The sequence below is a fragment of the Procambarus clarkii genome, chromosome 53, assembly GCF_040958095.1.
Source record: "Procambarus clarkii isolate CNS0578487 chromosome 53, FALCON_Pclarkii_2.0, whole genome shotgun sequence".
Classification (NCBI taxonomy): Eukaryota; Metazoa; Arthropoda; class Malacostraca; order Decapoda; family Cambaridae; genus Procambarus; species Procambarus clarkii.
The window spans coordinates 24,623,306-24,760,987 of record NC_091202.1 but is presented as its reverse complement, the minus strand read 5'-3'; the positions used below and the strand labels follow the sequence as shown (position 1 = coordinate 24,760,987).

At 45.3% G+C, this 137,682-nt stretch overlaps 4 protein-coding genes across 5 annotated transcripts; 2 read left to right on the top strand and 2 right to left on the bottom strand.

Moving 5' to 3' along the window:
- The first annotated feature begins 13,238 nt into the window (after positions 1 to 13,238).
- On the top strand, positions 13,239 to 14,630 carry LOC123767181 (glutamine-rich protein 2-like). Its single transcript, XM_045756753.2, has one exon. The coding sequence runs from the start codon at positions 13,239 to 13,241 to the stop codon at positions 14,628 to 14,630; it is 1,392 nt and encodes a 463-aa protein (XP_045612709.2).
- Positions 14,631 to 50,188: 35,558 nt separating this feature from the next.
- Positions 50,189 to 95,723, bottom strand: LOC123767062 (probable protein phosphatase 2C T23F11.1). Of its 2 annotated transcripts, XM_045756530.2 has the most exons (9): positions 95,564 to 95,723; positions 92,060 to 92,247; positions 90,146 to 90,243; positions 88,817 to 88,924; positions 81,364 to 81,589; positions 80,820 to 80,911; positions 71,735 to 71,905; positions 68,735 to 68,914; positions 50,189 to 64,380 (listed from the first exon to the last, which is right to left on the bottom strand). In XM_045756530.2, exons 2-8 carry the CDS (start codon positions 92,244 to 92,246, stop codon positions 68,777 to 68,779), a joined length of 1,020 nt encoding a protein of 339 aa, XP_045612486.2. In that variant the 5' UTR covers position 92,247; positions 95,564 to 95,723; the 3' UTR covers positions 50,189 to 64,380; positions 68,735 to 68,776. The 2 variants fall into 2 exon arrangements, with proteins under 2 accessions (XP_045612486.2, XP_045612487.2); XM_045756531.2 differs by lacking the exon at positions 68,735 to 68,914.
- Positions 95,724 to 95,772: 49 nt separating this feature from the next.
- Positions 95,773 to 103,870, top strand: LOC123767064 (small integral membrane protein 20). Its single transcript, XM_069304810.1, has 4 exons — positions 95,773 to 95,913; positions 98,116 to 98,233; positions 102,628 to 102,684; positions 103,787 to 103,870. The coding sequence occupies exons 2-4, from the start codon at positions 98,119 to 98,121 to the stop codon at positions 103,825 to 103,827; spliced, it is 213 nt and encodes a 70-aa protein (XP_069160911.1). The 5' UTR covers positions 95,773 to 95,913; positions 98,116 to 98,118; the 3' UTR covers positions 103,828 to 103,870.
- Positions 103,871 to 106,000: 2,130 nt separating this feature from the next.
- LOC123767061 (uncharacterized) lies at positions 106,001 to 131,819 on the bottom strand. Its single transcript, XM_045756527.2, has 7 exons — positions 131,702 to 131,819; positions 121,304 to 122,785; positions 119,026 to 119,148; positions 117,711 to 117,836; positions 116,383 to 116,508; positions 109,596 to 109,832; positions 106,001 to 108,490 (listed from the first exon to the last, which is right to left on the bottom strand). Exons 2-7 carry the CDS (start codon positions 122,745 to 122,747, stop codon positions 106,476 to 106,478), a joined length of 4,071 nt encoding a protein of 1,356 aa, XP_045612483.2. The 5' UTR covers positions 122,748 to 122,785; positions 131,702 to 131,819; the 3' UTR covers positions 106,001 to 106,475.
- Between the last annotated feature and the right edge of the window lie 5,863 nt (positions 131,820 to 137,682).

Below are 137,682 nucleotides of genomic sequence, written 5' to 3'. Positions count from 1 at the left end.
CAAGGGGACAGAGGTGGAAGCTGAGTACCCAAATGAGTCACAGAGACATTAGAAAGAACTTTTTCAGTGTCAGAGTAGTTAGTAAATGGAATGCATTAGGAAGTGATGTGGTGGAGGCTGACTCCATACACAGTTTCAAGTGTCGATATGATAGAGCCCAGTAGGCTAAGGAACCTGTACACCAGTTGATTGACGGTTGAGAGGCGGGACCAAAGAGCCAGAGCTCAATCCCCGCAACCACAACTAGGTGAGTACACACACACACACTACATACCACATTCCACACACCACACGCCAACATACCGAGGGAGTAGTGAGGGAGAGTAGTGGGTGGGGGAGAGTAGTGGGTGAGGGAGAGTAGTGGGTGGGGGAGAGTAGTGGGTGGGGGGAGAGTAGTGGGTGGGGGGAGAGTAGTGGGTGGAGGAGAGTAGTGGGTGGGGGAGAGTAGTGGGTGAGGGAGAGTAGTGGGTGGGGGAGAGTAGTGGGTGGGGGGAGAGTAGTGGGTGAGGGAGAGTAGTGGGTGAGGAAGAGTAGTGGGTGGGGGAGAGTTGTGTGTGGGGGAGAGTAGTGGGCGAGAGAGAGTAGTGGGCGGAGGAGAGTAGTGGGCGGAGGAGAGTAGTGGGTGGAGGAGAGTAGTGGGTGAGGGAGAGTAGTGGGTGAGGGAGAGTAGTGGGTGGGGGAGAGTAGTGGGTGGGGGAGAGCGCGTCTGATAGTAATAACATCAAGGCACCATCGTTGCCAACTCCACCACCACCCTGACGAACTCTTCACACCAGCCAGGAGACAGAGAGCAAGAGCGTCTCTTATTTCAGCCGTTGGAGGTGCCAGGTGTAGAGTGAGTGTGGCGGCCCCTGCACTCAGTGGCTGATGTTGGTGTTGAGACGTCAGTGTGTCAGTGTTCTCCGCCCCGGCCTCGGGTCGACGGCTCAGGTTACCCATATTCCTGGCCAGTCTAAGACTGAAATACAACAAGAATGTATGATGTATTATGTGTACAATGTACCGTTCCTGCCTGGAACATCTTCAGGTGAGATGTGGCATATGGTACTGGTAATGAGGCAAAGTCGATGTGCTGTATTTGGTCTCTGTTTTCTTTAATGAGGATAGCTTTCAGAATGTTCAATTTCCTGTTACCACGAACTGACTGTACGATTGACATCTAATCTTATGAGATGAACAAGCAATGGGAACTTATGTAGAACTTCCAAGACGTTGTTTTTAGAGACTTAAGATGGATGTCTCAAGAAGTTGTGTGAAGAAACAGCATGTAAGATCTTGTGGACCCCATAATTATTGAAGACCCTTATCCATAGGGAAGAGAATATTGGAATTCGAGGAGGTCTTGCGAGCCTTCACACATACCTTGTATGTGTCCACTTCAACTTCCGCTTTGTGTTGTATTATAGAAAAACAGTCAAATATTTAAGGCTGCTTGTTGGCCAGGCGGGAACTGAGTGAGCAGAGAGCATTGTTCCCGCTGGATCACTTCTCTAAGACGCTGGATAAGGACACTGGCTGTCTTAGTGTCTCTTCATGTCTCATTGACTTTGAAACCTAAATTATCAAGTACCTTTTACCCTCCAAGGCCAAAAACGAGAGATTCAATTCAGAGATAAAAAATGAAGGATACTTTCCTATATCAGTACACACAGAAATCACAATAGCGTGAAATATTAAATGAGCATGTCCACAAGGGCCGTGATGAGGGTTCGAACCTACGCACTTTCCTATACTTATTGGACTTATTTTCTTATTAGTGGCAGCATCATCTGCTTTACCAGGTCTGAAGGGTAGATATTATTTCTAGTGGATATTTATATGTAATACTGTACCATCTTCTTGAGACCTTGAGATGATTTCGGGGTTTTTAGTGTCCCCGAGGCCCGGTCCTCGACCAGGCCTCCACCCCCAGGAAGCAGCCCGTGACAGCTGACTAACACCATTAATCCAAAAGTGTAATGTAATTTGATCTGGATGACCAAGTTGGTGTGCACCTGTTATTAGGAAACATGGGTCTCTCTCTCTGCTGGACACTCGTTGTTGGCAAGGCTCTTCTTGGTGGTATTGTTGATTTCGTTATGTCTTGTGTGTCATCCCTCGGAGTCTCCATAAATCGAACCTTCGCCAGGTTTTGCCTGAATGGAAATACTCTGGAACACAATGGGGAGTGAGGCAGCGAGACCTGGTCCCTTCTCTCTCTTTCTCTCTCTCTCTCTCTCTCTCTCTCTCTCTCTCTCTCTCTCTCTCTCTCTCTCTCTCTCTCTCTCTCTCTCTCTCTCTCTCTCTCTCTCTCTCTCTCTCTCTCTCTTTCTCTCTCTCTCTCTCTCTCTCTCTCTCTCTCTCTCTCTCTCTCTCTCTCTCTCTCTCTCTCTCTCTCTCTCTCTCTCTCTCTCTCTCTCTCTTTCTCTCTTTCTCTCTCTCTCTCTCTCTCTCTCTCTCTCTCTCTCTCTCTCTCTCTCTCTCTCTCTCTCTCTCTCTCTCTCTCTCTCTCTCTCTCTCTCCCCTTCATGCCTATAGCCCCTCCTCCTAGTTATCAGGTTCTCCCTAATATCTCCTCACTTCTGGCCTTATTCTACCCATACTCCCCAGCCCCCCCCCCCAACAGCCACATTTGGCCACCACCAACAGCTACCTGGGTCACGCTTTCCCTTCTATAATGTGTTGAATGTTTGTTTATGTGAGAATGTTGACTGTGTTTGCCACGATAATTGGACAAACGTCATTCATGGAGCTTGAATGTTCTTCCTCGGCCTCTTAGATATGATGCTAAGCTGAGAGTGAACAGAATATGAACAACACTCCTGAACAAGGTGATCATTGTCAACAACAAAAATCAAGCCTTAAAATATATGGTGTGGATGTTAGTCAGGATAGCAGATGGTGGGATATTATATAGCATAGAGTCAGGATAGCAGATGGTGGGATATTATATAGCATAGAGTCAGGATAGCAGATGGTGTGATATTATATAGCATAGAGTCAGGATAGCAGATGGTGGTATATTATATAGCATAGAGTCAGGATAGCAGATGGTGGTATATTATATAGCATAGAGTCAGGATAGCAGATGGTTTTTGAACATTTCATGTGGGAATTAACCTACATGAAATGTTCAGAATCTGATTAGTATAATTTAATACCTCAAACTGGACAGAAACTGACAATTGGAATGTGTGTGTATTCACCTAGTTGTGCTCTGCTCTTTCAACCCGCCTCTCAACTGTCAATCAACTGTTACTAACTACTATTTTTTTCACACACACTGTGTAACACACCACCATGTTGGTGGTGTGTTACAAAGCTATTTCCCTCCAGATGCTCTACGAGCCTTTTCCTCACGATCTTCTCCATCACCTTGCATGGTATACAAGTTAGGGAAACTGGCCTGTAGTTCAGTGCCTCTAGCCTGTCACCCTTCTTGTATATTGGGACTGTGTGTGTGTTGTGTGTGCGTGTGTGTGTGTGTGTGTGTGTATGTGTGTGTACTCACCTAATTGTACTCACCTAAGTGTGCCTGCGGGGATTGAGCTCTGGCTCTTTGGTCCCGCCTCTCAACCGTCAATCAACTGGTGTACAGGTTCCTGAGCCTACTGGGCTCTATCATATCTACACTTGAAACTGTGTATGGAGTCAGCCTCCACCACATCACTGCCTAATGTATTCCATTTACTAACTACTCTTGACACTAACAAAATTCTTTCTAACGTCTTTATGGCTCATTTGGGCACTCAATTTCCACCTGTGTCGCCGCCAGCCGTCTCAACAACACCCGGGATCCCAACCCGGGATGACACAGCCTGGACCCTTCACAGCATCACCAACAACCCGGCCACATGAACCCCGGAAGAGTGAGATAAGGGAGAGGGAAACGAGAGAGATAAGAGAGAGAACAGAGGTACAAATAAAGGAATAATAGCCAAGAACAAGAGAGAAATAAGAGACAAGGTAGAGAACAAAAAGGATGAAAGAGATGAGAGATCAACGTAAAGAGGAGAGGTAGAGGAAGCAGAGAAGAGAAGAAGGAAGAAGAGGTGAGAGGGGGGGGAGAGGAGAGCGTCGCCGGAAGCCAAGATTGATGTATATGTGTGGGGAGCGCCGCCCCCCTCCCCCCACCAGACCCGGGGGGGGGGGAGGCGGTGATATGTTTCTCTGGGGAGAAATTTATGATTCTTTCCTACCTGCTGTTGGAGCCGGTGAGGGAGAGTAGTGGGTGAGGGAGAGTAGTGGGTGAGGGAGAGTAGTGGGTGGGGGAGAGTAGTGGGTGAGGGAGAGTAGTGGGTGAGGGAGAGTAGTGGGTGAGGGGAGAGTAGTGGGTGGGGGAAAGTAGTGGGTGAGGGAGAGTAGTGGGTGAGGGAGAGTAGTGGGTGAGGGAGAGTAGTGGGTGAGGGAGAGTAGTGGGTGAGGGAGAGTAGTGGGTGAGGGAGAGTAGTGGGTGAGGGAGAGTAGTGGGTGAGGGAGAGTAGTGGGTGAGGGAGAGTAGTGGGTGAGGGGAGAGTAGTGGGTGAGCGAGAGTAGTGGGTGGGGGAGAGTAGTGGGTGAGGGAGAGTAGTGGGTGAGGGAGAGTAGTGGGTGAGGGAGAGTAGTGGGTGAGGGAGAGTAGTGGGTGGGGGAGAGTAGTGGGTGAGGGAGAGTAGTGGGTGAGGGAGAGTAGTGGGTGGGGGAGAGTAGTGGGTGAGGGAGAGTAGTGGGTGAGGGAGAGTAGTGGGTGAGGGGAGAGTAGTGGGTGGGGGAAAGTAGTGGGTGGGGGAGAGTAGTGGGTGAGGGAGAGTAGTGGGTGAGGGAGAGTAGTGGGTGAGGGAGAGTAGTGGGTGGGGGAGAGTAGTGGGTAAGGGGAGAGTAGTGGGTGAGGGAGAGTAGTGGGTGAGGGAGAGTAGTGGGTGAGGGAGAGTAGTGGGTGAGGGAGAGTAGTGGGTGAGGGAGAGTGGTGGGTGAGGGAGAGTAGTGGGTGAGGGAGAGTAGTGGGTGAGGGAGAGTAGTGGGTGAGGGAGAGTAGTGGGTGAGGGAGAGTAGTGGGTGAGGGAGAGTGGTGGGTGAGGGAGAGTAGTGGGTGAGGGAGAGTAGTGGGTGGGGGAGAGTAGTGGGTGGAGGAGAGTAGTGGGTGAGGGAGAGTAGTGGGTGAGGGAGAGGAGTGGGTGCGGGAGAGGAGTGGGTGAGGGAGAGTAGTGGGTGGGGGAGAGTAGTGGGTGGGGGAGAGTAGTGGGTGGGGGAGAGTAGTGGGTGGTGGGAGAGTAGTGGGTGGTGGGAGAGTAGTGGGTGAGGGAGAGTAGTGGGTAAGGGGAGAGTAGTGGGTGAGGGAGAGTGGTGGGTGAGGGAGAGTAGTGGGTGAGGGAGAGTAGTGGGTGAGGGAGAGTAGTGGGTGGGGGAGAGTAGTGGGTGGAGGAGAGTAGTGGGTGAGGGAGAGTAGTGGGTGAGGGAGAGTAGTGGGTGCGGGAGAGTAGTGGGTGAGGGAGAGTAGTGGGTGAGGGAGAGTAGTGGGTGGGGGAGAGTAGTGGGTGGGGGAGAGTAGTGAGGGTGGTGGGAGAGTAGTGAGGGTGGTGGGAGAGTAGTGGGTGGGGGAGAGTAGTGGGTGAGGGAGAATAGTGGGTGGGGAGAGAGTAGAGGGTGAGGGAGAGTAGTGGGTGAGGGAGAGTAGTGGGTGGGGGAGAGTAGTGGGTGAGGGAGAGTAGTGGGTGGGGGAGAGTAGTGGGTGAGGGAGAGTAGTGGGTGGGGGGAGAGTAGTGGGTGAGGGAGAGTAGTGGGTGAGGGAGAGTAGTGGGTGAGGGAGAGTAGTGGGTGGGGGAGAGTAGTGAGGGTGGTGGGAGAGTAGTGGGTGAGGGAGAGTAGTGGGTGGGGGAGAATAGTGGGTGGGGAGAGAGTATAGGGTGAGGGAGAGTAGTGGGTGAGGGAGAGTAGTGGGTGGGGGAGAGTAGTGGGTGAGGGAGAGTAGTGGGTGAGGGAGAGTAGTGGGTGGGGGAGAGTAGTGGGTGAGGGAGAGTAGTGGGTGGGGGAGAGTAGTGGGTGAGGGAGAATAGTGGGTGGGGAGAGAGTAGAGGGTGAGGGAGAGTAGTGGGTGAGGGAGAGTAGTGGGTGGGGGAGAGTAGTGGGTGAGGGAGAGTAGTGGGTGAGGGAGAGTAGTGGGTGGGGGAGAGTAGTGGGTGAGGGAGAGTAGTGGGTGAGGGAGAGTAGTGGGTGGGGGAGAGTAGTGGGTGAGGGAGAGTAGTGGGTGAGGGAGAATAGTGGGTGGGGAGAGAGTAGAGGGTGAGGGAGAGTAGTGGGTGGGGGAGAGTAGTGGGTGGGGGAGAGTAGTGGGTGAGGGAGAGTAGTGGGTGGGGGAGAGTAGTGGGTGAGGGAGAGTAGTGGGTGAGGGAGAGTAGTGGGTGAGGGAGAGTAGTGGGTGGGGGAGAGTAGTGGGTGAGGGAGAGTAGTGGGTGGGGGAGAGTAGTGGGTGAGGGAGAGTAGTGGTGAGGGAGAGTAGTAGGTGGGGGAGAGTAGTGGGTGGGGGAGAGTAGTGGGTGAGGGAGAGTAGTGGGTGAGGGAGAGTAGTGGGTGGGAGACTTTACCTACTTCTGGCAGGGCAAACCACCAGAAGAAGTAAGGGAGCATGGCGTTGGCTTTGCCATCAGAAACAGGTGTTTAGGGTCCATAGTACCGGCCACGGAGGGGTCTACAAGGATCATCAAACTTCAGCTTCATACAGCAGCAGGAATGGTCAGCCTCATCAATGCCTATGCACCAACACTGACCTCCTCTACCGAAGCGAAGGACAAGTTCTATGATGACCTCGGCCTAGCTCTCAGAGACATACCTCAACAAGAGCCAGTCTTACTCCTGGGACATTATAATGCAAGAGTTGGTTCTGATCACAGCTCTTGGCCTTCCTGCCTGGGCCAGTTTAGATTTGGGAAGATGAATGAGAGTGGGCAGCGCCTCCTGGAGTTCTGCTGTCGTCATGATCTCTGCATCACCAATTCCTTCTTCGACACCAAGCCCCAGCATAAGGGTTCCTGGAGACATCCCAGGTCTAAGCATTGGCACCAACTCGACCTGGTGCTTACGGGGCGTAGCAATCTGAGAAACGTCAAACTGACGGTCAGCTTCCAGAGCGCAGATTGCGACACCGACAACTCTCTCGTCGTTTGCAGAGTAAAGCTCCAGCCCCGGAAAATCCACAGAGCAAAGAAGGAGGGAAGACCACACATTAACGTAAACAAGACCCGTCACCTTCACAAGGTGGAGGAATTCACTGCGGCGCTGGTAAATGCCCTTCCTGTACCACCCTGCGATAGCGCAAGTGAGAGGTGGTCACATCTCAGGGGCAATATTTTCAACACTGTCATGTCCACCTTCGGTAAGAGGCAGAACTAGTCAGCAGATTGGTTCGAGGCCAGTGCAGAGGAACTGTTTGTTACCCCTCGTAGAGGAAAAGAGACGAGCTCTCTCATCCTACAAGAACCTGCCCTCAGAAAGGAACCTACAGGCCCTCCCTACTGCCCGCAGTAGAGTTCAACAAACTGCGAGGCGCTGTGCTAACGATTACTGGCTCCGACTCTGTTCCAGCACCCAGACCGCGGTCACTGTCGGCACCATAAGAGGCATGCACGAAGGGATCAAACAGGCAACAGTCCCTACACAAAACAGGACGGCTCCTCTGAAGTCAGCCACTGGAGAGATCATTAAAGACCGTGATCAACAGATGAATTGCTGGGTGGAACATTACTCCGACCTCTACTCCAGAGAGAACTTGGTCAGCGTAGAGGCCCTGGATGCAATCGAGTGCCTGCCCATCATGGAAGAACTTGACCTTGAACCAACTGTGGAAGAAGTTGAGAAAGCAGTGGATTCACTTTCCTCAGGGAAGGCCCCGGGAGACGACGGGATTCCGCCTAAAGTTCTCAAGTGCGCTCGTGGAACACTTAAAACTGAGCTTCATGAACTTATGTGCCAGTGCTGGAGGGAGGGCTCGGTGCCACAAGACATGAGAGATGCAAACATCATCACTCTCGACAAAATAAAGGTGACAGAAGTGATGTCAACAACTATAGCGGCATCTCCCTCCTCAGCGTCGTCGGCAAACTCTTCGCCAGGGTCGTCTTGGTCAGGCTTCACAGTCTTGCTGAGAGAGTGTACCCCGAGTCACAGTGTGAGCTTAGGCCTACACTCAGCTCATCAGCTTAGGCATACACTAAGCTCATCAGCTTAGGCCTACAGTAAGCTCATCAGCTTAGGCCTACACTAAACTCATCAGCTTAGGCCTATACTAAGAACCGCCAATTTGGTACTTCTCAGACGTGATCTTATCTAGCCAGCATCCACGTCTGGTTGCTAGAGTGAAGGTCCCGAATATTTCAGTTCAAATCCTGGATGGTCACAATTCTTATGATGGTGTGAAGGTCCACGTTAACCACACCATGATATAGAGAAGGATACCCTACTGCTCTTCTCATTCATCTCACACTTGCTGTTAACAGAAAACAGTTGGTGGAGGTTTTACTAGTGAGCCGGAGATCAACCGCCTGGATCCCGGACACAACTGCAAATGGAAAGTTGATCCTATGATCCAGCCGGCACCAGGCCAGGTAACGAGGGGCTCGGGCGCCTCCCACCAAACACATCACTTCTAATCCAGCTGATGGAGGGTGACAGCTGATGCTTCAACCACCTATATTACCCTTCCATCGTTGACAAACGGTCGTGTTGACAACGTTAATTACCTTACACCATCACTCTGTCTAACCACTTGGGCTGGACGGTAGAGCGACGGTCTCGCTTTATGCAGGTCGACGTTCAATCCCCGACCGTCCAAGTAGTTGGGAGAGAGGTTATCTTGAGAGATGATTTCGGGGCTTTAGTGTCCCCGCGGCCCGGTCCTCGACCAGGCCTCCACCCCCAGGAAGCAGCCCGTGACACCTGACTAACACCCAGGTACCTATTTTACTGCTAGGTAACAGGGGCATAGGGTGAAAGAAACTCTGCCCATTGTTTCTCTCCGGTGCCCGGGATCGAACCCGAGACCACAGGATCACATGTCCAGTGTGCTGTCCGCTCGACCGACCGGCTCCCACGGGCACCATTCCTTTCCCCCCGTCCCAGCCCAAATCCTTATCCTGACCCCTTCCCAGTGCTATATAGTGGTAATGGCTTGGCGCTTTTCCTTGATAGTTCTTCTTATACCATCACTGGTCCGTACAAGGGGGCCTGGAGAACACCTGTACCAGGTGATGAGAAACAATGGCAGAGTTTCTTTCACCCTATGCCCCTGTTACCTAGCAGTAAAATAGGTACCTGGGTGTTAGTCAGCTGTCACGGGCTGCTTCCTGGGGGTGGAGGCCTGGTCGAGGACCGGGCCGCGGGGACACTAAAAGCCCCGAAATCATCTCAAGATAACCTCAAGATAACGGTGAGAGGAGAGAGTTCCCACCGCTGGTGTGGACCACGAGCCGTAATCATCGTCTCTAATTGGCTAGTTCCCTCAGAATGATACTCGTTACCAACAACAACAGTCTAGGATAACTAACCCTCGCTGGCAGGCTGGTTACACCAGCAGTAATCTGTCAACGAGTGGGAGACATCATTATATGTCAGTATACCCATCATCAGGTGTCAGTATAATCACCTGGTGTGTCAGTATACCCATCACCTGGTGTCAGTATACCCATCACCTGGTGTCAGTATACCCATCACCTGGTGTCAGTATACCCATCACCTGGTGTGTCAGTATACCCATCACTGGGTGTCAGTATACCCATCACTGGGTGTCAGTATACCCATCACCTGGTGTCAGTATACCCATCACCTGGTGTGTCAGTATACCCATCACCTGGTGTGTCAGTATACCCATCACTGGGTGTCAGTATACCCATCACCCATCACCAGGACACACATGACACAACCATCACCAGGACACATGACCCAACCATCACCAGGACACATGACACAACCATCACCAGGACACATGACACAACCATCACCAGGACACATGACACAACCATCACCAGGACACATGACACAACCATCACCAGGACACATGACCCAACCATCACCAGGACACACATGACACAACCATCACCAGGACACATGACACAACAATCACCAGGACACACATGACACAACCATCACCAGGACACATGACACAACCATCACCAGGACACACATGACACAACCATCACCAGGACACATGACACAACAATCACCAGGACACACATGACACAACCATCACCAGGACACATGACACAACCATCACCAGGACACACATGACACAACCATCACCAGGACACATGACACAACCATCACCAGGACACATGACACAACCATCACCAGGACACATGACACAACCATCACCAGGACACATGACACAACCATCACCAGGACACATGACACAACCATCACCAGGACACACATGACACAACCATCACCAGGACACATGACCCAACCATCACCAGGACACATGACACAACCATCACCAGGACACATGACACAACCATCACCAGGACACACATGACACAACCATCACCAGGACACATGACCCAACCATCACCAGGACACATGACCCAAGCGTTACACACCGAGCAGATTTCCCTCAAATTTGGGTCAATTTAATTGTAAATGTAATAACTTGTGTGAGAGCGCTGGCACCGGCTGTGAGGGGCACGACTGACGTGGTCCTCTGGGACCGGCGCCGCTACATCAAACACACTACTCATTAACCTAATTAACTTTATTGGGGTAATGTGCTCTTCTAACAGCAGTTATTATCCGACATTATTCTGCTGGGAAATATGGATTCGCTTTACAACCGGCATTTGTTTAACACTGAGGGTCTTACTGAAGGTTTATCCCCGCTGTTTCTTGGTGAATGTCACCATTGGTTACTGTGAATAATTAGATTGTGGAGGACTTATGGAGGTTCTCGCACGCACGCACGCACGCACTCGCACACATACAGGGGGACTGGTAGCCTGGTGGATAGCGCGCAGGGCTCGTAATTCTGTGGTGCGGGTTCTATTCCCGCACCAGGCAGAAACAAATGGGTATAGTTTCTTTCACCCTGAATGCCGTTGTTTCCTAGCAGTAAATAGGTACCTGGGAGTTAGTCAGCTGTCACGGGCTGCTTCCTGGGGTGTGTTTGTGTGTGTGGGTGTGTGGGTGTTGTGTGTGTGTGTTGTGTGTGTGTGTGTGTGTGTGTGTGTGTGTGTGTGTGTGTGTGTGTGTGTGTGTGTGTGTGTGTGTGTGTGTGTGTGTGTGTGTGTGTGTGTGCATTCACCTAGCTGTGCTTGTCGATTGAGCTCTGGATCTTTGGTCCCGCCTCTCAACTGTCAATCAACTGGTGTACAGGTTCCTGAGCCTATTGGGCTCTATCATATCTACACTTGAAACTGTGTATGGAGTCAGCCTCCACCACATCACTGCCTAATGCATTCCACCTGTTAACTACTCTGACACTGAAAAAATTCTTTCTACTGTCTCTGTGGCTCATCTGGGTACTAAGTTTCCACCTGTGTCCCCTTGTTCGTGTCCCACCCGTGCTGAAGAGTTTGTCTTTGTCCACCCTGTCAATTCCCCTGAGAATTTTGTAGGTGGTTATCATGTCTCCCCTTACTCTTCTGTTTTCCAGGGATGTGAGGTTCAGTTCCTTTAGCCTTTTCTAGTAGCTCATTCCTCTCAGTTCCGGGACGAGCCTGGTGGCATACCGCTGAATCTTCTCTAACTTTGTCTTGTGTTTAACTAGGTATGGACTCCAGGCTGGAGCTGCATACTCCAGGATTGGTCTTACATAAGTGGTATACAGGGTTCTGAAAGGTTCCTTACACAAGTTTCTAAAGGCAGTTCTTATGTTTGCCAGACACACACACACATCTCAGGTCTCAGTACTTGGATGGGTACAGAATGGGTCTCAGTACTTGGACTCATCCTGTTTCTAATATATGTAAACGATCTTCCGGAGGGTATAGACTCATTCCTCTCGATATTTGCTGATGATGCAAAAATTATGAGAAGAATCAAGACGGATGAAGATAGACAGAGACTACAGGATGACCTGGATAAACTGGAGGAATGGTCTAGAAAATGGCTGCTAAAGTTCAACTCAGGAAAGTGTAACTTGATGAAATTAGGCGAAGGGAGCAGGAGGCTGACCACAAGGTACCATCTGGGAGGTGAAATCCTGGGAGGTGAAATCCTGAAAAAAATGAGTCAAATAGAGAGAAGGATCTGGGGGTTGATATCACACCGAACCTGTCCCCAGAGGCCCACATCAAAAGGATATCATCAGCGGCATATGCTAGACTGGCAAACATAAGAACTGCCTTTAGAAACTTGTGTAAGGAACCTTTCAGAACCCTGTATACCACTTATGTAAGACCAATCCTGGAGTATGCAGCTCCAGCCTGGAGTCCATACCTAGTTAAACACAAGACAAAGTTAGAGAAGATTCAGCGGTATGCCACCAGGCTCGTCCCGGAACTGAGAGGAATGAGCTACTAGAAAAGGCTAAAGGAACTGAACCTCACATCCCTGGAAAACAGAAGAGTAAGGGGAGACATGATAACCACCTACAAAATTCTCAGGGGAATTGACAGGGTGGACAAAGACAAACTCTTCAGCACGGGTGGGACACGAACAAGGGGACACAGGTGGAAACTTAGTACCCAGATGAGCCACAGAGACATTAGAAAGAATTTTTTCAGTGTCAGAGTAGTTAACAGGTGGAATGCATTAGGCAGGGATGTGGTGGAGGCTGACTCCATACACAGTTTCAAGTGTAGATATGATAGAGCCCAATAGGCTCAGGAACCTGTACACCTGTTGATTGGCAGTTGAGAGGCGGGACCAAAGATCCAGAGCTCAACCGGCAAGCACAGCTAGGTGAATACACACACACACACACACACACACAACACACACAACACACACGCACACACACACACACACACACACACACACACACACACCATGATGGGGTGGAAGTTACAAGTTGTCACCAGCTATCATGACAACTTGCAACATTCACCAGCAAACTTTGTCCCCAGCACCACTGATCTTGCGAAGATTATGAATGTCTGAATAACATTGTTTTACAACGTGTAGAACGGAGGGACATATGAACGAGAGGGACAGATGAACCAAGTTCTACTGCTGTTGCTTCAACAACACCAGGTGTTGTTCAACACAACAACACAAGATGTTGTTCTTGTAACCCACCTCCCCCTTCCCCTCCGCCCCCCAACGGGTTAAGTTTCGACAGTGGCCAAAGCTTTTGGGCAATGTCGTCCATCAGGGTAATAAATCATTGTGAACAACAACTGCGGTTGTTTGCTGAAAGTCCGCCACAAAGCTTGTTGGTTCGGTCAAGCTTGTTGGTTCGGTCAAGCTTGTTGGTTCGGTCAAGCTTGTTGGTTCGGTCAAGCTTGTTGGTTCGGTCAAGCTTGTTGGTGCCGCCTTTCACACGACAGTTTGTGGCGCGGAAGAAATGTTTTACGACTCGGAAAATATTCCTCGTCGCGGAAATTATTGTCGTGTTGTGTTTGTTGTGTAAACTTTGTTGTGTTTATGGAGTCACCGGAGAGGACGACCTGTCGCACCGCCGGGCTGACACCGGCCTCCTACCGCACGGCTTACGGCCGGACGGCCTCCTACCGCACGGCTTACGGCCGGACGGCTTCCTACCGGACGGCTTACGGCCGGACGGCCTCCTACCGGACGGCTTCCTACCGGACGGCTTACGGCCGGACGGCCTCCTACCGGACGGCTTCCTACCGGACGGCCTCCTACCGCACGGCTTACGGCCGGACGGCTTACGGCCGGACGGCTTCCTACCGGACGGCTTACGGCCGGACGGCTTCCTACCGGACGGCTTACGGCCGGACGGCTTCCTACCGGACGGCTTACGGCCGGACGGCCTCCTACCGGACGGCTTACGGCCGGACGGCCTCCTACCGGACGGCTTACGGCCGGACGGCTTCCTACCGGACGGCTTACGGCCGGACGGCTTCCTACCGGACGGCTTCCTACCGGACGGCCTCCTACCGGACGGCTTCCTACCGGACGGCCTCCTACCGGACGGCTTCCTACCGGACGGCCTCCTACCGGACGGCCTCCTACCGGACGGCCTCCTACCGGACGGCTTACGTCCGGACGGCCTCCTACCGGACGGCTTACGTCCGGACGGCCTCCTACCGGACGGCTTACGGCCGGACGGCTTCCTGCCGGACGGCCTCCTACCGGACGGCTTACGTCCGGACGGCCTCCTACCGGACGGCTTACGGCCGGACGGCTTCCTGCCGGACGGCCTCCTACCGGACGGCCTCCTACCGGACGGCTTCCTACCGGACGGCTTCCTACCGGACGGCCTCCTACCGCACGGCTTCCTACCGGACGGCCTCCTACTGGACGGCTTCCTACCGGACGGCTTCCTACCGGACGGCCTCCTACCGGACGGCTTCCTACCGGACGGCCTCCTACCGGACGGCTTCCTACCGGACGGCCTCCTACCGGACGGCTTCCTACCGGACGGCCTCCTATCGGACGGCTTCCTACCGGACGGCCTCCTACCGGACGGCTTCCTACCGGACGGCCTCCTACCGGACGGCTTCCTACCGGACGGCCTCCTACCGGACGGCTTACGTCCGGACGGCTTCGACTTCCAGTCCATGTGATGGAAGGGAGTTACAGTGAAAACTGTATATATTAGAGAGACGGTGGTCGAGTGTAGTGTAGATTGCTACAGTGATGAAGGCCATGTGTAAGGAAAATGGTTACAGTGCTGAATATAGTGTGTAGCGGAGATGGCTACAGTGACGATGGTCTTGTATAGTGTAAATGGTTTGTTTAGTTCAGCCACTATTGTGATGTATTGTTACAAAGTTTCTGAACTTGTATCTCTCGACTTTCTAATTGTTACAGTACTGTGACGAACTACGGTGACGTCATCAGGCGTCCCATTAACCCAATTGCTACCACTCTCCAGCAGGGGCGTCCCAAGGTCAACCTGAGACCTGCATCACACACTCTGCCTCTGCCACCAGTCACCGGGCAACCCGTTCTCGCACTTGCTTATAGTCAATATATTGCTTATGAATATGTGCATGTGTGACATACTAATTTATTGTGAATATTTGAGTTTATCTTGAAAAGCTGAATAGAAAACACCGACCTAACCTAACCTTCTTAGTATGTTAAGATATTACAATTAGTACTGAACCTATACCTATATTGATATTACAGTTTTATAAAAATAATAAAACAAAACTGAAATAATTAAATAAATTGTAAAGTAACTCAGGATATTGTCAAATTATCAAATTGTCATATCAAAGGATATTGTCAAATTATTTTCACTCTGTTTAATAAAACTGAGAGAAAAAGTTAGTGCCTTGAAAAAATATATGGCTTGGAATATGTCACATATGTACTTATTTATAAGCAAAATAGTGACTATACACAATAAGTCATATATGTGCTGTCTTGTGCTAGAGCAAGTTGCACCGGCACCTCATCACCTGTTAGAACAGCAGACTACAAGATGGGAAACATTATTATTATAAGTGTTAAGTAACCCCGGAACAACTCGGAACCTGGCTCATAGATGGCGCTGAGGTTCCTCACACGATGATAAATGTTGTTTTAGAATCTAAAACTTGATTATACTGTACATAATTATAGTGATTAGATGTTATGCTATTATTATGACTCTGAGGTGAATAGTTTACTGTAAATTTGTGTTCAATAAACCAACTATTAATGTAAAATGTCTATAAATAAAGTCATTGAATTATAGATTCAGATTCAGGAACTTTATTCGTAAAAACTTATATAGAAATCATTACAATCATGCGGGGACTGAACAGGTGTACAGGAGAGGGGGGGGTAGGGAAGGTGGTGAAGGGTAGTGAAGGTGGTGAAGGGTAGTGATGGTGGTGAAGGGTAGTGAAGGTGGTGAAGGGTAGGGAAGGTGGTGAAGGGTAGGGAAGGTGGTGAAGGGTAGGGATGGTGGTGAAGGGTAGGGAAGGTGGTGAAGGGTAGGGATGGTGGTGAAGGGTAGGGAAGGTGGTGAAGGGTAGGGAAGGTGGTGAAGGGTAGGGAAGGTGGTGAAGGGTAGGGAAGGTGGTGAAGGGTAGGGAAGGTGGTGAAGGGGTAGGGAAGGTTGTGAACTACCACCACCACCACCACCCGGCCTCACAACCCCACAACCTTCACCAGTTAACAGCATCTGCCAATATTTTGCCAATTTTAAAAGCCTTTCAAGATCGTCTTGAAGATATTTGCTGCTCTTAATTTACTTCCTGCCCTAATTTTCGTCAAGATAATTACACAACTTGGATGTGACCGGTTGAGAGCCCTTGAGAGCGGCCGTATAGGCGTAGAGAACCCTGAAGCAGATTGTGTGCTGTAAACCCATAATAAAAAAATGGAAAAAATAGCCCGGGAAGCATCTGAAGTTTTCAACTTTTATTGAAAACTTGGTTTGTTGAAGTTATCGCCCCTGGGGAGAGTTTATGGCTCTCATGTGTCTCTCCTCGGCCCATGTGTCACCCCGGCCAGTGTGTCACCCCGGCCCGTGTGTCACCCCGGCCCATGTGTCACCCCGGCCAGTGTTTCACCCCGGCCAGTGTGTCACCCCGGCCAGTGTGTCACCCCGGCCCATGTGTCACCCCGGCCAGTGTGTCACCCCGGCCAGTGTGTCACCCCGGCCAGTGTGTCACCCCGGCCAGTGTGTCACCCCGGCCAGTGTGTCACCCCGGCCAGTGTGTCACCCCGGCCCGTGTGTCACCCCAGGACGAGGACCAGCCTCCATCCCTCACATGATGGTCACCATGGTAACATCTCCCACCATGATGGTCACCATGGTAACATCTCCCCCATGATGGTCACCATGGTAACATCTCCCCCCATCATGGTCACCATGGTAACATCTCCCACCATGATGGTCACCATGGTAACATCTCCCCCATGATGGTCACCATGGTAACATCTCCCCCCATCATGGTCACCATGGTAACATCTCCCCCCATCATGGTCACCATGGTAACATCTCCCCCCATCATGGTCACCATGGTAACATCTCCCACCATGATGGTCACCATGGTAACATCTCCCCCCATCATGGTCACCATGGTAACATCTCCCACCATGATGGTCACCATGGTAACATCTCCCCCATGATGGTCACCATGGTAACATCTCCCCCCATCATGGTCACCATGGTAACATCTCCCCCCATCATGGTCACCATGGTAACATCTCCCCCCATCATGGTCACCATGGTAACATCTCCCCCCATCATGGTCACCATGGTAACATCTCCCCCATCATGGTAACCATGGTAACATCTCCCCTTGATGGTCACCATGGTAACATCTCCCACCATGATGGTAACCATGGTAACATCTCCCACCATCATGGTCACCATGGTAACATCTCCCACCATCATGGTCACCATGGTAACATCTCCCGTGACCTCTCACAGCATCAGTGTCCGGGTCTGGCCTATATGAATAGTCTGTATCTTGTCCGTCGTAGGGTACTGAGCGTTATATGGCACAAGGCTACCTGTCCCCAGGAGGCAGCCCGCCACCTTAACTATAACGTCTGCGCTGTAACTCACACAAGTCGTAAAAGCAAGACGTTATGTTTACGCTTCAGATTAAGACTCGAGCGAATAATCTGTTGGGCAAATATGCATTAACCGGTTGTCCAGACAGGCGGTGTAATCTTCGCCTCCCACACACTCAACACACACACACTCAACACACACACACACACTCAACACACACACACACTCAACACACACACACACACACTCACACACACACACACACACACACACACACACACACACACACACACACACACACACACACACACACACACACACACACACACACACACACACATCAGCATCAACCAGCAATAAAAAAAAATTAAACAGGAGAGTCGTGGCACAAGAGAAAACGTGAATAAACAGAGGAAGGTTGAGGGTAAACTCAACAACCCGAGGGAAGATCTACACACACTCCGCCCCAACGTCGCCCTCACAACACTGGCGGGAAATATGTGAGAGAGGTGCTTCAAGACACATAATAAGAAGGTGTTGACGTTGTGGTGGTGATGAGTTGTGGTGCATCCCTCTAGGTGGTGTCTTAGGGCCTCATTCACGAAGCAGTTACGCAAGCACTTACGAACCTGTCCATCTTTTCTCAATCTTTGAAGGCTTTGTTTACAATTATTAAACAGTTAATGAGCCCCGAAGCACCAGGAGGCTGTTTATAACAATAACAACAGTTGATTGGCAAGTTTTCATGCTTGTAAACTGTTTAATAAATGTAACCAAAGCCGTCAAAGATTGAGGAAAGATGTACACGTTCGTAAGTGCTTGCGTAACTGCTTCGTGAATCTGGCCCCTGGGTGCTGTAACCCCCCCCCCCCTACCAACACCACCACCTTGTCACAAGGTGGTGACACACCTCAGACAGCTCTGGAGCTCCTCATCCCCCCTCCACCCCCCCCCCCCAAGACATTCTCGTCAAATCACCAACACAAAAGACTTTTGCCTTAACAATCACCACATTGTCATCAGCAGCCAAACGTATTTAACTTCCCGCTCCAAACTTTAACAAGCATTAAAAAAACACTTTTTTTCACAAGAAAGTTATAAATTGTAAATATTCAAATTTCTCCTCTCATTTATCATGGAAATTTTCTCGTGCCTAGAATTCTTCACGCCCCCCCCCCCTCTCCCCCCCATACCCCCCCCCTTTCCCCTCCCCCCATACCCCCCTCCCCCCCTTTCCTTCTAGTGTTCACAGCGAAGGGTGACATTTGGACCACTTCACTATACGTATAGTGTCATCGAACCTCACCATCGATCTCGTTTGGGGTCGAGACATGACAGAGAAGATTGACTGGGCACACCTCGTCAGCTGTTCCTTTCCTGTTCATCCAGCGGTAATTGGGTGCCAGGTTCATAACCAGGTCGTGTTCCAGGAAAGAACCAATAGGGGTACAGCGCGGGGCTCTGTAAATGGGAAGCTTTAATCCTGTTAACAGGAATCACATGTTATCTACTCCTGTACCCGCTTGTGTAAATATGTACTCCTGTAAATGAACAAATCCACAAGGGCCGTGACGAGGATTCGAACCTACGTCCGAGATCATCCCAGACGCTGCCTTTATCGACTGAGCTACGACATGGTAAAGAAGTTGAAACCAAAGTTCTACTGAACTTACTGGATCCTGCAGCCTCTCCGAGACACAAACCAGGGTTTTACACAACTCCCCCCTGCACTCGAGCTATGCCAATTGGCCAGAATCGGTTCGAATCCTCGTCACGGCGCTTGTGGACTTGTTCATTTGATGCACCACGCTATTGTGATTTCTGTGTGTAATGAAGTAAGGGCGAAGAGGGAGAATGGTCTATTGACATTAGGCCGTTCCTGTACTCCTGTACCTATTGGCGGGTACAGGAGTACAGGATGGATCCATCCATGTACTCCTGTACCCGCCAGTGTGAACAATAGACAATGATAAAGAAAGAAAATAAGAAGAGAGAAATCTTAGTTGTATTCACGAAGGAGGTGCCAGAGGTAGGTCTTAAGAAAGTGAGGTACAGAAGAAAGTGATGATGAGAGAGAGAGAGAGAGAGAGAGAGAGAGAGAGAGAGAGAGAGAGAGAGAGAGAGAGAGAGAGAGAGAGAGAGAGAGAGAGAGAGAGAGAGAGAGAGCAGGAATGTGTAAACCTGGAGGTGTACCCAGCTTGTCATTGTATGTACACCAAGTTAATGTTAGTCTTGGACTATGATGAAGACTAAGAGTACACTCGCTGCTTGGTTGAGAAGCTATTGTGGTGACCTAAACAGTCCACCATTGGTCGGTGGTGTGGTGGCAACCACCAGCCGGGTCGGACGTCCCACTGGTCTCCCTGCTGGTGTTTACATTGGGCGATTGTTGGTTGCCCTGACCAGTGGTTGTTTGCCACTGCGGGGTGACTGTTGTTCAGTCTCAGTATGGGGACTTACGTGCCGCCACTAAGGAGGAAGGACTCGGCTGGGCTGACATTTACCTGTCGGGTGGATATTGGCGTCGTCAGCAACACTCTATTGGCGTCGTCAGCAACACTGTTTGCAGTTATGGGCGTGAAAGTGGGGGATCTCGTCGGTCTACAGGTTGTTCGTGACGACAGAGTAGTTGTGAAGTTCGCCGAGAGTGGCGTGTTCCGGAGGTTTCTCGACCAGTATGAGGACAAGGTGGTGGGGCTGAGCAACGGTCTTGGCTCTGTGACTGTGACGAATTTGAGTGTAGAGTACACATACGTGTCTATTAAGAATGCGCCGTTTGAAATGTCTGAGGATCTTCTCCGTCGGGCTCTTGCCAGGTATGGTCGTGTTGACTCTATTCGTGCCTGTAGATACACAACCGGAGACGTCAAGGGACTCAGTAAAGGTTACAGAACGGCTAAGATGGTTCTTCATGGGAATGTACCGTCTTCTCTCGCGCTTGCTGGCTTTACGGTCTGCTTCTCCTACTGTGGGCAGATTCGGACGTGTTTTAATAATGATTCGGCCACGTTGGACATTTGGCTGCTGCCTGCGACACTCGGATGTATGATCAGGTAAATGTGTTTCATGAAGCGGATTTTCCTCCCTTGCCCGAGCGTGAGGATGTCTGGGTTGTGGGTGGTATCCCTTGAGAGAGGACGGCCGCGGTGATGGGTGCCGCTCCAGTTAGTGCGGTTGGTGGTGTGGGTGTCCGGGTGATGGGGGTTGCGGACCCGCCCCCGTCGTCGGCTTCCTCGCCTCTTCTTCTTGAGAATAGGCGCAGTTTGCATGAAGGGGTAACCCTCCCGATGACTGCACCAGGACAGATGTAAGGAGACGCGTTGACGGTCAGGAGGAGAAGAAAGTCAAAAGCGGTAGATGTGATGGGCCGTAGAGAGAGGAGTGGCGACGAAAACAGAGGCGAACGTTAGAGGGAGACTCCCCGCACCGGGGGGCGGGGCGTCGTGATCACGGTGGCAGCTGATCCATGCACGGCTTAGCAGCGTGCGCAAGACGGGAACTAATACTTCTCCGGAAACTTGTGTATCGGAAAGCGCAAGCAGTACGCTTCCCATATCACCCGCAGGTCAGCGGGCAGCCGGCCACCAGGCGGCGCCCTCGGCTGAGACATCCTATCCGGCACCCTATACACAAACTCCTTCACCCGCGACACCCAGATAGTGGACGAGCACCACGGGATCGGAAGCACCCGGGCATCCCGATAAGGGCCCAACTCCGGACCCTCACAGGGCACGACCCCAGCAGACGGGACTAGGCAATCCCCAGACTGGAGCAAGGAAGGAGGGGATACAGCAGGGGACGCAGGCGCGGCACCGACCCCACCACCGGGCACAGGAGCCGAGGCCCTCTGGCGCACATCTTTCCGCAACATCACGACGAGGTCCCGATCAGCAGGGACAACCCCCCACTGCGGAGATCCAACAGCAGGAGACGCAGGAGGTGAGGCACAGGTAGCAACGTCGGAGCCCCTCACAGCACCACCATTCTCGGCGGGGGGCGCCAGATTACCATACTCCCCCACCTCCTCCCAAGGCACACCACGAAGGGGAGACACACTCCGAGCCCGCCGTGAACGCTTCGAGACAGGCCTCACCACACCACGCCCAGCAGGCCCCGCCGCAGGCACGGCCACCATCTTTACATCCACACAGGCCACACCCGCACCGTCCGAAGAGTCCACAGAGGCCACATCACCCACACTGTCCACATCATCCAGGGAAACAGCCTCAGAACACCGACGCGCACGCTTCTGCAAAGGGACGGAAAGAGCAGAACTACACTCACCAACACACACAGACACGGCAGGCACCTCCCCCTGCCGAAGCACCCCCTCTAAAACAGCAGAACCCGCGTCCCCGGGAGCCGGTATCACATCCACAGGCGGGGGCGGGACATGGACCTCCACCGGGACATCCTTCACTACACGCAGCTCAGGCGACGGCCCGACACCCACACACACCGGCTCAACAACCCCAGGGGCCATAGCAGTCACCTGACGTGTCGCCGTAGAACTCGCCCCAACAGGCGGAGCAGCAGACAGGCAATCAGGCGCCTCAGGCACAGCACCTACTCCATCCTCAGAACCGTCCGAACGTAACAAGGGCGGGAAATCCTCTGCACGAAAAACATGCACCCTACCAGTTGCACCCACGTCGCACGCCGCAGCCAGGTGACCCTCGTGACCACACCGATAACAGGTGCGCGGTTGACCCCGGTACAAGCAGCGGAGCGTGTAACCCAACACGGACATCGACGACGGTACACTACACTTCAGCGACATCGTCAGGGTGCGGGAGCCGTCAAGCATACCAACACAGTGCCCGGCAACGACCTTGTTCCAACGAACACTTAACACGGTCCCAAATCGCTCAAAACAGGAGGTTAAAAAGTCGTCCTGAAATTCGAAGGGGGCACCATGCACCGCCACAGACGTCAAGGTGACACTAAGATTCACCACCTTAACTGAGCCAGCTGAATCAGGGAGTGGGTAAACACGCCCCTCACAACGCTCGAGAAACACCTGAAAGGCAGCCTGGAGGCGGAACTTTACCACAGCACGGTTGCCCTGAAGCAGCTGGACGCCCACCAGGTCCGACAGCTGCACATGAAGCACGTCCACCAGGGCGACACCAACCAATGGATGGTCCACCGGCACCGTAAACGCTAGACCAGCCGACAATGTCCTCTGCACTGGAGGGCGAGATGACCCCATGGCGAAGGCAAACGTCACCCTGTCAGTGGCAAACCACCACCAGCAGGGCAAACAAGCAATCACCCAACGTAAACACTAGCCAGTGCGGAGAGACCTCAGGAGCGTCCGACCTGGCCGGTGGTCACCACGCAACTCCTCCTCGCCTCTACCGGCCCCGCCGGCCCCGTCTCCAGCTCCTGTGTTTACTAGTTGTGTTTTTGCGGGGGTTGAGCTTTGCTCTTTCGGCCCGCCTCTCAACTGTCAATCAACTGTTTACTAACTAACTACTAACTTACTATTTTTTTTTTCCCACACCACACCACACACACACACACACACACACACACACACCCCAGGAAGCAGCCCGTGACAGCTGACTAACTCCCAGGTACCTATTTACTGCTAGGTAACAGGGGCACTTAGGGTGAAAGAAACTTTGCCCATTTGTTTCTGCCTCGTGCGGGAATCGAACCCGCGCCACAGAATTACGAGTCCTGCGCGCTATCCACCAGGCTACGAGGCCCCTGAAGGGTGTGGGCCTATACCCCCTGTGGGTGCGGCTGATGTTTTTCCGGCTCGCGTGTTGCCCAGTGTGATGCGGCCGGTCGTGGGCTCTACTAGGATGCCTCCTACTGGGGGCGACAGTTCAGATGATCAAAGGCCCATGTCCAAGCGTTCCCGGAGGGCTGGGAGTGAGTAGCCCCCTCGTGGGCGGGCTGCCGAGTGTGACGATGTGGTTGATGGTGAGACTGGGGGGAGCTGTACGTGCTGCCTCCTGCACCGCCTCCGGCTCCTACTGCTGTTGGCTCTCCTCCTTGGGAGGTTGCCTCTAGTGATGGTGACCTCGTGGTGGTAATAAAGAAGGATATGAGCCGCGGGATCTATGCTACTGTGCCCGGTGGTGGGGGCCCTGGCGCGTCTGCGTCCCCTGTGGTTCCCCCTGATGTGCAGGCCCGTGTGACTCTTGGTGCGGCTCTGTGGCAACCCTAGTACGTCACAGCTCGACCCCCTCGTGCGGCACCCTCCCTGGGGTCACGCTCAGTGCGTCGCAGTCTTTGGCACTCGCCGTGGATGGCCGGGTGCGTCCGGTTCCGTACCTGGTGCTCCTCTACTATACGGGTCCCGGGGGCTCAGTGTTTTGTTTGTGTGGCGCCGGTTCTGATGCCTCGGCCTTGTGCGTCTCCTGGTAGTGGAGTGTCCTGTGGCGACAAGCTTATTTGGGAGGCGTACTGTTGGCGGGTTCCGGTGCGGGAGTTTCCAGATAAATATGTGTGGTGTGTGTGCTTGTATTATATGATCATTGAACGTTTATACTTGTTGCTGTGTCTGCTGTGTGTATGGTTTGTTTCCATGGTATGGCTCGCCTTGTTTAGGCGTTTGTGTTATTATTTGTTTTGTGTTTTGTTCATACTGTGCTGTGGTTTTTCCCTGTGTGTGTTCGACTGTTGTGTTCTTGTGGTGTTCTGTGTGTGTGTGTGTGTGTGTCGGGTGTTCCGTGGGTTGGGTGTGTGTTTTGCTATTTTTTTATTTTGTAAGTTTTGTTTATGACGTTTCTTTTGCGTCCTGTGTGGCTTTTACTGTATTATATTGGGCGCGCGCCGTCTGGCGTGTGCAGGTTCTTATTGTGTGTTATTATGTCTTTATCTTTGCTGTTTCATGTTTTCTCATTTATGTTCTTTGCTCTATGACATTTATTCTGTGTCTTTTGTCATTATGTGTTCATTTGAGTTATGCATTTTGCTGTGACTGGTGTACTTGTTTTGTTCTATGTTAAATTTATGGATGTTGGTGTTCTGTTGTTGGGTGGTGAGGAGCTGGAGCTCGGTTTTCTATTGGTGCTTCGGTACCTTTGTATTGTATGCTTTTATTGTAATGAATTTTGTTTCACAAATAATACAAAAAAAAACTGGTTGGTAAGCCTTGAACCACCCACCAACAAAGCGAGTAACTCACTGTCCCAGCATGATGTACACAATACTCAACTCATACATCTATCCACCACACTACTTACACCGGGTTCACTGTAGTGGCTCCTTAACGACTGCCTGATATATGGTGATAGCGGCACAGTAGCGGCTGATATACTGTTGACTGTTGTGTTAATTGCTCACATGTCACTGTGCGGGGTGTTTCACCCGAATGAACTAATTGTATAACCAGACCTCATGCATACGAGGCTTGTTCCCGGGGCTGGTGGTGTTGAGGAGTGGTGGTCGTGGTGGTGTTGAGGCGTAGTGGTGGTGGTGTGGTGATGGTGGTATTGTTGATGGTGGTTGTGGTGGTGGTTGGTGTTGAGGCGTGGTGGTGGTTGGGCTCTGGTAGTGGTTGTGGTTGAGAGTAGTGGAGGAGGACTCACAGACCGTCCGTTTTGCTTTTTTCAACAGACGGTCTGGGAGTCGTGGTTTTTTCCGTGGATTCCGACGGTCTGTCTACGGTCCGTGATATATATCTATGGGGATTAAAAGGCCGGCCTTCCGTCACCCCTAAATTTGGTCACCTGGGTTCCCCGTACAGACATAGTCACCCCTTAACGCTCAATAACACCATCAGCCAGCCAGTCTTCATCTTCCCTCAGTAATTCAGGGAAGATGAAGTTGATGAGGGAAGTTAAATGCACTATCAATTTCTATCATAGTGCATTTAACCCTATTTTTTATATTGATTCCCATTTTTTATATTATACCATAGGAATTAAAGGGCAGTCTTGTGTCAACCCTCATGTGCAGTATCGTCATCCTTCATCTTCCCTGAATAACACCGTTTTCTGTGATGGCATTTTTATTCCTTTTTTCATATTTTTTCCCATTTTCTGTGATGACATTTAAACCCATTTTCATATTTTCCCCATTTTCTGTGATGCCTTTTTAATCCCATTTTCATATTTTTTCCCATTTTTCTGTGATGGCATTTAAACCCATTTTCATATTTTTCCCCATTTTTCATAGATTATTTCTAACTAAGATCGCATTTCTTTTCATTTCTTTAATATTTTTATAGACCAACGACATCCTACATAAATTCAATCCAATATAAGAGCCCCTTAACACCACCACTAATATTTTTTTTTTTTTTTTTTTTTTTTTTTTTTTTTTTTTTTTTTTTTGAGATATATACAAGAGTTGTTACATTCTTGTACAGCCACTAGTACGCGTAGCGTTTCGGGCAAGTCCTTAATCCTATGGTCCCTGGAATACGATCCCCTGCCGCGAAGAATCGTTTTTTCATCCAAGTACACATTTTACTGTTGCGTTAAACAGAGGCTACATATCCCGGAACAACTCCCACATTACAGAAGACACCACAAACACAACAACATATTCAACAAACCATTAAATAACAAAAAATACATAAACCAAGCAGCAAACACACAAAACAAGCAACAACACAATACACGGAATGAAGCCCATAACACCAGGTTAGTCCGAGTCAGACGCGGGGTCATATTCCTTATTCCTTATATATATATATATATATATATATATATATATATATATATATATGTCGTACCTAGTAGCCAGAACGCACTTATCAGCCTACTATGCAACGCCCGATTTGCCTAATAAGCCAAGTTTTCCTGAAATAATATATTTTCTCTAATTATTTTATTATGAAATGATAAAGCTACCCATTTCATTATGTATGAGGTAAATTTTTTTTTATTGGAGTTAAAATTAACGTAGATATATAACCGAACCTAACCAACCCTACCTAACCTAACCTATCTTTATAAGTAAGGTTAGGTTAGGTAGCCGAAAAAGTTAGGTTAGGTTAGGTTAGGTAGGTTAGGTAGTCGAAGAACAATTAATTCATGAAAACTTGGCTTATTAGGCAAATTGGGCCTTGCATAGTAGGCATAGAAGTGCGTTCTGACTACTAGGTACGACATTATATATATATATATATATATATATATATATGTCGTACCTAGTAGCCAGAACTCACTTCTCAGCCTACTATTCAAGGCCCGATTTGCCTAATAAGCCAAGTTTTCCTGAATTAATATATTTACTATAATTTTTTTCTTATGAAATGATAAAGCAACCCTTTTCTCTATGTATGAGGTCAATTTTTTTTTATTGGAGTTAAAATTAACGTAGATATATGACCGAACCTAACCAACCCTACCTAACCTAACCTAACCTATATTTATAGGTAAGGTTAGGTTAGGTAGCCAAAAAAAGCTAGGTTAGGTTAGGTTAGGTAGGTTAGGTAGACGAAAAAACATTAATTCATGAAAACTTGGATTATTAGGCAAATCGTGCCTTGAATAGTAGGCTGAGAAGTGCGTTCTGGCTATTAGGTACGACATATATATATATATATATATATATATATATATATATATTGTGACGGTAACGCGTTGGTGTTCGGCTGTTCAAAGCTAGGGGTATGGCCTCGTCACATAGAATAAAAAAAAATAGAAAATCTGGAACTTCGTCTGTGGTAAGGTAAGGAGAAGACATACAAAACACAAGTAAATTTTAACAATGAAATTTTAATTATGTTAAATAAACAAACCATGAATAAAATGGACATACAAATTCGTATAATAAAATCAATCAATCAAAATAATAAGAATAATTAAATGGCAAAATGAAAAGTTACGTTAAGACAAGTGAGCAATAACAAGAAGTGCAAATAATGTAAGTATTGGTGCAGGAATATTGGCTTTAAGCTATCACCTCTCTTAGTACACGTAAGCCAAAGCTTTAGTCTACCAGGAAGAAGTGTTAACCGTATGAAAGCACTGAATATTCTGAGGACTGAGGTCGTGGCAGCCCCAGACATCAAGTAGTATAGTGGGTGGAGTGCAGTTGCAGCCAGACCGGCGGCCAATCAGCGAGGAGCCGGCAACAAGACAGGTAGTTTGGCGGTTTGAGGCTGTAGCAGGTGTTCCTGGCTGCATACGTTTTGCGCTCTGGCAAACCTTGGAGATGTTGTTGTCGTTGTTGGACATTTCTTCCATAGTAGTTTTATATAGATGTATCGACGTATTTTTGGAGGGAAGAGCAGGCTCAATCTCTTGAAGGAGATTATCGTCACAACTCTCCCCCGAAGCCTGTGGTTCTGGAAGAAGTACGTCGTTATGTGGTGGAGTAATGGATGGAGTCGCTTCTACTTCATAAACTCTGGAGAGATCATGGGCTAAGATGTTGTCGGAATCTTGGTATAGCGTGTCTCCAGGTGGATTTTCTGCAGTTATCAAGCCCATAGTAGAAGACGTTGAGATGTGAAGTGGGCGTGCTGCAGGAGGTGTAGGGTGGTGTGGTCCGTGTTGATGGTAGACCGAGCACTTTTCAGGTGTGGAGTGAAGTGCTGGAGCTTCAGGATGATGAAGAGTAGTTCCTTGCCAATTGTTCCGTAGTTCCTTGTAGCAGTAGTCGCTGACAGGTGTATTCTCCTCGCCTCGTTGCTGCATCACGACACCACCAATGTCAGTACCACTGGCGTCGACATGGAGGATGAAGGGCTTATCTGACGAGGTGAGAGTGGAATTAGAATATGGCAAAGGAGCACGATTATTATCCTGAAAGTATTTGGGAAGATCATTAAGGATTTCGGAATTAGAAAGCGCTGACTCCTTGTCAGTGCTTTCGGGAGGAGAAGCTGGGAAGGTCTCACTGTGGATGTAGGGTTCTGTGAAGGTAGAACAGTTAATCAGGACAGTGGGAGGAGTACTATTATATTGCTTCAGGAGGTTGACGTGGCACAGCTGGGTCTTCCGCCGCCTATCTGGAGTCTCTATGACGTAGTTGTTGTTATTTCTGCACTCTTTGACGCGGTAGGGTCCTGAAAACCTGTTTTGTAAAGGTGAACCTGGGATAGGGAAGTATGCTACAATGAAGTCTCCTGGCTTAAATTTTCGTACTTTGCTGGTCTGGTTGTAATGAGTCTTCATCTTCTCCTGGGCTTTCAATAGATTATCATGGGCAAAACGGTGGACTCTCTCTAGAATGTGTTGAAGGTTTTGAAGAAACTGGGGCACATTCTGATGCTCACTGAAGGTGGCATCTCGGAGAGAGTCTTTGAAAGCCTTAAGGGGAGTACGGCACTTACGGCCGTAGAGCATCTCATAAGGAGATACTCCTAGGGACTCATTGGGGAGACTTCTGTAAATACACATTATAAGGTCGATTTGCTTATCCCAATCCTTAGAGGTTTCACTACAAAACTTTTTCAAGAGTGCTTTGATTGTCTGATGACTACGTTCAAGAGAACCCTGTGAAGCAGGATGATAGGGGCTGGACAATACCTGTTTGATGTTGAACTCCTCCAGTGTCCTTTTGAAGAGATCACTGGTGAAGTTGGTACCACAGTCGCTCTGAATCTCCCTGGGAAATCCGTATTGAGTGAAGATCTTCAATAGATGTTTTACAACCGTAGCAGCCGTGATGTTCTTCACTGGAACTGCTATGGGAAATCTGGTGGTAGGACACAGGATGGTTAGGATGTAGGCGTTACCTGAACTGGTCCGAGGTAAAGGACCAACACAGTCTATTATGAGTCTGTGGAAAGGTTCCGCAGGCACCTGTATGGGAATCAGTGGCGCTCTGGGAATGGAGATGTTCGGTTTGCCTGCCATCTGACATGTATGACACTGTTTTACGTACTGTTTGACGCTATTTACCATACCTGGCCAGTAGTAGTCTTGACGAATTCCATGGTAAGTCTTGTTGAAGCCGTAGTGGGAGAGTGCTCCGTGGGCCAGGTGTAGAATAGTGGGCCGCAGGCTGGTAGGAATCACAAGTTGTTCGATGTTGGCCCAATCGTCCTCCTCCTTCAGTTTACTGGGTCTATATCTGCGGTAGAGCAAGTCGTTCTCTAGGAAGAACCCAGGAATACTGTCGGGTTGAGTCTCAGCCTGGAAAAACAATGGTGTTAAAGTAAGATCTTCCCTCTGCAACTTACGGAACTCCAACTTGGTCAGATGCGGGGGTAGTTTCTGAGGGTCTTGAGGGACAGCGGTAGCAGTAGAGTCAGCTGGCTGTGGACGTGCGGCTTGTGCACGGGTGGTCACGAGAACCGGAGGAGAAACTTCATCACTCTCTTGAACCTCTGCTGGAACATACGCTAGAATAGGGTTACTTGGCACAGTTACACACCTGGGGTTTGTCCATGACGATCAGGTTGGTCGGTTGCAGGTCTTCTGCCAAGTCGTTGCCTAGGAGAAGTTGCACTCCAGGCATGGGAAAAGGCTTTTCCCTGACGGCGACTTGGACTTCTCCGTTCACGTAGGGACAATCCAGGTGGACTCTGGCGAGAGGGTATGGAGTGGTAGCAGTGAGGTCAGTGATGAAGACAGTTTCTCCGGTGTAGACGATGTTGGGCACAGCCGACTTCAAGATGATCGATTGAAGAGCCGCTGTGTCCCTCAAGATCTTCAATTTGAAACGTCCCTCCGGATTTGAACCGTTGGCAGAGACAGTTCCAGTATACAGGTGGTTACTGAAAAGAGAAAGATCATTAACATTAACACCAACATTCATCACAGGCTTACCGGACTTAGGAGGAGTTGGTTTGGGTTTCTGTGGGTCAGTGGTTCCCTTGTATTGAGACTTACCACACTTGTCTATGGTATGTCCATAGAGTCTACAATACTTGCAGTACAGTTGTGAACCAGCTTGATCGGGGCTCACTTTCTCGTAACTGTACCACGACTTCTTACTGGAGGATGGTTCGGGTGTCAGCCGGTGGATGAGGCTGTAAGTGTCAGCCGACTTAGCACACTTCAGGTAGTCGGTTTCTTCTTTATCTGCTAAGTAGAGGCGGACAGGAGGCGGCACACGTCTCAAGAATTCTTCAACTAGCATCAGGTTGACGAGTTCTGTAAAAGTAGAGACATGTGCTGCTTCCAGCCATTTCATGAAATATCTCTGTTTTGTGTTAGCAAACTCAAGGAAGGTAGTGGTACTTGCCTTCAGGTGGTCACGGAATTTCCTTCTATAACTTTCAGTAGAGAGGAGGTAGGCGTCCAACACTGCTTGTTTCAGAGTGTGGTAGTCATTCTCAGACGCCAAAGTACTGAGTGTGACTGCAGCTCTACCTGTAAGATGGACTCTGAGAAGTGTGGCCCATTGGTCGACAGGCCAACTGAGTTGATTAGCAAGGGTTTCAAAGGTGGTAAAGAACACATCAACTTCTGCTTCTACAAAGGATGGCATTAACTTACTTGCATGTGATATATTAAAACTGACGGGAAGATTGGCAGTAGCTTGTTGGCGTTGAGTGAAGTGTGAAGTTTCCAAGACGATTTCGCGTTGACGATACTCTAGAGCCAGAGTCGCTTGTTGCTTGTCATGCTCGCGTTGCATCTCCAACTCGCGTTGTTTTGTTTCAAGCTGTACTCTCTCACGTTCATGGAGCAAGGCGACCTCACGTTCGTGGAGGGCGAGTCCACGTTCGTGTTCTTCTCTCCTCAAGGCGGCCTCGCGTTCTCTGAGGGTGATTTCTCGTTCTTGTTCTTCCCTTCGTATGGCAGCTGCTTCTCTTTGCTGCTCACGTTCAATCTTGGCCAGTTCTAGTTTGAGTTTCATCGTCGCCAAATCAGTTTTATCTGCAATATAGTAAGTTTCATGAGTTTCAGAGTCTATCTTACCTTGCTCTAAATAGTGATCCAGCAACAGGTTGTATAGGTCATTTTTGTTGGCTTGGTAGGGAACTTCTAGTTGATACTCATGTGTAAGAGTTTGTAATTCAGTCCTCTTGGCACGACTTAAAGTCCCTATTTCACCTGCTGGATTTGCACGGAAAGCTTGGAGACGAAACATGGTGAAATTAGCAAATAAATGTAACACGAATATTCAATAGTGAATGTCAGAAACAGGACAACGTGGCAACTGGTACCTATCCTGTGAGATCTTTAACAATTAAAGTTAAGTACAAGATGTTAAATGATTAATGTAAATCAAGGGCGCAGGAAATCTTGTACCGGTACTCATGTAAGAGGATAAGGGCAAGAAAATCCTACTAACAAATGAAACAGAGTTTCGAAAACAAATGAAACAGTTAATTGCCTCAAAAGTAAAATTGGTAGTCCAAGGATGTAGGCATACCTTGCCAAGTCTCTATAGGACATAAAGCAAGTTTTTCCTACTGAATTTAATATGATACTTACAGAATTAGCGAACTTTTGTGCTCTGAAAAAGTAAGCTAATTCCCTACCGTTGTATGTATCATCATCTCTGACTGACGTGTAGGGGTGCGAGGTGTCAACTGGTGACGAGAACTGCTGCTGAGGTCCCAATTCAGCAACTAAAGTTCGAGCTAGAGGAACTATGGCCCTCTTTGTCCTCCTACAGTCAGATTGCAGAAGATTGGGTGCTCTTGACCCGGGGCAGACCACAGTACCAGGGTACCAATATGATGATCTGTCAAAATGAGAAATATCCAAGGGACAAAGATGGTAAACACGAGTAATAACACAGAGGGAGAGATGACCAATTAAGAGTATGACTGAGGCCTACAGTCACCACGTAATCCAAAGTTGTCTCACCTTCACCATATGTTACTCTCGTAATGCACAATACACCGCACCTTATAAAAAATGAAATTGAATATGAAAAATAGTAAAAGCTACGTTACCAAAGTTAAATGCGCTTACCATTAATTACCACTTGGCACCAGTACCTGAGTGAAGATCCCGGACAGGCCCCCATATAATATGTGACGGTAACGCGTTGGTGTTCGGCTGTTCAAAGCTAGGGGTATGGCCTCGTCACATAGAATAAAAAAAAATAGAAAATCTGGAACTTCGTCTGTGGTAAGGTAAGGAGAAGACATACAAAACACAAGTAAATTTTAACAATGAAATTTTAATTACGTTAAATAAACAAAACATGAATAAAATGGACATACAAATTCATATAATAAAATCAATCAATCAAAATAATAAGAATAATTAAATGGCAAAATGAAAAGTTACGTTAAGACAAGTGAGCAATAACAAGAAGTGCAAATAACGTAAGTATTGGTGCAGGAATATTGGCTTTAAGCTATCACCTCTCTTAGTACACGTAAGCCAAAGCTTTAGTCTACCAGGAAGAAGTGTTAACCGTATGAAAGCACTGAATATTCTGAGGACTGAGGTCGTGGCGGCCCCAGACATCAAGTAGTATAGTGGGTGGAGTGCAGTTGCAGCCAGACCGGCGGCCAATCAGCGAGGAGCCGGCAACAAGACAGGTAGTTTGGCGGTTTGAGGCTGTAGCAGGTGTTCCTGGCTGCATACGTTTTGCGCTCTGGCAAACCTTGGAGATGTTGTTGTTGTTGTTGGACATTTATTTTATTTATTTATTTATTTATTTATGCATATACAAGAATGTACATAAGGAATGTGAGGATACAATTATGGTAATTACAGTCTTGTAAAGCCACTAGCACGCGCAGCGTTTCGGGCAGGTCCTTAATCTAAGAAAATTTTAAGGAGGTAAATACTTGCAAAATTTATAGACAAAAAAATGATAACAGATTACATGGAATGAAAAAAAAAAAAAGATGAGAGAAAATTATAGGTACAGTATATTAAAGCACATAGGTAGCTATGATTGATTGCAATGACAGCTTAAAATGGTAGTTGACAACAAATTGGTAGGCACAATACAGCAGAAACAATATAAGATTGATTGCAATGACAGCTTGAATGGTAGTTGACAAAAATTGGTAGTCACAATACAGCATATGGCTAGCACATAAAAGAAGACAGCAATGAACACAATGATAAGGTTGTTTGATATTACATAAAAATTAGGAGATTGGGTACCACTAGGTACAGAGCAAATTAAAGCTCAGTGTAGGAAACTAAATAGATGAAGTTAGGTACTTTTTGGTTTTGCTTTTAAATAAGGCAAAAGTTTTACAGTTTTTCAATTCACTAGGGAGTGAGTTCCATAGACTAGGTCCCTTAATTTGCATAGAGTGTTTACACAGATTAAGTTTGACCCTGGGGATATCAAAGAGATATTTATTTCTGGTGTGGTGATAATGGGTCCTATTACATCTGTCCAGGGAGAGTTTCAGAGCATGGTTTGCATTTAAGAACAGGGTTTTGTAAATGTAGTTGACACAAGAGAATGTGTGGAGGGAGTTAATATTTAGCAAGTTTAGAGATTTAAACAAGGGAGCTGAGTGTTGTCTGAAAGCAGAGTTAGTTATTATTCTGATAGCAGATTTTTGCTGTGTGATGATGGGCTTAAGGTGGTTTGCAGTGGTAGACCCCCATGCACAGATACCATAATTAAGATAGGGGTAGATTAGTGCATAATATAGTGAGAGGAGAGCAGAGTTAGGAACATAATATCTGATTTTGGAGAGTATACCAACTGTCTTAGAGACTTTCTTAGTTATGTGTTGAATGTGGGTGCTGAAGTTGAGTCTCTTGTCTAGGAATAGGCCAAGAAACTTGCCATCATTTTTATTACTGATGTTAATGTTGTCTATCTGTAGCTGAATTGCATTTGATGATTTGTTTCCAAATAAGATGTAGTAAGTCTTTTCGATGTTTAATGTTAGTTTGTTCGTTGACATCCATAAGTGGACTTTTTTTAATTCATTATTCACAACATTATTTAGTGTATGTGGGTTGAGGTTTGAGTAGATAAGGGTAGTATCGTCAGCAAACAATATAGGTTTGAGAATATTAGAGACATTAGGCAGATCGTTTATATATATAAGAAATAGAAGAGGTCCTAAGATGCTGCCCTGTGGCACTCCAACGGTAATTGGTAGAGTGGAAGAAGTTGTATCATTGATGGTTACATATTGGTGTCTGTCACTAAGATAGGATCGGATGTAGTCAAGGGCAAGGCCTCGGATTCCATAATACTGGAGTTTAAATAAGAGGTAGTTGTGATTAACAGTATCAAAGGCTTTTCTTAGGTCAATGAAAAGTCCAATCGGAAACTCATTTTTGTCAAGGGCTGAGTAGATAATGTCAAGGAGACTAATGATTGCATCATTGGTACTCTTTTGGGACCGGAAGCCAAACTGGCAGGGGCTGAGTATGTCGAATTTTACGAGGTAGGAATAGAGCTGTTTGTAAATAATTTTTTCAAATATTTTTGATAGAATGGGTAGATTTGATATTGGTCTATAATTGTTTATGTCCGCCGGATTGCCTCCTTTATGGACTGGCGTTACTCTTGCTTTTTTGAGGATATCAGGGAAGGTGTGACACTCTATAGATTTGTTGAACAGTAGTGCTATGGGTGGGGCAAGGGCATGGGAGGCTCTCTTGTACACAATGGACGGAATTTCACTGGTGTTCCCTGCCTTGGTTTTTAGAGAGTGTATGATGGACACAACATCTGCCGGGCTGATTGGTGAAAGGAGAAGAGAGTTTGGATAGCTGCCTGAGAGATATGTGTTAATATGTGTCTGAGTCTGTGGGATTTTACTGGCAAGATTAGCACCAACCGATGAAAAGAAACTATTAAATTCATTTGCCATTTCTAAATCAGTTGACGGTATATCCCCATCCTTGTAGAGTTTTATTTGGTTATGTGAGTGTTGTTTAGTTCCTAGGATACTAGAGATAGTTTTCCAAGTGTTTTTCATGTTACCTTTTGCTTCATTGAATCTATTCACATAATATGCAAGTTTTGCCTTTCTTATGATACTGGTAAGCATTGATGAGTACCTTTTAGCTACTTCCCTTGAAACTAGGCCAATCCTAACTTTCTTTTCATATTCATGTTTCTTGTTGATTGAGTTGAGAATGCCATTTGTGAGCCATGGATTGTTTAATCTTTTGTCAGTTACTTGCTTTGTAAGAAGGGGACAATGAAGGTTGTAGAGGCTTAGAGTTTTGGAGAGGAAGAGGTTAGCTAATGAATTTATATCATGGGTATTAATGAATTCAGAATCCCAGTTAATATTGTGAAGTGCCTCTGTAAGATTGTCTAAAGCTGATTCACTGTGTAGCCTAAATGAAAATTTCTTGCTTTTTGGTGGTGTTATGTCCATGTTCACTATGAGAAAGGTAGGATAGTGGTCAGTTGTTCTGTCGTAGATTATACCAGATACAAGGGGAGCTGTTATGTTTGTCCATATGTGGTCCAAGGTAGTGGCTGATGTTTGAGTGACTCGGGTAGGTTTGGTGATAGTGGGGATTAGCATACAGGAGTTCATGCTGTTAAGGAAATAGTCAACTTGAGAGCAGTTTTGTTGACCCAGGTCAATATTAAAGTCTCCTCCCAGAATGATGTGGTTTTTGTTGAGATTGTTGTTTATAATAAGATTCCTTAGGTTGTCTGAGAAAGAAGCTATGTTAGTATTAGGAAATCTATAGATGGCTCCAATAGTCAAAGAGGATTTAAGGGATTTAATTGTAAACTGAGCAAAAGTATATTCACAGTAGTGATCTCTGTCACTAATAACACTGTTGCAGATAAATGTATCTCGGTAATATATAGCTGTGCCACCACCTTTTTTATTAGGCCTACAGTTATGAATGGCTTTATAACCAGCTAAGTTGTAGAGTTGGGTATAGTCTTTATTTAGCCAAGTTTCTGTTAAAATAATGAACGATAGGTTAGTACCTAGTGCTCTGAGTAGTGCATTTAAATCGTCAAAATGTTTACCAAGTGATCTAACATTTTGGTTATAAACTGATAGACAGGTGCTATTTTGGAGTTTGTTTTTAGCCTGGTGTGCTGTGAAATACTTACAATAATGATGATCAATGTGCTGGTTGGTATAGATATGAGACAGAAGATTTTGATCAGGATCAATATCAGTGTGCATAGAGATGCAGAGGGATCACGATACAAGATACACGATAAAGCAAAACACAAGAATAAAAGCAGATACAATAAAATAGTAACAATTTAGAAGTAAAATAAAGATCCAATAGATAGCCAGGGAGGACACAGAAGTTACATAAAATAAAACACAAAAAATCAGTAGAGACTGACAATATAAATGTAAAATAAAAAATAATAAGAAAAATAATAATAATCATAAAAAAATGATCTTGAAGATAATTAGCTTAGTAATGGTTAATTAACAGGGTAATAAAAAGCCCTAGGTTTAGTGACAAGGGGATTAACTAAGAACAAATAATTAAGAGTATAAAACAGGCAAAGATGACAAACAAAAAATAAAGTAAAAATTAAAATAAAAATAAAAATAAACACCTTTGGAAAGGAAAGGCAGAGCTTAAGTACACTTTGGTTGTATGTGAGACTACAAATTATGTTCTGGTTATTCAGCTGATATCCCACAGTCATCCAGGAAAGAAGTGAGGTGTGCTTCAGTGGTTATGACATAAGTTTTTCCAGAGTCAGTCTTCCTAGCTATTATTTTACCATCGCGCACAAAACAATGTTTAATAGCAGTGGATCTATTGCGAATTCCACGTAGTTTAAATAAGAGATTTTGTCTGAATCTGGTAAGACATTCGTTCACATAAACCTTGGATTTCCTAGCGACTGCAGCAGTGATAAGGTCTGACTTGCGGGAGCAGCTATCCAACTTCACGCGTATCTTTCTGTTGTTTGCACCAGATGATTTGGTACCCACTCTATAAGCTGACTTAATGTCTCTTGCTTCGATTGAATAATTCAACTTAGTACGCAATTCCTGGATCACGATGGCAGTACAGTCTTCTCTGTCAGTTTCATGGGGAAAATCCTGTGATGAGATGATGACAGAATCAAGGAGCTTAAGTTGGTCTGATTCGTCTTGGGTTGCAGTTTGTTGCTGTTGTAGGGAGTTAAAGTGGTTCTCTAACTTTTGTAACATCTCTTCTTGCTTCTTAGAGGTTTCTGCTGGTTTAAAGTTAGTAACCGAGATCCGAAGAGAGCTTAATTCATGTTCGAGGTGGCCGACTCTGGCAGACAGATCTTGGTTAGCCTTGTGCATTGCCAAAGCATCACTCTGAAGCTTCATTATCAGGTCCGACTGCTCTCGGACCATTTCTTCCATAGTAGTTTTATATAGATGTATCGACGTATTTTTGGAGGGAGGAGCAGGCTCAATCTCTTGAAGGAGATTATCGTCACAATATATATATATATATATATATATATATATATATATATATATATATATATATATATATATATAGATATTATATATATACATATACACACACACACACACACACACAGATTAAGCAAGAAAGAGAGGGCTGGGCGGACTGCATTTTCTTGGATTGTTGGAAAGCCTTTGACACAGTACCGCATAAGAGGCTGGTACATAAGCTGGAGAGACAGGCAGGTGTAGCTGGTAAGGTGCTCCAGTGGATAAGGGAGTATCTAAGCAATAGGAAGCAGAGAGTTACGGTGAGGGGTGAGACCTCTGATTGGCGTGAAGTCACCAGTGGAGTCCCACAGGGCTCTGTCCTCGGTCCTATCTTGTTTCTGATATATGTAAATGATCTCCTGGAGGGTATAGATTCATTTCTCTCAATGTTTGCGGACGATGCCAAAATTATGAGAAGGATTAAGACAGAAGAGGACTGTTTGAGACTTCAAGAAGACCTAGACAAACTGCAGGAATGGTCGAACAACTGGTTGTTAGAGTTTAACCCAACCAAATGTAATATAATGAAGATAGGTGTAGGGAGCAGGAGGCCAAATACAAGGTATCATCTGGGAGAGGAAATTCTTCAGGAGTCAGAGAAAGAAAAAGACTTGGGAGTTGATATCACGCCAGACCTGTCTCCTGCAGCACATATCAAGAGGATAACATCAGCGGCATATGCCAGGCTGGCCAACATACGAACGGCATTCAGAAATTTGTGTAAAGAATCATTCATAACATATGTCAGACCAATCCTGGAGTATGCAGCCCCATCATGGATTCCATATCTAGTCAAGGATAAGACTAAACTGGAAAAGGTTCAAAGATTTGCCACCAGACTAGTACCCGAGCTGAGAGGTATGAGCTACGAGGAGAGACTACGGGAATTAAACCTCACTTCGCTGGAAGACAGAAGAGTTAGGGGGGACATGATCACCACATTCAAGATTCTCAAGGGAATTGATAGGGTAGATAAAGGCAGGCTATTTAACACAAGGGGCACACGCACAAGGGGACACAGGTGGAAACTGAGTGCCCAAATGAGCCACAGAGATATTAGAAAGAACTTTTTTAGTGTCAGAGTGGTTGACAAATGGAATGCATTAGGAAGTGATGTGGTGGAGGCTGACTCCATACACAGTTTCAAGTGTAGATATGATAGAGCCCAGTAGGCTCAGGAACCTGTACACCTGTTGATTGACGGTTAAGAGGCGGGACCAAAGAGCCAGAGCTCAACCCCCGCAAGTACAACTAGGTGAGTACACACACACACACACAAGAAGTTACATAGGGTTCATGAGAGTAGAGAGCGTGATGTGTTTACATTCTTGTAAAGCCGCTAGTACGCGCAGCGTCGCGGGCAGAGACGCTGAGCGTATATTGCACTGTACATTCACTGTACAGCAACACACACACACAGGCAACACACACACACAAGCAACACACACACACACAGGCAACACACACACACACAGGCAACACAAACACACAGGCAACACAAACACACAGGCAACACAAACACACAGGCAACACACACACACACAGGCAACACACACACACAGGCAACACAAACACACAGGCAACACAAACACACGGGCAACACACACACAGGCAACACAAACACACAGGCAACACAAACACACGGGCAACACACACACACGGGCAACACAAACACACAGGCAACACAAACACACAGGCAACACAAACACACGGGCAACACACACAGACAACATACACACACAACACAAACACACAGGCAACACACACATACAGACAACACACACACACAGGCAACGCACACACACGGGCAACACACACACACAGGCAACACACACACACACGGGCAACACAAACACACAGGCAACACAAACACACGGGCAACACACACACAGGCAACACAAACACACAGGCAACACAAACACACGGGCAACACACACACACGGGCAACACAAACACACAGGCAACACAAACACACAGGCAACACAAACACACACACACGGGCAACACAAACACACGGGCAACACACACAAACACACAGGCAACACAAACACACGGGCAACACAAACACACGGGCAACACAAACACACAGGCAACACAAACACACAGGCAACACAAACACACGGGCAACACACACACACACACAGGCAACACAAACACACGGGCAACACACACACACACACACACACGCTCCCTCCACACAGCCCTCCCTCCTCCACCAATCCCCCCGTGCCAGGTCCCCCCAGCTCCCACTCACCCCAGATCCCAAAGGTCCCCCCCAGAAAAGAAGCAGAAGAGAGTCAGTTTCAGGGTGATGTACTCAAACATAGATGGGATCACAAGCAAGACAAGTGAACTAAGGGAAAGAGCACAAGAAGTTAACCCAGATGTAATCGGACTCACTGAAACAAAACTCTCTGGAATCATAACGAATGCCGTGTTTCCCCAGGAGTATACAGTAATAAGGAAAGAGAGGGAAGGTAGAGGAGGAGGCGGAGTGGCCCTACTCATGAGAAGGGAATGGAGTTTTAAGGAGATGGCCATCCCGGGCTGTGAGGAGTTCAGAGACTACATAGCAGGCACCATAACAATGGGAGGACCAAGAATAGTAGTAGCAGTAATATACAACCCTCCACCAAATGACAGGAGACCCAGTCAAGAGTATGAAAACAACAACAAGGCAGTTAACACTATAATTGAGAGGGCAGCCTCTGCTGCCTGTAGAAATAGATCCCACCTGCTCATCATGGGCGACTTCAATCACGGAAAGATTGACTGGGAGAACAAGGAACCGCATGGAGGCGAGGATACGTGGAGAGCCAAACTATTGGAGGTGGTGACAAGCAACTTTTTAACGCAGCATGTCGGAGAACCCACAAGGATGAGAGGCAATGACGAACCAGCGAGACTCGACCTAGTCTTCACTCTGAACGACTCCGACATAAGAGAAATCGGTTTTGAGGACCCAGTAGGAATGAGCGACCACAGTGTACTGGTGTTTGAGTACTTGATTGAAGAAGGGTTATTGAACTCGAGGAGGGATACCGAAACCAAAAGGTTAGCATACCGAAAGGGAAACTATGAGGGGATAAGAAAATTCCTAACAGATATAGCATGGGAAACAGAGCTCAGGGGAAAGACGGCCCAAGATATGATGGATTACATCACGCAGAAGTGCAAGGACGCAGCAAACAAGTTTGTCCCAGTCCAAAAGGAAAACAGAGAAATGAAGATGAGAAACCCATGGTTTAACAAAGATGTAGGCTAGCTAAGCAGCAAAGTAAAAGGGCATGGAGAAACTATAGGAATAACAGGACACTGGAGAGCAGAGAAAGATACCAGAATGCCAGGAATGAATATGTCAGGATGAGAAGAGAGGCAGAAAGACAATACGAAAATGACATCGCAAGCAAGGCAAAGACTCAGCCTAAATTGTTGCATAGCCACATTAGGAGAAAAACAACAGTAAAGGAACAGGTTATGAGATTAAGGATAGGGGCGGAAGGATTCACTACAAATGACAAGGAAGTGTGTGAGGAATTGAATAAGAAATTCCAGGAGGTCTTCACCTTAGAACAAGGAGAAATTCCAGAGGTAAGTGAGGGAATAGCTAACCAGGAACCACTGGAAGAGTTTGAGATTACCAGTGGGGAAGTAAGGAAGTGTTTACTAGAGTTGGACGTGACGAAGGCTATAGGCCCAGATGGAATCTCCCCTTGGGTTCTAAAGGAAGGAGCAAGAGAACTGAGCCTACCACTCTCCATAGTGTATAACAAATCACTGGCAACAGGGGAACTGCCAGATATTTGGAAAGCAGCTAACGTAGTCCCGATATACAAGAAAGGGGATAGACAGGAGGCACTGAACTACAGGCCAGTGTCCCTAACCTGCATACCATGCAAGCTGATGGAGAAGATTGTGCGAAAAAAACTAGTGGAGCATCTGGAGCGAAGGAACTTTGTAACACAGCATCAACATGGGTTCAGGGATGGCAGGTCCTGCCTCACAGGGTTACTTGAATTCTACGACCAGGCAACAAAAATAAGGCAAGAAAGAGAAGGGTGGGCAGACTGCATATTTTTGGATTGTCAGAAAGCCTTTGATACAGTGCCACACAAGAGGCTAGTGCGAAAGTTGGAGATGCAGGCTGGAGTGAGAGGGAAGGTACTCCGGTGGATAGAGGAATACCTAAGCAACAGGAGACAACGAGTCTGTGTGAGGGGTGAAGTCTCAGATTGGCGAGACGTCACAAGTGGAGTCCCGCAGGGGTCAGTCCTCGGACCTATACTGTTTCTGGTATATGTAAATGATCTCCCAGAGGGTATAGATTCGTTCCTCTCAATGTTTGCCGACGATGCAAAAATTATGAGGAGGATTGAAACAGAGGATGATAGTAGGAGGCTACAAGATGACCTGGATAGACTGAGTGAATGGTCCAACAAATGGCTGTTGAAGTTCAACCCGAGTAAATGCAAAGTAATGAAACTAGGCAGTGGAAACAGGAGGCCAGGCACAGGATACAGAATAGGAGATGAAGTACTTAATGAAACAGACAGAGAGAAAGATCTAGGAGTTGATATCACACCAAACCTGTCTCCTGAAGCCCACATAAAGAGAATAACGTCTGCGGCATATGCGAGGCTGGCTAACATCAGAACGGCGTTCAGGAACCTGTGTAAGGAATCATTCAGAATCTTGTACACCACATATGTAAGACCAATCCTGGAGTATGCGGCCCCAGCATGGAGCCCGTACCTTGTCAAGCACAAGACGAAGCTGGAAAAAGTCCAAAGGTATGCTACTAGACTAGTCCCAGAACTAAGAGGCATGAGTTATGAGGAAAGGCTGCGGGAAATGCACCTCACGACACTGGAAGACAGAAGAGTAAGGGGGGACATGATCACAACCTACAAAATCCTCAGGGGAATCGACCGGGTAAACAAGGACGAACTTTTCAACACTGGTGGGACGCGAACAAGGGGACACAGGTGGAAGCTGAGTACCCAAATGAGCCACAGAGACGTTAGAAAGAACTTTTTCAGTGTCAGAGTAGTTAGCAAATGGAATGCATTAGGAAGTGATGTGGTGGAGGCTGACTCCATTCACAGTTTCAAATGTAGATATGATAGAGCCCAATAGGCTCAGGAATCTGTACACCAGTTGATTGACGGTTGAGAGGCGGGACCAAAGAGCCAGAGCTCAACCCCCGCAAGCACAATTAGGTGAGTACAATTAGGTGAGTACACGGGCAACACAAACACACAGGCAACACAAACACACAGGCAACACAAACACACAGGCAACACACACACACAGGCAACACACACACACAGGCAACACAAACACACAGGCAACACAAACACACAGGCAACACAAACACACAGGCAACACAAACACACGGGCAACACACACACACACACACACACACAGGCAACACAAACACACGGGCAACACACACACACACACGGGCAACACAAACACACAGGCAACACAAACACACAGGCAACACAAACACACAGGCAACACAAACACACACAGACAACACAAACACACAGGCAACACAAACACACAGGCAACACAAACACACAGGCAACACAAACACACAGGGAACACACACACACAGGCAACACAAACACACAGGCAACACACACATACAGACAACATAGACACACAGGCAACACAAACACACAGGCAACACAAACACACAGGCAACACAAACACACAGGCAACACAAACACACACACACACTAACAAGCAGCGGCAACATTAATCTTCATCAATCATACATTTTTCATCCCGAGAACCTGACACATTTTGGTGGGACTGTGTTGCCCGCGGCCACTGGCTGAGTAGCGGCCGGCCTGGGCCCCGGTGGCTGGCCCGGAGGCTGGCCCGGAGGCTGGCCCGGTGGCTGGCCCGGTGGCTGGCCCAGTGGCTGGCCCGGTGGCTGGCCCGGTGGCTGGCCCGGTGGCTGGCCCGGTGGCTGGGCTGGAGGAACGTTAACCAGACGGTGTAGAGTTAACGTTCAACGGTGTAGGGTTAACGTTCAACGGTTTAGAATTAATGTTCAACGGTGTTGGGTTAACGTTCAACGGTGTTGGGTTTACGTTCAACGGTGTAGAATTAGTGTTCAACGGTGTAGGGTTAACGTTCAACGGTGTTGGGTTTACGTTCAACGGTGTAGAATTAGTGTTCAACGGTGTAGGGTTAACGTTCAACGGTTTAGAATTAATGTTCAACGGTGTTGGGTTAACGTTCAACGGTGTTGGGTTAACGTTCAACGGTGTTGGGTTAACGTTCAACGGTGTTGGGTTAACGTTCAACGGTGTAGGGTTAACGTTCAACGGTGTAGGGTTAACGTTCAACGGTGTAGGGTTAACGTTCAATTGTGAAGAGCTAACGTTTAACGGTGTAGGGTTAACGTTCAACGGTGTTGGGTTAATGTTCAACTGTGTAAGGTTAACGTTCAACAGTGTAGGGTTAACGTTCAACGGTGTAGGGTTAACGTTCAATGGTGTAGGGTTAACGTTCAATGGTGTAGGGTTAACGTTCAACGGTGTTGGGTTAACGTTTAACGGTGTAGGGTTAACGTTCAACGGTGTAGAGTTAATGTTCAACGGTGTGGGGTTAATGTTGAACGGTGCAGAGTTAATGTTTAACGTTGTTGGGTTATCGTTCAACAGTGTAGGGTTAACGTTCAATGGTGTAGGGTTAACGTTCAACGGTGTGGGGTAAACGTTCAACGGTGTAGGGTTAACGTTCAACGGTGTTGGGTTAACGTTCAACAGTGTTGGTTAACGTTCAATGGTGTAGGGTTAACGTTCAATGGTGTAGAGTTAATGTTGAACGGTGTTGGGTTAATGTTCAATGATGTTGGGTTAACGTTCAATGGTGTAGGGTTAACGTTCAACGGAGTAGAGTTAACGTTCAACGGTATAGAGTCAACGTTCAGCGGTGTTGGATTAATGTTCAAAGGTGTTCGGTTAACATTCAACGGTGTAGGGTTAATGTTCAACGGTGTTGGGTTAACGTTCAACGGTGTTGGGTTAATGTTCAACTGTAAGGTTAACGTTCAACGGTGTAGGGTTAACGTTCAACGGTGTAGGGTTAACGTTCAACGGTGTAGGGTTAACGTTCAACGGTGTAGGGTTAACGTTCAACGGTATAGGGTTAACGTTCAACGGTGTTGGGTTAACGTTCAACGGTGTAGGGTTAACGTTCAACGGTGTAGGGTTAACGTTCAACGGTAAAGGGTTAATGTTCAACGGTGTTGGGTTAACGTTCAACGGTGTAGTTAATGTTCAACCGTGTTGGGTTAATGTTCAACGGTGTTGGGTTAACGTTCAACAGTTTTGGGTTAATGTTCAACGGTGTTGGGTTAACGTTCAACCGTGTTGGGTTAATGTTCAACGGTGTTGGGTTAACATTCAACAGTGTTGGGTTAATGTTCAACTGTGTAAGGTTAACGTTCAATGGTGTAGGGTTAACGTTCAACAGTGTAGGGTTAACGTTCAACGGTGTTGGGTTAACGTTCAACGGTGTAGGGTTAACGTTCAACGGTGTAGGGTTAACGTTCAACGGTGTAGGGTTAACGTTCAACGGTGTAGGGTTAACGTTCAACGGTATAGGGTTAACGTTCAACGGTGTTGGGTTAACGTTCAATGGTGTAGAGTTAATGTTGAACGGTGTTGGGTTAATGTCAACGGTGTTGGGTTAATGTTCAACGGTGTTGGGTTAACGTTGAACGGTGTTGGGTTAACGTTGAACGGTGTTGGGTTAACGTTCAACGGTGTAGAATTAATGTTGAACGGTATAGAGTTAATGTTGAAAGGTGTAGGGTTAACGTTCAACGGTGTAGGGTTAACGTTCAACAGAGTAGTTAACGTTCAACGGAGTAGTTAACGTTCAACGGTGTAGGGTTAACGTTCAACGGTGTAGTCAACGTTCAACGGTGTAGGGTTAACATTCAACAGTGTAGGGTTAACGTTCAACGGTGTAGGGTTAACGTTCAACGTGTAGAATTAACGTTCAACGGTGTAGAATTAATGTTCAACTGTGTAGGTTTAACGTTCAACGGTGTAGAAATAACATTCAACGGTGTAGGGATAACGTTCAACGGTTTAGAATTAATGTTCAACGGTGTAGGGTTAACGTTCAACGGTGTAGGGTTAACGTTCAACGGTTTAGAGTCAACGTTCAACGGTTTAGAGTCAACGTTCAACGGTGTAGAGTCAAGTTCAATTGTGAAGAGTTAACGTTCAATGGTGTAGGGTTAACGTTCAACGGTGTAGAGTTAACGTTCAATTGTGAAGAGCTAACGTTCAATGGTGTATGGTTAACGTTCAACGGTGTGGGGTTAACGTTCAATGGTGTAGAGGTAATGTTCAAGGGTGTACGGTTAATGTTCAATGGTGTAGAGTTAACATTCAACGGTGTAGTTAACGTTCATGGTGCAGGGTTAATGTTCAACAGTGTAGGGTTAACGTTCAACGGTGTAGTTAACGTTCATGGTGCAGGGTTAATGTTCAACAGTGTAGGGTTAACGTTCAATAGTGGATGATTAACGTTCAATGGAGTAGAGTTAACGTTCAATGGTGTAGGGTTAACGTTCAATGGTGTAGGATTAACGTTTAACGGTGGAAGATTAACGTTCAATGGTGTAGGGTTAACGTTCAATGGTGTAGGGTTAACGTTCAATGGTGTAGGGTTAACGTTCAACGGTATAGGGTTAACGTTCAACATTGTAGGGTTAACATTCAACGGTGTAGGGTTAACATTCAACAGTGTACTGTTAACGTTCAACGGTGTAGGGTTAACGTTCAATGGTGTAGGATTAACGTTCAACGGTGGAAGATTAACGTTCAATGGTGTAGAGTTAACGTTCAATGGTGTACGGTTAACGTTCAATGGTGTAGGATTAACGTTCAACGGTGGAAGATTAACGTTCAATGGTGTAGAATTAACGTTCAACAGTGTAGAGTTAACGTTGAACGGTGTAGGGTTAACGTTCAATGGTGCTGGGTTAACGTTCAACAGTGTAGGGTTAACGTTTAATGGTGTATGGTTAATGTTCAACGGTGTAGGGTTAACGTTCACCGGTGTAGGGTTAACGTTCAATGGTGTAGGGTTAACGTTCACCGGTGTAAGGTTAACGTTCACCGGTGTAGGGTTAACGTTCAACGGTGTAGGGTTAACGTTCAACGGTGTAGGGTTAACGTTCAACGATGTAGTTAATGTTCAACGGTGTTGGGTTAACGTTCAACGGTGTTGGGTTAACGTTCAACGGTGTATGATTAACGTTCAACAGTGTAGGGTTAACGTTCAACGGTGTTGGGTTAACGTTCAACAGTGTAGGGGTTAACGTTCACCGGTGTAGGTTTAACATTCAATGGTGTAGGGTTAACGTTCAATGGTGTAGGATTAATGTTCAACAGTGTAGGATTAATGTTCATTGGTGTAGGGTTAACGTTCATCGCTTTAAGATTAACGTTCAACGGTGCAAGATTAACCTTTAATGGTGTTGGGTTAATGCTCAATGGTATAGGGTTAACATTGAATGGTGTAGGGGTAATGTTCAATGGTGTGGGGTTAATGTTCAACTGTGCATGATTAACGTTCAACTTCAACTGTGTAGGATTAATGTTCAATGGAGCAAGACTAACATTCAACTGTGGAGGGTTAACATTCATATTTCTTGAACAAATCATGTTCATATTTCTCCATCCTTTGACGTCCAGTGCCTGTACCAAGATATAATTCTCTGGGTCGGGGACAGGAAGCCAGAGTGTATTCATTCATGTTTGGGTTTTATCGAGGTTATCCCCCAAGGTCGAATTACTGACCCCTCCCAGGATGCAACCTCACAACAAGCTGATTAATTCCTGAGTACCTACTCACTGCTAGGTGAACAGTGGTAATAGGTGAGAGGAAATGTGCCCAACTATTTCTGTCCAGCCGAGGATTCGAACCCGGAATTCTCCATTGTGTGTCGAGAACGAACCCGACTGTACTACCGGGACCCTTAAGTGTGCAGTGAGAGGTGTACTCCAGTCCTTGGTGTATATACACCATGAGGTGCATACCCTCGTCTCAGTGTATATACACTGAGAGTTTACTCAAGTCCTAACTCTCAATGGTGTCGATATCAGTACAAGCCAGAATAAGGAGTATTCTTGCAGGAAAGAGGACAAGTGTGGATAACCTCCTTAGCAGCAGCATCCACATGCTCATTTAAGAATAACACCAATATGGCTGGGAACCTAATAATATTGGTGGGTTTATAAACGTACAATTATTTCTAAATAAATGTTTTTAATTGATTTGATGGGGTCATAGAGCAACCTGTCCTCTTAAAAATAACGTCGCTTTTGGCCGTTTGCCCGTATGGCCAAAAGTGGACGTAATTTGAAAATGAAAAAAAAATTAAAATAAATTTGGGATTTTTTTTTTCAACTACAGTTAGTTAAGGGTCCTCTGATAGGTTAGGTGGGCAGGAAATTCTCATAAAGTTTCATAACGTTATGAAAAACGTTAATTGAAAGTTTCCTCTTCTAGCCATACCGAGTAGGCTGGACAACTCAAACAGAAAACGGAACAGTACGTCACTTTTGTGAGTCGATTTCATTTCAAATTACGTCCAAATTTGGCCATAGAAAGAAAAGAGAGAAAGTGACGTTATTTTTAAGAGGACGGGTTGCATAGGAGAGCAGCAAAATCACACACTGAATCAGTTGTGATTGCCTGGCACAAAGCATTGGCAAATTGCACACCAAACACTGAATTGATTAGAAGGCAAGAAATCACTTACAGTACTTCGCCTAAGTGATTTGCAATGCAAAAAGTGAAACCAAAGATCAAGGCTTCAAAATGCACTATAATCAGGGCCAGGTACTGTTTTAACAAAGCTCACAGCTCACTACATCAACTCCCCAGTAACAAGCCTCACTGTGGTGAGCAAATTCAACACACTACCTACAGGCGAGAGAACTCGAGAAGAGACGACAAGCACGGAAAGCAGTCTGAACTCATCTGATCAGATAATTCTGGTGGATCAGGAAAACCAAAGCCACCAGAAGGGAAGATATATCTGGAGTGAAATGAAATAAAAGGAACAAGCAATGTGGGTGGAATTAAGCACAATCATGTAAACTAAATAGAACAAAATCAAATCAATGCCCCCTCATGAAACTATATGTTACATGGATTGCCAACACCACTTAGCTAAAATCTATATTATTATTCTTCAATTCCCCTGAACTGAAATCGTGATTGGTCAAACTAAATGCACTACGACATATTAAAAAAATGTAGTTTATTGACTGGTTTACTTAGGCTAATTGATTCATGGAATTTAATTCATTTAACACAGATAATGCCATATATTCCAGATACTTCCACCAGTACAAGTCCTATTGTAGATTTTCTTAAAAACATAACTATGTTAACATCTTGCACTGTCTTATTAAACATAAGAACGATAACATAATCCCCCCCCCCATCAGTGCCTCACCATCAATGCACTACAAAAGCTTAGCCTAACACTGGTCTGGTCAGAAGCGTGGTCAGAGAGTGGGCCTCGGGGACCGTGAGCCTCGGAACCACCACAAGGTCCCCACAAGGTGAAATACACTAAAGAATCTTATCCAAGTTTAACAGAAAAATGCCTCGGCTGAAAGACAAAAGCAGATATTTTAGACTGACTCTAGAACTGACACCCAGTGCATTACTTAAGCCTGGTCACATATGTGGCTACATTACTTAAGCCTGGTCACATATGTGGCTACATGGTGCTACATTACTTAAGCCTGGTCATATATATGTCTACATGATGCTACATTACTTAAGCTTGGTCACATATGTGGCTACATGGTGCTACATTACTTAAGCCTGATCACATATGTGGTTACATTAGTTAAGCCTGGTCACATATGTGGCTACATTACTTAAGCCTGGTCAACTATGTGGCTACATGGTGCTACATCACTGTAACGTTTGTTGACTGACAACTGTATTTTGTCATTACAAATAAGCCTTCTGGTAAATTTCATGATTGAAACAAAATTCATTCTAGCATTTTTTATATTGTCCAGAAATGTTAAACTATACAATAACAACAAATAAAAAAAACTGTACAGCACTTATGGTTGAAAATAAAAGTTTACAAGATGGAAAAACACAATACAGTACATGTCGGAAAAGAGAGTACTCTTCGTCAGAAAAGAGAGTACTCTTGCCAGACATTTTTTTCTTGAGCTAAATTCTTCCCAGTTAGGTTTCCAACATCATTCTCTCTATTGTAAATTTTGTAAAATTACATATCTGTGTTGGTCCGGCCTGAGTTTAAAGCCACATAGTGGGAATGAAAGAGATGTTAGCATTTGTGACATTTAAGGAATATTACTTAAAACAGATAACTCATGCAGCTTCAAAACAATATTGGACAGGAAAATGCAAAGACATTGTCACAATTTAATAAGAATTAGGTACATGTTATAAGTTAGTAACCTATCAAGAGTACAATCAAATCTTTATCAGAGCAACACAAAAGAAATTGTATTTCTTCTAATAATACCAGAATAAATAAATACAAAATTAAATTTATTTATATATTAAGATTTGAAAATTACCTTTTAACAATATTTCAGTTCTTATAGCAAATTAAAACCAAATAATCTTAATGACTTAGAACTGACTAGTTCATAACACAACTGCAATAGTTGTTTTAAATTATTTAAATACATCATAATATTACATAACTAGTGAAAGAAGTGCAGAATCCTTCAGTAAACCAGTATATTACAAAGCTTTGGAGGCTTGATATATTAGTGACAATGGCCAGTAATCTAACTCACTTGAGTTCGTGGGCAACGTATCAATATGAGACAATACACACACCTGTCCCCCAACTCTTAGGCCACAAGTTTATCTACACTTTTCTACTGTATATAGTTATCCCCCCGAGGAAAAGCTGGGCAAATGACAGTGCTGTATCAATGAATCAACATTGATCCAAAGTTGATAATGGTGATAACACTGATAATGCTGATCCAACATTCATTATGTTGATCCAGCATTGATAACATTGATCCAACATTGATAACATTCCAACAGTGATAACACTGATCCAACATTGAAACCAATGATCTAACATTGATCCAATGTTAATTAAACGTTACTCAAGCATGTTTTGTCCGCTGGGATATTGAGAAAATGTATTTAAAAAATTGTACATTGTAAAGTAAAATATTGGTGCCTTCTCTTAGTTATCATAGACCCTGGTGACACAGTGGTAACACACACTCCCCACACCTTGCATGAGATGTGTCTAGGTTCGAGTCCTGATCATTCATCAACTATTTGCCTCTGTTCACCCATCACTCACTTGGTACCTAGTTGTTAACTGACTGGCAGATCATTTTCCAGGGACATCCAGTGGATAAGACTTACCATGAGCTATGGGAAGGAAATGCTCTAAGCTTGCTAACAGAAGTCAGAAGTCATCTGTTCCAATACTCGCCAATATAAAAATTCTGATAAAGGGGTGGTTATAGATAGAAAACTATCACCTGAGGGCCACACAAAGAACATTGTGCGAGGAGCCTATGCTACACTTCCAATTTCAGGATTGCTTTTTAAATATATGGATGGTGAAATACTAAAAATAAGTAAGTAATTATCAAAGAAGGCACCAAGCTGGGAAGGCTATGTAGCACCAGAAATACTTAAAAACATCTTCATGACCTTCTTTAGACCAAAGCTGGAATATGCAGCAGTTTTATGGTGACCATACCTTAATAAGCACATCAACAAACTGGAAAAGGTTCAAAGACTTGAAACTAAATGGCTCCCGGAACTGAAGGACAAGAGCTACAAGGCGAGGTTAGAGGCATTAAATATACCAAAACTAGTAGATGAAAAAAAAAAAAAAAGAGACGATATTATCACTATGTACAAAATAGTAACAGGAATCAATAAAATTGATAGTGAAAAATTCCTGAGATCTGGAACTTCAAGAACAAGAGGTCATAGATTTAAACTAACTAAACATAGCTGCTGAAGAAATATAAGAAAATTCACTTTCGCAAATGAAGCAGTAGACGATTGGAACAAGTTAGGGAAGAAGGTGGTGGAGGCCAAAACTGTCAGTAGTTTCAAAGTGTTATATGACAGAGTGATGGGAAGACGGGACACCACAAGCGTAGCTCTCATCCTGTAACTACACTTAGGTAATTACACACACACACACACACACATGTATACATCTACAAAGATATATACTTGTATTCATGTCCACCATACTGGCATTTCATTTCACTTTCAATAAATTTCTGTAAATATCTTTTAAGCAAAGCTTTTATTATGAGAACAGAGAGCATTCCTCCCAACCTACACATGAAGCTACAAGTAACAACTAAAATCATCCAGCTCATTTTCACGATTTATCAAGCATTAAATTTGAAGTCATTTTTACCTCACTAGAATTGTCCAGACTCAGGCACCTCATTTAATCTATCCAAGTCAATACTCTTTAACATTATGAGCAGAGGGTTACCAACCAGGTACTCTCAACATTAACATTATGAGCAGAGGGTTACCAACCAGGTACTCTCAACATTAACATTATGAGCAGAGGGTTACCAACCAGGTACTCTCAACATTAACATTATGAGCAGAGGGTTACCAACCAGGTACTCTCTACATTAACATTATGAGCAGAGGGTTACCAACCAGGTACTCTCTACATTAACATTATGAGCAGAGGGTTACCAACCAGGTACTCTCTACATACTTCAATTTACCAAGCATGAAAAAATGAAGCATTCTTTCTGCATCTCACAGCTAACAGATTTTAGCACAGAAATTATTTCTTCTTATATTGTTCTAAGACTTTTATAAGAAGATTTGACATCAATATAGTGTGATATGAAACTAATTTATATCATTCCTGTGAATATTATAAATGATAAATGTATGCCCTGCCTGTTATCACCCATTAATATATACATGCTATGGACAAAGTGATTAGATAAGTTGTATACAAAGTTCTTCGATGTCAACATATATAACTCATTCCCATTATGCAACGGCTCACCTTAATTACTTCGAGTAGAGAGCACGGGAAAAAGCTCTACTCCACAGCTGATGTCTCTAGTGGACCATTACTATATGTACATGGTTATACTACAAACATACACACTTTCTGCTCATTTTCAAAGTACTGTATTGTATACCAAATGTATAAACAGTACAGTATATTTTTATTCTTTAAACTTTTGTAAATGTTACTTAATTTAGAGCCACTCTCATAGTAAGCATCATGATTCCAAAGTATAGTACTGCATAAACTGTACAGTATATAGATATCAATATGGGCAGAAATGTACATTATATTATACTGTATAAGGCAATTTAATTATTCTAACACATTGAATTTTTTAAATAAAACAACAAAATCTCAGACAATCTCATGACTTAAGAAAATTACAGTAATGGCTGATATTTGTACTAACAATTCAACATTCTACTATATTCTTCTTTCAAGATTCTACAGAATAAGCTCTCTATAGGATTATAAAGAACGTTCACTAGAATCTAGAAAGAAAAAATGTTAGGATCAATAAAAAGCATACCGTACCACGTTTATAACATAACACCTGACCTGTATAGGGAGTTTAATCCTCATGGAGCAGAATGGTCCAAGAATGTGATCAGCATTACACAAGTCACAAACAACACTGAAAGAATGCAAATCAAAAGCTCAGCTAACATCTGTCTACAGCCCCGGCACAGGTCCACAGCCCCGGCACAGGTCCCAGGCACAGGTCCACAGCCCCGGCACCGGTCCACAGCCCCGGCACAGGTCCACAGCCCCGTCTACAGGTCCACAGCCCCGGCACAGGTCCCCGGCGCCGGTCCACAGCCCCGGCACAGGTCCCCGGCACCGGTCCACAGCCCCGGCACAGGTCCACAGCCCCGTCTACAGGTCCACAGTCCCGGCACAGGTCCACAGCCCCGGCACAGGTCCCCGGCACAGGTCCACAGCCCCGGCACAGGTCCCCGGCACCGGTCCACAGCCCCGGCACAGGTCCACAGCCCCGTCTACAGGTCCACAGTCCCGGCACAGGTCCACAGCCCCGGCACAGGTCCACAGCCCCGGCACAGGTCCACAGCACCAGCACAGGTCTACAGCCCCGGCACAGGTCCACAGCCCCGGCACAGGTCCACAGCCCCGGCACAGGTCCACAGCCCCGGCACAGAGACACGTGCCAACATTCAGCAACATCAACGCTCCACCAATTATGTTCATCACTCATTATTAATTCTAAGCTCTCTAATAAAGCATACAACACATTGGTAACAATGCTCTATTATCTTAGCTACTAAAAGGAAAAAACAAGATCATTAACACAAAAGTAGGCAAAACTGCTACCCCATGTCAGACACACACAATCTGGTTGTAGACCAAAATATACCACATTGAACACTTTTTAGGCTTGTAGACTCCCGGCAACAACTCTTGTGTTCTGTATTCATCTATTTTTATACTAGAATCTTGGTACTGTAAATTATTTACCATATTTTGAGTATCACACTAATAATCAGAGCAAAAGTCAAAATACATTTAGTACAGTAATTAAATATTATTGTACATACAAAACTAAGATTTTAGGTAATAGAAATACAATTCTAAATGTGCAAGTGCGAGGTAGATACCGGGTATTTAAAAATAAATGGTAGAGATAAAGTACCAGTAATGATGAGTAAAGGCAGAACAGAAACAAGAGATGTAACAGAATAATGAACAAGATTCATAAGCAACATAGGCAATATCACTTTTGTTTTCGTCAGCTGTACACCTACTCAGTTGAGCCAGAACTGTAATGATTACCTTGTGTTGGTTCCAAGGATCAATGCCCCCCATGGCCCAGTCTCTGACCAGGCTTCCTGGTTCCTTCCTTCAATCAGACTTGGATGCAGCTGCTCACAACCTAATGTATCAATCACAGTCTGCTTGATCAGGATTCCTTTTAGGTGGTAATCAAGTTCTATTTTGAAGACAGTGAGAGGTCAGCCAATTATGCCCCTTATGTGTGGAGGGAGTGTGTTGAAAAGGACCTTTAGCCTTTGATGTTGATAGAGTTCTCTCTCAGCATACCCACTGCACCTCTACTTTTCAATGGTACTATATAAATTTGCCACAAATAAGGCTAAAGATTTTTATTCTGGTAAGTAGATGAACAAACATCAGAGAGATAAAGACATAAATGACAAGAACAGCATATGAGTAGCCACATGAGGAATGCTCATATATAATGAACAAGAAAGCAAGAGCAGTATTATAGTTGCATGGTGAAACATGAAGAAATGTTTGGTAAGACGGGGATGAGAGTTTGTGTGGAGTTGTCGTCGTCATCTTAACCCCCCCATTTCCCACTCTTATTGAGTCACCCAGTCATAGACACTATACAGCATCATACAGAAACAACTAGTATTGATTGTAATGAAATGCCTCTTTCTGGGTTATTGGCTAATTGCTCATAAAATTCCTACTTTTTCCTTGATAACTTCCTGAAGAGTAGTCTGACATAACACGGGGTAAATGGATGATTTACTTCTTGTGTCTACACAGGAGTCGTGATATGTTTCTCACTTGCAGTCAGAAAAAGGAACAATCGCATAAAAGCTGATGTGCACTTCACGTATAATTGTGCCAAAAGTAGCTTACAATTTATTTGATAGACTGCTCATAAAATCCCCTGAACATAAAGATTCTATGAGCTTCAATTTATATATGTGTTGAGTTCTGTTGGATATAAATTCATAACAAAAACAAAAAGTGAAATTGAAAATTATGCATGAAATGAAGATGGAGATATAAATGTTAACTATATTAATTCTATGCAGCTTTAAAAGTCAATGAAACAACAAAGGCGATGTATAGCTTGCTAAAGAATACTTCAACACCAATGATTAGAGGCACAGAATATTTCTTGCAAATTAATATAGCGAATAGCACAAATATGCAGGCACAGGTTAATTAACAGCCTTGAGTATAACAATATCAACTAAACCTGATCTACCTGCCGTTGGAGTGTTGAGTCTAGGCAGAAGGATTGTCTAAATTCCTTCTATTCTTTATAAAAATTTAAATTACCACCGACGCTTTGACCTGTCGGTAACTAAATGAAACATTTCACGAGTAAATGACACCTTTACAAGTGAGCTAAAAGATAAGCTTTACAAGTGAATTCGCCACTGACCAGACAAAACTGAAGTGTATAATGTTTGAGCTTATTATGACACTTTTATATAGTCAAATATTTGGAATATCTCTTCTGATACTGCAGGTTTTCTTTATTGTAAAGCTCCCCATTATAAAGGAAGTTTGCCTGCCTCATGTTTACCAAACATGACCTTTCCTAAACATGTTCCCTTCACTCTACAACATGGTTCTGAGAACAGCAATTTCTATGCAAGTCACAGATCCATAAAATAAAAACACGAGTGCTCGATTATATATGTTGTACCTAATAGCCAGAATATACCACTTGGCCTAGTATGCAAGACCTGATTTGCCTAACAGTGATTTTTGTTATTTTCAAATTTCTTTTAAAATTGGTTCATTTTAATTAATATTATATTAACCCATAAATGGCGCAATACATACATATTCGATGGGAGTAATTGTCACGGAATGGTGCACATCGTACACATACGATTGAGGATTCCGCACACGATTTAAACGTCCCGCGGCTACACAGCGTTCACATCAGCTTCCTCAAGGCTCTTGTAAACAGATGGCATTTTTTTTTTTAAACTGTGGGCAACATTCTTGGGTGTTAGAACCTCAGTACTGAGTGAGCAACCAATGCTGGTGCATGCAGCATGAGCTAACAGCACTGCTGTTCAGCTTGTGACCACAGCATCGTCTAAAAATGTCACAATACCTGTATATACGTAACTGCTATTATTTAGCGATGATAGTGTTACAGAAGACCCTTGACTGTGATAAAAATGACCAGGATTCTGATAATTGCATGATTGTGGTGATAATTAGTGCTGTGCATAGTATTGTGAGAGGAGTAATCTGGTGAGGTAGCATCGTCTACTGACTGTGTGTGGCCACCTTTTATTGTCTGGACTCACCATACCAACTTAGTGGTTTGCTATGGTGAACATAAATGTAGATACTTATATATAAAGTGTGTAATAACAGCAAACGGAGTATGTTGAGAAGCGCCTTTTTGGTAAGGGCGGTGGCGTCGTCTGGTAGCTGCTGTGTCACTTGTCATGCAGTTTTTTGTGGCCACTATGTTGTTTGGGCACCATACCAGCTTAGTTGTACAGTTATGGTGAATAAAACATGTAGATATTTATATATAATGTGTGTGTATATAGTGTAAAAACAGCACAAACTGTATAGTGGGAGTAGGAATGTTGGCGAGTGAGGGAGGGAGCATCAGCTGACTGTGTGGTGACCTCAATTATTGTCTTGACTCACCATACCAGCTTAGTTATACAGTTGGTTCACACATTTTATTATATAAATATATCGCACTATACACTATTGAATAATATTACTGTAAAAAAAACTATATACAGTATATCAATCATGGAAGGAAGGAATTATCAAGGGAAAGCGCCAAGCCATTACGTCTATATAGCACTGGGAAGGGGTCAGGATAAGGATTTGGGATGGGACTGGGGGAAGGAGTGATGCCCAACCACTTGGACGGTTGGGGATTAAACGTCGACCTGCATGAAGTGAGACCGTCGCTCTATCGTCCAGCCCAAGTGGTTGGGCACCACTTGGTGAAATAGTTAGGTAATATCATCTTTGTGGCAACTCCCGCCTGTCAGCGAGGGTGGAGCAGGCCGCCACAGGACGCCTAGTCTGTCAACGCCTCAATTTTGCCAGACTTCCATGCCCTAGTGTGGCCAAAATGTTACCTACGATTCTGTTGTTATTTTTCCCATAATCACCCTGGAAACAAACTGAAACTGTTTCTATTTTCCGCTTGTTACAACTTGTAATAAAGTTGTTACATCTTGGCTTAACGTGTTTATGACGTATTAGAACGTTGCTACAACTTGCTATATTGGTTGTTATAACTGGTTAGGTGTTAAAACTTGTTCGAACGTTGTACCAACGTCGTAATTTCGGTGTGTGTTTGGCGGGCAGGGAACACAAATGAACACTTTTATAAGACGAAAAAAAAAATTGCATTTTTTTATTTATTGCGCCTGGCGGTGTTGAAGGCTATTAATAACTGAGCAGCACGGAGGTTAACAACATGAATTACTGACTTAGTTATGTTAGGTTAGGATAGGTTAGGTTGGAAAAGAGGCAAGTCAGTACATGATCTTTTAGATAGGGCCAAATTCCCAATACACCAGTTCAATAGTAATAATTGTGTCAGGGTTGAGGAGGTCCTACATTAAAAAATCCTAACCTAACGTAACTGTTAAAGAGGCATTAAATAAAACCTAAATGTTGAGAGGCGTTAAATAAACCGAAAATAATAATAAACCTAGAGGCATTAAATATGCCAAAACTAGCGGATAGAAGAAAAAAAAGGCAATATGATCACTTTCAAAATAATGGCAGGAATTTACCAAATTGACAAAGGAATTCCTGAAACTGACAACCTCATGAACAAGAGGTCACAGATTCAAGTAAGGAAACAAAGATGCCAAAAAAAATTTAGAAAGTTTTTTTTTTTTTTTTGTAAACAGAGTGGTAGACGGTTGGAACAAGTTAAGTGATTAAGTGGTGGAGACCAAGTGTCAGTAGTTTCAAAGAGTTATGTGACAAAGAGTACTGGGAAAACAGGACACCACGAGCATAGCTCAGATCATGTAACTACACTTAGATAATTATACACACACACATTGTATGGTGCCCATATCTCAAGAAGCACATCAATGAATTGGAAAAGGTACAATTGCATTCTACAAAATGGCTGCCAGAACTGAAAAACAAGTTATGATAAGAGGCTAGAGATGTTAAATATGCCAAAACTAGAAGATAGAAGCAAAAGAGGCAATATAATCACTTACAAAATAATAGCAGGACTCAACCAAATTGACAAAGGAATTCCTAAAACTGGCAAGCTCAAGAACGAGACGTCATACCTGGAGCATACCACGAGAAGGTTCTGGGAGTTCGTCTACTCCCCAAGCCCAGCCTGAGGCCAGGCTCGACTTCTGATAACTTTGTCCAACAGGCTGTTGCTTGGAGCAGCCTACAAGCCCACATATCCACTGCAGCCTGGTTGGTCCGGCACTTCTTGCAAGAACTTATCTAAGTGCTTCTTGAATACATCCACCTTTGCCCCAGCAATTTTTCTAGTGCTTGCTGGGAGGGTGTTGAGCAGCTGTGGACCTCTCATGTTCATACAGTGCTCTCTGTGCCTATTTTATTATGAAGGTTCTGTGCCTATGGCATCTCTACTCTTCATTGTAGATGAAGAGTCACAATAACATGGCTGAAAAATGTTCATCAAACCACACTAGAAATTGAAGACGACGACAATGTTTCAGTCCATCCTGGATCACAATCAACTTGATAATGGTCCAGGATGGACCAAAACATTGTCGTCTCTTCAATTTCTAGGGTGTGGTTTGGTCTACTCTTCATTAGTTCTCTATTCTGCATTTCCTTCCATGTCTTTTGCTCCAGTATGTTGTTATTCAATTGGTGCAAATTTGGGACCTAGCCTTCAAGTATCTTCCATGTATATATTATTTCCATTATTATATTATAACAGTCTCCGTGGTGTAGTGGTAAGACACTCGCCTGGCGTTCCGCGAGCGCTATGTCATGGGTTCGTATCCTGGCCGGGGAGGATTTACTGGGCGCAATTCCTTAACTGTAGCCTCTGTTTAACGCAACAGTAAAATGTGTACTTGGATGAAAAAACGATTCTTCGCGGCAGGGGATCGTATTCCAGGGACCTGCCCGAAACGCTTCGCGTACTAGTGGCTGTACATGAATGTAACAACTCTTGTATATATCTCAAAAAAAAAAAAAAAAAAAAAAAAAAATTGACACCTTTCTCATCTCCTTTCCAAAGAGTACATTTTGAGAGCTTCGAGATGGTCCCAATAATTTTGAAGTTTTATCGTATCTATGCATGCCTTATATGTTCTCTGTATTCTCTCTAATTCACAGATTTCTCCTTCTCTGAAATGGAAAGTGAGTACCAAGCAATACTCAAGATGGGACAGCACTAGTGATTTAAATAGTATCAGCAGTGCTGTGGGGTTTCTGGATTTGAATGTTCTCATCATCTACCATATCATTTTCCTGGCCGCCACTATACTTGCTTGGTTATGTTCACTAAATATCAGGTCATCAAACATCATAATTCCCAGATTTTTTACATATTGCTTTCCTTCTATGAGTAGGTCTGATTGTGTCTTGTACCCTATATTTCATTTAAGCTCTTCGTTTCCACCATACCCAAGTACCTGGAAATTGTCACTGATAAACTTCATGTTATTTTCAGTTGCCCAATCGAAGACTATCAATATCTGCCTGCAGTTTTTCAGTGTCTTGTACAGAGGAAATTTTCATGCCGATTATTGTATAATCAGCAAAGGATGACACGAAGCTGTGACTAGTATTTTTGTCTATATCCGAGATTAGAATAAGAAATAGCAGAGGTGCAAGGACTGTGCCCTGGGGTACAGAGCTTTTCACTGCACTTGGGCTTGATCTTATTTGATTGACCGTCACTTTCTGCATTCTGTGTGACAAAGTTGAAAATCCAATGCACAACTTTACCCGTTATTCATACTGATTTCATTTTATGGGCTATTCTGTGATTTTATCATAGTGGTTGAATAACTGACTATTTTCCTTTCTTGCAGTAGTTGTGTCTGTTTAAGCATTTCCGTGATTTTTTCCTTCTCCTGAACAATCGTCTGCATTCTATTTCTAGAGTGGTCCTCTTTTTTACCCTCCTCACAGCCACATGCTTCAAGCAGACCTTGTATGCTTCAGCTGTCAGTCAAGCTCTTCCCAGTGTGCGAGTTTTGTCGCTTAAGACAGTCTCCCAATGAATGTTTGCAAGATCTATATTTTTTCCCAGTCAATCCTATATATTGTTGAAATTGAATTGATTGAAGAGCCCTTCTTGCTTGTTGGTTCTCATGGATCTACTACTGTACCATTATTAATGTTAGTTTGCACTTCAATGATCTTATGGTATGATTATGTAGTATGAAATTATAATGCCTCATCATTGTTTGTGAATATCAGGACTAGTGTGTTTTTGTTCCCAATTGGTTCCATAATCTGTTGGTTGAATGAGAATTTGTCACAGAATCTCAACAGTTCTCTGACCTGCAGTTGATTATTTCCAGGTTGGTTTTCTCCTATATTATAGTTTGCCATTCTCCATCTTAAACTGGGTAGATTGAAGTCTCCAAGGAAGATAATATCTGGAACTGGGTTTCTAGATTATCAAGGCTATTCTCTATTTTGTGCATCTGCTCTGTGAATTCCTCAACCGTTGTATCTGGCGGTTTATATATTAGAATAATAATTAGTTTTTTTTTTGTACCTTGATTCCAAGTACAGTATCTCTACCACCTCATTGGTTGAGTTTAGTAACTCTGTGCATACGAGATCCTCTTTAATATACAGGCCTACTCCTCCACTGGACCTAATTTCTCTATCACATTTATATAAATTATAATTTGGAATCCAGATTTCACTATGTTATCTTCCATACGAGATGCCGTGAATGCCCCAAATATTGAATTCCACTACTAGAAAGCCATTTATGAACATAACTTTATTTCTTGATTTTGATTTTAGGCCTAGCATGTTTGCAAATATGAATGATTTTTCATATTGTGTGTCACTAGATTCAAGCTAAGGAAACAAAGGTGCCGAAAAAATATTAGACAATTTTCTTTTGCAAACAACGGTAGACGGTTGGAACAAGTTGAGTGAAGAGGTGGAGGAGGCCGAAACCGTCAGTAGTTTTGAAGTGTTATATGACAGAGTGCTGGGAAGACGGGACACCACGAGCATAGCTCTCATCCTATAATTACACTTGGGTAATTACACCTACACACACACTCACATACAACATATACAAGATTTCCTCCAAATAATGAAATATCTTGTAAAATTACGAAATGAAGAATTCTGTTTGATATTCCAGTTTATATGGCTGTGTGACTAATGCCAAAAGGAATACATAAATCTAAATCACTTAAGCTTGGGGTCTGAGTTGATATTCACTCACAGGTTTAGACACAGGTAAATGTTCTCCTCGTGATACTGCACTGCTTTATGTTAGGCTTTTTTTTTTTTTTTTTTGCCAAATACAGAAATACATTAACTTTCAAAGATATCAGTAAAGGTCAAGTCTAACTGGAAGCTGGAAATGTACGAACAATGTTCCTCTGCAGCTGACAACTGACGACGGTTGTACTGTAAACAGTCCGAGGCTTGGATCACTAAGATACCTTTCATCTTTTTCTATAACTTTTGTTTTGAAAATAATGTTTTTACTGACAATAACTCTTGACAGGTGAAGAAGTTCCTGACAGCTAAGCCTTCAGGTGAAACTTTTGTGCAACTCCAGATATTTCTGGTTTTACTTTTAAAATACACATTATGCAATGACAAATAAAATTCATCTGAAGTAACCATCTTTAACTGCCTAACCTCACCTTCCCTGAAAATGAGGTGTAATATACTCGGTGGATGCCAGACTATAAACTCAAAGCTAATCAAGACAAAAATTGTGCAGAGGTTACAACACTACATTAGTAGGAATGGTTCCACAAGAGGTGGAACAAGGCTATGTGACCAGTACTGTGCACACAAAGACGTGGAACAAGATATTGTGACCAACACGGCTGGTACCGTGCACACGCTCACAAAGGCCACACTCAGATGTGGAACAAGATAATGGTGACCAACACAGTCGGTACTGTGAACACGCTCACTAAGGCCACACTCAGATGTGGAACAAGATATTGTGACCAACACGGCTGGTACCGTGCACACGCTCACAAAGGCCACACTCAGATGTGGCTATGGAATGTCAAGAGAGGAGAGGATGTAAAGTGATGAAAATCAATCCTGTAAAAAGGGGCTGGTAACAGAAAATAAGAACACAGTATAATATAAACAAACAAGAACGCAATCAATGTAATACCATATAAAACCTTCAAGGGAGCACATACAGGACTATATTTATGTAGATAAGCCAGAGATGGAAGTCTTTTAATGGCAAAAAGAATGTTTTGATGAAGGAGAATGTTGAAATATGCACAGATCAAAACATATGGAAGTGGTTTTGCAAAATTATTTTCATTTAAATTCAGAGAAATAAAAAAAGATGTACATGATATATATACAGAAAATAATCTATTATAAACATACAGCAAAATTTGATGCAGAGAATACAGATCAGCCTATTGCTGGATATTATATACACAAGTATCCCACTGAAGCCATAACAAGAAAACATAGGCATATGATTTTCTGATATGGTTTACATTATTTGTCAAGCAGAGAGAGACCATATGCAACATGCAGTCTTCACTCTAGGCGATGAAGGACTAACCCATGCATCAAGATTCATATAGCATACGTAATAACTGGCAGCAGCCTTAAAGGTGTAAGAGTTATAATGCAGATGCACAACTATTTGATGAAAATATTCGACATATAACAAAGGCTAGACATAAACGACAGACAGTTGGGTTTATAATCATGAAACACGATGAGCTTTATCGAACTGGACACAAAATAGTGAACAAGAGCAACGTAAGCAACAATCAACAAATGTTAAAAAAAAAGAGCGAAACAATTCCTTCAAAAATATGCACAAGAGACTGCCTTCTTAAAATGCACACTCGACCACAATAAAGCACATCATGACAGGTGTACTGCACATCTTCACAATGCTTGCCACTTTTATTAACCCACTTTTCTAACAACAGAATAAAACAAAGACCTAACGACTACAGACAAACATTATGATAATACAATCTTTCTCTTCATCTTGACAGAACCATCAGTACAATGATCACAGAAAGGACAAAAAAAATAATAGCAGCTGAATGGAATTAGTTAGGCGAGTTACAATTGAAACTTGGAGATCTTACACCTATGCCGGGAGTGTTGAAGGACACGTCCGCGGAGTCTCTACAAGAAGCAAGCGTATACAACAGTCTTACCAATATTACACCCAAAGTTTGGCTGCTCGTTAAATGAGCAGACAATAATTCATGGTCCTATAATGTCATTCATGAATTAGTAAAGCTCTTTAGAAATAATATGTAATCACATATTATATATATGTACAGTATGTGTGTTATTACCAATTTGTAATTACATATATGTATATAATAAATGTGTGTGTGCGTGTGTGTGGGGGGAAGGGGATGTATGTATGTATATATGCATGCATGTATGCATGTGTGTGTGTTTCATACATATACAGAAAACATACATTACTAAGGATGAGTTATGAAATTATGCATGAACCTATTTCAATATCATTATAAAATGACTAAATGATTCTGCTACTACTCATTGCAAGTCAACATCACTGTCGTCATCATTGGTGTGGGTTTCCAATGATAAACACGGCCGCGCACACTTGTCCAGTAGCTGTAAAGAAAACAAATGTATATAAAATATGCACATGGCAATAGACGTTAATAAATTATTTATTATCTGTATGCAAGTCACACACACTAAACATTCCCCTCTACTTTTGAACACAATGAATCATTAGAAATGCACGATATATCCATTACAAGTACAGTACTGTTTCAAAAACTAATTTGGAATTTATAAATTAAAATTTTCCTCCCATAAAAGACAAGGTGTTGAGTACAGCATAAACAATCAATGATGAGTCTTGTGATGAGTCAATACAGTATACATGAAATTGTTTTCATGTATACTGTATTTCAGAAAGTTTTTAAAGCCAAAACTTATATGATAGACCCAAGATTCATCACCAGCAGCTAGCCACTAGATGACTTTATCTTCCCCCCCCCCCTCCAAAAGACAAGTTATGAATGCAATGAAACCCCCTTTCCCGACCCGCCTCGATAGCATCCCGATGATTGGGCCCCGATACCACAGACATCCCCCACAATGCTACCAGGACTATAGACTTGCATGGGCCTCCTGGGCACCTGGATCAAAATCTAATGCACTCAGAGGCGTGTAAAACATGTGTGCCAGAGAACAACCAAACATTAAGAAAAGTTGCCAAAGTCTGGTCAAAGGAAAATAAATAACACATCTTGAAAAAGTGAGAAATAAAAGAAAGCTATGCAACAGTAGTTTGACAATGGTAAAAACCCAGCACTGGCATAATGAAAAGCCTCTTTCTGGTAGAGCCCCAATGACTCCTTGATACTAATCTCGCCAAAATTGCTCCATTCTAATGGGACACATCAGATGCAGAAGTTCTGTTTAGCCTAGCTTAGGACAAGAGCCAGAACCTGACCCCCCACCCCACCCCGCCCCTCACACAGGTGCATAGTGACAATTCGTAACCCTACCAAAATGTAAAACATCCAGAGAGTCAGCAAAGCTTTACAGACAACTAGAAGGTTCAATGGAAATGAAGCCTTGAATCCACAAAACAACTCTGAAACGAATCACATGGATCAAGAGATTCACTCAAACTAGCTCGAAACTCAATCAGTACTGATTGCCACAACTAGATGGCCCAGCCACTGCCCAAAGCTGGCTCCCCTGGTCAGTTCTGGAACTGATGAACAACCCAACAATGAACCCATGAGTCTGGAGGGAATCAAGGAGCCACCAGGGCTCTACCAGAAAGAGGCACTTCATTACATTTACCATTGGGTTTTTGGGGGTAGCTCTCCAACAAAAACCAAAGCCCCGATACAACCACAAAACACAAGCCAAGACCCAAAAAGAGCAGTCTGCAAGCCAGGAAGACCCCAGAACCCCAGAAGGGGCAGGACCGGGGCACACAGGAGATAACGAAGGGCCTCCAGAACCCCCAAAAGGGACCAGAGAGGAAGGAAACCTTGAAAATGAAACTAAAGAGCCCAAAGGAACCCGGAATCGAACCAGAGGGGAAAAGCCCACCCACCACATTTGCCAATGGAAATGCACCAGAGAAAGGCAGGGCAAAACACAGCACCCAGACTGAACTCCCAGTGAAACAGCCAGAAATGGACCGAAAACCGAGGGACAAAAGAACTGGGAGCAAGCATAGTAAACGGCCAAGGACACTGGGCCCGAACAGACAGAAAACACAAAACCGAGTGAAAAACAACACCTAAGCGAACCCAGAGGAACAGGAGAAGGGCAGAACACCCTTTAAAATGAAAGCAAAAACCGAGAATGACAACTGGAGAATAAAACCTCTAAAGGTGAAAAACACCCCCGAAATGGAAGCGCACACACCCAGGCACAGGTAAACAAACAAACCACAGCACCGCCCTGGTGACCAGACGGGGAAGCGATCCGCAGGACTGAAAATGGCCACCATAACAAAAGGAGACGTGGCTGATGCAAGAGATCCGAAAAACACTCCAGCAAATGTGAGAGAATAAGCAGACAAAAGGGAAAAAAAAAAAAAAACGCCCAGAAGGCAGAAAATCCAGGCAGCAAACAGCCCCTAAAATGGCTAGTGGGCAACTCATTCACTCCACAACCCCGGGAACCTGCAACAGAGGCCCCGGGGCAGAGCTGTCCTCCACAACCTCCACCCCCCTTAGAAAATGCAGAATCCAGAGGGAAGGCAGCAAAGAACGGGCCACTGGTAAGACCCAGAAGCCTCGGCAGGAGAAGCAGGCTCGAATGCCTGCATGGAGGTCTGCATGGACGACCGGTGCGGCAATAGAGTGTGATGTTTGTTTGTTTCCTTGGGATTGGAGGGAGTTTATGGTTTTAGTTGTTAGTTTCTTACCAGGTGGTGTTTGTTTTTGTTATGCCTACCTTTCTGGGTGCCTAACCCTGGTCGATGGCAAATAAGGAAAACCCCCAACCACAGGGAGGGGGAGGGGAGTTTTCCAGGGCCATTGCTCCCTGCAACCTCTCTGATGGGGCCAGGTTCTGGCTCGTGGTTCTTGGTTGGTCAAAGTCCATAGCTAATGCCACGATCTAATATATCACACAGTAGCCCGATAGCTCCAGAGAGCCATAGGGGCTCCCACAGGAAATTCACTTTCGCAAACAGAGAGGTACACGTTGGAACACGTACACATACAGGTACAGGTTGGAACAGGTTAAGCGAAGAGGTGGTGGAGGTCAAAAACGTTTGTTGTTTCAAAGCATGATAAAACAGTACTGGGAAGATGGGACACCACGAGCATAGCTCTCACCTGTAACTACACATAGGTAATTACACTTTTGTAATTATAGATATTTATCTTGCAGTAACGACTACCTTGTTTTCGTTGAAGCAGATGCTTGAATTTTAGGCATATGGTTTTTGCTGGGTTTTCCACAGTTTTGTGGCCAATCTCTGACCACTTACCTGGTTGATACCTGGTTGATGGGGTTCTGGGAGTTCTTCTACTCCCCAAGCCCGGCCCGAGGCCAGGCTTGACTTGTGAGAGTTTGGTCCACTAGGCTGTTGCTTGGAGCGGCCCGCAGGCCCACATACCCACCACAGAATGGTTGGTCCGGCACTCCTTGGAGGAATTTATTCCCTTGCCTCGTAGAGCAAGGGAGATTCTGGATCTAGCTCCCTGTAGCTAAGGGATGGGTTTCAGTGACATGCTGTGATGGACAAAGGCTTGGTCATAACAGAGCTAGGCTTTGGGAATTGAGGAGTTCCTCTCAGAAGCAAAAGGAAATTCATGAACTCCACACTGGTGATGGTCAGATACTGTAAAAACTTTAAATGCAGAGTGCTAAACCACAAATATGCCACAAACAAATAGGCTGCTGTAAGAGAGGGTAGTTCAACAATTACAAAGGTGCAACGAAGTCATGCACTACACATCCAAGAGAGGAAATGCCACAGAACCCAGGAGGATGAATACCAGAGGCAACAGGAGTGACCAATGGTGTAAACAAATACTGCCATACAGCCAGGAAAACTGCACGCATCAAAGTCAGGCTCTGAATTGGGTGCAGAATCCATAGAATCCCATCCAGCAGATATATGGCATAAGCAGCCTCTCTGATGCACTGATAATGCATTGTCCAAGCCCAGCAGAACTTCTGGTGACTTTTCCAGGCATGAGAGTATAAGAACAAGACTCAAACACCAAAACTCATTACAATGAGTACATAAATGGTCACAGAAAGAATGAAAAATCACTTCATGCCACTTTCAAGCACAAAGGTTCTATATCCTATAGTACAGTGATCAGCTCAGTCAGATCACAACTGAGAGGTCCCAGATTTGGGTCCTGTGGCAAAATATATTTCCTTTTAGCTGATGCCTCTGTTCACCTTGGAGTAAATAGGTACCCTAAGAGTTAGAAAACTGTTGGGAGTAGCATCCTTGGGAAAGACAGTAATTGGCTTAGAGGGATCTCAACGAGCGTAATAAGGTGTGTGAAGGATCCACCTGGTGACAGGAGGGAGGTGGCACACCAGGACTCGTTCAATAGTCAGCAGGTTGATTTTACAAGTTTTGCAAGTTAGTTTTTTACGAGTTATGACTTTTCTAAATATTTCACAGGCAAGTTGGTGTTGGTGGTCTTCCTCAGTTGTGAGTCGGCACATGATCTTCACATGTTACTCCCCCCCCCCCCCCTGCCCCTTTAAGGCAAACAAAAATCACCGACATGTTACACATAACTGGCGAGCCGAGATAGTTACAAAAGTCTGGCATGCTAAGGATGGCCCTACTGCACCAGTGCCTTAAGATGAGCTGAGCTACTGAGGAAACCTACCAAGAAATAGATGCAGAAGAAAGGCTCAGGATCAGTTATTTCAGAGATGATATATTACTGTACCTCTCTAATCTTCAACATTATAGAAAAAATCTATAATCTTTAATGTTTTCACTTACTTAAAAATATCCTAAATCTGTGTAACACTAAGGCACTCAATCTTATTCATCTTCAACACCAGCACTATTGAAGTTTGGTGTGCAAATATGTTCCTTGTCACTCGAGTCGCTTGATGATCCACTAGGTTTAAAAGCCACAGTACCATCTACCAACATGCGCCCCCTAATGATCAACATTTCCTGCAGAAATTTCCGAAAAATTAAAAAGGATCATACCTAGTTTGACTAATACAGAGGAACACAATAAAAGAACATTAGAACAAAAACTTGTTAGAATGAAGAAAAGTGTGTAAATCCCCCCAAACTAAAATGATTATCAGGAGTTCACTGTATAAAGTGTGTAATCTGTAGTTCATCAGCCAAGGCAAGCAAATTGTATAGTACTGTACCAGGTAAATACTAATAATAACTGGCAAATACCACAAATGACAACTCACATTGTTTTGTTGGATATTTCATCATCATAGTAAAGTAACCAATAAATTTATCAAGTTGGGAAATGAAAACCAGTCTCCATGGTGTAGTGGTAAGACACTCACCTGGTGTCCGTGAGCGCTTTGTCATGGGTTTGTGTCCTGGCCGGGGAGGATTTACTGGTCGCAATTCCTTAACTGTAGCCTCTGTTTAACTCAACAGTAAAATGGGTACTTGGTTGTAAAAACGATTCTTCGCGGCGGGGATCGTATTCCAGGGACCTGCCCGAAACGCTACGCGTACTAGTGGCTGTACAAGAATGTAACAACTCTTGTATATATCTCAAAAATAAAAAAATCCTAACCATATTTTTGAGAATCATCACGACCATTGGCCTGGGCAATACATTACCAACTTTAATTCACATCATCATACTATTTCCCACTATCAAGGTGAGGGGAAAAAACATTGAATGAAAGGAAAGGTATGTGACTCGCCAGGCTCTGTCCGACTCGCCAGGCTCTGTCCCACCCGCCAGGCTCTGTCCCACCCGCCAGGCTCTGTCCCACCCGCCAGGCTCTGTCCCACCCGCCAGGATCTGTCCCACCCGCCAGGATCTGTCCCACCCGCCAGGATCTGTCCCACCCGCCAGGATCTGTCCCACCCGCCAGGATCTGTCCCACCCGCCAGGATCTGTCCCACCCGCCAGGATCTGTCCCACCCGCCAGGATCTGTCCCACCCGCCAGGATCTGTCCGACCCGCCAGGATCTGTCCGACCCGCCAGGATCTGTCCGACCCGCCAGGATCTGTCCGACCCGCCAGGATCTGTCCGACCCGCCAGGATCTGTCCGACCCGCCAGGATCTGTCCGACCCGCCAGGATCTGTCCGACCCGCCAGGATCTGTCCGACCCGCCAGGCTCTGTCCGACCCGCCAGGCTCTGTCCGACCCGCCAGGCTCTGTCCGACCCGCCAGGCTCTGTCCGACCCGCCAGGCTCTGTCCGACCCGCCAGGCTCTGTCCGACCCGCCAGGCTCTGTCCGACCCGCCAGGCTCTGTCCGACCCGCCAGGCTCTGTCCGACCTGCCAGGCTCTGTCCGACTTGCCAGGCTCTGTCCGACTTGCCAGGCTCTATGTGACTTGCCAGGCTCTATGTGACTTGCCAGGCTCTATGTGACTTGCCAGGCTCTATGTGACTTGCCAGGCTCTATGTGACTTGCCAGGCTCTATGTGACTTGCCCAGTGACAAGAAAATTTACAAGTATCACAAAATTGGGCAGAGTGACAGTGGAGAGTAGACCTGGTCAAAACATGCTACCACTATACACTCTGGTCCAAACTTGCCACCACCATACACCATGGTCCAAACTTGCACCACCATACACCATGGTCCAAACTTGCCACCACCATACACCATGGTCCAAACATGCCACCACTATACACCAAGGTTCAAACACGCCACCACCATACACCATGGTCCAAACTTGCCACCACCATACACCATGGTCCAAACTTGCCACCACCATACACCATGGTCCAAACATGCCACCACCATACACCATGGTCCAAACTTGCCACCACCATACACCATGGTCCAAACTTGTCACCACCATACACCATGGTCCAAACATGCCACCACTATACACCAAGGTTCAAACACGCCACCACCATACACCATGGTCCAAACACGCCACCACTATACACCATGGTCCAGACACGCCACCACTATACACCATGGTCCAAACATGTCACCACTATACACCATGGTCCAAACATGTCACCACTATACACCATGGTCCAAACATGTCACCACTATACACCATGGTCCAAACATGCCACCACTATACACTCTGGTCCAAACATGCCACCACTATACACCATGGTCCAAACATGCACCACTATCCACCATGGTCCAAACGTGCACCACTATCCACCATGGTCCAAACATGTCACCACTATACACCCTGGTCCAAACATGCCACCACCATACACCATGGTCCAAACAAGCCACCACTATCCACCATGGTCCAAACAAGCCACCACTATCCACCATGGTCCAAACACGCCACCACTATACACCATAGTCCAAACAAGCCACCACTATACACCATGGTCCAAACACACACATTCCCTAATGTACTCAATTATTTAACTTCATACTTCCTCCTCTTTACTTTTCTTTAATAAAATATTTCTTTATACAGCACATGCACCTTAAAATGTAGGGAAATTTATATGGAGTCACAAAATGGTATGCAGATAAATAAAGCAAAGTTATATAATATTGAGAATGGTCCAGGATGGACCGAAACGACGTCGTCACTTCACTTTCTAGTGTGTGGTTTAGTCAACATAAAATATTGTACTGTATATTGAAGTGATATATAAAATTGTTTTCATGTATACTGTATTGTAACTCTAAAGCAATATAAACCTTAAAATACAAAAATCTGTATTATGGATAACCCTCATTTATTCCAGTATATTGGAGGGGAGGGTATCTCGCCAATGTAATGTTTTTTTTTTATCTGCGACTAGTGCGTAAGAAATCTTGACACCCTCCAACAAACCCGGTAGATAACTATACCTCACGCCAAGACCCGGAATGAACGAGGCAGATGAGAACGACAGTCATGTTGTCGCAGCCCAGTCCACCCATTTGACAGTCCGGAGCCAGGCACCTCGTCATCAGATCCTCACACACATCTTCCGGCTCCATTCCCTGAGACAACCGTAGTCTCACAAAGTTTACCACTTCCTGCAAATATAATTAGGGGGTCCTTATTATATACTGCAGGTAGAGATGTAACAAATGGACAAGTGATATATGGTAGTTTATTAATATCCATAACCTTCTTTCACAATAACATCATTATTTAACAGTTTTCCTCTGAGCTCATGCCGCCCAACTCCCATAAAAATAGGACACAGGGTAATGATAATGAATGAACATATTGATCCTATATTTACTGGTACTAGTAAACAATTACAAAATATGTGTGCCAGTAAAAAACTTTAGAAGTGAATTATGCAGCCCAAGTACAGAACAACTGTACTCACCTAATTGTGCTTGCGGGGGGTTGAGCTTTGGCCCTTTGATCCCGCCTCTCAACTGTCAATCAACTGGTGTACAGATTCCTGAGCCTATTGGGCTCTATCATCTATCGATGATAGAACCAGTGAAGAGCAGAGGTGCCATAGGCACAATCAGAGAACACTGTATAAACATCAGAGGTCCGCGGTTGTTCAACGTCCTCCCAGCAAGCATAAGAAATATTGCCGGAACAACCGTGGACATTTTCAAGAGGAAACTAGATTTATTCCTCCAAGGAGTGCCGGACCAACCGGGCTGTGGTGGGTATGTGGGCCTGCGGGCCGCTCCAAGCAACAGCCTGGTGGACCAAACTCTCACAAGTCAAGCCTGGCCTCGGGCCGGGCTTGGGGAGTAGAAGAACTCCCAGAACCCCATCAACCAGGTATCAACCAGGTATCAACCAGGTATCAACCAGATGGTAATTAATCAACACAAAAATGATCTACAAAGACTGGGTTTCTCCTACTAAATTATTTTTTATTTTGAATTCTTGTTTTAATTTACACATTTTTAGAACAGTAAGAGCACTGCCTCTCCTTTGACAAAAGGTAGGACATTAGGCTGAGGAACTACCATCTACCCAGTATTTTGGAAACTGTCTTTGATCTGAGGGGACCACAGCTGCTGGAGTCCTCGACAGCAAGGGGAGGCACATAGGGAGCCAGATGTGGTTAAAGTTTTTAAGAATTGCAAGTTCATGAAACTTATGAACAAATTTTTCATCAAGCTTTTCATCAAGAACTTTTCACACTAGAGATGCTATACCGATGATGATACTTTTCAAAACGCTTGTGCTCTCTAGAGTGGAGTACTGCTGCACAATGACAGCCCCTTTCAAAGCTGGAGAAATTGCTGACCTGGAGAGCATGCAGAGATCCTTTACTGCTAGAATCCACTCAGTAAAACATCTAAACTATTGGGACCGACTAAAGAGCCTAAATCTGTACTCCCTTGAGCGCAAGCGGGAGAGATACATAATACGTAGAAAATATTAGAGGGGCTGGTCCCAAACCTGCACACAGAAATAACATCACATGAGACCAGAAGACATGGCAGGATGTGCAGAATACCCCCGTTGAAAAGCAGAGGTGCAACAGGTACTCTGAGAGAAAACTCTATCAACATCAGAGGCCCGAGACTGTTCAACGCTCTTCCACTACACATAAGGGGCATAACTGGTAGACCCCTCACAGTGTTCAAGAGAGAACTGGATAAGCACCTCCAAAGGATACCTGATCAACCAGGCTGTGACTCATATGTCAGGCTGCGAGCAGCCGCGTCCAACAGCCTGGTTGATCAGTCCGGCAACCAGGAGGCCTGGTCGACGACCGGACCGCGGAGACGCTAAGCCCCGGAAGCACCTCTAGGTAACCTCAAGGTAACCTCAAGGTAAGCTTACCATCTTTAATAACTTTAACCCCTTCTAGTTTTCCATTTGTATTAAAGACCGAGTAACACAAAGATAAAGAGAAGGGAGAACAAAGGAAGCAAATATTGTAAGAGCAGCATAGAGAAAATGAGAAACGGGGAAGGAGTGAGTATATTATTGAGTAAAAAGTGTTGACATTAAGATCATAAGTACAAAGGTAACTGCAGAAGGCCTATTGGCCCATATGATGCAGCTCCTATTTATAAACCACACAATCTCATTCATATACAGTGGAGACTCGAGCAACGAATTTAATCCGTTCCGGCACCGAGTTCATCATGTGAAACGCTCGTCTTTCAAAACAAATTTCCCCGTATAAAATAATGGAAATAAAATGAATCCATCCCACCACCAAAAAATATCAACATGATATACGCTTTTTAAATAATGGAGCAGCCTACCTGACAAACTGAACGAACCTTTATGACTTTTAAAAAAAAAAATTATTTTTCATTTTTTATAGAAAATGGAGCAGCCTACCTGACATACACTGAACGAACCTTTTTGACACTTGTTCTTTTTTCAAATTTTTCAATTTTTTTTATATTTTCTAAAAAAAATTCATTGCTTAGCAACATTACAGCAGTCACCCCTTTACATCCCAGCATCACTAGCATCTTTTAAAAAAAAAAATTATTTGCATCGTCAGAGGCGTCTGAGAATTTACAAGAGCCAGCGGGAATGCTAGGAAGCACCACATGGTTTTCTCATCATTAGAGTGGAAGCTCATCAATCGAGACAAATTTTCAGCGAGTGGCTTGCTCGTTATGTACTTGAAATGCTTGTAGACGGAGCCACTTGTCACTCGAGGCTCCACTGTATATGTCTAAACTATGCTTGAAACAACCAAGGGATCATACTTCTATTACATTACGTGGTAATTGGTTCCACAAATCAACAACCCAGTTAATGAACTAGTATTTACCCAGGCCTTTCCTAAATCTAAAACTTACCCAATTTATACCTATTGTTTCACGTCACAAAATTTAACACTGACGTGTAATATTCCACAGCACAACTCAAGGCATTCTGTGAAATTCAAGTTTGCTAGAATGACAGTGATGCAGCTATCGGGAAAAGGCAAGCTATGAACCATAGCAGGGTCATATGTCTTGTAATCCTCATGACCCCAGTCTGCTCCCTCCTTCCCCGAAATGAGAGTGGAAGGTGAGGCAAACGAGCTCGCACTAGTTTCATGAATTTTTGATCATTTGTTAACATTGTTAGGGATTTTGAGGCATTGATAACTAGCAGTGCTTCATTTTGTTTCACTGACTTTGTGGGTGCCTCTCTGGTGATTGTCGACATGATTCAAATTCACTGAACATTTTATCATAGTGCTGCTGTTCCCTGCTCCAATTATAAAGGGGACCAGGTTCTGGCTCGTGATCCCCAGTAAGTGGAAAAGAACCTCACAACCGATGCCAACTAGTAGTTTGCACTATATTAACATTGAATCTTGAGGGATCCTCAAAGGGCTTCCCCCTTGAAAAAACTGGATACCCACTTTCAGTTAATTAGGTAAAGTGAAGAAAGGGAGAAAATTTACACAAAAAAAAGCATTGAATATAATGAAATGCCATTTTCTGGGCGAGTCCCGGAGACTCCTCTGAGCTTACCGGGCTGATATTGTTGTATTAGGCCATGGCATCAGTCAATTTGATGGAGTTCTTGCCTACCAGGGACCACGAGCCAGAACCTGGCCCCCTCAGAGAAGCACGAGCAGCAATGACTTATGGAAATCTCCATGTGGTTGGAAGCATACCATGTCTGCCATTAACCGGGTTAGGCACCCAGAAAAATAGGCATCCCAAAACTCCACCTGGTTAAAAAATTGCTACCGAATGCCAAACTGTCAAGCACAACTCAACAATCTGAAAATAAGCAAACAAGCATGACCTCACAATCACCACCGTGCTGCTGTCTGTGCAGTTTCCCCCCTCTCAGAGACGGGGGTAGGGGGAGCCCCAGCCTTCGCACCAGCTATCTAACCCCAGTTCAGAGGGTGAATGTCAAAAAACGCGAAAGAAATGCCAACCGAAGGGCGGGAGGTTGCCAGGGAGCCTCCGGGACTCGCCCAGAAAATGGCGTTTCATTGCATTCAACACTGGTTTTAGGTGGAGAGCCCCTTCGGCTTCCCAGAGCTACCTAATCAAAGACAAATAAAAGAGGGACTTACCCGGAAGGCAGCCACCACTTGCGCTTCAACTCAAAGTTGAGACAACTGGCTGCAACCTGCGACCCAAAGCGATACACACCCGATTAGGGCCAGGAACACTAACAAGATAACAGGCGGCCAAGACTCTGTTCAACCTCCAAAATCTCTGTGCCCGAATGTCAGCCCAAGACATGTTACCAAAAATGGCAGCCAAAGCAGCAAACTTGCGAACATCATGGGCATGAGGATAGACCGCAGGCTGGCTAGACCAAATAACCCTGCGGAATACTTGGAAGACTCAAGCCCTGGAACAGGAAAGAAGGGAAACCAGGTCAACCCAAAGCGAGTTCCCAGCCACCGAAGCTATGGCGCACAAGTATCGGCGAAGAGCCATAACCAGACACATGATGTACCCCTGGTCGAACAAACCAAGCATCAACAATCCAAGGACCTCTCTGGAAAGCAATCATTCTTCGAGAGAAAAGAAAGAGACTGCTGCAAACGAACAAACCGATCACCAGGACCGAAAGAGCAGAAACTCCTGCATCAGAGGAGAGCATGAAGCTCCTCGACCCGACCCCCAGAGGCCAATGTCAATAAGAAAAGAGCCCTAGCAAAACAAGCCTGAACTGGAAGGGGCCACCACAAACCAAGTAGAGAAAAGAGAACACCCGGTCCAACGACCAGGACGGTTCAGGCAGCGTATGAGCAGGCTGGAGGTGAAACAACGCACGAGACAGCTTGCAAAATAGAGAGGAAGTAACATCTACCCTGAACGCCAACCCCTAGCAGATGCAAACGGGTCACCACGACCCGGGTAAGGCATGTGAACATGCAAGGTGCCAGATTCAAGCTGAATGGTAGGCAGCGAAAGCGGTAAGCTTGCCGCCTCATAACAAAATGCAGCCAGTCCCTGAACCCCCAGATGAATCAAGATGTGCCAATACGAGTCCCGGAGTTCCAGAGAAACTATCCAAGCACCCAGCTCCAACAAAAGCCAGATCTGGGACAGTAGTCATCAGATAGGAGGGCCAATAAATCCAGGGGTTCAGGCAGGACAAGTCCAGGATGAACCACAGATCAGCACAGTCCCATTTCAGGAATGAAAACAGGCGGGAAACCCACCCGAGGGACGTCGACGTTTCGACCATGCCCAAGTGCACCTACTCCAGGATAACCCGACAGAGGGCAGGGGAAGAGGCCTGCCCCACCAGCCCCCAACCATCCCAAAGGAGGAGGAGCCACCCAATGCCACCGCAGGCCAAAAGTTTCGACCCAAAATGCCCACAAATCGTGTAACCAGGCGTGAACAAACAGCGCGAGCCTCCCCACCATCGCCCTGTCAACAGGGCGACCCGAAAAAGAGCCAATGCCCCTTACGAGAAGCCAACCAATGCTCAGAGCGAGTACCGCACCGACCAGATGCCGCCGGCTTTGAAACTGGCACCGCTGGTCTACTACGACCGAAGGCACCCCGAACCCTGGCACGACCCTTCCAGGCAGGACCACCACATCCACCCTGGAGAACTAACAAGTCCGACATAGGCCAACAGCTAGACGAAGCCGCCTGCAGATACTGCCCAGTCACAGACTCTGCAAATAGCAACAGATAAAAAGGTGACGAAAATAAAAGAGCCAGGGCCAACACGAATTCAAAGGAGTGAGCGAGTACAGCCTGTCGGCACACGAGGCGAGAAGCAAAGAACAGGACACCGCCTCCCTGAGATTCGGCGCAAACAATTTCAACAAGGCAGCCTACGAGCCAAGCCGCCAAGGCAAGCGCACCGGACAAAGGCCCGATACCTAGCGCCTCTACATCCTCCTCAAGCCAGTCCAAAGACAGTTCAAGAAGGGAAAAGTAATTCAAGACCGAAGCCAACTGCCGACAGGTAAGCAAATCCTCAGTTACCAGGGTCGCCTGAAAGGACGTGAACCTGCACGTGAAGCTTCACCTGGCCGATATCCTCAGGAAGAGTAGGGTGAACAAGCACGCATCAAGGCATTCAAACTCGCCACCCCAAGTAAACCTGAACAACAGCAGACGTTTCCCGCTATTCAAGCGTGCGGGTCCGACAGAATGCATACCATGCCCCCAACGAAAAGAAAGGACAGTCTGCCAACCAGGAAGACTCCGGCACCTTGTAATGCACTCAAAAGGAAAAACTGCACCGAACTCAAACGAGGAAGGATCAATTATCGAGGTGAAATCCAGGTCACGCAGGAGGTACACTGCCATGGCCTCCCAAACCTCCTTAGGCGGGATGCGGGAACCCGAGAACCTCCCGAAGAAAGGGACCAAAGAATCCAAGGGAACCAGAGCCAAACCCAGGGAGGAGCAGAATTCGAATCAAACTCGCACAGGGAGGGGCGGGGGGGATAAGAAAACTCCTTCACCTGTAACAAACCCCGCGCCAAGGGTGCCAACACCCAAGCGGAGTCAAACAGGGCCAAAGTCCCCCAAGTCAATTCCTCTCCAGCTCTGTGATCCTCCACGTCAGGACCCAAGGCAGAGCTGTCCTCCAAACCCTCTGCTGAAGAAAAGGCAGAGTCCACCGGAAAGGCTGGGAAGAAGGTGGCCCACAGGTCAGACCCAGAAGTCCCAGCAAGAGGAACAGGCTCAAATGCCTCCCTCACCGAACCAGATGGGGCAGCCCCCGAAACTGCCCAAGTCTCACCACCAGCTAAACCCTGCCCCGACTCCAAAACCCTCAGACGTTTGAGAGCCGACAGCAAGGGGATAGGGAGGGGGAAGCAGAACGAACAACAACAGGGAAAGGACCAGGGAGCACAGACGAAACCAAAGTTGAAGTGACTGATGCTCCCAAGTCCAGGTCTCTGTAACCCAAGCCGGGCAGCCTCAGGGCATCTGGATTGGCAACCAACCTAGTGCATTGCAGCAACCTAACCCTCGCATGCAATGCCACTGCTGTCTGCACCTGAAGATCAATATAAGTGGACACCACTTGCAGGACTTAGGGGTCAAAGGCATTGTTGACCCAACAGGCAGCATGACGGAGGCAAAGATGGTGAAAGTCACCCCTGAGACAAGGAGACAGATCGGCTTTCGATGAGATTGGACCCAGAGGACGCATCCATGGGACCAATGAGCCCCAGTGGGGTTTTCCAGGGCCCTTAGGCTGACTGCTAAGGGATGCCCAGGCAAGGTACTGCTAACCGGTTGGCCCAAACTACCAAGAGAACAACTAAAACTGAACCCCCTGCGATGTGCACAATCACAGGGACCTAGCGGGGGAACCAACAGAATAACAGAGGGAGGACTATGACCAAGGGATGAGCCACTACCAGGTAAGAAAACAAAAAGAAAAGAAAAACACCACCAAAGCACAACGTCTCCAGGAGGAGCAGAACCAGCTGCTGTGTATAATGGGAGAAAAGTTGCACAGTACCTTGCGCCCCTACCAGCGACGATATCACCTACTACCCAAGGTCAAACAGCGGCTATGAAAACCCCAGCTGACCCCATAGGCGGGTAATCACCGAGTAGCAAAAGATCCCTACAGAGGTAGTCCTCGAACGACTTGTGGAAGATAACCCCCAAGCCACAAGGGCAGGAAACCTGCCCTTGTGGTTTTGAGGTTACAGGTCCCTGTAAGGTTACAAGGAACCTAGGAAAGGTGGCCCTAGGAGCATGCAGCCACAGTACTCTGTAAATTACTCCTGGCTCGCACACCATCACACAGCAGACCACCATCACAAGGGCAAAGCACTGCAGAGAAACAGGATCCAGAGTCGAACGATCGCCACAACACATTACCTGGTTGATACCTGGTTGATGGGGTTCTGGGAGTTCTTCTACTCCCCAAGCCCGGCCCGAGGCCAGGCTTGACTTGTGAGAGCTTGGTCCACTAGGCTGTTGCTTGGAGCGGCCCGCAGGCCCACATACCCACCACAGCCCAGTTGGTCCGGCACTCCTTGGAGGAATAAATCTAGTTTCCTCTTGAAAATGTCCACGGTTGTTCCGGCAATATTTCTTTATTAGCCTCAGAACTGGGGTTGGATAGCCGGTGCGAGGGTCTGGGGCTCCCCCTTTCCCCTCCCGGGAAGGGGGATGAACTGTGCAGACAGCAGTGCAGTGGTGATTATAACGTCATGCCTGTTTGCTAGTTTTCAGATGAGGAATTCTGCTTGACAGTTCAGCTTTTGGTAGCAATTTTTTAACCAGGTGGAGTTTGTTTTGGGATGCCTGTCTTTCTGGGTGGTTATCTTGAGGTTATCTTGAGATGATTTCGGGGCTTTTTAGTGTCGAAGCGGCCCGGTCCTCGACCAGGCCTCCACCCCCAGGAAGCATCCCGTGACAGCTGACTAACACCCAGGTACCTATTTTACTGCTAGGTAACAGGGGCATAGGGTGAAAGAAACTCTGCCCAATGTTTCTCGCCGGCGCCTGAGATCGAACCCGGGACCACAGGATCACAAGTCCAGCGTGCTGTCCGCTCGGCCGACCGGCTCCGTACTGCTAACCTGATCGATGGCAGACATGGAATGCTTCCAACCACACGTGGGTTTCCATAGGCCATTGTTGTTCATCCCTCTCTGAGGGGGCCAGGTTCTGGCTCGTGGTCCCTGGTAGGCAAGAACTCCATTGAATTGACTGATGCCATGGCCTAATACATACATATCAGCCCGGTAAGCTCTAGGGAGCTGGAGGGGCTCTCCACAGAAAAGCATGTCCTGTAACCTCATTTCAAACACTATGTAACCCAAATATAAAATCCTATTAAATCCAATATACAGTAAGTATTAACTTGTCTTTAACTTACTTTAACTTGTCTTTGCTCTTAACTTACTTTAAGAGCAAAGTATTACTGAACGAAATACAGAACCTGGCACAGGTTCTGTATTGTACTGTATTTCAGTATTACCAAAATACAATACTATAATGAATTACATTACTACAGGACTATAAAAGTTATGACACAAATACTACCCAGTATACTGTATTACTGCATTAAAAAATTTGAAAAAATTACTTGATTGGTCATGACGTCCCATATGCCATCACACGCTAACAAGATGAATTCCCAATCTTCTGATATCTCTCGTGTTATGACATCTGGACATGCTGAAGCAAATCAGAACAAAATGTTAATCTTAGGAGGGCTGAAAAATTAACCTAGGATATGAGTTAACATATAACTTTAATTTATAAAGGTTTGGGCTTGCAGGTATGTTGATCCTCAGAATCACTGACAGGTAATATTTAATCTATGTACTGTATATATATTAAATAAGAAAAAATCACCTAACTCCAAGACAGCTACAGTACAAGTATGATAACCAGCATTGAACATCAGGAAACTAGGATTAGCTAATGAATTACAAATATATATGTACTTCAAAATACTGTACAATGCTGCATTCTGAAAGTACACAGACCAAAAATATTTGAGAATTTCAAAACAGAGAAAGTGATAACCTGACACATTTGAAGTAACAATCAACGTAACAGTATTTAAATAATAACCAAAATAAGAATACTATTAAGATCATTATCCCACTAAACCTTATTCTTACCAGTAACAATTTGTTCTTCAGGACTTTTCAGTTCATTCTTCTTAAAAACAAAATCACCCAAAGCTCTTGACAAAGCTAAATTGCCATTAACTCTATTCAGTTCCACCCATCCCCCGGCTGCTGTAATTCTCCGTTGCTCTGATGCTAAACTTGGCTTATGGTCATTGCTCAGCTCTTCAACACGCCCTCCAACACTTGCTATAGCTCGTGAATCTCCAACATTACCCTGAGGAGCAAAAATAAACAGTGTTGAATGTAATGAAACGTCATTTTCTGGGCGAGCCCCAGAGGCTCCCCAAAGCTTACCAGGCAGATATGTATATACAGTACTGTACTGTACTGTATTAGAGCGTGGCATCAGTCGATGGAGTTCTTGCCTACTGGGGACCTTGAGCCAGAACCTGGCCCCCCTCAGAGAGGCACGAGGAGCAATGGCCTATGGTAACCCCCCATGTATTTGGAACCATGCCATGTCTGCCATCGACCGAGGTTTGACACCCAGAAAGGTAGGCATAACAAAACAAACCCCACATGATAAAAATTGCTACCTAAAACAGAACAGGGAGGCAGAACTCCCAAATTAAAACAAACAAAAACAAAGCAATCAAGCAAACGTCACTAATGCCATCGCACCGCTTGTCCATGCAGCCCCCCCCACATCCCCCACTCCCTGGGAGGGAGCCAACGGACCAATGCTGACTTTCTGTGGGGAGCCCCTACGGCTCCCCGGAGCTACCTAACCAAAGAAAAACGGCAAGAGAGACTTACCCGGGAGACGGCCGACACTCGCATCTTAACTCGAAGTCAAGACATCTGGCAGCAATCTGCAACCCAAAGCGACACATGCCCTACTAGGGCCAGGAACGTTGACCAAGTAACATGCGGCCAAGATCCTGTTCGACCTCTAAAATCCCTGTGCCCGATTGTCGGCCCAAGATATGCTACCAAAGATGGCAGCCAAAGCAGCAAACTTACAAACGTCATGGGCACAATGATAAGACTGCAGACTGGCTGGACCGAATAACCCTACGGACGACCTGGGAGACTCGAGCCCTGGAACAGGAAACGAGGGAAAACCGAGTCAACCCAAAGTGCATCCCCGGTCACAGAGGCCGTGGTGGGCAAATAACGATGAAGAGCCGCAACCAGACACAACACATGATGCACCCCCGGACTGACCAACCAAGCATCAATGACCCAATGACCCCTCCGAAATGCTGCCGACTCATTCTTCGCCAGAAAATAAGGAGACTGCTACAAATGAACAAACTTACCGCCAGGACTGAAAGAACAGAAACCTCTGCACCGGAGGAGAGCATGAAACTCCCTGATCCAACCCCCCAGAAGCCAATGCCAACAGGAAAAAAAAAAGAGCCATGAAAAAATCTTGTACTGAAGGGCCCAACACAAACCAAGGAGAAGAGAGAAAAGAGAACTCCCTGTCCACAGACCGGGATGGCTCAGATGGCGCATGAGCAGGCCAGAGGTGAAACAAAGCACAAGAAAGCTTACAGAATGGGGCAGAAGTAACATCCACCCCAAACGCACACTGAAGCAGCTCCGCCAGCGCCGCATGATACGAGGCGGCAGTATTAGGCATCAAATAAAAAAGTCCAAGTCCCTATAACCCAAGCAGGGCAGCCTCGGGGCATCCGGGTGAGCAATCAACCTAGCACACTGTAGCAACCGATAACAAACATGCAATGCCGAAGCCGCCTGTACCCGAACTTCAATATCAGAAGATTGGGTAATCTGGAGCACGAGCAAGAAACAAGACTCTCAAGACCCCAGGTCAAAGGTATCACTGACCCAACAGGCAGCATAACGGAGGCAAAATTGGTAAGTGTGATCCTGAGACAAGGGGACAGAGCAACCATCAAACTCGCACTCGGGCAGTTGGAACCCAGATGGATCCATAGGTCCTAAGAGCCCCAGTGGGGTTTTCCAGGGCCCTTAAGCTGACTGCTAAGGGAAGCCCAGGCAGGGTATTGCTAACCAGTTAGGCCCAAACTACCAAAGAACGGCTAAAAACCTGAACCCTTGCGACGTGTACAAGCACGGGGGCCTAATGGAGACCCACCAAGATAACAGAAGGTAGAGAAACCAAGAGGGCTGACCTCCACCAGGCAAATTAACAAAAAGAAAAAGAAAACTCGGAGAAAGCACAACATCCCCAGGAGGAACAGAACCGGCCACCGTGTATAATGGGAGACAAGCTGAACAATACCTTGTGCCCCTACCAGCAACAATACCACTTCCTACCAAAGGCCAAACAGTGGCTACAAAAAAAAATAGCTGACCCCAAGGGCGGGCAATTGCCGAACAGCAACAGACCCCTACGGAAGCAGTTCCCGAACGCCCTGTGGAAGGTAACCCCAAGACGCAAGTGCAGTACTTAGAGGGTACCAAGGGAAGGAGGCCCTAAGCACATGCAACCACAGTACTGATGAATTACTTCTGGCCTGCACACCACACACTGCAGAAATACACCACAAGGCACAGAACTGCAAGGAATCAGAGGCCAGAGTCGACGACCGCAACAGTCAATATCAGTCTAAGAACTGATTGCTGGAGCGGCCAGCTCAGACGAGGCGGCACGACAGCGTTAGTGACGTTTGCTTGTTTGCTCGTTCTAGTTTGGGAGTTCTGCTTCCCTGTTCGGTTTTAGGTAGCAATTTTTACTATGTGAAGTTTTTGTTTTGTTCCGCCTACCTTTTTGGGAGCCAAACCCAGGTCAATGGCAGACAGGGAATGCTTCCAAATACATGAGGGTTACCATAGGCCATTGCTCCTTGTGCCTCTCTGAAGGGGCCAGGTTCAGGCTCGTGGTCCCCAGCAGGCAAGACCTCCATCGACTGATACCATGGTCTAATACATATATATATCAGCCCGGTAAACACCGGGAAGCCGTAGGGGCTCCCCCACAGAAATTAACCTGCATTATTACCTGCTTGATTAAAATAACCAAATTTCATGTCATAATATATCAAATAAATTTTTGCTGCACCATTACAAATTATACATTTGCCATTACACGGCAGTGAAAAAATATACAAGTTAATACAGCCATGTCGGCATTTTATACAAGAGTACTGTCGTAGTACAAGCAGAGAGGACCCCATACTGGCAAAATGTTTTAAAAGGCTAAGGAATAACACCATGAGCTGCAATATCTCACTCTATAAACTGTAGAATGTTGCTGACCGCAACCGCAAGTCGAGCCTGGCCTCGGGCCGGGCTTGGGGAGTAGAAGAACTCCCAGAACCCCATCAAGCAGGTATCAAGCAGGTATGACCAATCTCACAACAAAGATTATACTAAAATAATATTGTATATGACCTTTCACTGGTTCAATGCATGTTTATAAATGAACATAAGAACACAAGAATAAAGGTAACTTCAGAAGGCCTATTGACCCATACGAGGCAGCTCCATTTATACCCACCCAATCTCATTCATATTTATGTCTAACCTATGCTTGAAACAATCAAGGGATTCTACTTCTATTACGTTACGTGGTAATTGGCTCCACAAATCAACAACCCTGTTACTGAGCCAGTATTTACCCAGGTCTTTCCTAAATGTAAACTTAACCAATTTATAACCATTGTTTCAGGTTCTGTCTTGTGTTCATTCTTTTAATACCCTATTAATATTCACTTTGTTGTGTACATTCATCCACTTGTACACCTCTATCATGTCACTCATAATTCTTCGCCTTTCTAGAGAATGTAATTTAAGCTTTTTTAATCTTTCTTCATATGACAGGTTTCTAATTTGGGAGATTAATTTTGTCATCCTACGCTGGACACGTTCTAGTGAATTTATATCTATTCTATAGTACGGCGAACAAAACTGGACTGCATAATCTAAATGGGGCCTAACCAGAGCAAGATATAGCTGAAGGACACCACCAGATGTCTTATTACTAACACTTCGATTAATAAATCCCAGTGTCCTATTTGCCTTATTACAAACATTTACATTTGATTTTTTTGGTTTTAAATTCTTACTGATCATAACTTCCAGATCCCTTTCGCAATCTCAACACCATCTAGCTCGTATCTTGTAACTATCATTATCATCTAGCCTCTTAGGTAAAAAGCCACAATCTGACAATCCACACACCCCAATACAGATTTTTCCCTCTGCCTGAACATTACGTTTCGAGGGACACCAGTAGAAGAGAAGACTTGTCTCGCATTCTAATTCCTCCTGAGACTCCCCTTTTTCTGTACTGAGGGGCAGATTCTGATCCTGGTCTCTGGGAGGTGCTCATGATTTGTTAAGAATCTGATGTGGTATCTGCGATATTTCTAATTATCTAATTTGGTAGATTATTCTCATTTGTTCTTGTTATAGGGTTCATTATGATGATGATTTTGTAATTCTCTTCTGATATCTTTGATTTGTGTTATTTCAGATATCATGTAGGGAACCAAGTTGAATAAAGCTTGAAAACCAAATTCAAGCATAGTATTTATCACTATCCAGTTTAATTTATTCAATCTGGAGAAGTCTACTATGGACAAGCTACTAAGGTCCACTCGTCTAGATATTGATTCTACCTCATCTACAACAGCCAATGAGTGGAAGGACTGGCACTGCAAGTTTGAAAACTTCTTGCCGAGTATGGGGAAAATGCTCCCAACAAATTCAGAACTGTTTAGAAATTTATCAAGGATTATACGACCTTTGAAAATGTCACATCTACATTACACTGTTTGTGAAAACTGCTAACAAGATACTGTATTTGCTAGACAGTTGTTAGCTACACTGCTGTAACAGCCTAGTAAGACCCTTGAGTTTGAAAGAACTACATAAACTCAGCAAAGATTGTAATCTGAAACCAATTACTGCAGAATAGTATTGCAAAGTAATGATCTGCAATCCTTTCACAAATGGCATTTCCTCACTACCAATTCATCAGTGTCTTCTTGATAATATGGGAAATACCATCCTGCCCCTTTAAAAATGTACAGAAATGCCAGATGCAAGGGAAGTTAACCCTTAACATGCTCGGGGTATAATATCCTTTCTTCCCCACAGGCGCATGTAATTAAAAAAAAAAAATTATTTTTTCTTCCTAACCTGTTAATTTGTGTTCACTGATCACGGGAAAAATAATAAAAAAATAGTAAGTGGCATATATTGCCCGCTATAGGGCGGGGAAGTCTGGCAAATTATAGGCGCTGACTCAGCGTGCGTCCCAGGCGATCTGTTGCTTGCCAGCTGTCAGGCCGGAGTTGCCACAAAGAGATAATTACCTAATTATTTAAATGTCTCTGATTGATTTTTCATAGTTTTTTGCGGTAATATTATTCAATAGTGTGTAGTTTGATATATTTATATAATAAAATGAGTGAATCATTGCTGTACTCAAAAATATAGTGTGCATATTGTTGATTCAATTATGTTCATCAATCAGTGAACAAATACTTTGTCGGTTATTACACTATAAGCACAGGTTATATATAAGTATCTGCATGTTTTGTTCACTATAACGAACCACTAAGTAGCTATTATGAGTCAAAAAGTAACGAGGAGTGACCGCCGTGTACCAGCCAGCCACTCCCGCCCTCCCTTAAGTCATCTGACTCACCCACATTCTCCTCCCACAATACTGTTTTTGCTATAATTCACTATATACAGACATTATAAATAAGTATCTACATGTGTTGTTCACCATAACTGTACATCTAAGCTTGTATGGTGAGTAAAGGCACAAAGACGTTGGACCTCACACAGTCAGCTGATGGCTGCTGCCCTCAAGGCCAGACGCACTAATATTTCTCCTCCAACAATACTGTGTGGTGTTATTACGCTATATACACACATTATATATAAATATCTACCTGTTTTATTCACCATACTTGTACAAATAAACTGGTATGGTGCCCAAAGACCATCGTGGTAACCAGTAAACAACACCGCCCTCACCAAAATGGCGGCTCCCAACCTTCTCTTGCTGTTTATACCCTCTATACACACGTTATATATAAGTATCTACATTTGTGTTCATCATAGCGAACCACTAAGCTGGTATGGTGAGTGCAGTCAATAAAAGGTGGCCACACAGAGTCAGAAGACATCGACACCATCATCTGTCCCACAGCATTACTCCTCCCTCCATGGCGCTCAGCGCTAAATATCACCACAATCCTGCTATTATCAGAACCCTGGTCAGTTTTATCACAGTCAGGGGTCTTCTGTAATAATATCATCGCTACATAATAGTATGAATAAGTATATTTTGGCATCTTTAGGCGATGCTGTGGTCACACGCTGAACAGCAGTGCTGTTAGCTCATGCTGCGTGCGTCAGGCTTGGTTGCTCACTCAATACTGAGGCCAATAACACCTGGGAGTTTGGCCCACGATTTTTTTTTTAAATGGTGCCTGTTTACAAGAGCCCTGATGATGGTGTGGTGAACCCCGTGTATCCGCGGGCCGTTTAAATCTTGCGTAGTACTCCAACACGTCATATGACGTGATGCGCACTTTAAGGGTTAAGCAGGTGCCTGCACACTGACCCTTGTATATCACGGGTGAGAAAGGATATAGGATGCCATTAATTTTAAACCTAAGGAATCCTGTCACTATCCATGTATAATCCCTGAAACATACAAGGCACCACCCATACATAAGGTCATGTACATCACCATGTACAATTTTTTTTTTTTTTTTTCCAGGAAGTATACAGCTAAATTAATCAACTACTATCAATAAGTCTGGCACAAAGACCAAGTCTCAAGCACTACTTGGACAATGGGACAATTCAAAATGAGGACAAGATAACTCTGATGAGGAAACCGAAAATGCAAAACAGTGCCAAGATAGATACCCTTGAAACAGTGTCGGAAGAACTTAAGACACTAAATACATTCAAATTAGATAACACGAACACAATCACAAAGCACAACCAAGATTCGTACAACAATGTCTTAAGGAACACTAACCCCTTATCTAGAACAGTGAGCCAGTCCTCACATATGAGAAGAGCATCGTATGTGGCACCAAGCATGCGAACAAGGACGCGGGTCGGCTGGATTCCCAGATGATCCAGGTTGCGACCTGGTGCTGCTCACGGATAATGGCATGATGATTGATTGTTCATCATCTTTTGTCTTTACTAAAGACATGCACTTTGTTTTGTTTTGAAAGTTCTTTCTAGGCAGTTCTGCATGGTACTGGATCAATCTCTGATTACCATGCTCTTTCAACTCTAAGTACACTATTCTAATCTTGATGTTCAGTAGGCCTGTGCAAGTCTTGATAACATTGTCTCAGTGCTACCAGACCCAATGCTGCAGGGAGCTACTGAGGAGCCAGCCCAGAAAAGCATGGCACTAAATTTGAAAAAGATTCCCTTGGAAGCACTGCTTTAAAAAAAAAAAAAAAAAAAAAAAAAAGGATAAGGCTTGTCAAATACAAAATTAAGAAAAACCACTCACGCAGTACACGGTTCCATTACGAAGAAGACAGCATATAGCTGTAGTACCCGCCAGCTCATCTTTTAGCACGTCATCCGTCTGCATTAAATTGTCCAAATCCAAGAAACCCTGAAAAGAAAAATTGTGTAATGCAATTAATCAATTAGCCGCATATCCCTCGTGCATTATAAAGGTGGAGAAGTGGGCTAGGAACCCATCTTCCCAGTACAAGTCAAAGTACAGTAGCCTTAGATGTGGGGCCCGGACACGTGCCTGAGCCCCACAAGTCCCCCCCATTTGCTGCCCGAAATGCTGCGCATACTAGTGGCTTTACAAGATTGTAATTACCATATTATGTATCCTCACAATCCCAAAATACCTTCTTGTATATAAATAAATAAATAAATAAATAAAAGTCGGAGGCAGGTCTGCATGGCTGTGTGCAGTGTGAGAGGAACATACCAGGAACACAAGTTAGAATTGGAAAAAGATTTTTGAAATAGTAAAGTTCGATATGTTATGTATACGAGACACGAAGATGTGGAAACGTTGACGAGTGTAATGAAATAAATGTTAAAAGAATAGGAATAAGAATAAATTGTATTAAAGTGGAGAAATGTTACTATTGGAGTACCACAGGGTTCACTTCTTGCACCAGTAATGTTTATTGTCTATAGGAATGGTCTACTAGAAGGAATACAGAACTATATGAACATGTTAACTGATAATGCAAAGCCACTAGGGAAGATAAGAAACTTGGATAACTGTCATGCCCTTTAAGATGACCTGGACAATAAAGTGTATGGAGCAACACTTGGCAGATGTCGCCCGGGCACCGGCGAGAAACAATGGGCAGAGTTTCTTTCACCCTATGCCCCTGTTACCTAGCAGTAAATAGGTACCTGGGTGTTAGTCAGCTGTCACGGGCTGCTTCCTGGGGGTGGAGGCCTGGTCGAGGACCGGATGTGGTGGAGGCTGACTCCATACATAGTTTCAAATGAAGATATGATAGAGCCCAGTAGGCTCAAGAATCTGTACACCAGTTGATTGACAGTTGAGAAGCGGGACCAAAGAGCCAAAGATCAACCCCCGCAAGCACAACTAGGTGAGTACCCCTTTCATCACTGACCTCACTACATCAACCTCACAACAACTTATGTCACTGCTCTCACTTTGTGCCTTTAAAAAAGCACTAGACTTCTGTATCTGTTAGACATCATGATGTAGTTGAAAATTTATTCAGTCAACTTTCATTTTTGTGTTTCACCTGAGCACTTTATGACTTCTTCCATCAATTACATCAATTATTAAAGAAGTAATATAAGTAATGATCTGATGAATGTGTCCTACCTGTTTGATGGCAGCCTCAATGTTCCCGGCTTTATACTCTGCCTGCTTTACGATACTCTTGTGCAAGTGCTTGCCTGCGTGCTGAGCAATTCTAGAACCTGTAACGAATAGAAATCATTCTTTACTGCAGTCTTTCTTAAATACTTAAGGTGGGTCCATTAATCTCAATTTTGCATGGCAATTACCCAATTGTATCTTAAAACTTACATATATACTTAAAAAATATACAGTACTTAATTAAGTAATGATACTTACAAAATATACTTAGTACAATACCTGTATTGTACTTAAAAATTAAAATACTTAAACTTAAATACATACATAAAATAAATACATTAAAATAAATGGAGTACTTAAGAATATAATCATTTAAACAAAAATTATTTGCAAACTTTTAAATTTAAATAAATCTAAGCTATTTATCATAATCTAACCTAAATACCAATAACATAACCAATTATTATTCAATCCTGCCTAACATAGGCCAAATTAGGCAAATTTTACAGTAGTATCGTAAATAAGCAATAACATTAACAAGTTACAGTAGTCACAAAGATGCTACCAGGCGAATACTTGCCCACGCTTCTACCTACCTGTATATGCCACGACAAACAGTGACAGCTAAGCTAAGGTGCATGCACAGGTTGGAAACATGACATACAGTACATGTATAAGTGCATGCATATTATATACAATGAGGCCTCGACTTACGATGCTAATCCGTTCCCAGAGACGGATCGTAAGTCAAAATATCGGAAGTTGAAGCGATTTTTCCCATAAGAAATAAAGGGATTTGAATTAATCCGTTCCCCACCCTCCAAAATATTAACATAAAAATACATTTTATACTGAATACAATGTTTTTTTCTAACTACAATACAGTACCAAAGTTACTCTTACCTTTATGGAGGGCTTTTGATGGTGTATGGAAGATGGTGATGAGGGGGGAGGAGAAGAGTTGTTACTGTTTGGAAGGGGAGTCCCCTTCCATTATCACATCAGGCAGTGATGTTTTCTCTGGGGTACTCTCTCTCAAGTTTTGCCTGAATACCACTAGGACCTGGTTGTGGTTCAGTGCTTGTTTGTCTCACTACAAATGTCAAGAGACATTTGTTTTTCCATTCGTATTAACATTTGTTTGTAATGTTGCATCACTTTAGCACCCATAATGTCCTTTTTCTTAGCTAGTATGGTGGATATCGTTGACTGAGATTTGTTGTACTGCCTAGCCAGTTCACCTACCCGCACACCATCTTCATATTTACGAATGATCTCTTGTTTCTGCTCTATGATCATTCTTACATGGGATCTCATATGTTAAGCCTTACCACTGACTTTCCTGGGACTCAAGGCGTATTATATAATAATTACTTTAATGGTCAAAATGCAAAAAATCACCACAAAAGCGGAATAGGCGCGATCGTCACTAAGCGGGCAGCTGTAGTAAACTGAGGCAGGTCGCACTGCTTGACTGGGAACCACGCGCTCGGCCGACCCAAACATGTACCAACAAATATCAGATGTCGACGACACCATCGGATGTCGAGTCGCATTTTTCGGTGAAATTTATATCCTAATTTGAAATTATCGTAAGTAGGGGCAATCGTATGTCGAGGTGCCACTGTATATATATATATATATATATATTATATGCAATTGACGATCACTAAACACTGATCATTTGTATGCGGAAAATCCACAGAGAAATGGGAAAGAGATAAACGTTTTGGCCGATCTGGGCCTTTGTCAACACCTGACTTACTTTCAGTCAGGTGTTGACAAAGGCCCAGATTGGCCGAAACGTTCATCTCTCTTTCCCATTTCTCTGTGGATTTTCCGCATATATATTATATATATAAATAAAATGTGTACCTACAGAATATGCATTATCATCATCATTACTCAAAGTCTTACCTCCATGGCCATCATATACACCAAAGAAGGCCGTTCCTGGTTCATCTGGGAGTGAAAGTATTGTGGTGTGTGCATCTTCCATGTTGACACGCCATCCTTGCATGCACGATGCACCAACACGTAACCAAGAGTTCTCACACCGGGAGGTTTCTTTCTGTGTCACTGGTTCACTCAGAGTCTGCCCCATTCTGCTCCGGGAAGAAAAATAGTAATGAAGCAGGATATAAATGGAAGCTCAAGCCCATGTATTCCTCTTGACTAAGTAACAATTCCACTTACCTTCATAAGGTGAATTATACTGCTGTATGCAATGTTCAAAAATAATGGTATTTATGTGTATAATGTTTATTTTAAATGGCAGTCCTCAATCTGTATTGAAGTTGCATTACTGGAAAAAAGAGTAAGAACTGACCAGTACAATTAAACTTAACCCTTTTGTTGCAGTACTCACCTAGTTGTGCTTGCAGGGGTTGAGCTTCAGCTCTTTGGTCCCACTTCTCAACTGTCAATTAACTGGTGTACAGGTTCCCGAGCCTATTGGGTTCTATTACATTTACGTGTGAAACTACATATGGAGTCTGCCTCCACCACATCACTAATTACTGCACTTCATTTATTAGCTACCCTGACACTGAAAAAATTCTTTCTAAAGTCACTGTGGCTCATTTGAGTACAGTTTCTGAGACCTGTACTGTACTCAGTTTCCACCTGTATTCACCTAGTTGTGCTTGCGGGGGATGAGCTCTGCTCTTTCAACCCGCCTCTCAACTGTCACTCAATCAACTTATTATCCCCCCCCCCCTCCACCACACACACACATCCAGGATGCAGCTCGTAACAGCTGTCTAACTCCGAGGCACCTATTTACTGTTAGGTATCAGAGGCATCAGGGTAAAGAAACTCTGCCCATTTATTTCCGCCATCACCAGGATCGAGCCTGGACCGTAGGATTACAAGTCCAGAGCGCTGTCCACTCAGCCACAGGCCCCCCTATGTCCACTTGTTCATGTTCCATCCATGCTAAATAGTTTTTCTTTCTCCACCCTGTCAATTCCTCTGAAGATGTTGTAGGTGGTAATCATATCTCCCGTAACTCTTCTGTCTTCCAGGGATGTGAGGTTTATTTCCCGTAACCTTTTCTCATAACTTATACCTCTCGGCTCTGGGACTAGTCTGGTGGCATACCTCTGAATCTTCTGTAACTCTGTTTTGTGTTAACTAGATATGGACTCCAGGCTGGAGCTGCATACTCCAGGATTGATCCAACATATCTGGTATACAAGGTTCTGAATGATTCCTTACACAAGTCTCTAAAGGCAGTTCTTATGTTGGCCAATCTAGCAAATGTCGCTGATGATATCCTTCTGATGTGGGCTTCTGGGAACAGGTTGGGTATATCAACCCCCAGATCTCTCTCTACTCAACTCTTGAAGGATTTCACCTCCCAGATGGTACCTTGTGTTTGGCCTCCTACTACCTTCATCTAGTTTCATTACTAACCTTACACTTTACAGAAGAGCTCTGGGAGACATGATCACTACATACAAAATTCTTAATGGAATTGACAGGGTGGACTATTTAACATGGGTAGTATATGTACAAGGGGACACAGGTGGAAGCTGAGTACCCAAACGAGCCACAGAGCCAATGAGCCACAGAGCCAATGAGCCACAGAGACATTAGAACTTTTTCAGTGTCAGAGTAGTTAGTAAATGGAATACATTAGGAAGTGATGTGGTGAAGGCTGACTCCATACACAGTTTCAAATGTAGATATGATAGAGCTCAAGAAGCTCAGGAATCTGTACACCAGTAGATTGACAGTTGAGAGGCGGGACCAGAGTCAAAGCTCAACCCCTGCAAGCACAACTAAGTACAACTTAAGTACTTACCTAGTTAAACTTTAGTAGCCATTTTCAAGACCATTCCTCTAGTTTGTCCAGGTTGTCTTGAAGTCTCTGTTTATCTTCATCTGTCTTGATTCTTCTCATAATTTTTGTCATCACCAAACATTGACAGAAATGAGTCTATACCCTCTGGAAGCTAAATGTTTTTGTAGAATGACTTAATGTTTGTCTTCATGAAGACCCGCTCCTTCAAGAAGGACAGGAAGAGCGAGATGTGGAATATTAAGGTTACATAGGTTGCTAAGAAGGTGAGTTCCAGCTGAGTAAGAGTGGGCAATAAAGGTGTATTCTACGGTTTCTTGTTGTGGGCACCACCAGCAAGCAGGAGTCAATCATCTTAAGAAGAAATAGATGGGAAGGAGGTTGTGTATGACCTATATGTAAACGCTTACGACAAATATTGAGTATCCAGGTGTTATGATGGGACCACGAGCTCAGAGATGCATCAGAACGTAAGGTTTCCCCATCTGTCATGTCTGAAGTAAAGGGCCTAATTCGGAAAGCAGGAAGCAGAACGAGCTTTCTTGAGGGGTGGAAGTCTTTCCTGACGGTCTAGTGGGAGGGTTGCTAGAAATGTTAAGAAATGTGCTCAAGCCACCACCTCATCTTCAATTTCGACTATGGTGTGACTTCTGTCCGAAAAGGGAGCATCAGGTTTAAGGAAATTTTACCAAACTATAAGTTCTGCCTCCGGAATTGAATTCGGGGTCCAATCAGTTATGAGCCATGCATGTTAAACATATTATGGGATTTGAACAGAGGGACAGCGTGTTCTCAAGACAGAATATTTTGTCTTGCATCACCTTACGCAGTCTCCGTGGCATAGTGGTAAGACGCTCGCCTGGCGTTTAGCAAGCGCTTTGTCCTGGGTTTGTATCCTGGCCGGGGAGGACTTACTGGGGGCCAATCCTTAAAAGTAGTGTCTATTCACCCAGCAGTGAATGTTTACCAAACAGTAAAATGGGTACCTGGTTGTTAAACGATTTGGCGGCTCGTATTCCGGGGAACGTTAGGATTAAGGATGCCACGCATGCTAGTGGCTCTACAAGAATGTAACAACTCTTGCATATATAAATAAATAAATAAATAAATAAAAATGTAAGTTTTAATGAGTGGTTTCAGCGCGGTGAAGCCGGGTTAGTGAGGCTGAGCCGCCATGTACAGACCTCCAAGACGCTCACTCACCATGCTATCTTGTTGTTGTTGTTATAGATTCAGCTACTCGGAACAAGTTCTAAGTAGCACGGGCTATGGTGAGCCCGTAGTGGACTTACCTGGCACAGGAGCGGGGCAAGTAGCACGGGCTATGGTGAGCCCGTAGTGGACTTACCTGGCACAGGAGCGGGGCAAGTAGCACGGGCTATGGTGAGCCCGTAACTTATACCTGGCACAGGAGCGGGGCAAGTAGCACAGGCTATGGTGAGCCCGTAGTGGACTTACCTGGCACAGGAGCGGGGCAAGTAGCACGGGCTATGGTGAGCCCGTAACTTATACCTGGCACAGGAGCGGGGCAAGTAGCACAGGCTATGGTGAGCCCGTAGTGGACTTACCTGGCACAGGAGCGGTGTTGACTCGTGCACCACGCTAATGTCACTTACGTCTTAATGAGGAAGAGTGAGGAGGAGGTGAGGAGGCTGAGTGACGAGGAGGGACGACGAGAGGCTGAGTGACGAGGGGCGACGACTACGAGGGACAGTGACGAGGGCGGAGCTCCCGTCCTCCTGACCACATGTAAACACTGACCCGCGTTCGAGTCCCGCTCCCACCGCCTTAATTCACCACTTCTCATTCACTCGCTCTTGGGATTTTCCTCCCAACATTGTATTTATATTTTGGGGGAATATTATGTGTTTATTAGAGAGGTAGAGGAGAAAAGTGAGAGTATGAGTGAGGAGTGAGAGCGTTCACTAGTGAGGGAAGGTGAGGCGTCGACGGCTGGTCCCTGCTGGTGAGTCTTGTGTCCCTGGTCCTTGGTCCCTGCTGGTGAGTCTTGTGTCCCTGGTGCCTGCTGGTGAGTCCTGGTGCCCCTGGTCCCTGCTGGTGAGTCTTGTGTCCCTGGTCCCTGCTGGTGAGTCTTGTGTCCCTGGTCCCTGCTGGTGAGTCCTGGTGCCCCTGGTCCCTGCTGGTGAGTCTTGTGTCCCTGGTCCCTGCTGGTGAGTCTTGTGTCCCTGGTCCCTGCTGGTGAGTCCTGGTGCCCCTGGTCCCTGCTGGTGAGTCTGGTGTCCCTGGTCCCTGCTGGTGCCCCTGGTCCCCCTGGTCCCCCTGGTCCATGCTGGTGAGTCTGGTGTCCCTGGTCCCTGCTGGTGCCCCTGGTCCCCCTGGTCCCTGCTGGTGAGTCTGGTGTCCCTGGTCCCTGCTGGTGCCCCTGGTCCCTGCTGGTGAGTCTGGTGCCCCTGGTCCCTGCTGGTGAGTCTGGTGCCCCTGGTCCCTGCTGGTGAGTCTGGTGCCCCTGGTCCCTGCTGGTGAGTCTTGTATCCCTGGTCCCTGCTGGTGAGTCCTGGTGCCCCTGGTCCCTGCTGGTGAGTCTGGTCCCCCTGGTCCCTGCTGGTGGGTCCTGGTGCCCCTGGTCCCTGCTGGTGAGTCCTGGTGCCCCTGGTCCCTGCTGGTGAGTCCTGGTGCCCCTGGTCCCTGCTGGTGAGTCCTGGTGCCCCTGGTCCCTGCCGGTGAGTCCTGGTGCCCCTGGTCCCTGGTCCCTGGTGGTGAGTCTTGTGTCCTGGTGCCCCTCACCCACGGTCCCTGCTGGTGAGTCTTGTGCCCTGGTGCCCCTCACCCCTGGTCCCTGCTGGTGAGTCATGTGTCCTGGTGCCCCTCACCCCCTGGTCCCTGCTGGTGAGTCTTGTGTCCTGGTGCCCCTCACCCCTGGTCCCTGCTGGTGAGTCTTGTGTCCTGGTGCCCCTCACCCACGGTCCCTGCTGGTGAGAATTGTGTCCTGGTGCCCCTCACCCACGGTCCCTGCTGGTGAGTCTTGTGTCCTGGTGCCCCTCACCCACGGTCCCTGCTGGTGAGTCTTGTGTCCTGGTGCCCCTCACCCACGGTCCCTGCTGGTGAGTCTTGTGTCCTGGTGCCCCTCACCCCTGGTCCCTGGTGGTGAGTCTTGTGTCCTGGTGCCCCTCACCCCTGGTCCCTGCTGGTGAGTCTTGTGTCCTGGTGCCCCTCACCCCTGGTCCCTGCTGGTGAGTCTTGTGTCCTGGTGCCCCTCACCCCCTGGTCCCTGCTGGTGAGTCTTGTGTCCTGGTGCCCCTCACCCCCTGGTCCCTGCTGGTGAGTCTTGTGTCCTGGTGCCCCTCACCCCCTGGTCCCTGCTGGTGAGTCTTGTGTCCTGGTGCCCCTCACCCCTGGTCCCTGCTGGTGAGTCTTGTGTCCTGGTGCCCCTCACCCCTGGTCCCTGCTGGTGAGTCTTGTGTCCTGGTGCCCCTCACCCCCTGGTCCCTGCTGGTGAGTCTTGTGTCCTGGTGCCCCTCACCCCTGGTCCCTGCTGGTACCACACCCAGTCTGCTGCCCACCCACGGTACCTTCTGATACCACTCCCAGTCTGCTGCCCACCCTCGGTACCTTCTGATACCACGCCCAGTCTGGTGCCCACCCTCGGTACCTTCTGATACCACGCCCAGTCTGCTGCCCACCCTCGGTACCTTCTGATACCACGCCCAGTCTGCTGCCCACGCACGGTACCTTCTGATACCACTCCCAGTCTGCTGCCCACCCTCGGTACCTTCTGATACCATGCCCAGTCTGCTGCCCACCCTCGGTACCTTCTGATACTACGCCCAGTCTGCTGCCCACCCTCGGTACCTTCTGATACCACGCCCAGTCTGCTGCCCACCCTCGGTACCTTCTGATACCACGCCCAGTCTGCTGCCCACCCACGGTACTGGTGGGTAGCAGACCCCCTGCTACATACCATCAACAGTACCTGGGGGGCGACAGGCCCCTGGTACTACTAGCCCACAGTACTTGGGGCAGGGGCAGCAGGTCCATGCTGTTACCCACCCACAGTATGGGGGTAGGGGGGGGGGCATCATGCCCAAGCACTTTTAAACTCATAATTGATATATTATCAAGTTTGGAATTTCATTACATCACGATATCTTGCAAATAGCCTACTTAGGGTGGCATTTTTATGATAGTACTGTACTGTGTTTCTTTTCAGACAATGTCAAAATTAAGTGGTTGGCGCTATCATGTATTCATCGGAGGTCTGGTGGGATTCATCGGTGCTGCCCTCTACCCTATCATTATCTACCCAATGATGAATATCGATGCTTATAGTAAGGTTTATTCAAGGTTTATTGCTTTGGATCCTTCATTGAACTCCTTGGATCTGTGTAAAGCCAAAATTTTACTTCCTGGATAATACAGGTTCACTCGACCCCATCGTGTCCCATACAGCAGTTCCTAGTATTCAACAAGGTATTGGGATTGCATTATTTCTAAAACCATACAAGTAAAAAATGCCAAAATCAAACTTGAAGGTACAGTGGGAAATGTTGTTGCATGTTACAAATAGCTGACTTATGACTGCCTTTGTGGAACACATCCTGTTCATAAGCTGGGTGCTTCCTGCAAAACTGAAGTTCCTTAAAATTGTCTCCAAGGTGCTTGCTTCTATTACCACTTCAAACTTAATTTAGTGGAGCAAAATCTTAATAAGACCTACACACTTTATTTGAGTAAGTGCAGTATTTAAAAAAAAAATAGCATGTGGGAGAGGAAACATTTCACAACCAAAGGTACTATTATCCAAAGGGTTTTAGTCCCAATGCTGTTGGACATGATGTGATTGAGTTTATTTTGTTCAATAAATGTTGTATTTAAAGTTAAGTTTAGATTAAAAAAAATCTGCAAAGACATTATCAATGCTTTTCTACATAGTAATAAATAATCAAATATTTGTGATTCGTCAATAGTAATCAAATGCATGTGATTAAAGTGTTTCTGAGCTAAGGTCACTCAGTCAGTTCCTTTTGACAAGCTCCCGCTCTCCTAGTGTCAGAGCCTATATGCAGCTTAAGTCAGTGTGACCATCTGTCAACTCTGATACAGCCAGGATTTTTCACCTCGCCCCCACCAGGCTATTTGAAGGAAGGAACAGACAAGAATTTTCAATCCAGCCTTGAATGGCCATTGTATTGAAATACTTTCTTCGAACAGTACTGTGCTTGAAATTAAATGGAGTAACAAGCATTGCTCTGGTTCTGTTAAACACCCTTACATAGACTTACATTACTTACATAGGCAAGGAAGTAAATGAGATGTATGCCAAATTTCACTAAATCTACGATGAAGGCACACAAACATTCATGCCAAAACAGAGATGCAGGACCAGAAAACAGGATTGGTTCAACAGAAATTGTGAGAGGGCCAGAGAGGAAAAGACAAGAAAATGGGTTCCAAACATACCAGCATTACAAACAAGCAAGAAACAATTACACAGCAGTAAGAAGAGAAAATTCATTAAAAGCAAGCTGCATGTAAAAGATAAAATCTAGAGATTGAGAACGGGGAACAGGACTACTGAGAATGAAAAAGAAATGTGTGAAATGTTAAATAAACAGTTCCAAAGTGTGTTTGTACAAAATGAAGATTTCAGAGAGCCGGACCAAATACCAATTCCAGAACACGCCATAAAATACATAGAGGTATCTCAAGACAAAAAATTCCTTGTGGAGCTATGAAGCAATAAAGCTGTTGGACCTGATGGAGTTTCACCTTTGGTGCTGCGAGAAGGTGCAACTGAGCTGAGCATTCCACGCCAATTAATAATCCAGACGTCCTTGTGTTCAGGAATCTTAGTAGATATATAGAAAAAGGCAAACATGGTACCAATTTATAAAAATGGTAGTCGAGAGGAACCTCTATATTATAGACCCATGTCATTAAAAAACGTGGTCGTCCAAACACTGGAAAAAAATATTTAAAGCCAAATGGGTTGAATATCTAGAGAGTTATGACAATAACGGACAGACAGTATAGTTTTCAAACAGGAAGATCCTGTGTAAAAAATCTACTTAGCTTTTAAAATAGAACCACAGAGATACTACAGGAAAGAGGTGGTTGGGTTGACTCTAACTTAAAACAAGGCTTTTGATAGTCTCGCACAAGAGGCTGTTCTGGAAATTGGAACATGCTGGAGGGATGACAGAAAGACTTCTGACATGGATGGAATTTATTTTAACTGATAGATGAGGGCAGTAATCAGAGACAATGTATCTGACTGGAGGAGTGTTACTAGCAGAGTACCAGTACTTGCACCAGTAATGCATTACTGGTGCAAGGTGCATGGTGCATTCAGTACTTGCACCAGTAATGTTCATCATCTACATAAAAATCTACCTGAAGGAATACAGAATTATATGAACATGTTTGCAGATGACGCTAAGATACAGTACTGGGGAAGATAGGAGACGCAGATGATTGCAATGCCCTACAAATTGATCTTTTGTGATCTAGATAAAATGAGTGCTTGGAGTGTCAAGTGGCAAATGGAATTCAATGTGAATAAATGCCATGTTATGGAATGTGAAATCTGAGAAAATAGACCACATACAACTTGCAAATTATATGGAAAGGAATTACAGAACTCTTAAAATAGAACGAGACCTAGGGGTTGTTATGGATAGTAAGCTGTTGCCAGAGGAACACATAAAGAACATTGTGAGAGGAGCATATGCATCGCTTTGCAACTTCAGACTTGTTTTTAATTATATGGATGGTGAAATACTAAAACTGTTCATGACTTTTGTGAGACCATAATTGGAATGTGCAATAGTTTCATGGTGCCTAAATCTCAAGAAGCATATCAATAAACTGGAAAACATGCAACGGTATGCTACAAAATGGCTTCCGGAACTGAAAAACAAGAGTTAAGAGGAGAGACTAGAGGCATTAAACATGCCGAAACTAGAAGATAGAAGAGAGGTGATGTGATTACCACTTACAAAATGCTAACAGAAATAGACCAAATTGACAGAGGCATTCCTGAAACCAGCAACTTCACGAACAAGAGGACACAGATTCAAGCTTAGAAAACAGAGGTGCCGGAAATATATTAGAACATTTTTTTTTGCAAACAGAGTGGTAAATGGTTGGAACAAACTAAATAAGAAGGTGGTGGAGGCCAAAACCGTCAGTACTGCACAGTAGTTTTAAAGCATTATACGACAGTACTGGGAAGATTGGACACTACGAGCGTGTCCCATCTTCTCATCCTGTAACTACACTCTGGTAATTACTCTTGCTGGTTGCCTGCCTGGCTCTTAATCAGATATCAGCACCATTTATGTGTATAATCTCCGGGGATATAATGTGTATAATTTCCGGGGAGAGCCACTTGTGGCTCCCTGAATCTCACTGTGGCTGCTCCTATCTACTGTACCAGGTTGCATCAGTTGTGGAGTTCTTGGGCCTACCACAGAGCAGAGCCAGAACCCCCTCTTCTAAGGGGCACAGGGAGAAAATGGCAAAAAAAGAGGGAGCAGGGGTTAAGCCCTTTTTATTTTCTTACCTTGTCCCACTCTTCCTTCATCCCATTATTACTCTCGTCCTATTCGTCCATTGCATCCTATTCTTGCCTTTCCCCTTTCTCTTACCGTCTAGGAATTGCCTACTCTTACCTGCTCCTCACCTCATTCTTTCCTTATTTATTGCCATTCCTTCCTCTCTCCCTCACATACGACTTGATAATGGTCCAGGACAGTCCGAAACGTCGTAGTTTCTCCATCTTCTGATGTGTGGTTTGGTCATCATTTTATCATTTGTGTACATTGATGGGGGAATTTGTTAGGCAATTCTGAGGCTTTGGTTTGTGAATCCAGCAGTGGTCTGTATTGATTCACTTTCTGGAGGCTTTCCTGGTGGGGTGGCAGAGTGTCGCCAGTCTCTGCACCTCTGTTATCTTGAGGTTATCTTGAGATGATTTCGGGGCTTTAGTGTCCCCGCAGCCCGGTCCTCGACCAGGCCTCCACCCCCAAGAAGCAGCCCGTGACAGCTGACTAACACCCAGGTACCTATTTACTGCTAGGTAACAGGGGCATAGGGTGAAAGAAACTTGGCCCATTTGTTTCTGCCTCGTGCGGGAATCGAACCCGCGCCGCAGAATTACGAGTCCTGCGCGCTATCCACCAGGCTACGAGGCCGTGAGGGGGCTAGGTTTTGGCACTGGTCCCCAGTTGGCCAAACAGAACTCCATGACTGATGTGACCTAGTAGTTGGGTGCCGTCTCAGCAAGATAGCTTAAGGGAGCCACCAGGACTCTTCCAGAAAGAAGCATCCCACTACTTGGATACACTACATTCTACTTCATACACTAAAGTCTCAAAAACCTCACTGGATTTTTTTTAGATTCGTGTCATTCTTAAGTTGGAGACTTCCCTTACATTGAACTTCTTGTACTTGTTACACTGTTCTCCCTACAATCGTTATTCTATACTCCCTCTATTATTATACTGTAATTGGTACATGCACTAAACATCACTCCCCCCCCCCCCAATCCCCTCCTGTACTCGCTACACCTGCCTATTTTCATAGCACTCCTGTACTCATTGCATAGCCTGTTCTAGTTAAGACACAGTAAAGCATTGAGAGATTCAGTGGTCCGATGATAGCGCTTGATCACATTTTATATTTAAAACACGTTTAGTTCTTAATGTGTTGTCCTTTTCAGAAAAAATTCAGGCAGAAAACAGAAAGAATGTTAACCAGCAAGAAATCCAACCAGGAAGTGAGTATTATGCATCTTATTGCCACCAAATGTGAGGTGCTTCTCAACATGTTTTCACGTTTATATTTAAGGAGGTACAGGAATTGGATGTGAGACTGAGTTGGTACAGTACACCAGTTGGATGTGGAGGTTGAGGAGGTACACCAGTTGGATGTGGAGGTTGAGGAGGTACACCAGTTGGATGTGGAGGCTGAGGAGGTACACCAGTTAGATGTGGAGACTGAGGAGGTACACCAGTTGGATGTGGAGGTCACATGAGAGAGCCAAATAAGAAAGGATACATAGTAAGATGTGTATGTGTGTGCTCCGTAATTTTCACAGTGAGTCATTATGAGAAGTAAGAGAACATTAATTAAGGTCAAGAGGTAACTGGCGAGACCAATAATAATGTTAGATAACACAAGGAATATTTGTTTTCTTCCTGGCTAATTTTATTTTCTAATTACTTATGTATCCAAAGTAAAGAAAGTGGCTATTATGTTCCCTGAACGTTTGCTTTGACCTTTACCGCATACAATTTAGGGAAGACATCTTGAAGGTACAGTACTGTACCCGTTTAGGGCCCTAACAGCTGAGTGGACAGCGCTTCAGATTCGTAGTCCTGAGGTTCCGGGTTCGATCCCTGGTGGAGGCAGAAACAAATGGGCATATTTTCTTTCACCCTGATTCACCTGTTCACCTAGCAGTTAATAGGTACCTGGGAGTTAGACAGCTGCTATGGGCTGCTTCCTGGGGGTGTGTAACAAAAAGGAGGCCCTGGTCGAGGACCGGGCCGCGGGGACGCTAAGCCCCGAAATCATCTCGAGATAACCTCAAGATAAGATACCCGAAGGCTGCCGACTTACGAAACATTGTGTCGCCGCTCTAGATTAGGACACTATTGTTTTCAAGTACTGTAGCTTCCAGACGTCTTCTCTCGGCTCTTTGAGTCAAAGGTCAAAGCCCAGTTTGAAGTGAATAATAGCCATTTTTTATACTTTTGGGCATAAGCAATAAAAAATATACAAATTACTGTACCAAGAAGAACAATTGTTGCATTGTTATTTATTTATCACATTTCGGTATCTTATGCTTGTCTAACACATGCCATTTTCTTCTTCAGATATGAAGGTATGGACTGACCCATTTGGAAGAAAATCTTAATACTGTAGTCTATATTTAACAAGAGTTGAGTGTATAAATAGTTCAGTAATATTGACGTGCTTGTTCTATAGATTAAATAAACTTGCTGATATTTTTCTAGACTGCTTATTAATTATCATGCTGTTGGTTATAAAAATTGGGCATAAAACTTATCTAAGCCCATGGGAATCAGTCCTTGCCACTTCTCTTTCAGTACCGAGAATCTGGGATAAGATGTACCCACTTAGACACCTCTTATGCAGCAGTGTTGGCTGACGCATATCACAATGTAAGGCCTGTAAGCTGAATACAGGCAGCCCTCATTTGCTCAGAATTGGAGAGCGTGTTTTCACTGGTATGCATGTAATTACTTTATACAAAAACTAATGGAATGATCCACAGGTCTACCACGTTCAGGACAGTACAGTACCGTATTGAACGTCAGATTTCCATAATTGCTACGCTTCTTGTCATTTATGAACTTTTGAATTATATTCTAGCATCATTGCACATTCCAAGCATTCTGGACTTCATTATTAACTGCATATTGCTGGGAAGTGGAGAATATTGATATTTTTGCTTTATTGAGTAAATAGTGGAAAAGAGTCCTTGGGAAGCTACAAAGTTTAGCTCTGGTATCACCAAGAATGAACCCAATACATTAAACTTCCAAGAACAATCCATCTGTTAGCAGGCACCAAGATCGGAATCTGGCTCACTCTGATTCAAAGGGAAACTTGGGGATCAGAAATCAAATCAAATTGAGAAAAATTCTGGTGTCCCATTACTGTAAGATTATCATGCTCAATATTCCCATCAGTACTTTGTTTGGGGTCTCTAAATCACCCCAATTTCTGCTTGTGCCATACCTTGACTGCTGCACCTGTTGTGAACCTGGTCCTCCCCCCCCCCCTCTTCAGTTCTTTTATTGCAAATATAACCTGTATACACGACTCAGTCCATAAGCAATGTCCCCTGCCCCCCATGTGTTGTTCCTACTGTGCCACCACAAAGGGGTTCCTCTTGTGAAGTTTGGAAGGCCTTGGTCCATATTGAAAAGGTTTATACCCCATGTGGCTCTTCTTTCTGACCATCCCAGTGAGGTTAGGGCTCATCAAGCAGCGACCGCTTGCCTGTCCTCTCCATTATCTCATTTTCTGACTTTCCTTCCATTTCAGTCTCCCATTGAACATCCTGCAAATAATTCCTAACCTTCTTGTAGTTCCCCTCTTTTGAAAAAAAATTATCTATCCCTCCTTGTCCTGTTTTCAACTATCTCTTCTAGTTCTACAATGTAATCACACCACTAACACAGTGGTCACTGTCTCTTAGTGTTAGCTCATATTTTATGTTTTGTATGTGGTCATTTTGGTTAAACACCAGGTCTAGAGTGGCTGGTAGCTCACTTTTTTCTCTTGTTGGCCTCTTGATATGCTGCCACAGGAAGTGTTTGTAGTGTATACAAATCTTGCTCTATATTTCATCTCCCTCGTGAGGATCTTTTGTCGACCAGTCTGTTTCCCTGTGGTTAAAATCTCCAAGAGTTAGGATCTTTGCTCAGGCTCACCTCGCCACTGTGGCCACTACTTCTATTATCCTCAAGCATGTTTCATTGCATTTATAATATTCCACCCTTTACCTTCCTGTAGTTAATGATAGATTGTAAATAACACTTACCACTGTCTTTACCACTCCATTTCTTGTCCCTCTTTTCATTTCCCTTTACTCATCCTCTCTCTCCTAACTTCCTCTCTTCCCTGCTCATGTCCTGTTGTATCCCCCCCCCCCCCACCTATCCCTTAATCTTCTCTCTGCCAGTATATACATCACTGGAGGATTTCTTAGGAAGGTAACTTTCATTGATCTTTGTCACCCATGTTTGACCCTTGCTACCCTACAGTGTATTTACATGTTCAAAGCTTGTTCTGCTGCATTTGGCTTTGGTCGACTCACAATCGGGGATTCCGGGTTTGTTTCCTGGGTAGGACAGAAAAGGTTGGGCATGTTTCCTTTTGCATAATAACTCTGTTCACTAGCTTCTTAGAGCTGCCTTAAAATGTGTATTTACTAGAACATGACAAGGGTACACATACCCACTTGAGAACCCCTGCCCTGTCTTCACCTACATGCTTTGTTTCATGTTATCTAGATCCCTTACAGTTCATCTTGTGAGGTGTTATTATGTTAACTTCCATTTTTTATTGTGGCTGCCAGAGGCGGCTAGTTTATTGTGCACCCCATACTCATCCTGTGAGAGCGGTGGTGCAAAAAGCATTACAGAGGGTACAGAAGGTCTTTTATCAGACCTCAACCTAGATTATTACATAAACAATTTCATCTATCCTTCACAACTTTTAATTACGATGTCAGCCAGTTACAGAGAATATTCTATTTCACGAAAGGTTATCCTAGATCTGCACCTATTGATTATTATGGACTGTGTGGTAGTTGAGCCCATGTTGGTAGTTGATGTCATTGTGGTAGTTGACTTTGGCAAGGTATTTGGTATCATGGTAGTAGTTGGCATCATGGAGGTAATTTGTCTTAGTTGGAGAAAATGTCACAGTGACAGTGTTGGGGTGACGACTAATACGGTAGTGTCAAATTGATGGTTGGTGTCGTAGAGATATGGTAGTTGGTATAGTGGTGGCATGTGATAGTGCAGAAGTTTATTTTGTGGTGCTGGTTGATGTTGTGGTTGTAGTTGGTGTTGTGCTGGTAGTTTTAATCATGGTAGTAGTTGTTGTCACAGTGGTATTTGGTTTTGTTATCATAGATATTGCAGTGGTTGTTGGCATGGTGGTAGCTGATGGTGCTGTGATGGTTGATGGTGTTGTGGCAGTAGTTGTTGTTATGGTTGTTGTTGTGGTGGTACTTGGTGTCTTGGTTATAGTTTGTGATGTGGCCATAGATGTTTTGACCATAGCTGGTGCCATGGTAGTTGTTGTTGTTGTTGTTGCAGGAGTTGTTATACTGGTAGATGGTTCTCTGGTGGTGGAGTTTGGAATTGCAGCAGGCATTGTAGTTAATATTATGATGGTAAATGGTGGTGGTGTGGGTGTTATGGTGGCTAGCACTATAGTACTAGTTGATGTGGTAGTTGGTGTTGTATTAGTATCTAGTAGTGTGGTTGGTGCTGTTGTTTGGGTAACCAGTGGTATTGTAGCTGTTGTATTAGTTGAAGTTGGGGCTGTATTGTGAACTGTAGATGTTGTGGAAGTAAATGGCAGTATCCCTAGGGCAGCATCCTGTGCGATGGAAACCAGTTCTGCGTTAATTATATCATCGGTTGGAACCGAGGTTGTTGTGAAAGTGAATGTTATATGGGCTGTGGTGGGAGTTGGTGTTGTGTTGGTTGTAATAGCAGTTATTGTTGTCGTGGTGGAAGCTTTTGCAGTGGGTGTGGTGAGATTCATTGTTGATATTTGAGTTGTTGGCAATGGGAAGGTTACAGCGGTGAACGATATTATGTTGGTAGCTTCAACTCTAACTGATTCGGTACTGGATGGTGCAGAGGTTGCTATAGACTCTAGGCTTGAGGATATCAAGTCACTTGGATTTGATGATGTGGAGTTTTTCGTACTTAGAGTAGCAGGTTCTGCTGGACTTGGTGTGATAGATCCTTCTGGGTCTGGCAGGATAGATCCTTCTGGGTCTGGCAGGATAGATCCTTCTGGGTCTGGCAGGATAGATCCTTCTGGGTCCTGCAGGATAGGCCCTTCTGGGTCTGGCAGGGTAGGCCCTTCTGGGTCTGGCAGGATTGATCCTTCTGGGTCCTGCAGGATAGGCCCTTCTGGGTCTGGCAGGGTAGATCCTTCTGGGTCTGGCAGGGTAGATCCTTCTGGGTCTGGCAGGATAGATTCTTCTGGGTCCTGCAGGATAGGTTTTTCTGGGTCCTGCAGGATAGGTCCTTCTGGGTCCTGCAGAATAGGTCCTGAGTCCTGCAGAATAGGTCCTTCTGGGTCCTGCAGAATAGGTCCTTCTGGGTCCTGCAGGATAGGTCCTTCTGGGTCCTGCAGAATAGGTCCTTCTGCGTCTGGCAGGATAGATCCTCCTAAATCTGGCTTGGTAGGTCTTTCTGGATCTTCCGTGGTGGGTCCTACTGGACGTGGCGTGGTAGATCCTCCTGGATGTGGCGTGGTGGTTCCTACTGCACGTGGCGTGGTAGGTCCTACTGGACGTGGTGTGGTAGGTCCTACTGGACGTGGCGTGGTAGGTCCTCCTGGACGTGGCGTGGTGGTTCCTACTGGACGTGGCGTGGTGGGTCCTACTGGACGTGGCGTGGTGGGTCCTCCTGGACGTGGCGTGGTGGTTCTTACTGGACGTGGCGTGGTGGATTCTACTGGACGTGGCGTGGTGGGTCCTACTGGACGTGGCGTGGTAGGTCCTACTGGACGTGACGTGGTGGGTCCCACTGGACGTGACGTGGTGGGTCCCACTGGACGTGACGTGGTGGGTCCTACTGGACGTGGCGTGGTGGGTCCTACTGGATGTGGTGTGATAGGTCCTACTGGACGTGGCGTGGTAGGCCCTACTGGACGTGGCGTGGTAGGTCCTACTGGACGTGGCGTGGTGGGTCCTACTGGACGTGGCATGGTAGGTCCTACTGGATGTGGCGTGGTAGGTCCCTCTTGAGGTGGTGATATAATCACTTTTGGGCTCAGTGTGGTTATGACACCCAGTTCTGTGACAATAAAAAAAAAGTGGCATAAAGAATAATAATAAATGGAGGTGTAAAACAAGTTAAACTAAGAGGTGCATTACTGTGCAAGATTGGGCGAGACTAACTCCAAGTGTCTGGCCTCCAACCTCGGATAATACATTCTATTATAGCCCGAAATGCTGTGCGTACTAGTGGCTTTACAAGAATGTGAACACATCATGCTATGTACTCAAATAAAACCAATGTAACTTCTTGTATATATATAAATAAATAAAGGCAGAATAACCACAGTGAAATTGGCAAGAAGACAGCTCGTCTTTTGGATTGGAGTGTACTTTTGCCTGGTCAAGACATTCTCAGTCTAGATGTTGAGAATGCCTTGACCAGGCAAAAATGCACTACATTTTTTTTTTCCAATTTCACTTGTTATTTTGTATTGAATAGATGAGTGTTTTTGATCTTGTTGCATACACACATTTTATATGTATATATGTACAAAAGTTCTTACATTCTCGGAAAGTCACTCGCAAGCATAGCGTTTCGGGCTGGTCCTTAATCCTAATTTTTCCCGGAATACGACCCGCCAAATCTTTTAACAACCAGATACCCATTTTACTGTTGGGTAAAATGTTTATTAGGTTTATTGGGTTTATTAGCATATAATAAGCTTACCTCTTCAAAAAGAAGGCAATGAATTGAAAACAGGGAGAAACAGAACTTTTATAGGGAACTACTGTATGGTAAAAAAATCCTTATTTCCTGACTAACTACTAAGTTTGAATGCTGTCCTAAAACCCAGACTATTTCCAATGCAAAGATGGGTGAGGCTAGCCCCAAGCGTCTGGCCTTCATGAACTGTTGCAACTAAAAATCACCTTTTTGTATCCTTTGAGCACATGAGTTTTTACGTTAGAATGTTAACATTGATCTTGTTCTGCAGTCAATACTGGTTCATTTAGACTCAACAGTTGTGTTTGCCAGCTCTAAACCCTCTCTCAGAGTTTACATGTGTTTGTGTTTAATCAAATTATGATTTCAACATACAACGATGACTCCTAAACACCTGTGACTGGCTCTTGTGGGTTATGAATTGAGAGTGACAAAATGTTATACATTGGCTTCTTACTATCACAGCAGATGCAGCCATCCAGTGAGCAATGGTAGTTCGTCAGAGGTATGGCACAGTATCTCGAGTCTATACAGATTCCGGGACAGACAGCTGTGGTAGGACAAGCAAGCAGCTGCGTTGTGCAACACTTGCAAGCGTAGCCACCACAGACACCAGCTGCCTCACGCTCATTCACGTGGCACACTATCCTGCACACTCCCTGGCTCTCATCACATGAAGGCGTCGAACTGCACTCTGTTAAACAATTCCAATAATCTAAAAGATGCTCAGTAGTGAGTGAAGCATCATCAAGTTTCTGACATTTACAACTTGTGTTACTACATAAACATTAACATTCTATTTCTTGGAACAAAGACAAGAAAGATATTATATACACATAGAAAATAAAGGAAGGTCGGCTTCCAAGCCCCCAGTAGAATAATACCTACTGGGATGTGAGGTATGGAAGTGTAAAATTCCAAGGGTAGGTTTGGACGCCGTAGGCATGAGAAGGGAACATACAATAAACATACGAGATCTGTGACTTGTCAACCTTCTGCCAACAAATTTATGAAACATCGCTGGAATAACAGTACAAACTTTAAAGAAGAAACTTGATTACTTAATACTGGAGTTGCCAGATCAGCCTGACTGTGATGACACTGTGGTCCTACAGGCTACCATTACATTTTATTTAAACTTTGTTACAAAAAAGAATATATATGTGTATATATATCTAAAAAAGGGTACCACCTCTGGTGCAAGTGTAGGGACCCATAGCCTCGGAGAAGAAAATAATGAGTACTGTGTCAGAGAAAACCTTGTGGATCCTCACTGAACACTGATATTTTCTTCTCCTACTACCCCTATTCTTTTAGGATGTGTGTGTATATATATATACTGTATCTAACTTTATTTTAAAATTTCATTACACAAAAAGGGTTACAACATTGGTTACATGCAGGGTATAAGGCTACTTGTCACAAGTTGTATAGCTCCTCCAGCTCCTCAGATGGCGGGCAGGAACCATGGATGCAGTGAGCATTTCCTCTCTGGATCGCCACACTAAGGCGCTGAAAGAGAAAACTGGTGGCTCTAGGGTCTCTAGTTGTTTCAATTAGCTTGGACCCCAGCTCCAAAAAAACTTGCAGCACTTTTACCGCAGGCACCAAGTGTCTCTGAGGCAATGGGGACAAAATTGTAGTGGTGATCAAGGTCTCTGTATTTACGTGACTTGGCTGCTTTCCGGTAATTGGCAGCATCTCCTGCCTGTACAGCACTGAAGTTAACATAGGTGATACCTGGTTGATACCTGGTTGATGGGGTTCTGGGAGTTCTTCTACTCCCCAAGCCCGGCCCGAGGCCAGACTTGACTTATGGGAGTTTGGTCCACCAGGCTGTTGCTTGGAGCGGCCGGCAGGCCCACATACCCACCACAGCCCAGTTGGTCCGGCACTCCTTGAAGGAAACAATCTAGTTTCCTCTTGAAGATGTCTACGGTTGTTCCTGTAATACTTCTGATGCTCGCTGGTGTTGGCTAAGGTTGAAACGCAAGTGTAGTCCCACACCAACTGTCTACCATTCTTCCAGGGGTTCACTGTGATCCCATCTGAGCGACCGATAGGCTCATCAGAGTTAATTGCGGGATATATATTTTATACAGTATATATATACTGTATATACATAAGAATAGGGATGGTAAAAGAAAATATTAGTGTGTTCAGTGATAATCCACAAGGTCTTCTTTGAATATATTTTACTTTTTTCTTCGAGGCTATGGGTCCCTACAATTGCACCAGAGGTGGTACCCCTATGTATATATACAGTATCTTCATGAATTTTAACTTCATGAAGTCGGTAGAGGTGAAATGTTCAGATGTAAGTCCATAGAGTTTTACCATTTGTTCATTAAATTACTGAATTCCGATACTGGCAAGCAAGATTTCCATTCTGGTGGCTGCCAGCACTTATTAATAGTGAAAACTTTTGGGATCGATCCAGACACAGCCAAGTACACCATCTAGACATTTACAAAATCGAATGATTTTTTTCATGTGTTGTAAGGAAGGAACGAATGTCTCAGACACCTTATGTACAGTTTGGTAGACTAGAAGTGGAGTTCGGTTAATGTCAACCAAATTCACACCACATACAAAATACATTAAAGTAGAGCTTTCTTCTAAATTATCATGTAACCAGGAAACATTTCAGCAGATGCAAATTAATGGAACAATATTACACAATGGCAATTACCAGCTGTGGTGTACCTCTGCTACCCACCACTGGTACACGAGTGACCTCACCTCCAGGACCCACCACTGGTACACGAGTGACCTCACCTCCACCACTGGTACACGAGTGACCTCACCTCCAGCACCCACCACTGGTACACGAGTGACCTCACCTCCAGCACCCACCACTGGTACACGAGTGACCTCACCTCCAGGACCCACCACTGGTACACGAGTGACCTCACCTCCAGCACCCACCACTGGTACACGAGTGACCTCACCTCCAGGACCCACCACTGGTACACGAGTGACCTCACCTCCAGCACCCACCACTGGTAAACACGAGTGACCTCACCTCCAGGACCCACCACTGGTAAACACGAGTGACCTCACCTCCAGGACCCACCACTGGTAAACACGAGTGACCTCACCTCCAGGACCCACCACTGGTAAACACGAGTGACCTCACCTCCAGGACCCACCACTGGTAAACACGAGTGACCTCACCTCCAGGACCCACCACTGGTAAACACGAGTGACCTCACCTCCAGGACCCACCACTGGTAAACACGAGTGACCTCACCTCCAGGACCCACCACTGGTAAACACGAGTGACCTCACCTCCAGGACCCACCACTGGTACACGAGTGACCTCACCTCCAGGACCCACCACTGGTACACGAGTGACCTCACCTCCAGCACCCACCACTGGTACACGAGTGACCTCACCTCCAGGACCCACCACTGGTAAACACGAGTGACCTCACCTCCAGGACCCACCACTGGTAAACACGAGTGACCTCACCTCCAGGACCCACCACTGGTAAACACGAGTGACCTCACCTCCAGGACCCACCACTGGTAAACACGAGTGACCTCACCTACAGGACCCACCACTGGTAAACACGAGTGACCTCACCTCCAGGACCCACCACTGGTAAACACGAGTGACCTCACCTCCAGGACCCACCACTGGTACACGAGTGACCTCACCTCCAGGACCCACCACTGGTACACGAGTGACCTCACCTCCAGCACCCACCACTGGTACACGAGTGACCTCACCTCCAGGACCCACCACTGGTACACGAGTGACCTCACCTCCAGCACCCACCACTGGTAAACACGAGTGACCTCACCTCCAGCACCCACCACTGGTAAACACGAGTGACCTCACCTCCAGGACCCACCACTGGTAAACACGAGTGACCTCACCTCCAGGACCCACCACTGGTAAACACGAGTGACCTCACCTCCAGGACCCACCACTGGTAAACAAGAGTGACCTCACCTCCAGCACCCACCACTGGTAAACACGAGTGACCTCACCTCCAGCACCCACCACTGGTAAACACGAGTGACCTCACCTCCAGGACCCACCACTGGTAAACACGAGTGACCTCACCTCCAGGACCCACCACTGGTAAACACGAGTGACCTCACCTCCAGGACCCACCACTGGTAAACACGAGTGACCTCACCTCCAGGACCCACCACTGGTAAACACGAGTGACCTCACCTCCAGGACCCACCACTGGTAAACAAGAGTGACCTCACATCCAGGACCCACCACTGGTACACGAGTGACCTCACCTCCAGGACCCACCACTGGTAAACACGAGTGACCTCACCTCCAGGACCCACCACTGGTAAACAAGAGTGACCTCACATCCAGGACCCACCACTGGTACACGAGTGACCTCACCTCAGCACCCACCACTGGTAAACACGAGTGACCTCACATCCAGGACCCACCACTGGTAAACACGAGTGACCTCACCTCCAGCACCCACCACTGGTACACGAGTGACCTCACCTCCAGCACCCACCACTGGTAAACAAGAGTGACCTCACCTCCAGGACCCACCACTGGTAAACACGAGTGACCTCACCTCCAGGACCCACCACTGGTAAACACGAGTGACCTCACCTCCAGGACCCACCACTGGTAAACAAGAGTGACCTCACCTCCAGCACCCACCACTGGTAAACACGAGTGACCTCACCTCCAGCACCCACCACTGGTAAACAAGAGTGACCTCACCTCCAGGACCCACCACTGGTAAACACGAGTGACCTCACCTCCAGGACCCACCACTGGTAAACACGAGTGACCTCACCTCCAGGACCCACCACTGGTAAACAAGAGTGACCTCACCTCCAGGACCCACCACTGGTAAACAAGAGTGACCTCACCTCCAGGACCCACCACTGGTAAACAAGAGTGACCTCACCTCCAGGACCCACCACTGGTAAACAAGAGTGACCTCACCTCCAGGACCCACCACTGGTAAACAAGAGTGACCTCACCTCCAGGACCCACCACTGGTAAACAAGAGTGACCTCACCTCCAGGACCCACCACTGGTAAACACGAGTGACCTCACCTCCAGGACCCACCACTGGTAAACACGAGTGACCTCACCTCCAGGACCCACCACTGGTAAACACGAGTGACCTCACCTCCAGGACCCACCACTGGTAAACAAGAGTGACCTCACCTCCAGGACCCACCACTGGTAAACACGAGTGACCTCACCTCCAGGACCCACCACTGGTAAACACGAGTGACCTCACCTCCAGGACCCACCACTGGTAAACACGAGTGACCTCACCTCCAGGACCCACCACTGGTAAACACGAGTGACCTCACCTCCAGGACCCACCACTGGTAAACACGAGTGACCTCACCTCCAGGACCCACCACTGGTAAACACGAGTGACCTCACCTCCAGGACCCACCACTGGTTAACATGAGTGACCTCACCTCCAGGACCCACCACTGGTAAACACGAGTGACCTCACCTCCAGGACCCACCACTGGTTAACACGAGTGACCTCACCTCCAGGACCCACCACTGGTAAACACGAGTGACCTCACCTCCAGGACCCACCACTGGTAAACAAGAGAGACCTCACCTCCAGGACCCACCACTGGTAAACACGAGTGACCTCACCTCCAGGACCCACCACTGGTAAACAAGAGTGACCTCACCTCCAGGACCCACCACTGGTAAACACGAGTGACCTCACCTCCAGGACCCACCACTGGTAAACAAGAGTGACCTCACCTCCAGGACCCACCACTGGTACACGAGTGACCTCACCTCCAGCACCCACCACTGGTAAACAAGAGAGACCTCACCTCCAGAACCCACCACTGGTACACACGAGTGACCTCACCTCCACCACTGGTACACAAGAGTGACCTCACCTCCAGCACCCACCACTGGTAAACAAGAGTGACCTCACCTCCACCACTGGTAAACAAGAGTGACCTCACCTCCACCACTGGTAAACAAGAGAGACCTCACCTCCAGCACCCACCACTGGTACACACGAGTGACCTCACCTCCACCACTGGTACACAAGAGTGACCTCACCTCCAGCACCCACTACTGGTACACAAGAGTGACCTCACCTCCACCACTGGTACACTAGAGTGACCTCACCTCCACCACTGGTACACAAGAGTGACCTCACCTCCAGCACCCACCACTGGTACACAAGAGTGACCTCACCTCCAGCACTGGTACACAAGAGAGACCTCATCTCCAGCACCCACCACTGGTACACAAGAGAGACCTCACCTCCACCACTGGTACACAAGAGTGACCTCACCTCCAGCACCCACCACTGGTACACAAGAGAGACCTCACCTCCACCACTGGTACACAAGGGAGACCTCACCACCACTGGTACACAAGAGAGACCTCACCTCCAGCACCCACCACTGGTACACAAGAGAGCCCTCACCTCCACCACTGGTACACAAGAGAGACCTCACCTCCAGCACCCACCACTGGTACACAAGAGAGACCTCACCTCCAGCACCCAGCACACAACACTGGTACACAAGAGAGACCTCACCTCCACCACTTGTACACAAGAGAGACCTCACCTCCACCACTTGTACACAAGAGAGACCTCACCTCCACCACTGGTACACAAGAGAGACCTCACCTCCACCACTGGTACACAAGAGAGCCCTCACCTCCACCACTGGTACACAAGAGAAACCTCACCTCCAGCACCCACCACTGGTACACAAGAGAGCCCTCACCTCCACCACTGGTACACAAGAGAGCCCTCACCTCCACCACTGGTACACAAGAGTGACCTCACCTCCAGCACCCACCACTGGTACACAAGAGAGCCCTCACCTCCACCACTGGTACACAAGAGAGCCCTCACCTCCACCACTTGTACACAAGAGAGACCTCACCTCCACCACTGGTACACAAGAGAGACCTCATCTCCAGCACCCACCACTGGTACACAAGAGAGACCACCTCCACCACTGGTACACAAGAGAGACCTCACCTCCAGCACCCACCACTGGTACACAAGAGAGACCTCACCTCCAGCACCCAGCACACAACACTGGTACACAAGAGAGACCTCACCTCCACCACTTGTACACAAGAGAGACCTCACCTCCACCACTGGTACACAAGAGAGACCTCACCTCCAGCACCCACCACTGGTACACAAGAGAGCCCTCACCTCCACCACTGGTACACAAGAGAGACCTCACCTCCAGCACCCACCACTGGTACACAAGAGAGACCTCACCTCCAGCACCCAGCACACAACACTGGCAGTGGCCTCTACAGCCTCTGGGGACGAGAGCCTCGCCGGCGGGACACGAGGTCTTGCAGGAGCCTCCACGCTTCCTGCACTTCTTCTTGGTTTTACATTCTGTTGGAGCCCAGAGTGAGAGAAGAATTATACACACATAAGACACTAGTCATGCCTTCATTAACCTAATCCTTCCAATCACACACACACACACACGCGCGCCTTCAGGAACCTGTGTAAGGAATCATTCTGAATCTTGTATACCACATATGTAAGACCAATCCTGGAGTATGCGGCCCCAGCATGGAGCCCGTACCTTGTCAAGCACAAGACGAAGCTGGAAAAAGTTCAGAGGTATGCCACTAGACTAGTCCCAGAACTAAGAGGCATGAGTTACGAGAAAAGGCTGCGGGAAATGCACTTTACACCACTGGAAGACAAGAGTAAGGGGAGACGTGATCACTACCTACAAAATTCTCAGAGGAATTGACAGGGTTGAAAAGGATAAGTTGTTTAACACGGGTGGTACGCGAACAAGGAGACAGGTGGAGACTGAGTACCCAAATGAGCCACAGGGACGTTAGACAGAACTTTTTCAGTGTCAGAGTAGTTAACAGGTGGAATGCATTAGGCAGTGATGTGGTGGAGGCTGACTCCATACACAGTTTTAAATGTGGATATGATAGAGCCCAGTAGGCTCAGGAACCTGTACACCTGTTGATTGACAGTTGAGAGGCGGGACCAAAGAGCCAGAGCTCAACCCCCGCAAACACCACTAGGTGAGTAAAACTAGGTGGGTACACGCACATGCATGCATACACACACACACAAGGAGTGTGTGTGTGTGTATACAAAACAGTAACAGGAATTGATAAAATCGATAGGGAAGATTTCCTGAGACCTGGAACTTTAAGATTTAAACTAGCTAAACACAGATGCCAAAGAAATATAAGAAAATTCACTTTCGCAAACAGAGTGGTAGACGGTTGGAACAAGTTAGGTGAGAAGGTGGTGGAGGCCAAGACCGTCAGTAGTTTCAAAGCATTGTATGACAAAGAGTGCTGGGAAGACGGGATACCACGAGCGTAGCTCTCATCCTGTAACTACACTTAGGTAATTACACACACACACACACACACACACAGCTGGAAAGGCGGGATCCAAGAGTCAATGCTCGATCCTGCAAGTACAAATAGGTGAGTACACACACACACACACACGTCATTAACGTTAGGACCTTGCGAGAATGACCAGTTAATCATCAAGAACTTTACTAATACATCCCGTCCATAAGTAAATCAATAAATAGGCGAGAGACTAACTGGGAGGCGGCGCGCAGCACCAGCAGGAGGGACCCCGGCAGCCCTTAGTGATAAGGCGCTCGTTGGCAGCACAGGCCGCCTTGCACGAGCCGCGGTGCTTCCTGCACTTCTTCTTAAGTTTGCACTCTGCAGGGTAACAAGGTTCACGTTACATATACCAGGCACTCGAGTGAAACATGTTGGGGTTAACAAATACATTTCACTCTTGGGATGGGGGGGGGGGATGTTTGAAATGTTGTAAACAAAAATTATACTCACTGGCACCAGGAATAAACAAAATTAATTTTAACATTGACATTTTGTTTATAATTTTACTCTTAAATTATTTATATGAGTGTTTATAAGAGTAGTATTGTCAAAACAGTTTCCCAGTGGACGTTATATATGCAAGACAAACAGTTTAACGTTACCAACGTTAAATTAACGTTGAATACTGTGTCCACTGGGCCATTCCTAGCAATGGTGGCCTGTCAATCACTTCATTCCTAGTAATTACCTTCTCTAGCACAAGCTAGAGCGCTCTCCTGCACCAAGGAATAATTAAAAACAAAAAGAAACAATTAAAAAACAAAAAATATGAACCAGCGTTTCTACAATTATTTTTTTTTTTTGAGAAATTGAATTTAAAGTCCACTATTTAATATACATTATATAATTATATAATTATATAGCATTGTGTTGCATATTGTTCCCGAATTGTATATTGTATAACAAATTCTGCTATTATTCACGTGAATAGTGAATTCTTCAGGATATTGTATAGAATATTGCACAGTGTATATTGTATACTGTATATATTGTGTACACAGTGTATATTGTATTGTATAAGATTGTATAGTATTCAGTATAGCGCACCTAAGTTGCCTTACCCATGGAATACCAGGACGCAGCTTACACTCCTTGGTGTGTTGGGGTCAAGCCTTGAGCGACCCCGTGGTCACTTGTTTGACCAGGGCAGTGCCTCGCGGGCTGCCCACTCTCCTACAAGCTGCTGCCGACCTCTACAAGAACAGTGACTACCACCGCGCTGCTACAAGCATATATAAAGACCTGTCCTCGCTGGTGTGTGTTGTAGAGGGGCTTCGGGGTCTCTACAGTCTCTCGGTAGGGACCTGACCGCTCTAGACCCCGCCCTGTGATCAGGACCGTGGCCCTGGACCTCGCCTCGAGCTTGTGGTCAGGACCGTGGCCCAGGACCTCGCCTCGAGCTTGTGGTCAGGACCGTGGCCCTGGACCTCGCCTCGAGTTTGTGGTCAGGACCGTGGCGCCAGTCTCTGCAAGAAAGTTGGTCGTGTTCCTAAGACCGAGTACTCACTGTGTGGGGCGCAGCACCAGCAGGAAGGTCCTCGACAACCTCTCTTGACGTAGCGCTCACTGGCTGAACACTCACTCTTGCAGCTACCGCCTTGATTCTTGCATTTTCTCCTAATGGTGCACGCTGCAATGGAATAGTGGTGTCAAGTGGAGGGATGAGTCGCACTAATGTGGCTTGACATGAGGACCAAACCACACATCAGACAATGGAGAAACGTCGACGTTTCGGTCCGTGGCGTTATTCGGTTCAGTATATGTGAGCAACCCGTCCTCGACTCATGTCCATTACATTCAGCGGTCAACCCCACAGACGCATTCATAAATTTTAATATGCTGTTCATTCAAAACGGAAATTTTCTCAAGTATAAATTAATATTATAATATATTAGCATATTGTGTATATATAGGCATAGGATAGGTTAGGTTAGGTGTTTAGGTTCTGTTGGCGATTATTTGTATTTGTAGTACGTGGTTGAAGCATTTATAACGTTGTGGTTCGAACAAAACTCGTCAGTGAAGCACTTGTTCCGGATATGTTCGAACGTCAGCAGTTGTGAGTCGTGTGTAACCCGCTTTTCATTCATAAACAGGGGGTTTGACGGGTGCATGGAATCACTTTTGGATCTTTGTTTGGAGGACGGGCTGATGTGAGATATCGGGTCAGACACGACTTGTTAATGGTCCAATTTGACGGATCGAAACGTCGTCGTTTCTCCATCTTGTGATGTGTGCTTTGGTCATCACGTAGAGTGAAGTTGGACTCTTGAAACACGTGTGATTATCTCCACCATTGTGGCAAACTACCTGTTTCCTTTCCTTATTATTTTTATGAGCATACTTGTCATGTAATTTATATTAATGTAGTTGTAAATACTCTCTGCAAGCACCTCCATATTCTCCTCTTTAGTTCCATATTCAAAATAATAGCGAATTAGTACGATAATTATCATACTACATAACAAAATAGCGAATTAGTATGATAAATGGTAATGAAAAACGGTTTACACACGACTCACAACTGATGACGTTCGAACACTTCCGGAACAAGTGCTTCACTAACTACTTTTGTTCGAACCACAACGCTGTAAACAGCCCGTCCTCCAAACAAAGATCCAAAAGTGATTCCATGCACCCGCCAAACCCCCTATTTATGAATGAAAAGCGGTTTACACACGACTCACAACTGCTGACGTTCGAACATATCCGGAAAAAGTGCTTCACTGACGAATTTTGTTCGAACCACAACGCTGTAAATGCTTCACCCACGTACTACAAATACAAATAATCACCAACAGAACCTAAACACCTAACCTAACCTATGCCTATATATACACAATATGTTAATATATTATAATATTAATTTATACTTGAGAAAATTCCCGTTTTGAATGAACAGCATGTTACAATTTATGAATGCGTCTGTGGGGTCGACCGCTGAATGTAATGGACCAGCCCGTCCTCCAAACAAAGATCCAAAAGTGATTCCATGCACCCGCCAAACCCCCTGTTTATGAATGAAAAGTGGTTTACAACCGACTCACAACTGCTGACGTTCGAACATATCCGGAACAAGTGTTTCACTGACGAATTTTGTTCGAATCACAACGCTGTAAATGCTTCACCCACGTACTACAAATACAAATAATCACCAACAGAACCTAAACACCTAACCTAACCTAACCTAACCTATGCCTATATATACACAATATGTTAATATATTATAATATTAATTTATACTTGAGAAAATTCCCGTTTTGAATGAACAGCATGTTAAAATTTATGAATGCGTCTGTGGGGTTGACCGCTGGATGTAATGGACTTGAGTCGAGGACGGGTTGAATGGACTTGAGTCGAGGATGGGTTGCTGTAAATGCTTCACCCACGTACTACAAATACAAATAATCGCCAATAGAACCTAAACACCTAACCTAACCTACGCCTAACTATACATGGAATTTTTATGTATAATAATATTAATTTATATATGAGAACAAACCAGTTTTGAATACACAGTATGTTAAAACTAATGAATGCGTCTGTGGAGGACGGCCGCTGCTTTAACCAGCCTAATGTGAGGACGGGTTGCAGGATCAGCTCACCCACTTACATCCAGGAGTGGGTGCAAATGGGGACCTGGATGAGTTTCTAGCCAAAGGTATCACTAAATTTCCTAACCGGTTTCGGTTCCAATAACCTATATGCGGGTCCAATACTTAACCTGAACCTAACTCACAGTAAATACAAATGGATAACTAAATTTGACATAAAATTGTCCTTACCTTGAAGCAGCTGCTTATTCTTGGCTGACTTGAGGTCCCTCTGGATGGTTGGTCCCGCCTCCGTCTTGTGCTGCTTCTTGGCTTGTTCTTTATCTTGACCTTCTCCATTCTTGGGTATGCCTTTGTTCTTCTTCTGTCTACCTTGTTCTTTCTCTTGACGTTCTCCATTCTTGGATATTTCTTTGTTCTTCTTCTGTCTACCTCGTTCTTTATCTTGGCGTAGACCATTCTTGGATATTTCTTTGTTCTTCTGTCTACCTTGTTCTTTATCTTGACGTAGACCATTTTTGGATATTTCTTTGTTCTTCTTCTGTCTACCTTGTTCTTTCTCTTGACGTAGACCATTCTTGGATATTTCTTTGTTCTTCTTCTGTCTACCTTGTTCTTTCTCTTGACGTAGACCATTCTTGGATATTTCTTTGTTCTTCTTCTGTCTACCTTGTTCTTTCTCTTGACGTAGACCATTCTTGGATATTTCTTTGTTCTTCCGTTTCTCTTGTTCTTTACGATGCGTATTCTTATGTACTTTTACCTTCCCGTCTAATCTGCGAAGTCCATTCTTGTCTGTTATTGTGTTCCGTGTTATTGTGTTCTCTTGTTCTCGACGACGTTCATTTTCGAACACTCCTCGGTGATCTGTCGCTTGTTCGCACATTTTTGTTCTTATTGGCTGTTCATTGTTATTGGCTTTGGTTCTATCCTTGTGTTTGTGTTCTGTGGTTTCCTTGTTCTTCGGAATGTTCCTTTGTTCTTTATTTGTGAGAGTTGTGTTGCTCGCTTTCTTGAGCATTGACTTGTTTTTCTTGTTTTGATTCAAGCGATGATTGTCATTCTTTGTTTCTTGTTTGTCTTTAGCAATTCTTATCTTTACTATTTTCTTCTGAATTTCTTTATTATTTGTTTCTTGACCGTGTTCATTGCTTACTTCTTTGGGTTCTTTTTCTTTTGTTTGATCTTTGTGTTCTATATTCTGTTCTTGAGTTTTATGTTCTTTCTTCTGTGGTGGACCGTTGTGTTCTTGGTTGTGGGGTGAGGCTGTGTGGTGTTCACTCCTTCGCTTGCCACTCTGGTCTGTGTCTTGGTCTTGTTCTCTTGTTCTCTTGTTCTGTGTTCTGTGTCTCGTCTCTTCTTTATTCTGTTTCTCTTTCTGTCTTGCTCGCTTCCCAGGCTTTCTCGCTCCTTTATGTCTGTTGTTTCTCCCTCGTTCTCTATTTTGTTTACGCTGTCTCGTCTTCTCTTTCGCCCGCTGTTTATTCGATTTGTTTGTTTCTTTCCTTCTATCAGGATTCTTTTTGAAGGTTTCCTTGTGTGCAAGTCCGCGGTGTTTTGATCGCTGGTTGCCGTTCGCTCTCAAGGGTGTGTTAGCGTCGGGATGAAGGGTTGTGCGTTGGTTATGGGGGTCGTTGAGTGCGTGGCTCTCCACTCTTCCGGATCCTTCACTCATCTGGCCTGTGTGTCTGGCCCTCTGGAGTGCTTCCTTGCCTGTCGGTAAAACGTCCCTTGAGTGCCACTTCCCAGGAAGTCTTTGCAACATTCATACATCATAAGTCATTAATCTAAGAATTAACCAAATCCAAATTAGTTACAAAGTAGATGGTAAATTCCTTGGTGTTCTCATTGATAACAAGCTGAATTTCCAAGGGTCACATTCAAAATATAGCTAAAAATGTTTCTAAAACTGTTGGCATTCTTTCTAGATTCAGATATTATGTACCTCGCCCTGCCCTGGTGACTCTCTATTACTCCCTCATCTATCCATATCTCAACTATGGTATTTGTGCTTGGGGTTCTACTACCCAAAATCATTTACGTCCTCTAATTACTCAACACAAAGCTGCTATTAGGACAATATCCAACTCTGGCCCCAGACATCACTCGGTACCCCTATTCAAATCTCTGAATATGTTAGATACTAAGTCACTGCATATTCTCTCATGTGTATTATACATATATAAAACGCTGAACTGTAATGCCAATCCTGTCCTCAAAAGCTTCATAGAAGGTTGTAACAGAACCCATGAGCACCACACCAGAAACAAATACAGTTTTGATATTCCTAGAGTACGACTTAATCAAACTAGAAATGCTCTTCAAATCAAGGGACCCAGAATGTGGAATGACCTTCCCAACCATGTTAAATTGTCAACCAATGTCTGTTTTTTTTTTAAATGACGCTGTTTGTCGACCGAATTGTATTTGTGCTGCTTTTTCAGCCATGTTCCCCCCTTTTTATCTTTTTTTTATTTTTTGTTCTCAACTCATTTTATTCTTTATGCTCAATTAGTATTAAGCTTTAGTCATTTAAGTTTTTCATGCCCGAAACGCTTTGCGTAATAGTGGCTTTAGGCATTGTATGTACTAGCCCTAACTATAAATCCATCACTCTTTGTAAAATCTCTTGTATGTATGTACCTTACCTAAATAAACATTTGATTTGATTTTATTTGATTTGAATTTGAGAGGCGCCGGGTTGTCTGAACTTAGTAATTAAGAACTCACACCTCTAGAGTGTTAATGACCACAAGTTGTCCAGGGGTCAGGTCGTGTGAAGTGACCTTGCTTCTGTTAAGCCGACGGTTGGTGGAGTCATTCCATCAAACAAGCCGCTGGTTAAGGTATGGTTTGTAGAGAGCCTTAGGCTATCTTACATGTGGGTGGAGTTTAGCTCCCAGATTCGCAATAAATATCCAGGGAACTGTACATTCGAGAGCATAGCAGCATCAGCAGAGAACAGAACAGAAGCTGGACGATTGAACAGCAGCCAGTCGAGGCTGTCAGACTGGGTGGGGACTCTGCCTGGCTGTCAGCCCCCTCCACCCCTCTCTATCCAGATTAGACTCAGTCCTTGGTGAGTTGAACGTGACGGTGACTTATTTTGTGTTTCCCAAACTTGAGGTGTTGTGTGGTTATCAGGGGCAGGCAGGCGTAGTGTCCTCAAGGTCTTGTGTAATGGCTCATATTGTATAGTAATCCTGACATAGTGAACATTAAGTTAAATTGCTTGAATTATGATACTTATAATGTTAAATATACTTGATTAACTGACTTTTTAATCTGACTTTGTGTTCCCTAGATCTTGTTTTTTTTGTGATATATTGCAAACTAGAGTGAGTAGCACTCCTGAGTTTACTGAAGAGTATAAGTACAGGCTTACAGCAGATAATATATGATAAACGTTAACATTTGTTAACAGCTTAAAGTACACACAAGTTCCATTTCTTGTCGTGTATGTACTGAGCTAGAATGGATGGTGGCAGCCCTTTCTACTTCTACTTTTCTTCTTCTACCTAACTACCCTTCTACCTCTACCATTACCTCTACCTCTACCTCTACCATTACCACCTTACCCCTCTATTGTCAACCCATGTATGTTTTTTTTTTTTTTTTTTTCAAATCAACGCTGTTTTAATGTAATTTTCTGTAATAATTTGTAATTGTATTTGTGCTGTTTTTTCAACAATGTTCCCCCCTCTTTTACCTCTATTTTTATTTGTACTCAACGCATTTTTTTCTTTTTACCCATTAGTTTTAAGCTTTAGTCAGTAGTGTTTTTTCCTGCCCGAAACGATTGCGTAATAGTGGCTTTAGGCATTGTATGTACTAGCTCTTATCTATAAAGCCAACAAACTTTGTAAAATCTCTTTATGTATGTACCTTTGCCTAAATAAAAATTATTATTATTATTATTATTATTATTATTATTACTTCCTACTCTCTCTCTCCCTCCTCTCCCTCCGCCTCTCGTCAAACTTTCCCATTCAAAGAGACTCCACTTCTTTCTCTTCCCACCTCCTTTCCACCTCTCTCTCTCCAACCCGTCCTCTTAAAAATAACGTCACTTTTCGCTCGTATGCGCACTATGGCCAAATTTGGACGTAATTTGAAATGAAATCGACTCACAAAAGTGACGTACTGTTCCGGAGTCTCACCCCAAACCCTCACTCATTACTACATTATTCATCTCTTTCCTTTCCCCAATTTCATTTCACCCCCGATACAACAAGCCTGACGAGTCTGGCGGTAATCCCATGTGTCAGAGTGGACAGAGATACCAGTAGGGTTCCTGAAGGTAATCCTGACATTTGGAGTAGACAGACATTTAGAATTAAGGCCGTAGGAGTAACAGAACTTTGTTCAGTAACAGGGTCGTGACCTTGGCACCTTGTGTAAATATTTTCTTTTCTTTAATTTACTCATTCAAGAATATGTTTATTCAAATCAAATCAAATGTTTATTTAGGTACGGTACATACATACAAGAGATTTTACAAAGAGTGATGGATTTATAGATAGGGCTAGTACATACAATGCCTAATTTAACAATTTATTATTTGTGATGTGTGTATATGCATGTATTAACACGTGTACTGAACTGGGTGAAAATAGCTTGAGCTACCTCATCCCTTTGTGTGTATTTTACCTCAATACACTTATTTCAATTTCACTCATTCAAGATTAGTGTTTGGGACATTTAAGGTTGGAGACTATTGGGCATCAGTGGCGGAGAGCATCGCATGTTGGTGCAAGTGTCAGTCTTCCACAGGAAGTGATGCTTGATAATTCCTGATGTGGGACTGAATGTGGGCTTCGCGAGTGTCTTAATTGGCGGAAATCTGAAATTTTTTCGGGAATAATAGATATTGTTCTCGTTGTGGGGTTGAGTTTGGTCTTGTGCTAACAGTAATAAAGGGTAGAATTTTGAGTAGAATAGATGTTAATCACACATACAGAAAATCCATACAGAAGATTAATTTCAGCTAATGGTGAAGATAAGAGTCTCATTAACGCTCGCATAATTCAGGGAAACAGAGCATAAATAATCCTATGTAAGAACGAATTACTGGAATAATTTTTGTCATAAAATTTATTAAGAATATGATAGTGTTCAATTTGGTAGTTTGAATTGTTCTATGCCTATATGTGCACCTATGCCTATATTGTGCACATATAGGCATAGGTGAACAAAGTAGAAATGTGCTTAAACTTGTAAGGTAAAATGTGAGAGTATTTAGTCCAAGACGTCAACGGATTTGAGTTATTACATAGTTAACATTGTAGACACAACTGTTGTAACGGTGTGGAGTAACTTATCTTGGACAGCTTGTACAGGACTTGAGAATGGTCCAGGACGGACCGAAACGTCGTCGTCCCTTCACTTTCAAGTGTGTGGTCTGGTCAACAGCTTCTACATCTCATTAGCGTTACCGAGAATTGTGGGATAAAGGTACTGTTGCAGTGGGGGGGGGGGTATTCCAGTTAATCGGGAGACATGTGGGATCAGCTCAATTTCAGTGTCGTTACGCATTAATTGGATTAAAGATAAAGCGGTCAACGGCGTGGATTAGCGACTCTGAGGCCTGGATTAGGCACTCTGAGGCGTGGATTAGCCAATCTGAGGCGTGGATTAGCCACTCTGAGGCGTGGATTAGCCAATCTGAGGCCTGTTATCACCCTACTATTTGGGAATAAATAACCGTTGCCAGTTAGACCCGAGGGCGGGAATTATTTGTGTTTATTCCCTCCCACTTCCGGGGAGACGGGGAACATGGCGTCCAGGAGTTTTCCTTGTGTGGGATACTGCGTGTTGCTCCGTGAGTCACCAGACGGGTGGTAAGGGACAAGGAAAGGTAAGGGACCGACCACCAGTTAATACATGGGGACGAGGGTGTCTCCCCCCGGGGATGGGGGGGGGGAGTCAAGGCTGCCACACATGGGGAGTGGGGGAGGGCAAGTGAGGGAGGAACATAGAAGCTACCTCATCTTTTGTTTACCTCGCCCACACTCCACATGAGGATGAAGGCATGCACTCTGCCCTACCTTGCCACCTACCTCAGTCACCACCTCCCCTACATCTCTATACTTCCTGCCCGTCCCTACCACACACAAAGTTTCAGCCCTGTGCCAGGTAAGTCCATCACGGGCTCACCATAGCCCGTGCTACTTGGAACTTTTAGTTCCCAGTAGCTGAATCTTGAACAACAACAACTACCACACACTCCCCCAGTCCAGTATGTCTTATACAACAGTTCTCACATTACACAAATCACAATAGTGTGATGCATCAAATGAACAGATCCACAAGGGCCGTGATGAGGGTTCCAGGGAATTCCCGGTTGCAATTCTTTTGACCATGTGGACTAGTCGACTAAGGCAGTATCTGGGATCATTCCGGACGTAAGTTCGAACCCTCAACACGGCCCTTGTGGATTTGTTCAGTTCTTACATTTTGTACAGCCACTAGAACCCATATCGTTTCACGCAAGACCTTAATCCCATGTTCCCAGGAATACGACCCGCCAAATCGTTAAATAATCAAGAACCCATTTTACTGTTGAGGCTACAGAGGCTACAGTTAAGGATCTGTGCCCTGTCAATCCTCCCCGGCCAGGATACGAACTCATGACAAAGCGCTCGCGGAACGCCAGGCGAGTGTCTTACCACTACACCACGGGGACTTTTTTTTGGGGAGGAGGGGGGCAGGGATATTCCTGTGCGAGTCCTACCACAGGGACTCTTTATTAGTTAGATTAAGAACCTGCACGAAACGCTATGCGTGTTAGTGGCTTTACAAGACTGTAAGAACAATGTTATGTTCTCTCTCAACCCAATGTATCGTCTTGTATATAAATAAATAAATAAATAAATAAATAAATAAATAAATAAATAAATAAAGCATCAGCCTCTGATCTGAAGTTAGGTTTGGGGCTGTGTCCGCCGGTCTTTTTCTTTAGTCGTTATAACGAGGTAGTTTACCGTCATCGTGTGTGTGTGTGTATTTACTATTTGTATCTGCAGAGTCCAGCTATTAGTTCTTGGACCCCGCCTCTCTAACCTGTCTAACTTTCCTCTGTTATATCTACAACACATACTTCTCTCTAACACACACACACACTCACACACACACTCACACACACACTCACACACACACACACACACACACACACACACACACACACACACACACACACACACACACACACACACACACACACACACACACACACACACGGTTGAGAGGCGGGACCAAAGAGCCAGAGCTCAACCCCCGCAAGCACAATTAGGTGAGTACACACTCACACACAGTATGTGTATGGAGTATGCGGCCCCAGCATGGAGCCCGTACCTTGTCAAGCACAAGACGAAGCTGGAAAAAGTCCAAAGGTATGCCACTAGACTAGTCCCAGAACTAAGAGGCATGAGTTACGAGGAAAGGCTGCGGGAAATGCACCTTACGACACTGGAAGACAGAAGAGTAAGGGGAGACATGATCACAACCTACAAAATCCTCAGAAGAATCGACCGGGTAAACAAGGACAAACTATTCAACACTGGTGGGACGCGAACAAGGGGACACAGGTGGAGACTGAGTGCCCACATGAGCCACAGGGACGTTAGAAGGAACTTTTTCAGTGTCAGAGTAGTTAACGGATGGAATGCATTAGGCAGTGATGTGGTGGAGGCTGACTCCATACACAGTTTATAATGTAGATATGATAGAGCCCAATAGGCTCAGGAACCTGTACACCAGTTGATTGACAGTTGAGAGGCGGGACCAAAGAGCCAAAGCTCAACCCTCGCAAGCACAAATAGGTGAGTACACACACACACACCAAGGAAGCAGCCCGTAGCAGCTGTCTAACTCCCAGATACTGATTTAATGCTAGGTGGACAGGTGTATCAGGGTGAAAGAAACTGCTCATTTGTTTCTCCCTCGGCCGGAAATCAAACTCGGGCCCTTAAGACTACGACCCCCGGACGCTGTTCACTCAGCCACGAGGCCCCATGTGTGAACTCACCTAGTTGTGCTTGCGGGGGTTGAGCTCTGGCTCTTTGGTCCCGCCTCTCAACTGTCAATCAACTGGTGTACAGGTTCCTGAGCCTACTGGGCTCTATCATATCTACACTTGAAACTGTGTATGGAGTCAGCCTCCACCACATTACTTCCTAATGCATTCTACCTCTTAACTACTCTGACACTGAAAAAGTTCTTTCTAATATCTCTGTGGCTCATTTGGGTACTCAGTTTCCATCTATGTCCCCTAGTGTACGTGCCCCTTGTGTTAAATAAACTGTGTTTATCTACCCTGTCAACTCCTCTGGGAATCTTTTATGTGGTAATCATGTCTCCACTAACGCTTCTGTCTTCCAGCGACGTGAGGTTTAATTCCTGTAGTCTCTCCTCATAGCTCATGCCCCTCAGTTCGGTTACTAGTTTGGTGGCAAACCTCTGAATCTTCTCCAATTTAGTCATGTTTGGCGAGATATGGACTCCATGCTGGAGCTGCATACTCCAGGATTGGTCTGACAAATGTGGTATATCCTTATGCATGATTCCTTACATAAGTTTCTAAAGGCCATTCTTATGTTGGCCAACTTGACATATGCCGCTGATGTTTTCCTCTTGATATGGGCTTCAGGGGACAGGTCTGGCGTGATATCAACCCCCAGGTCTTTCTCTGTCTCTTACTCTTGAAGATTTTAATTTTCCAAATGGTACCTTGTATCTGGCCTCCTGCTCCCTACACCTATCTTCATCACATTACATTTGCTCAGATTAAATTCTAACGACCATTTGTTGGATCATTCCTTCAGTTTGTCCAGGTCTTCTTGAATCTTCATGCTGTTCTCCTCTGTCTTAATTCTTCTCATAATTTCGGTATCATTAACAAACATTGAGAGGAATGAGTCTATACCCTCCGGGAGATCGTTTACGTATGTCAGAAACAGGATAGTTAGTAACAGTTGATTGATTGACAGTTGACAGACTGACATCTGCACGGAAGACCACCACTACACCATTTGCAAGGCCAAAATTCAACGTTGTCTAGTCTGCAATAGCAACCACATGGCCACCTCCCATCGACAGGACGACATACGGAAACTTGAGGACTTGAGGCGCCCTAGCTGCCTCCTCCACTCCTGCCCCTTGCCCATTATATTCTTGATTGTCCCTTGATTAATGTATATAGAAACACTGAGATAAGGACTGTTCCTGAACAAATAGCCTGGATGTGTCACAACGGAAAGGTTGATGATATTCTTGAGAGATATAAGAATTTTGCACCAAGATTGTAATATTTTGTTGAATTATCTGCAGGTGTCTTGCAAATTGTCTATACAGTATACCTAGGTCATAAAAGTATTTATGTGTACGTCTGATACCATACTACTTGTGAAGGAGGAAATGTATATGTTTACCTCTCAGAATGTTTGGTAATATGTTTATTGTTTGAGATGTGTGTCTATGTATATATTAACACGTTGTACTGAATGGGGTGAGAATAGCTTGAGCTACCTCATCCCTTTGTGTGTATTTTACCTCAATAAACTTATTTCAATTTCAATTTCAATTTCCTCCACTACTAACGCCGCTCGCCGAGCACCGTCGCCATTCAACATCCAAGCCGGCATTTTCCAGGGGCTACCAGGAGGAGGAAGAGCTACTGCACAGCATCATAGACAATGGCGGGCCAGCCCCCAGCCCACCAACCACTCACTGAACCAGCCGTCACCATCACCACCCCATTACAGCCAACCACCGACCCAACATTCGCCACAGCAATACCGGCTCCAACAGCCACAGTGGAGGAAGCAGCCCCGGAACCGACGACTTCACCTCCGACGACACCTGCTGCAGCCCCGCCCACCATCCCTACAGCTGCACAGTCTGCCGCCCTGCCTCTCTTAGAACTAACTACTACCATCGCGCCACAGACCTTGTACACGCCCACTGAACCGTCTACTCTAGCTACAGGACCTGCCACGACTCAACCTCCTAGAACCACCGCCTCTGCCTTTGACTCAAGCGATTCGTCAGACGAAGATGTGCCTTACCTAAATAAACATTTATTATTTATTTATTGATTTATGTCTCAGCTGGGATCCCCTCCTAAACGGAAGGGCATCTGCAGTCCTGAATATTTCCTTCTGGACACCACGCCCACGACCTCGAACGACAACACAGCAATGTCAACAAGAAGCAAGACTACCGCGAAGCCCAAGAAGACCAACGACTCGAGCCAGACAGAAAATGCCAGAAGGAAGAAGTAAGAAGAGCTCTGAAGTCAGAAGATCGACAAACGAAGACCCAAGGTTGAAGTAGCACCAACAACAACCACCAACTGCCAGCTGCTAGTAACCGAGCCCCCGTGCGCCCAGGGATGCAAATGAACAAAGTGAGCGCCGTGCAGTATCACTGCTAAGTCAAACCCGCGGTGGTTGGCCCACCGAGCTGTGCCACGCTCTCCGACTTGTACCATTTTCCCTGCCCAAGTTGTCTGCACCTTCGCCCCAGCCTTCCATCCCCTGCTTACCCGTCCTAAGGTCTTGGATTCGGATTCGGATTGTTCCATTGTGAGTATACTGTTCCTTGCCTGGCTGGGAAGAGGAGTATACTTACTGATGCAGCAGGTGGCGCCGTCGGGACAGTCATTGTTGTCGGGGAGAGGGGCGGGGCAGACATCCTGGCTCCTCACACACACTCCCCCACCTGCGACACAGCCCTCACCTGTCTGGCCACCCTGTGGGAGGGGAGGCAGTCAGCAGAGCCTCTATACACACACACACACACACACACACACACACACACACACACACACACACACACACACACACACACACACACACACACACACACACACACGCACACACCCTGAACAAAAGGGCGTGGAGGAACTTCCGGAATAACAGAACACCAGAAAGCAGAGAGAGATACCAGAGAACCAGGAATGAGTATGTCAGGGTGAGAAGAGAAGCAGAGAAAAGTTATGAAAATGATATAGCAAACAAAGCCAAGACCGAACCAAAGCTACTCCACAGTCACATCACAAGGAAAACAACAGTGAAAGAACAGGTAGTGAAACTTAGAACAGGCGAGGACAGGTATACAGAGAATGACAAAGAGGTGTGTGATGAACTCAACAAGAGGTTCCAAGAGGTCTTCACAACAGAACAAGGTGAGGTCACTGTGCTAGGAGAAAGGGAAGAAAACCAGGCGGCCTTGGAAGAGTTTGAAATTACGAGAGAGGAGGTCAAGAGACACCTGCTGGACCTGGATGTTAGAAAGGCTGTTGGTCCAGACGGGATCTCGCCATGGGTACTGAAAGAGTGTGCAAAGGCACTTTGCTTGCCACTCTCCATAGTGTATAGTAGGTCACTGGAGATGGGAGACCTACCAGAAATATGGAAGACGGCGAATGTGGTCCCAATATACAAAAAGGGCGACAGGCAAGAGGCACTGAACTACAGGCCAGTGTCCTTAACTTGTATACCATGCAAGGTGATGGAGAAGATCGTGAGAAAAAACCTGGTAGCACATCTGGAGAGAAGGGACTTCGTGACAAATCGACAACATGGGTTCAGGGAGGGTAAATCTTGCCTGACTGGCTTAATAGAATTCTATGACCAGGTAACACAGATTAAGCAAGAAAGAGAGGGCTGGGCGGACTGCATTTTCTTGGATTGTCGGAAAGCCTTTGACACACTACCGCATAAGAGGCTGGTACATAAGCTGGAGAGACAGGCAGGTGTAGCTGGTAAGGTGCTCCAGTGGATAAGGGAGTACCTAAGCAATAGAAAGCAGAGAGTTACGGTGAGGGGTGAGACCTCCGATTGGCGTGAAGTCACCAGTGGAGTCCCACAGGGCTCTGTACTCGGTCCTATCTTGTTTCTGATATATGTAAATGATCTCCCGGAGGGTATAGATTCATTTCTCTCAATGTTTGCGGACGATGCCAAAATTATGAGAAGGATTAAGACAGAAGAGGACTGTTTGAGGCTTCAAGAAGACCTAGACAAACTGCAGGAATGGTCGAACAAGTGGTTGTTAGGGTTTAACCCAACCAAATGTAATATAATGAAGATAGGTGCAGGGAGCAGGAGGCCAAATACAAGGTATTATCTGGGAGAGGAAATTCTTCAGGAGTCAGAGAAAGAAAAAGACTTGGGAGTTGATATCACGCCAGACCTGTCTCCTGCAGCACATATCAAGAGGATAACATCAGCGGCATATGCCAGGCTGGCCAACATACGAACGGCATTCAGAAATTTGTGTAAAGAATCATTCAGAACTTTGTATACCACATATGTCAGGCCAATCCTGGAGTATGCAGCCCCAACATGGAATCCATATCTAGTCAAGGATAAGACTAAACTGGAAAAGGTTCAAAGATTTGCCACCAGACTAGTACCCGAGCTGAGAGGTATGAGCTACGAGGAGAGACTACGGGAATTAAACCTCACTTCGCTGGAAGACAGAAGAGTTAGGGGGGACATGATCACCACATTCAAGATTCTGAAGGGAATTGATAGGGTAGATAAAGACAGGCTATTTAACACAAGGGGCACACGCACAAAGGGACACAGGTGGAAACTGAGCGCCCAAATGAGCCACAGAGATATTAGAAAGAACTTTTTTAGTGTCAGAGTGGTTGACAAATGGAATGCATTAGGAAGTGATGTGGTGGAGGCTGACTCCATACACAGTTTCAAGTGTAGATATGATAGAGCCCAATAGGCTCAGGAATCTGTACACCTGTTGATTGACGGTTGAGGGGCGGGATCAAAGAGCCAGAGCTCAACCCCCGCAAGCACAACTAGGTAAGTACAACTAGGTGAGTACACACACACACACACACACACACACACACACACACACACACACACACACACACACACACACACACACACACACACACACACACACACACACCGGTAATGTTCATTGTCTACATGAACGGTCTACCAGTTGGTATACAGAATCATATGAACATGTTTGCTGATGATGCTAAGATAATAGGAAGGATAAGAAACTTAGATGATTGTCATGCCCTTCAAGAAGACCTGGACAAAATAAGTATATGGAGCACCACTTGGAAGATGTAATTTAATGTGAATAAATGCCATGTTTTGGAATGTGGAATAAGAAAACATAGACCAAACGCAAATTCTCAAATTATGTGAGAAAAATGTAAAGAATTCTGATAAAAAAAAAGAGATCTAGAGGTAGTTATAGAAAACAATTACCTGAAGACCACATAAAGAACGTTGTGCGAGGAGCCTATGCTACACTTTCCAGTTTCAGAATTGATTTTAAATACATGGATGGCGATATACTAAAGAAATTGTTCACAACTTTTGTTAGGCCAAAGCTAGAATATGCAGCGGTTGTGTGGTGCCCATATCTTAAGAAGCACATCAACAAACTGGAAAAGGTGCAAAGACATGCTACTAAGTGGCTCCCAGAACTGAAGGACAAGAGCTACGAGGAGAGGTTAGAGGCATTAAATATACCAAAACTAGTAGACAGAAGAAAGCGAGGTGATATGATCACTACATACAAAATAGTAACGGGAATCGATAAAATTGATAGGGAAGAATTCCTGAGACCCGGAAGTTCAAGAATAAGAGGTCATAGATTTAAACTAACTAAATAAAGCTGCCGAAGAAATATAAGAAAATTCACTTTTGCAAACAAAGTGGTAGACGGTTGGAACAAGTTAGGTGAGGTGGTGGTGGAGGCCAAAACTGTCAGTAGTTTCAAAGTGTTATATGACAAAGATTACTGGGAAGACGGGACACCCCGAGCGTAGCTCTCATCCTGTAACTACACTTAGGTAATTACACACACACACATACAATGAGTTCCTCACAAAATTATAAAGAAATGTGTAAGGAGCTCAATGCCAGTTTCCAAGGTGTGTTGACGACTGAGCCGACAGTTCCCAGTACTGGGGAGGTGTAGACTGTAGCGAGTAAACCTATACCCGCTCCATTATCTCATCATCTTAATGGCATAACTAATTACACAAGCTATAATCCTATCCCTATTTACAGGTAACGGTTTTTCCACCCTCCTATCTTACTGTGAGCTGTAGTAACCGTATATAAGCCAGCGATTTGAGAATAGCAAGCCAGTACAATCTCCAGTCAAGAATGTAGTACTCGGCGTAGGCAGTTCTAATCGACCCCAAGACGCTACAGCTTCGACACAGAGCAGACAGCAGACTACGACCTCATCCAGCTACAACGCTCTCCCACATAGAGCTCCGCGACTCCGGCCACACTCAGCTCTCTGCTCTGCTCCAGGCTTCGTCTCAACGTCTACGACACTGCTGTATCCAGGACTATTAAATAAATATGAAACTCACTAAACACTGCGTATGTATCTAATCAACCCAACAACGTAACATAAACGTACGTTACAGGACCTTAGACGGAGACTGACCAATACTGAGATAACGACCGGGGGGGGGGGGGGGGGATAATGAGACAACTAACATCAATAGATGAAAATCAAACTATATACGATAATATTTCAACGTTGATGTTACAAGAGGCTTCACAGTTCCTCAGTATACTTCTAGCTCTGGGGCCAGGTTCACGAAGCAGTTAAGCAAGCACTTACGAACCTGTACATCTCTTCTCAATCTTTAGCGGCTTTGTTTACAATAATTAAACAGTTAATGAGCTCTGAAGCACCAGGAGGCTGTTTATAACAATAACAACATTTGATTGGGAAGTGTTCAAGCTTGTAAACTGTTTAATAAATAATAAATAAATTAACAAAGCCGTCAATGATTGAGTAAAGATGAACACGTTTGTAATTAAGTACTTGCGTAACGGCTTCGTGAATCTGGCTCCTGGTCTATAATGAGTCAACTGAGAAGGGAGTTTTATCCAGCTGTAGGGAAGATGGTGAATATCATGCCAGTATATAAGAAAGAAGATATGGAAGAAGCAGTAAACTACAGACCAGACAACTGACAAACATCTCCTGCAAGGTACTCGAAAGAATAATAAGGATAAGACTAGTAAACACCTGGGGCTAGATTCACGAAGAAATTGCGCAAGCACTTACGAACCTGAACATCTTTTCTCCATCTTTGGCGGCTTTGTTTACAATTATTAGCCAGTTAATGAGCTCCGAAGCACCAGGAGGCTGTTTATAACAATAACAACAGTTGATTGGCAAGTTTTCATGCTTGTAAACTGTTTAATAAATGTAACCAAAATCTTCAAAGATTGAGGAAAGATGTACACGTTCGTAAGTACTTGCGTAACTGCTTCGTGAATCTGGCCCCTGGAGAGGATCAGATATGTAAACAAACACCAACATGGCTTCAGGGAAGGAAAGTCATACCTAACGAACTTACTGAAGTTCTATGACAAAGTCACAAAAACATGACAACACAGAAGGCGGTTGGGCAGATGGTGTATTTAAGAGTGACTAGAAGAACACAGACGTGAGCAGGAGAGTACCTAACAGATAGAAGTCAAAGTAATGGGGGAGAAGTTGGAGTGAAGTAGAGTAACAAGCAGAATACCTCAGGCATCGTTACTGAGAATGATTCTCTCTCATGTTTATGTAATGAGAAAGAAGGAACTACTATCACGGAGTACAACCCGTCCTCGACTCAAGTCCATTCCATCCAGCGGTCGACCCCACAGATGCATTCATAAATTTTTACATGATGTTCATTCAAAACGGGAATTTTCTCAAGTATAAATTAATATTATAATATATTAGCACATTGTGTATATATAGGCATAGGTTAGGTTGTTTAGGTTCTGTTGGCGATTATTTGTAGTACGTGGGTGAAGCATTTACAGCGTTGTGGTTCGAACAAAATTCGTCAGTGAAGCACTTGTTCCGGAAGTGTTCGAACGAAATCAGTTGTAAGTCGTGTGTAAACCGTTTATCATTCATAAACACCTGGGGGGTTGGCGGGTGGATGGAATCACTTTTGGGTCTTTGTTTGGAGGACGGGCTGGGGCGGAGGCAGTACTATCGACTCTTAAGTCTCACCGAGCGGTGGAAGTAATCCCCGATCAAACCACAGCACATTCAGCACCGCTCCTGTGCCAGGTAAGTCCACTACGGGCTCACCACAGCCCGTGCTACTTGCCCCGCTCCTGTGCCAGGTAAGTTACGAGCTCACCATAGCCCGTGCTACTTGGAACTTGTTCCGAGTAGCTGAATCTATAACAACAACAACAACCCGATCAAACTAAGACTTGCCTGATGCCCAGCGCGGCCAGGGCAGACGGTGTGAAGGGTGAAGATCCAGCCCACGACCAGCCAGCCGGTGGTCTTCATGGCGCCTGTTTCAAAGGTGTTGTCACCTACCAGCGCTGAGCACTGCTGCCGACAGTGTCTGCAGGTGCACTGCCACACGGGAGCCACAGCTGCACCTCCACACACTACTCGTATATCTGTACTGTGATATAATTTGTATCTCCATCATTGTCAGCACACTGCGTAGCCTCTGTTATTGTTGGGTGAATGTGTATCAGGGTCGTCTGGGACAGGTGTGTGGCTCGCCTATAATGGTTTCAAGCTTAACAAGCCACAATGCAGACACTGTTCCAACCGCGCTACCT

What these genes read in the sequence shown, in the direction of transcription:
- LOC123767181 (XM_045756753.2), top strand. Translation starts at nt 13,239, where the DNA reads ATGTCGTCCATCAGGGTAATAAATCATTGTGAACAACAACTGCGGTTG.
- LOC123767062 (XM_045756530.2), bottom strand. Translation starts at nt 92,246, where the DNA reads ATGGGGCAGACTCTGAGTGAACCAGTGACACAGAAAGAAACCTCCCGG. An exon ending in TTGAGGCTGCCATCAAACAG is followed by an intron (nt 88,925 to 90,145) that starts GTAGGACACATT and finishes TTTTCTTTTCAG; the next exon opens with GGTTTCTTGGATTTGGACAA. An exon ending in TGAAGAACAAATTGTTACTG is followed by an intron (nt 80,912 to 81,363) that starts GTAAGAATAAGG and finishes GATTTGCTTCAG; the next exon opens with CATGTCCAGATGTCATAACA.
- LOC123767064 (XM_069304810.1), top strand. Translation starts at nt 98,119, where the DNA reads ATGTCAAAATTAAGTGGTTGGCGCTATCATGTATTCATCGGAGGTCTG. An exon ending in GATGAATATCGATGCTTATA is followed by an intron (nt 98,234 to 102,627) that starts GTAAGGTTTATT and finishes TGTCCTTTTCAG; the next exon opens with AAAAAATTCAGGCAGAAAAC. An exon ending in GCAAGAAATCCAACCAGGAA is followed by an intron (nt 102,685 to 103,786) that starts GTGAGTATTATG and finishes TTTCTTCTTCAG; the next exon opens with ATATGAAGGTATGGACTGAC.
- LOC123767061 (XM_045756527.2), bottom strand. Translation starts at nt 122,747, where the DNA reads ATGAGTGAAGGATCCGGAAGAGTGGAGAGCCACGCACTCAACGACCCC. An exon ending in CTGGTGCTGCGCCCCACACA is followed by an intron (nt 117,837 to 119,025) that starts GTGAGTACTCGG and finishes GTTACCCTGCAG; the next exon opens with AGTGCAAACTTAAGAAGAAG. An exon ending in GTGCTGCGCGCCGCCTCCCA is followed by an intron (nt 116,509 to 117,710) that starts GTTAGTCTCTCG and finishes GGGCTCCAACAG; the next exon opens with AATGTAAAACCAAGAAGAAG.